At 38.6% G+C, this 144179-nt stretch overlaps 1 protein-coding gene across 1 annotated transcript; it reads left to right on the forward strand.

Moving 5' to 3' along the window:
• Positions 1 to 14629: 14629 nt before the first annotated feature.
• DKK2 (dickkopf Wnt signaling pathway inhibitor 2) lies at positions 14630 to 54684 on the forward strand. Its single transcript, XM_015861378.3, has 4 exons — positions 14630 to 15544; positions 49511 to 49661; positions 50854 to 51003; positions 51444 to 54684. Exons 1-4 carry the CDS (start codon positions 15287 to 15289, stop codon positions 51692 to 51694), a joined length of 810 nt encoding a protein of 269 aa, XP_015716864.2. The 5' UTR covers positions 14630 to 15286; the 3' UTR covers positions 51695 to 54684.
• The last annotated feature ends 89495 nt before the right edge of the window (positions 54685 to 144179 follow it).

Here is a 144179-nt window from a genome sequence, read left to right on the forward strand (position 1 = left end):
GTGCATATACCAGGTCCAGACACCCTTGGTAAGAGCAGGTAGTTATCTACAGATTGGTACTCTAGAAAGCTAACAATGGGAAATTGGGTAGATGATTGTCAGTATGGAAGGGATGATCTGGCTTCCTCACAAGTTACATTCATTCTTCCGAGTATAGACACGTATGTCTCAATGTACAACCTGAGCTCTACTTCTACATGAAAGCTGTGAAAATAAATGCTGATCAGTTGTTGGTTTTCTAGTGTGAACAGTAAAAATTTGGCTGTTTTCATAGAATTATAGGATGGCCTATATCATCTAGTTTCAACACCCATGCTATGTACAGGGTCGCCAACCACCAGACCAGGCTGCCCAGAGCCACATCCAGCCTGGCTTAAATGCCTCCAGGGATAGAACATCTTTCCTTTGATTATGATGCATGATGGACTCTCCATAGAAAGGAGACCATATTTGGTAAGAATCAGACTTTGTTTGTAAATCATAGGTATTGTTCATCTAAATAGATGAATAATAATAACAATAGAGTACTGGCTAAAGATCCAGGCTAGATATTGGGTAAAGAGAGAGGCATCCACAAAAGTAAAAAATTTGATATGTGATTGAAGGAGTAATCAGTAAAGTAATAAACTCACTTTCATCTTTAATCTTTAGAAGGAATCCTGAGATTAGTTCTTGATCTTTTAAACAGTGAATTTCTTGGTGGAATTTGATTTGTCTTGATCTGGTCCAGTCCAGGCATTGTTACTTAATCATCCACATATTCCAGAATGTCACTTGGATTACTAACTAGACTCTCTTATGCTGTCAGTTGTAATTTCCCCCTTTGTAACTACTTTGCTGTGTCCAGATAAGTATCTTTACATGAAGATAATTTCTCTTTGCCCAGCATGGAGAAATTCCAAGTACTACCCCAGTTGGGATGACAAGGTTTTTTGGACGGTAGTATTAAATCCTACATCAACTCCTATGCAGAGGAAACAGATGTATGTCAAAAATGTATTTATAATGCAGCTACTATTCCCAACAGAAAGGGAATTTTACAGTAGATGCATCTCTTTAATTAGGTGAATCTACATTGATGAGGCTCAATTACATTTAAAGTACCAGCTGAGTGCACAGCCAAACCTATCATAGCTGAAGAACAGTGTAGAAATGCATAGGTCAAGAGTTATTGGCTAGAAATCAATCCAAAGACTTAAAATTGGGAATTACATTTGTTATACTGCTTTTTGCTTTTAAAGCTGGTAGCTTCACAAAATAGTGAATGACAATCACTTGTACCATGTCAGCTGGATACAACAGTTTCCCATCTACTTGGGAAAAATAAAAGAAAAAATCAATTTACGTTTCCAAAAGACACTTTATGCTCTTCAGATGAGACTGACTTTCCAAATGTAATAGTCAGTATCTGTGTCAGCAGCTAATTTTTCTGATGTGTTATGTATTTTTCTGAGCATATCTAGAGAAATGGGATTTACACTATATGGGTTTGGCTTTTTGTTATTGTTGGTTTCAGAATAAATACAGTGCATTTTTTGTTAATTTCAGAAAACAATAATCTTTATCATAAAACAGGAATCACTTGTTCTGTGCATTTGTAACTCGTAAGAAGTGAAGAGGATGCTATATTATTACCTTTGGCAATAGCAACTGCAATTATTATTCTTTTCACATGAATCAGTCTTTATTAGTACCCAACCAAATGTTGTTTTATGACAGAGTCAATCTTTTTAAGGATGTGGGTGCAATGATGGACAGAGGGACACAAATGAGCAAAAAGGAGCTGTAGCAAGCTCTGATTTAATCCTGTGTTTGAATTCAATTTCTTAAGATTTTAAGCATATGTTAAAAATTTATCTGTATGAATGGTGAAGCTGCTGACTGAGACCTGAATGTCTAGCCAGGAGAAGAGCATTGCTTTAAAGTGGGAGCTGCCCATGTTCTGTCACAGAAGGCATGTGTGGCCCATGAAATATCTTGATGTCTTTGATGTAAGCTCACTGATGATATAGGCAAGATATCCACCAGCCGTGCATTTATTTTGATTGTTGCGAACCTGCTTTGAGTACTGTTTCCCCAGAAGGTCTGACATTTGTTCAGCTAGTGGGGCTCTTTTTCTGGATGGCAACTGCCTACAGGAGGACAAACTATCTAGCCTTATAGGGCACAAGACAAAATCTTGTCACAGGAAATATTCAGAGGTGTGAAGATGATCCTCAGAGGGAATGTGCTTCAGTCTTCTCTAAACAGCGTGTAGAACGTATCTGACAGTATTGTGTTTGTTGGTACAGTTTTTACGGCTTCTAAAGCAGTAGCATCCTGTGACTTTGTTTCTCAAGTTAGGAGGTTTTTGTCCCTGAGGATATGAAAACTCTTTCATAAGAATTACTGAAACACTCAGTTTTGTTATTTGGCTCCTATGGAGCACTGAGAATTCTGTAGTCCCAACGTTTAGCTTTGTTTTAAATATTGCTCACTGTGCTCACTGGAGTAGATGTTTATGTTGCCCAATTCAAGATACTGGATTATTTCATTTCCTGCCTTCAATGCAGAAACTCACAGAGAACTACAGGATTCAAGAGACTTGAGCTCAAAATGTTTTTAGTATCTTGTAGAGAAATAGTGCATAGTCGTGTATAGAGGCAACTCAAGTGAGACGGCAGTTCTTTACTTAGCAGGATGCTCACTAGAGGGCATGTGACTGTGCAGGATAATCACAGTAATACAGAAATTCTGATTTAAGAGAATAAACCTGGTATACATCAGGTATAAAATGCACTGCACATAGGGAATTTATAGACTTGCTGTCTGCTTATTTCAAGTGTTGATTCGATTTAGAACGGAAGTTTAGGCCTGTCTTGTAGTATATGGTGCCTTTTCTTTACTGGCCAGCTGAGGCAGAGGTATTCTCTGTAATAGACTGACTGAATTCATTGTATTCAGTTCTTTGTTCTTGCTTTTTTTTTTTTTTTTTTTTTAAATAATATTTCTAGGGGGAGGGAAATGCAAATACCATACTGATCCCCTTTCTTATGGAAGCTGCCAGAATAAGCAACTCAGATATTCCCTATAAATATTTCAGAATATCTAGCATTTTTAGTTGTAACCATTTAATCTTGTACACATGTTAAAGGAAATCGATTTTTAAAAAACAATTATTTCAGATTTTAGTTTTCTGTAGGCAATACAACCTAGAGGATCTGGTTATTTTTAATAAATAAACTATTTCTCTACCTTGGAGCTTCAAAATATAGAGGTATTTGGGTCAGTTGTTTTCATCTGCTGTATAAACAAGAGCTAAATCTCCTGGGTTTCTTAAATATTTCCAGTTGCTTTCAATTTGGGGAGTTAAAAAAGGCATAATCAAAGTAAGTCTAACAGAACTGGTTTCCTCCCTCTCTTGCATCTTGTATCATGCCTGAGTGCAAAGCCATTTGTCATTTACAGCTGTGACTGTTTCCTATCCCACTCCAGTGAGAGAGGATTCAGGTGTTGCACTGATAGGTTAAAGACAGAATAAATGTGGCAGAAGGCACTGCTTTTGGTTGAGCAGTAATTTGTATTTTTCCAACCATCCACGGTTCATTTTCTCTCAGCTCTGAGAGCTACATCTGAAACGCAACAGGGAAAAAGAAAAGGTCCAGCAATTACTGGGCTTAGCAGTGAAGAGCCCAGCAGAGGGACTTTGTAACATTGTTGCTGTAACTTCATCAGAGTGCTGTAGGTTTTGTGGAAGAAAAAATGAGTGCGTCTGTGCAGATAATTTTAAGAATGAGGGGAGGTGAAAAGCTGGATTTTGGACTTGTAATGACTAAAATCAGAAGAGGTTAAAATCCTTCCTTGAGGTTCTGTTTTGCTACAGTGCCTATAAAAAGCCTCTGAAAGATGAGACAGCTGAAGCAAAGGAGACTAGATAACACTGGCTTTAATTACTGAGCAAAGATGCAAAACACAAACACATGAAAACTAAACAGAAATCGACTAAGTGCTCCTCCCTTACCCTTCATGCGTGGTTTTAAGCTGTCTCCTGCCTCGGCTACAAACCCGAGTGCTGTCTGTTCCACAGCCTACAGCCCTATGTACAGGGGTGGGCTTTGAAATGGAGCATGAGAACCAGGCTGGTGCCTGTGACAGTCCAGGTGGGGCAACTGTCAGCCCAGGTAAAGCCACAAAGTCTCTCGTACAGCAGGCAGCCTAGCCAGCAGCCTTTTGTGTCAAGCACCCAGGCAACTCTGTGGACATCCCATCCCTGGAAGTGCTCAAGATTTCCAGTGCTACTACCTGTTGGCTTAGCAATGTCTACAATCCAGAAAAGGGACATGAGTCTGGCTGCTGCACCCAGGTGATGTAGCAACAACATTAAATAAAACTACATTTTGGAAGAGGGGGACAGACTTAATGGAATCACTACGGAGCTCATTTACGCTCTATAGGGTACCTTCTACCTCTATCTGCATCAAGTTGATGCATTTCAAGATCACACTGCAAGGTAAACAGTTATGTTGATGAGAGGCTGGTGCCCCCCCACCCCCACTCCCCAATTAATTTGTGTTCTAATTTAGAAAACACAAACTTAGCTTTGTTCAGCCATCATTTAAAAAAACAGAAGAAAGAAAAAAGAAAAAGAAAGGGTGGAGGGGAAGAGACGGTTGGCTCTTTACTGAAGAAAACTAAACAAGATGTATCAAACAATTTTTTCCAATATTGTTTCCCTTATTAAAGAACAGCCCCATTCTGCATCTGCCATGAAGATTTGGATGGTGGGTTGAGATCACACTGAAAGTCAGGGTGGCCTACATCAGAAAAATTGCATTTCACAGAACATTTGCTATTGATATGTTGGGAAAGTGTCAGACTTGCGGGAGGACTGGAGAGTATTTGCATGATACATTAATAAGAAACAGTTTAGTATACTAGATTACTAAAGCATGGTTAATTTTGAAGCCAAAACCCACACATTCTTAACTTTGTTTCCCAGCTTAAGAGCCAGTATACTCATGTATTGTACAGGAACTGGAGGGTTATTCTTTGAAAGCACATTCAGCATTCAGAAAATCCAAAACTGAGCTAACAGCGCAGTATACAGGCATTGCACAGGATGTTATTTTAAGCTGCGATGCAGAAATGTCAGTACACTTGATATCTTTATTTGCAACACGTGTGTTTTGAGAAAACAGGTTACGTATGTTCTTGTTCTGTGTGTACAGTGAAATGGAGATAGTTTTATGTGCCTTGGGAAGCTCATATCTGACAATCAGCAGGAGGTCTGCAAAGCAAATCCAAGCGGCTTTAAAAGAGGCAGGGATGCACACTGCTTGTCTTCAGTTTTGAGGGGAAGCTGCTTTTTGAGAAGGCTCTTCTCATCCCAGGGAAACTCTGAATGACAAGTTAGTTTCTGAACTGCGAAGTTTAATTCAGTTTAGCTGTGTTTGCAGTGCAACATGGGCACTACCGTGCTTGCCTTCTGAAAGTGTTAACCATCATCCCCTGCCTTGAACAGAACAATGAACCTATAGGAAAAATTTATGTGCATCTAGAGCTAATTTTCAAGTTAGTATTGGCAAAGTATTCCCTGTTCCTAAGATTACATTGAGAATTACAGAAAGAGAACATTAAGTATAGTCTGAGTTTAACTGATGTAATCAAAAACAAAGTCAACCTACATGTCAAAACCAGGCATGATGTTTATGTTACTGCAGAGAAAAAGATAATCAAATGCTGTGGTGATGAGTTTGTCCCAGGTGACTTCGGTGTTTAGGAACTGAGCTGTAATTTTCACAGCTCTAAAGCCAATTAGTGTACGAGAGATAGCCTCTAATGTCTTGGTTAATTTTTTTCTGGAAGGAATTTTCTGTCTTGGGTGGTAGATAGCAGGCTGTGACTTTCAGTGAAGCAGCATTCACTTTGTACTTGGTTTCATGTGAATTGGGAAGGGTTATTTCCACAAACATGCTCTCTATTCCTGCCCCAGTGGTGCTGAGTTGTAACCACTGCAGGTGGAGATAGCAAAAATGATGTGTAACTAGATAATAAGTCTGTTAAAAACAAATGAACAAAGTCACAGATTTTTCTAGCAGTAACACTGTATCACTTTTCCCATGAATAACCTTGTGTCACAGTTTAAGGTGAAGAATCACGGTTTTATCGCACAAACATTCTTGTGATACCTGGAGGCATGACTAGAGATTTTTACTGTTTTTTTTTTTTTTTTTTTTTTCATTAGATTTATGTGGAATTAGAAACTTAACATAAAAAATGATATCTTTACTAAGAATATTCTACATATGTAGAAGCTGGCACTTATTTTTTCTTTCCTCTTTACCTCCTTTCTCTTTTGATATTGTGGACTATCTATTGTGATTTTGTTCAAATCACTTGCTAAAAAAGATTATGAACATTCTTGCTTGGCATCAGAGAAAACTAATTTCTGATGTAAAATTAGGAAGATAGGCCACACATTAGGAATGGGGTGAAAGAAGTGATGTATTCTTTGTATATAGGCAGTGAGAACCAGGTCTAAGCAGATACTTAGAAGTAAAAAATGTGAGATTTTTAAATGAAAGCGAAATGTTTCAAGTTGATGGGTCTGATTACTGGGGGGGGGGAGAGATCCGTATAGTAAGTTGCATGTTTGAAACCTCAAGGTGTTAAAAACTAGTAGAAAACATCCACAGAAATCCCTCGATTATTGTTTAATGCACTTCTTTCTGTTTATTCTCCTCACACCTTTGTTCCTTCCATATTAGTTTTTGCTCTGCTCCCCGTTGTGTGAGTTCTGTTTTAATCATTCATCCTCTCTCTAATTTCTGGTACTTCTGTAGATTTCAAAGTTGCTGTTGAATTGGGCAGGATGAGTCACTTCAGTACCTAATATGTCAGGATGTATGGTAATGTTGGGGACTATGAACTAATGCCTCAGGCCTCTAGGGAGCCCAGAGAGAACTTGTCTGGGCTGAAGGAATCAGAAATATGAAATGAGAATCATCCTAAAACCTAACATTTCAAGATTTCCATTAATCCATTATGTTTTGCTTTCAAAAAGTGGAAAATCAAATTCCAAGATCAAAGTCTGCATAGTTTTCTACACACAAACTAGCATTTCATCTAGATTATACATGTAAATAAAATTGCGACTTTTTTCTAAAACATAAAAAGCAAAGGTCAAATGATGGAAATAAAGGGAAAAACATGTAAGTCTGTTTGTTCTGCATTTCTTGGCAGCTACATTCAGTATTCTGGTACTTGTTACACAGAAAAATAAAGCTGCCTATTATGGATACTAGCAAAAAAGGCAAAGGACTAGTTCTGTTCTTCCTGTAACACCACTGATATACACTGACTTAAATGAGAAGCTCATTTAGGAGGATAATTTGCATCAAAACTTAAGGTACAGGTACTAAATCATTCTGATTAGACTCAGAGGATTTATATGCTAAGTAAAGATGGCAAAATGAACATTAACTCTTTCAGCTGGAAGAATCTGGGACACAGCAGATCCTGGAGCACAAGAGCCAAACTTTGGGATGAAAGCTTAGGCTGAGGTTTATACAGTTATTGTCTTTGAGTTATCAAATCCTAGAGTGGGAATAATTTTAGATACTCCCCTGGGGTATTTGTATTTAGAGCAATGAAGCAGGCTGTCTTCTTACTATCACGCTTGGCCATATTCCAAAGGCTCCCCTTCCTTCCCCTTCTGATTGTTCTTGACTTCTCCTTATGCGGAGAGAAAAATGGAAAGTCTCCTGCAACCAGAGAATGGAGAGTAAACATATGCAAAGGCAGAAAGCTGCAGAACGTTCTTCTGTTTGTAGATATTGAGCTTCACAGTTGCTCTCCATCACATTTGCAGCTAGCTAGGAAGGCAGCCCACAGAGCTCACTGAATGACTATCCTAATTTTGCTGCAATATGGGTTGACACCCTTGGTTAGACATGAGTATGTGGGCATGGTGTTGAAGGGCTGATAGCTGGACTAAATGATCTTAGTGGTCTTTTCCAACTTTAATGATTCTATGATTTTCTTTTCTTTCTGTCCAGTTTCACCAACATACAGCAAAGAGTGGGGTTATCTTTGGCACTGATATTAATTGCTTTTCTCTGCTATAAATGAGTGAGATGCTTATTCACTCTTTCCCCATTTTTTTGAAAATTGCATGTAGAATGTTATTTTTCTTCATTCACACCAGGTATCGCATCTCCTGGAAAGCATACATTTCTAGGTGATAGGAAGTAGTCCTTATGTTGGCATTCCAATGGAAAAACTTCTTCAACAGAAAAAAAATATCAGATTAGAAACATTCCAGCTCGTAAGTGATCACTACCAGATTCTTTTTTTCTTTTTAATCAAGTAGAGTCATGTCAGGTTGTTAGTAGGACAGAATGTGATTTAATGCTATTTAACGAATGGATAATAGATACAACATCCTAGCTTCAGAAGCATTTGCTTGTCAGGTTTTCAAGCCAAAGCAAATGATATTTTTACATTTGCTGTTTTGTATCCTTTACAGAGAGACTGTATTTATCAGAAAACACCAAATAGATGTAATAAATAGCAATCAGCTTTTTCATTGCTATTATTATAGCTAGGGTTCCGCAATTGTTTCCATTCTAACTCCCTTTTCAGCCTTGTTATTTTCTGTTGTGTTAATTCCTGAGAAGGGAATTATCCTCACAGTTATTTTTCTTTGGAAAATTTGAGTAACTTGGCTCCAAAGTTGCAAATAATATTGCAAAGCAAATGGGTATACGTGAACTTGATAATTTTAACTATTTTTATCATTTTAACAACTCAACATATGCATCTGGGAGAAGAATGCTGATATTTCAGCTGCTGCTGTATCAAGTCAACCATCTTCCATTGCTTAGTTCAGTTAGGCAGTGAGGCTTTTTTTGGCAAAAATAATTAAATAGCTTAAAATAATTTTAATCAACTGGTTAATATGTTTGACAACATTGTTCAGTGGTTATTATTTTCAGTCATCTGGGAGTCTTCCCCTTTGCTTTTGTCATCCTCTCAAGGAACGGGCGATTCCTTTATGAGGGGTTAATGATCATGAGAGGACCTGGTTGAAATCCTGAGCTGTGAGTGATTGTGCCAGTTGCACTTTGCATTGTTAATTAACTGCAACACCATTCTGGAGTGTTTTCATCAAGTATAAGAATCATCTATGAGGAAATATAACATTTTGTACTTATCTTTTGGGAAAAAAACAATCTACAGGACAAAAAGTCATAAATATTTCCAAACAGTTTTATTGCATCATTTGCCTCCCTCCTGCTCATGAGGAGCATAGTGTTACAATTTAGACTCTCTCTGGGCTGACGTTGTGCTGTCTGCACTGGCTGCTGCTAAGGCTGTGTTACGGCTCAGTTGGGCCATGCAGCAGTTCCATGAGTGGCTGGGCTGTCCAAAAGCTCCTGGAACTCTGGCATCTCAGGGCTGTGTGCACTGCCCTGAGGAGCCTGTTCCATGATCACCAGCCTCTGGTGAAGAGTTTTTCCCTAACCCCTGACCCTCCCCTGACACAGCTCCATGCCATTCTCTTGGGTACTGTTGCTGTCCCCTGTGAGAAGCTGCAACCATCATGAGGACTTCTTCAGCCTTCTCTTCTCTGGACTGCACAAACCAACGGACCTCAGCAGCTCCTCATATGTCTTGCTCTCTGAAATGCTGGTGGGAACACAGATTTAACTCTAAAGAATGGTTCCCCTGCTGCTAATATGGAAATACCACCTGCAGAGAAGGGTTTTGTGGTCGCCATAGACTGCTATACTGTGGATTTCTGAAGCTGGCACCCATCTGTTGTTCTTTCGGGAACTGCACACCCCAACACATCCTCTGGGAGCTTTGCTGGGGATACAGTCCCAGGACATGAAGGATTTGGTGGAAAAGGGCTCCTCTTGTCATTTGTCCCCATTTGACACCCAGTGCCAGCATTCTCCTGGCTCCATACCCCAGTGTAAAGCCTTCCCCATGGAAGGAAAGAGTTGCATGGTGGGGTTTGATTTGGGCTGAATACAAAGGTGGTGAAGAAACAGAGGCAAGCCCAGAGAGATGGAGCACAGGGGAGAGGAAGGAACTCCTTATATGAGCTTTTTAGAATAAAATATACTATTGAGCTGCAGTCTTAGAAAAACTAGCTATCACTTGATTGTCTTGATTGCATATTTTTAGTAAGAAATTAAATAAAGCGCAGAGTAGGCCCCAGGGGCAGAGCTAAGGGAAATGTGGCCACAGCCAAGCTGTGAGAGTTGCTGTAAGGGGCAATGGAAATTCAGTGCAGCTGGTGAAACAAAAAAATAATAATAACAAAAAAAACAATACACCTCTATGTTACAGAATGTCCTTCATTCAAGAAGTATCCCAAAATGCTTTAAATAGAATTAAAAACAGATTTAATTTGAAGAACAGGTAATTTTGTTTATTTAAGAGAAAGGAAAACATAGGACGTTAGTCTGAACTAAAGCTGGTATGAATCAAAAACAGTTCAATTGAAGTCAAGGGGCCTAAAATGTAGTTGCTTTAAAATATACAGGATTATAATCTGGCCTGTCATAGTTTGCTTTTGTAACGTACTATTTTGGCTTTGAAGGAGGTCTAGTGAAAGATCTCTCCATTTTATTGTATTGAATTTTCTTCCTTGAATTTAATATATTAATTTCTTATGTTCCATTAATTCTTGCTTTTATCTTCACTTCTTCTAGACTGCATTTTCAAAACAATTCATCTTAAAAATAGTTTCAGAGGCAAAAGGTGAAAAGAAATTCAAGCGGGGCGGCATCTGGGTGAGAAAAGAAGAGAAAATATTTGTCTTCTTTTCCATGCTTTTCCATCAAATTCCATCATCTGCATCCCAAAAAAATGAAAAAGGAAAAAAAGAAGAAAGAATCCAATTGAACTTCCTGGCAAAAAAAATAAAATAAAATGAAAAGGGAGACACGACTCCATACAGAAAAATTAGTTGGTAGAAAAAGCAGTTAAAATGTTAATAATTCTCAATGAAAATATCAGCACACTGAAATACTTCATTGGCCTCTTGATTTTGGCAAGAGTTAGTAATGAGACTGGAAAAATTCTATGAAAATCTTTGTTTGTTTAAGGGCGCTCAATTTTTTCCATTAAATTTCTAAGTAAGTGTAATTAAAAGAAACACCAAATCATATGTAAAGCAGAAATGTATGTTTGGAACACTTAGTCCTCCAATTTTTATTCAGGGTATGAATGCCTGTTTTGGATCCAAATGCGAAGTTCACTCTGTTGTGTTTCTCCTCTTTAAGGATGCAAACAAGACAAAAGAAAAGCCTACTTTTTTTTATAAAATGTATGTTAATTTAGCCTTAGAGAAGTATAAATGCATAACTGCATATTGAAATGCATTTTAACAACTAGCTGTAATTGTTAATTTAATCAGTACTGTGCCTCAGTGAGGTAGTTCTCAATATCTGCAGCTGGATGTTCATTGGTGATTAATGAATGTTTGTGTTAATGGATTCCAGGCACTGGAGGTACCACCTCAGGAGGATGGCTCATGCCAGCCAGACACCTGCATTCCTTTGGGGTGGACCTGGCCTCTCCTGTGGGTGCATTGTGTGTTTGGTGGCTGTAAGCATGCAAATCTGGCTGAGAGGTGCTGAGATGGTGGTTTCTTGTTACCCACAAACCCACGAAGCTTCATGATTGTATAGGCAATATTCAAAGCAGGCTTGCTCTCTGTAATGCAGTACCAGATGGGAGATTTCTAGTGACCATCTTGTATGTTACATAGCATTTGGCACTGAGTATCATTTTCAGAGTAATGATTCCTCCATTGTTCTGTACAGTTTGCTGCTAGACGTGGATTCGAGCAAAAGATTATATTGCTTACAAGCATTTACTCAATATCTTTGTTTCAGATGGAATGGAGTTTTTGCTTCTGGTATGGTCTGGTATGATGCTATGTTTTGATTCTGGGAGAAAAACAGTGTTGATAACACACTGATGTTTATAGCTGCTGCTAAGCAGTGTTGTACATAGCCAATGCCATTCTCACGAAAGGGCCCAAGGAACTGGGAGGGAACAGAATCAGGACAGCTGACTTAAACTGACTGAAGGGATAATTCCACACCAGATGACATCATGAGAAAGAAGATTTGAAGGGTTCATCTTGCCCTCTCTCACTGCTTGGGGGGCAAGCTGGGCATCAATTGAGGGGTAGTGAGCAATTGCTTGTGCATCACTTGTTATATACACTCATGTATTCGTCATAATTATTATCCTTTTCCTTTTCTCTCAGGAAACAGTAAGTCTTAGCAAATAGTTTTATCTCAACCCAAAACTTATAATTTTTTGTGTGTGTTTTTGTTTGTTTGTTTACAATTCTCTCCCCCATCCCACTTGGGGGAAGAGAGAGAGTGAGAGAACAGCTGCGTGGTGCTGAGTCACCTGCCAGGTTATACCACAGCAACCAACCACACACACAAATACATGATCTTTAGCTGCTCCAAACTGGCCACTCAAACTTAGTGGAGGATTTGATGGCAGCCTCTCTTTCTGACTGATCTCCAGCAGTAAATCAGCCTCTGCACTGTGCATTTCATATTGTTAAAGGTATGAGGTTTTGTAGTTGGTTCCTCTGGTACATCCTGCATGGTACTTATGTGCTTTAGAAGTTGCTTCTGCTTTTGAAATTCTAGATTGTTGTGCCTCCATACATCTGAAAACTGCAGATACTTCTTGGTATTTTTGCCTCTGTACCTTTTTTTTGTTGGATTTTTTTGTTTTTGTTTTGAGTTGATGCTGTGAGGTAGTCCTATGTCTTTAAAAAACACAAGAACTGCTGCAATGAGGAGCACAGGAAATCCACAATGAAGTTTGAGAGTCTGCATTTGACCAGTTTGAAAACATAGGTTTAGAGTCCTCAGCCTTCTGCTTGAGCTGTTTGTTGCTCAGCAGATGCCTTGCAGTGAGGTGGGTTGCTGCTGCCTCTGGACCCAGGATTCAGTCTGTTGGTACAGCAAAGCCAAGGCTGTTCTTTGTTTCTTCAAAGATGCTGCAAGCTGTCTTCCCGTCAGAGTAGCAAGTTGCAAGATAGATATTGCCCTGTTGGAAGGATACCCACTAAATTTAAATTAATATCTTGAAACTCATTTGAATCCAGCTGGCTGAGTAACTTCATGTTTAGCTGAATCTGGAGAGATTAAAAAAAAAATAAGTTTGGGTATCTGTATTTGAATGTCTGAAAAGCTATGAGCTTCCTTCCTTATTGTCTTCACATTTCTAAAGGATGTGAACTTACTGGGACTCCCTTATTTATTTCAAGGAAGTTTGAATGCAACTTGCCTCTTATATTTATTATGTAATAAAATTAAAATATGTTACTAATAGATATCTAATAGATATCTAATTTCAGACACAATCTGCTTACAGTCTGGCCCTTTTACATGCTACGTGCCTCTTTTCAGTACCACACATGTCCATGTATTTCAAGAAGAGCTAAATGATACTTGCATGAGGTCATCATATTGTGTTGCTTATTGTCATGGATTCTCATTGTATGTCTCATCAGCTTATTTTGCCTTTTTTGTAATCCTCCCTTATTCAAGGCGACTTTGGTGGTCAGTGCTCCATTGCTGACTTATAAATTTCTGTTGCTTCCTCTGTAAAAGCAGCACAGGCAGATTTCTTTCTTTCTTTCTTTTAAAGAGGTACATATCACAGCCAAAGCACTGATACAACATGTGGTCTTACAGCACCCAATGAAGCAAAGCCTGCAGGTGTTATATTAATTTGGTACCGTATATGAAGCAGGGCAGATTAGCGCTAAGCCTCCGTTGTGACTTATGTGGAGAACATGATGAAGAGATGTGAATTGTAACTTGTGTTATTCCCAGCAAGAATACAAAACGTGACTATGTCAGCCAGTGATAATAGGAAGAGGAAATTCAGGATTGACTTCTTATTAGAAATCAGGGAGCTGTCACTGGTTTATGTTTCCCCATCTCAGCTTGGGCCTGTGTGAACAGGTGGGTGAGTGGCTTGCTCCCTTTCATGAAGCTACCTGTGCACATGGATGCATACACTGCTCATATATGTCCAAGTTGCCTGTTTCTCTGGCTTTTACAGATTTGTATGTGTGTGGATTGCTGTCAACTTCCAAGAAAACTGCTGGTGCCTTTCCTGCCATTCTGCTAGCTGCTTGCACTGGCTTTGGAGCTTACAAGGGGTGAGGGCTTAGAGGCAATAGTCAAGTCAAAAGCAGTCAAAAAGGACTGGCTTTTATCACTGTCTTAGAAGACTGCAAACTGCTTTCTGGTCTTCTTGAAACATTTCTTTGCAAATGTCATCAGGAGTTATTTTACCTAGGTTTTTGTTCCTTACCCCTTATATGAAGCTGAGTATAGGAAAAAATTTTAATTCTCAAATCTTAACTCACTCTCTGACCCAGCAAGCACTATGGGGGGGCTGGAGTACCTTGACACAAGCAGGCTGCCTTGTGGAGTCCAGAAGGGGAAAAGCAACAACAAAAGCCAGTGAGCAGCTGCTGGATTTGCCCATAGGTGCAAGGCTATCACTGGGCAGCTTGAGTGCCTACCAGCGTCTGCCCCCAGCCTCATGGCTCTGCCACGGGTGGGCTGGAGGAGCAGCAGGAGGAGGAGGAGGAAGAGGAGGAGGAGGAGACATGGTGCTTTCGCTCCCGCTGGCTGCATGGGCTGGGGCAAAAGACAGAAAAAAGGAGGAGGGGAATAAAAAGTAAAGAGAAGGGGGAGAGAGAGAGTGAAAGAAAACGAAGCCCAGCTTTTGCCGGTGCTGCTTGGATTGGATCTGGTTTGAGTTTCCTCTCTGCTGGCTTATGCGGCAGGAGAGGAGGAGTGGGGGAAGTAACTTGCTCACCGCCCTTCCTCTGGAGCCGAACAAACGTGCTGGGGACTGTGCCGGCGGCAGCTGCCCGGCTGCATTGCCTTGCAGCCTGTTGCTCTCAGTTACTAGAGAATTACTTGGACTTCTCAAGAACCCGGAGGAAAAAGCCACCACTTCACAGACCCGCTTAGTTGCTCAGTGCCTATAGACTTGACACGTTCTTGTTTTTCCTAGGGAATTCTTTTTTTTTTTATTATTTTTCTCCCGACTCTCTCAGAACAGCAGCTCCTCGTGTGTGGGGCATCGAAATCCACTCCCTTATTAACAACATTGGGAGATACTTTTTCCAAACCTTTTTTCCCCCCTTCTCTTTTCTTTTACTTTTCCTTAAAAAAGAAAAAAATATATATCAGAATCAAAAGAAAAAAAAAGCCATCTGGGGGGAGGGGAGATGGTCGTGCTGATGTGGAATAAGTGCTCCTGCTGTCTCCTCTTACTAGCCGCGGTCCTGATCGTGGAGAGCTCCCAGCTAGACAGCTCCAGCTCCAAGGTGAACTCCATCAAGTCCACCCTGATGGGGGAGGCTCCAACTCAGGCAACCAACAGATCCGCAGGCATCCACCAGGGACTGAAGCTTGCTAGCAGTAAGAAGGGGAAAATGCTAGAGCAGATGAGAAAACCTCCCAAGCACTATCACCGGCAAGGAGAGGTAGGACATTACTTCATTGCTTGAGTGTCTGTCCGTCTGCGTGCTATATGCGAAGAACTGCTAGTCTCCCTTTCATGTTGCTACCAAAGCTTTACTGTGTTGCATTAATTAACTTTTTCAGGGTTGTCTGGGACAAGATAATGTAAAAATAGGTGTTAGGAGTGAGAATAGTCATTGAGAGGTCTTAAAATCTTTAATTGTTATCAGTAGAATCAATAACTGATGAAAGAAAGAGTAATCCAATGAAAATATTCTTCAGTATCTCTTTGTCTTCCTACGCATGGAAGTAAAGGAAGAAACTTCTTGTTAACTCTGAGACAATAAATGAGCAGAATTTCAAATAGTTGAGGAAAATCTGAATATAAGGTGAAAAGATGGTTCTAGTGGTGAAGCAATTTTGCTCTGTAAAATCTTGCCTAGCAAGTTAAGCTCTGATATCTTTCCCTATGGTGAGAAGGAACGGGCATCCTACTCCAATGGCATGACTTGCATGTTCATTTGCTTAATATGATAGAGAATAAATTGTAGGTTTCTTGTCCAGTATACACTGCACTGGTTGCAGAAGTTGTGTTTGGCTATAACCAGTTGGGATAGGTGGTGAGTTACAGTCTTGAATATGATGTTTGAGTGTAAGGGAAAAAGAAAAGGTTATAGCAACTATATGGGGAAAAAAAGCAAAACCAAAGTCAGACTTAGTTGTGAATTATGCAGTCTCTTTCGTCCTTGAAATTGGAGAGCCTGATAGAAAGCGTTCTTTATTTCTGATAAACTAGAAAACAGTATTTTAAGCTTTTGATCCTTATTGATCCTCTAGTTCTCTTCCATCAAGCCTCAGCTTGGATGGTATGAATGTTACTCATTTCTGGTGTTGAAGGAGTTAGACTTCTTCAGAAAATAAAGTTTTTATACTATTGGGTATTATTAGTACCTCAAAATACAGCTGCTTTTCATAAGCAACAAACAGTGCAGCAGCAAGAAAGCTGCCAGCATTCAGCACTAAAAAGGCAAAATACTTAGTGCCTGAAGGGTCTCTCTCTTGCCTACATTTTCCTTAAAACAGCAGAGAAGCTGCAAATTCAGATGACCCACTGAATTTGCAACATTTCATATCAGCTTCCTAAGAATTATATTTATCATTTGGTTCTGTGTGCAGGCATACTAATAATAATGATGGTAGTTTTTGTTTTCGTACGTGGTAAATTTGTTTTTAAACTACTCTGAGCTTTCTTTTCCCTAGCCATTTTATAATTCACCCAGAATTTGGTTGCTTTTCCTTACTTCTGAGCAAAGTTTAGTAACGGACGCTGTGCTCAAGTTTCATATTACTGAAGTACTGTGCTCTTCCCTTGTGCACGTTGTAATAAATATCATGCTAAATCACCTTGAGGAAATACAGGAGCGTGGTATGCTTTCTTTTACGTTTACCTTGTTTTTTCTTTTGTTTGTATTCACCAAAAGTCAGTGTACAGGGCCATTTTTCCACTGAGCGTTACCTGTCTTGTGTTTCAGTGCAGGTCCTTGTGGGGCTGTTCTGTGCAACCCGCTTACAATAGGTAATTTTGCCTTTTGCTGAAGTCTTGCCATCTTTCTCTGCGTACACCATCCTTATTTCTTGAGTGCGTATTTATTGCAGCAACGAGGATTACTGGGTGTAATTTACCTAGCTTCTGGAAAACCAGGTGCACAGACCACAAGTTATATTTGCAAGGTTTGCCTTTGTAAACATCGACTGTTTGCCGTAGATTACTGGCACAAACTCTCAGGGTGTACTTCAAGCCAGAGAAAGCATTGTAAGTGTATGTAATCCTGGAAGAGGTGGTACACACGTTAAGACATCCTGTATGTAGCACTTGCCATGAGTTTACCTGAGGAAGCCTATCTGCGCTCTTCTTTCCCAAGCAACCACACAGGATCAGTGGCTGCAGCTCCCCAGGGTGTGAAGCCTCAACTCCTGTCAGGGCTGTTGATCCCGATTCTTCTCTCTCTACCTGGGATTGTTCCCAGGATCCGTGTGCTCTCATATGCTGTACATCATGAAAATTACTTAGATTTACTAGAAGTAATTGGAGGTATTATTTCTGACCCTCCACTGTGAAGCAAAGCAATTAACACAGAATTGCTGTAGAAGGAGAAAAAAAAAAAAAAAGCTACTCTTGCTACAAGACTTGATTGTTGGCGTTGCTTCTAGTTGTCGGGTTGGTAAGCCGCTGCATTCTTTACAGTGGTGTGACACATGGTTTCAACTAATTAAGGCATGACATTGTAATAATTTCTGCAAATTACCCTCTTATTAGGTTAGTTATTGATTTGTTTAGGTTATGGGACTTTGCGTTGAAATTTTGTGTGCCGTTTGCCAAAAGGATAGAAGAAATGCGTATGCCTTTCTTTCTGAAACAATCCTTTGTGTTAATGGAATTTATAGTATGTTGAATATGGAAGTACCTTTCATCTCTTGGTAATGTGAACTGAGTAATTTGTACAACTAGCAAATAATTTTATTAAAGATTAGGGTTATGAATATTAAATTAACAGATTTTGCAAGGGCTTCTGAGGTGTGCAGTAAGCTCTCTGCTGAAACCTGCAGTGGAAATTGGAGGACTGCCACCAAAACTGCTGGGAGCACCACCAGCCAGCAACCTATTTGCTTATCTAGCTTGGTAGACTGACATGCTTGCAGAGGGTTTCTTTAATACATTAATTCTCAGGAATAGGAGCAACTTGGGAGTCTTTAATCAGCTATAAATCAACAGATACAATAGTTCATGGCTTATCTGGAGTGTTGATGTATTTCAGCTGGTGGTTACAGTGCAGCTACCCAGAAAAGGAAGATCCTGTGCTTCATTGTCAGGCAAAGTTCCAGTTCAAATTAAAGAAATTAGTTGTGTGAACAAAGTAAGCTGATTTGGCTTGCTGGAGAGACTGGGAGGGCAAATGTGGATCTTACTATTACTTGTCTTTTTATGTCTTTCTAAGGAATATTATTTATTTTCTGCTCTCATTTCCTTTACTGCCTTGGATCAGTAGAGAATAAGGAGTACTGACATGCTAAATTGGTGAGATTTCACTGTCTTCACTGTTCTTCATTTTCACTCCTGTTTTCCCCTTTCTGCAGACTGTTAATGTTTTCAGATTTTCACAGAAAATCACAAGGTGTCTACAGCATTTGCACAAGAGAAAAGTACACTCAGAAATAGGAGTGTGAAGTGCATGTGAGACTGTTATGTTTCAGAGGACTCAGTTCTGTATGCTGTCTGCCACCAGTTTCCTTTCATAACTTGATTTAGAGGAATGACTTTTGGGAGCAGCCAACATTTTGGTAGTTAGCCACTTCTAGAAAGTTGCCATGGATATGTTGGATACACGGTCTCTCTCAACAAATAAAATGCGGTGAATAGAGCCATAAATAAAAGAGGCTGGATTGGCAGCATTAATTTTTCTTCTTGTTAGATACAGCTTCCACTACACTACTAGGGAAAGCTTTACTGTGTCATCGTTCTGCTACAGTGACACAACCTGAAAGGGAAGTGCCTGTGTATCACAGCTGGGACTGCAAGTCGTAACTGTCCATAGATTTCTTTATGGTAGCACTGTAGCAATTTCAGTTCACCACATTTCAGATTTCTTCACGCTGGGTTGTATTCCTTCTCTCCTTCTCCGTACATCGGCATTGTTGTTTCTGCCTCCAGCGCAATGATGTGCTTGGCTGAGAGCTACCAAGCTCCATTTCCAGTCATTTCCCTTCTTCAAGCTGTAGGTTCCATGACCCTCCACCTTTCCTAAGCCCTAAGTGAAAGCTGTTCTTTCATTTCTCTCCCTGACAGGTCGCGTCTCCCATTTCCCCCACCACTACATATCTTGTTGGGTTTGTGCCTCTTATCAGGACAGGCTCTTGCACTTCCCCACATGCACAGTGAGAGCAGCAGCAGTGAGGGAAGAAGTGGGACAGCCAGGAAAGGAGAGGAGTATCTCTGCAGGGTGGGTGAGAGAGGATGAGGTCTGGAACAGAGAGAAAGGAGAGAAAAGCTGGGACGAGTTATGATGCTACAGAGGCATGGTGGGCAGACACCAGCGAAATCTTTGTGTTTCAGATGTGCTTGGTTTAGTTTATTTGATTTTATTTTTATTTTTTATTCTTTTGTTAGGAGGTTTAAACCCACAGAAACCAAAGCAAAAAGGCTTTTTTGCCTGATCAAAATGGCTACACTGACACTGACCTCATCTCTGTCATAACATGGACATGCATGCGCTTCTTAAACAGGATGTAGTTACCCACAAGGACTTGCTAGAAAATGCTTGGATGGTGCTTTGTAGCAAGTAAAACAGCATGAAATTTAGTAATTGACTTCAGTGCGCTGAGAATGTTACAACAGAATGTACCAAAGACACCAAAAATGCAACCACAATATCTTGAATAGCTAACAACCAAGACAGTATGAATTATTTCTCCATTGAATTAAAAATAAATTGATTACAATACCTAGAAGTTGCATCCAGTAACAGTCCAAAAATGAAAAGAAAAAAAAAAAAACCAACAAAAAAACCAACATGAAAAAGCCCCAAACCCAAAAAGCACAGGATTGCTAAATCTGCAGAGGTCACTAGAGAATGTATTCTTTGCTCTTCTGTGTGGAATCTGGGAGACACTGGCTTACTGGCAGCAGTCTTGCTAAATAGTTGAGTGGCTTTTCTCTTGATTGCAAAAATGGGATGCGGAGTATTAGCTCCTTCCCGGGTTATGCTTTGGTGCCCACTTTAATTTGTTATTATTATTTGACTTCTTAATACAGAGAAAAAGCTCATATAAAGTGGCTTTTCTAGCACGACTTCCTATTAATGTTGCAGTAGCGCCTAGAAAATTTCTTGGGTTCTGATGTGCTGCCTGGTGTACAAATACTTAAGAAAATTTGGTTTCTGTCTGGAAAGTCTGTCAGAGTCTGAGGACAACCCAAAAGATGATGAAGCTGGGCTACATTTTTCCCTCAGAAAAATGACTCTGATTAACACACTATGTTTGATTAACTGATGCTTTGCAGATGCCAGTGTAGCACAAGCTTAATTTTCTCTTTAAGTATCTCAACACTGTTTGTGTCTTGCAAGCACTTTGTATCTCATGGCTTGTCAGCTGAGTCTTACCTTCCACAGTTGTACTTACAAGTGCTTCACTCTGGACATGCCATTTCAGAGGAATTTAACACCACGAAGGAGCCCCATGAAGTTCCAGTTTGGTTGCATGGCTCTCCTTATCAGTTCAGTAGTTCTTGTTAGACCATACCCAGAAAACCCTTTTATTATATACATAAAAATGTTGATTTTCAAAACACCTTCAAAGCAGAGGTGCCAGCCCCACCTGGGCTGGAAGTCACAGCCAGCAGCATGCCTCCCCTTGGCCTGTTAGTGCATGGTACTGACAGGGTCTGCATGGCAGCCACCAGATGTTGGTAGCAGGTCCAAGAAGTCAAGGTTTGTGTGATGTTTTGGAATGAGGAAGAAAAGCAGGGACTGCCTCCCTACAGTGTTGCCACTAGTAAAGCTCCATGTGCATTTTGATTGTGCTTTAGGTAACTGAGGGTGACACTTTGAAAATCCTTCTTTCAACTATGACTTACATTACGTTCCTGGAATCTCTAGGTTAAAACCAGCTTCTATGAAATTCACATCCATGGATGTGAAGGGCCTATACAAAAACCAGGAAGAGCAGCTTCATTTTGTATATATTTTTTAATGAACTTTGCTTGAAAATGTATTTTAGAGAACTTAGACATTTGTCTTTTCTCTTTTGATCAAGTGTAAGATATACAGACCCAAACCATCACTTTCCTTCAGTACAGTGATTCCCTTTTTGATTGAATTATATAATGATTTACTTTCACAAATAACATCACAAAAGAAGCGATTTTCAAGTTGTAATGAAAATAGGTGAATGTGTTGGATTTCCAAATTGCAGAATAGTCAAAAGAGCCACAAAAAGTAGAGAGAGAGCATGAAAGTATACATGTTGTTGTGCTAAATGATGAAATCACAGCAGTTTTCAAATAAAGTAATTAGTTTTATTTATTAAAGCTAGTTTTCTCAAGACTGAATCTTAAATCCATCTATGATTTATATGCTGGTGTTTGTACAGAAACAGAACTCGATTTATGAAATGGATGAATATAAACACACAGCAGGAAAGTGGAGTTCACTCATTCAGCAGCTATTTTGTTCTTACATTAAAAACAAAACAAAACAAAACAATGACTGGGGCAACGCTACCAAAGAAGAAAAAGAAAAAAAAGAAAAAAACTTACGGGTTGTTTTTTCCCCCCTCAAAGTACATAAGCACATGGTTCAGTCCCTTGGGACTTTCTTAAAGCTAAGCTTTGATATGATTGAATTTTCATATGCACAGTAATGAATCTTGGAGACATGCATGTTGCACATATGCAGTGCAAATGGCACTGCTTTAGTGATTTTAGCAGTAAGCGAAGGTGGACTGCTCTGCACATGCTCGGGAATGAGGTGTTGCTTCACTATGCAAGCCCTCTGCCTCATTCTCTGTGCATCATGTAAGTGTGAACCAGGCTGTGCATGACTCTTAAGGTGAACTCATCAGGCCAGGGAGCGAGAGGACAGGGCTCAGTTCTGCACGTTTTGGCAGCTCTCATGGGGGGAAGCATTGACTTGCTGTCAGTGCGATCTCTTTCTGCAAGTCTTAAACGACAAAAATGGGATCTGTTAGAAGGAACTGCAAACAGAATGGGCCGACGTTCCTGTGGCAAATGTTTATTCTTGGAATCTCAACCTTAACTAGAAAGAGAAATTACACCAAAAGTAATGTTTCTCATGAGAAAAAAAAATATTCCTTTATTCTCCCCCCCCCCTTTTTTTTTTTCTTTCTTTTTTTTTTTTCTTCTTCATGGAACAGGGTAGTTTTGGATGTGCTTTATTGTATGTTCCTACACAAAATGGTGAAAATCTTCAGGACAGCCTCTAGAGATGCTGAAGTTCAGTCTTTTGGCATTAAGAGGGTTCTGGATGGGGAGAGAGAGAGAGAGAGAGTCATTTGTAAAGCCACTAACCACAAAGAAACTAGTGTAACTAATTTATTTGGAGTTAACTGACTTTAATTCATTTTCAGAAGCATCAGAAAGATTTAATCTGTACATAAAAAAAAAAAAGCGTAGTGGCAGATGTGCTGCCGTCTTGTACTTAATCTTTTTGCTTTCGTGTTCTTTCATCCCCTCCTTTTAGTTTGGTGGGGGTTGTTTTTGTTGTTTTTGTTGGTTGTTTTCTTCTCTCACAGCAGAACTTAATTGTTTCACAGAGGACACCACAATGATCCAAGTGGTCAGTGTCACATATTCAAGTCAGCTTATAGATATCTAAGTCAATTCAATTTTAATTCATGCTAGGCTCCCATCTCAAATAGCTAAGGTTATTTCCTGAAGTTGCAAATAAAAGCTGCTTCTGGGGGCTTTCTGATGCTCCAAGTTCTAATCAAGACTCCATCTGCTCCTATGATTATTAGATTTTCTGGTGGGCACCAGCACTTTCTGTGATTTTCTTACTGTGGGTTTGTTCATGTGAAGTATAACGCAGCAGTACTGTTGCTCATATCATGGAATCATTGAATAGCTTGGGTTGGAAGGGGACCTCAAGGATCATCAAGTCCCAACTCCACTGTCACAGGCAGGGTATGTGATCTCTGTTCAGGGCAAGTTCTTACAGATTATAGATTTAAAGCAGGAAACCTCTGTCCAGCATGATGTAGAGCCGCAAGCAAAAGATAGTGTTAGGGAGCTTTGGGCTTGGTATGTATTTTGTCTCCTCAGTGTGTCTTCAGTAGCATGTTAAAAACAGCTAAATGTTCTGTTGACCTAAGCTGGCACAGCTAGCACAGACTTGCCTTTCTTGTGTGTTTGTTTCTTCTTTTTTGGGCTGACAGCAAAAGAGCAGAACCTTCCACCCTTCTGGTTCACTCTGAACTTGCTTAGGACACCCTCTTGTTTTCTATGATAAAAATAAACTTTTATCTCCTTCTCTACATTTGGGCATTAGGCTGCACAGGGTACACCCATGAGCCACCTATGTCTTTTTGATAGGAGTTCAGGGTGGGAACTTTTCTTCTTTCTCATGCATTGTCTCCCTGTTGCTCTTCACGGGGGAGGGAAGGGAAGAAGAGCTGTGAAATTACCATCTCCTCATTAGGGGTGGGGAGAACAGTTACATTCCTTACCAAAGAAGGAGTTTTAGATTGTGATTTGATGGTTAACACGCAACATTTGCATGGAAGAGAGAGTGTACAATGAGTAACGTGAAGGGATAACAACAATGGGAGAAACCGGAAGGGAGAAAAAGCTGTACGTCATCTGCGGTACAGGGTGACCGTCTGGCAGACTAGCAAAGGTAGCACAGCTGGTATGCTTCCCAATGATAATTCTGGCAGTATTTCTAGAGATAAATAGCATAGCATCAGTATTGCTCTCTGTGGGGAGGGATAATCACATCAATAGTCTGTGATGATGGGAGATGTCAAGTACATGTGAAGACATCAGGAGTTTCACACTTTTGGCATAGTCTGAAAAACGTATCAGACTTGTAATTCTGAAACATGAGTTTTTCACCCTTTCAGGAAGCAATAATGATGCTATCTGACCTACCAAACCAACCACTCTGCAATGCGTGAGCAAAACACTGCAGGTCACTGCAGGTCACAGGCTGAAGTTCTTCCAGACCTTCTCAGTTCCTGTTACTCCCATGAAAACTAAATTTGCAATACGTATTACTCATAGTAAAGTAGTTCAACCAGATCTCGGGGTGGGAAACTCTTGTGGATCAGTGCTTAAGAATGGAAATGCTGGAAGCTGTGGGAGGACTAGGGGAAACAGGAGGTTTCCATCCTCCTCTTCCTATATGGATGGATGGTTTCTATCCATCTTTCTATACAAGCCAAGTGCTGGTGCTGCCTCGTGTGTCTTTTTAGGGACAATGAGGAAAAACACCCACCCAAAGGTAGGCTGACAAGCCTGTATTTTGGTGGAGAGGCTATATTGCTTAACTGCCTAAAATGTTTTTGTAATTATTTGAATAAATACAGGGGGTTTTAATGCTCTTCAGGAATGCTTGTAAACTTCTGTGCTTAGTTTTGTCCCCATTGCTATCTTCCAGACACCCTATTCCTCACTGAGGAAATGGTTTTTTAACAAGAAGAATCCTCTGGAAATTGCTATCTGAGGGGGTCCTCACCACAGCAGCTGCAACACATTGCAACTGAACTTCAGTCTCAGTTGTTTTTTACTGCTAAAAGGATAAGTGACCAAGTGAATACTTGTATTATAGCTCTACAAGAATTTATTAAGTATCAAATTATAGTGTGTGGCGTTGTCTAACCAGAAGATTAAGCTTTTCTCTGTGATTTCTCTTAGACTTTGTGCCAGTGCTTTGACTGAGACAGTCTTGCAGATCCCAAAATGTCCTGTGGTCAGGCCAGCTTGGGGATTTCTTCCCTTTTAGACCTCAGCTCAGAGCTTGAACAGCAGGAGCAGTGCATAGCTGGTACAAGGCAGCTGAAAAGAGAATTTGCAGCTTGGAAGTCTTAGTGCATGCCAGTCTACTCCCCTCTATGTAAAAGAGTTTCCAGGGGCATTTTCTGAGTGAGCTGCTTTTGAGCAGTAGCATGGCTTTCGCATAGTTCAGGTTATGCTAGTTGGCTTTTTTGGCACAATTTTCCAAGTAAGGAACACAGAGTCCAGGGAGCCAGAGGAAGGATGCAGCAAAACCTTGGGAGGATGCAAGCTGTGTCCTTGCATCTTTGAGCAAGATTTAATGTATGGTCACGAGCTGCAGGTCTTCTCACCTTATCCACATCCTCTCCCCTCCCACAGTGGAGCCAGGAGAAGAAATAAGAAAGACTCTGTCCCTTTATTTCTCTACAGAAATGATTAGAATATGTGAGAAAGAGGAGGTTCTAATTTTTTGTATAGTACAAACACATAAAATATGCTAAGTGGTGAAAATTTTATAAGGGTCTCATATGGAGGAATGTTCAGCTTTATTAACCTGTTTGTTTATCTATACACACCTTGGTGTAAGCATTGACTAAACAGCAGTGGTAGACACATCATAAGCTGAAAGGCAGCACTATTACGGTTACTAAATGTATAAGACTTTTTTATCTTTGGGTGTCATAGTGTAGGAGGATTGACTTGCTGGAGTGATGAAGAAAGGATAGGCTGCTTTGAAGAACGAGTTTGAAAGTCAAAGTTTCATGATTAGCTTTTACTAATTTTCTCTCCTGATTTTGCCAAACTGGGGAGCATGTATCTGGCCCATTGCTTAGATTTAATAAAGCCATCCAAACTTTGGATTGCTTCATTAAAAAATATTTGTAAAATCTTTAAAGACCTTAATGCATGGAGACACTTGATAGGCAGATGTTCATTTGAAATACAAGTGGAGATTTCTATTGTATCAATGAACTCAGGTTACAGAGAGTTTAAATGCCAGAGTGCAAAACTAAAGACGTCCCTGGTACCTGAGAGAACAGATTTTTTAATGAGCTTCATGGGTCAAGTTCTCTCCTAGCTTAGACCTTTACATCAGTGCTGTAGGTTTGGGTTTAGTTCTGTTTATTGTGGTCACAAGGACAATGCTTTTTCTTAAACACTGTGCTGTTAAGTTTATCAGTGCAGGATAGATAAGAGAGCCTTTATTACAGGCACACATGTGCATCACAGGTGTGAAGGGAACTCTTAAACTGTTTATGAGCACACAAAGCCCCACGAACAAAGAGGGCAGAAAAGAATGTTGTCATTTTAAGGAAAAATATGTTTTAAGGCCCTGTTAAAAATAAAGCCAAAAAGGAATAGCAAATAGGCTGCAGATTGTCTGTGGAACAGGGATTTGTACTCCAAAAGTCTTTCATTTTTCGTAACAGGCACGTATCACATGTATCAACAGACAGGACAGATTAGCCAAGGTACAGTTCAGTACTGGAGGGGGTATCTAGTTTCAGGTGCTTACCTCAATGAGTTACCGACAAAATCTTAGTCTGATAGAACCAGATCAAGAGTAGGATAATACAATTTTAGCTTTGCTTTAAAGATTTGGGATAAATAGAAGCCAATGCATTCACTGTAAAGCAGATATGAGAGTGATGTAGGAGTTCCAGGTCTGGAATGCAATTGTCATTGACCCTGCTGGGATTGACAGTTTCTCACATGTAATTATGTGTTTCGTTTTACAGCTGAAGGAGTCAGAATGGAAGGGTCAAGGATAGGGAAAGTGAAACTAAACTGTTTATCATCTGTAACAGTACATGACGTACCTTCAGTTATTCAGAAATAGCTTTCAGGTCCACTGTGGGGAAGTTCCACAGTGGGGACTGTTCAGTAATCACAGCAGTGATGTAACTTGCTTCCCTCCAGCACTGCTTCCCAGCAGATGCGCCAAAAATAAATGTGGCCACAGGAACAAGCTCATACTGTCCAAAAAAGCCACACAAATACTTAAGTCTTTGTAAAATGTGCTGTCATTGCCCATCTTAGCCAAGCAGTGAGCCATACTTCTGTGGAAAGCCTTCTCAGAGGTTAGCTCTTAGTTTACAAATAGGATGAATTTCAAGGGGATTTGTGTACCTGATTCTACTGACTGTTTTCGAGGGAATTAGAATTGTGTATGCCTCTAGGGAGTGGGGTTGTGGCCTTTCCAGACAGGAGGGAAATTCAACACAGAGGAAATGGTTAGGCTGAGACTCTCTCGCTGCAAAGTGTACTCAGGGAGAAGCTGTGTCTGTCATCACCTATGTAGGGTAATCAGAATTCGGTCATTGGAATGCTTTGTTGTAAATATTACTACATAAAAAGTTAAATGTATGTTTTCCCCTCAACAATGAAATAATGATATGAAAGATCAGTGGCATACGTGTATCTAATGTACTAGATGTGGTTCTCCTTACCATTCTGTTGAGATTTCTGTCTCCATGAGGCATAACCCCTTTTTTGAAAACAGTGTAATTTGGCTTTGGTGTAAAACTGGTTGAGGATGCAAAGATGTTGCAAGCAGAGCTGTAGAGTTTCTCCTTAATGAGCCTCTTCCTGACCCACCCTATGTAAAGCAGTCGACACATCATGTGTTGTGCAGCTGGGATGCCTACCCTGTTGCATGCATCTGATACAGGAACAAATTGACTTTGGCCTTTTGGAGGCACCGGACTCATGCTGTTCTCCAGGGACGCGCCTCACTCATTTCCCAGATACTGTGAATGTAGTGGTGGGTAGGAGCAAAAACTGAAGTGGAATTCACTAATTCAGATTTAGATGATTCTGTGAAAACAGATTGCACAACTGACACTGACATTTTGTTTCTGGATTTTATTTCCTCTCTTTCCCTGGTTCAACCTCCAGTGCTCCTTCTGGTTGTATTTCTGGCTGTATTGTATTCTCTACTGGTCAATACTTGGTCTCAATTTCTGTGCATTGTTTTTGTGTTTGTTTGTTTGTTTTTTCCCTGACATGCAAGTCTTTTGAGATGCAGCACTTAAATTTGAGTTTTTACCTCTAACTGCTTAAATCTGAGTTTTTACCTCTAACACAAGCTTGTAGGAGAGCCAAAGGTGGTGGAGGGCTGAATTTCCCTGGGGACGATCCATGCTGCTGAAGTGGCACAACCACATAGGACCAGCCCTGAGGGTGACTTGCTATGCTGTTGGTCATACAACATGTCTGTGTTACCACAAGACAGGGAGCTCAGCTGCTCCTGGGACTGTTGGTTTCACTTTGAAATCTTTGTGCTTGTAGATAAGGAAAGCTTAGTAATGTTTCACATTGCTTTTACTATTGAGGCCCTCCTATCCAGAATGACCACATTGACAGGAAATTAATGTAAATTGTATCTGTGAGAAGACATTTTGTGAACATTTACTTCTTCCAAAGTTGATTTTCACAGTATGTTTCACCTGAATTTTTTCCAGAAGAATAAACCTCAAATGCTCCACTGTCCTGCAAACATGTGTGAGGCTGAGGCTTCCCTCTTCCTTCCAGTCTGCCTCCCAGAATGCTCTCTTAATACTCAGGTTTAATCATATTTGTAAAGATAATGTGAAGATTAATGTTTCAAAAGAGGTCTCTTACCAGGTTAATGACAGGTCAAGCTCAAATGATGCTGTTTTTGGCAAGCAGTTTACCAGTGCTCTTATAGTATACATGTGAACAGAGCTCCAGCTCTAGTATAAAAGCTTTAAAGAAACTGAATTGCCAAGGGATAACACCTTTCAAAACAGATTAGAATATCTAATAAGCAATAAGGGGACAGGAAAAAACAAGCAGGTCTAAATGGCCAGTTCTTGCGATGCAGGGAGGATGTAAGTGAAGTTTCGTAGAAGTCATTGGAGGCTGATGCTGTTCAGTTTATCTGGATGCTGGAAATTATCTGGAGAATTGAATTAGTGAGGCACATAAGTTTTTAATGAAATATATCCAGAACAGTAAGAACTGACATGGACCACAAAGAGTTGCAGTAAAATCCAGTATGCTGAGCATCTGGGAAATAAAACCATGGGTAAAATTCCCTTTCTGTAGGTATACAGCAATATGTATGAATCACGTAACGATAGTTTGGCACGTACAGTGATAATTTCTAAATTAGAGTCACTGTAGCTATCACAAAACAGCAGCAAGGGGAGACAGAAAAAGAAAAAAAAAAATCCAGACAGAATATCAGGAACTGAGAACCAAAAAAGGTCATTTTATACTACTTTTAAGTAAAATGTACTGCTCATCTTGAGTAACTGCATGCATTTTTGTAACAAGACTATAAAGAAGACAAGATTAGAAGGGGGAGGGAAGATGTGGGAGTGATCAGAACAGAACTGCTTTGATGCAGGGAAAAACAAATGGAATGCATCACACAGTTTGGGAAAGAGATTCCCATGAGAAAATAGGAGTGGTATAGAAAAGGTGAGTGGGGAGCAATCCCTCGTTCTTTTCCTAAAAGAACCAAAAGCAGACAATGTGCCAATTATCAGACAGCCTGAACTACTATTTTACGTGGTATAGCTCATTGCCCTGTGATGCTGAGGGAGCAATAAGGAACAGTTCAAACAGAAATGAGATAAATGCAGAGAAGAGAAATTGCACTGGTAGGCACTAAACATAGTGGCAAACTATAAGGAACTTAATATCATGAGTTAATCAAATAACTTAAGTGTGTATGTTTAAATGTAAGCATTCATGTTGCCTCATTCACCTCAGTTACAATGTGCAAATACTGTGCTGAGCTGCTGAGCTTGAGGGTCCAGGACAGTGTCCGTTGAGGTCAGTGTAAATAATTCCATGGACTTCAGAGTGGGTTTTTCATTCAGCAACTTCTGGGCTACACAATAAATATTCCAGGGAGGTCACTGCAATGAATGGAAAGCATGACTGTAATGAAAAGGAAATAGGGAAAGAATAAATAAATAAATAAATAAATAATAATAAAAAAAAAAGCCCAGGTGACCAAGACGGCCAATGGCATCCTGGCCTGTATAAGAAATAGTGGGACCAGCAGGATCATGGAGGTAATCATCCACCTGTACTCAGCACTGGTGAGGCCACATCTCAAGTACTGTGTTCAGTTTTGGGCTTCTCACTACAAGAAAGACATCGAGACCCTGGAATGTCTCCAGAGAAGGACACTGGTGAGTGGTCTGGAGCAGAAGTCTAATGAGCAGCAGTTCAGGGAACTGGGATTGTTTAGCCTGGAGAAGAGGAGGCTCAGGGGAGACCTCATTGCACTCTACAACTTCCTGAAGGGAGGCTGTGATGAGGAAGGGTTTGGCCTCTTCTTCCAGGCAACAAACAGGACCCAAGGAAATGGCCTCAAGTTGTACCAGAGGAGGTTTAGATTAGACATAAGGAAAAACTTTTTCTCTCAGAGAGTGGTCAGGCACTGGAATGGCTGCCCAGGGAGGTGGTGGAGTCCCCATCCCTGTCAGTGTTCAAGAGGTGTCTGGATGAGGAGCTACGAGATCTGGTTTAGTGGCTTGTGGTAGCAATGGTAATGGGAGGATTGTTGGACTGGATGGTATTGTAGGTACTTTGCAACCTTGTGATTCTATGATTCTATGAAATAGATGAAGAGGCTCAGGACAGATTTACAAAGTATGTAGCACACACAAGTGGGGTAAACTTTTCAAACAATTTTGCTACCATTTGGTCAGTGGAAGGAAGTAAACACTTCCAAAGAGGGTTCTGATTTTCATGATACTGATCACTCAGAATGAAGGTTTTGGATTGGGAATGCCTTTCCTTTGTTACTTCCTGAAGTGCTTTTTTTGCTTGTGACTAAATACTTTCCTCTTTAATTATTATTATGTGTAGAGCTGAGTCTCTTCATAGTTTATAGAAACTTCATAAAAACATCTTGTAGTTTTGTGGGAAGCCTCTATGATAAATTCTTTGAACTCAGTGAATTTATTTACATTTGCCTTCAGAATTAATCATCTTTTTCTTGCTCAGTCCTTCTGCTATGTTTGAAGACATGTTTGCAACAGACAGAATCAGCAAACCTATGTTTGACAGCAGAGTCCCTTCCTCCTGAGCTTATAGCAGAAGTAGTCAATGCTTCCACCTGCATTTTCACTGAATCACAGAATTGTAGGGGTTGGAAGGGACATCCAGAGAACATCAAATCCAGCCCCCCTGCCAAAGCAGGTCCACTGTGAATGCATTTAATTCTTAAGTAGAAACAGTAAATTAAAAAAAAAAAAAAAAATGTAATGGAAACAGCAAGATTTCATTGAGACTGCTCCACTTCCCCATAAAAATTCTTGGGATAAAAAGCTTTTTTATTTCTAATCCTACAACAACAATAAAAAAGTGCTGTATTCACAGTTTTGTTTTTATGGATTCTAAGAAACCTTCTCCTTCATTGCAATTTATTGCAGCTAGAAGAAGTATTAGCTTTGGGAACATATATTTGCTCTTTTATCAGCAGGTTGCCATTACATTTATCCTTCTCAGCTTTCACACTGGAGTGTTAAGTTCTTGCTCATCCATCTCTTTGCAGTGTTGTAGTTTGTTTCTCCAAACTCCTTAGCATATAGAAATCTAAGTTCCCAGGACTCCAAATAAGACTGGAACTCAATTTATCTGACAGGCTTTTGAAGCTGGAGCTGTGATTCCTGGTTCATTTTGATACGTATCAACCATTTAACCTCCCGTCTGTACTTGTACTTGCTGACAAGGTACTTTTTAGGCAGCAGAAGTCAGTCAGCCATCAGATCAGAAGCATGTGGTGCCCCTTGAGTGAACACTTTCCACCAACGTTTTGAAAAGAAAAAAATCTAAATAAATAATCTCCAAGGTTGAAAAGGGCCTATTCACCAAACATTGGTAAAGTAATTCCACAGTAAAAATAAATGTTTGGCAAAGTGATCTTTCATTTGAAAATTGGATCCAGATTTTACAAACTGAGAGGGGTGAACGACTGTGTCAAATGTAGGGCAATGCAGTTTGTCTACAAAGTATGTTGCCATGAAGTACTCATGTTCTGCTTATGGAGAAATGCAATCTGGCAAAAGTAATGAGTTTATCAGCAAACTGTTGACATCACAGTACCATGAACTCTATCCCTCATGTAATATGTATGTTCCTGTATTTGTACCCTTCTCCAGCTAGTTCAGAATGATACAGTTTATGAGAGATGCATTTGGCAACGTATGGTTTTGAAAATGAAGATTTCTGTTCTTTGAAGAAAGATGGTAAAGACATTATCCATTGAAGGTAACAAAAGCTGAGCGCAAAATGAGACTCATGAATATCAAGCATTTGGTCCCTGTGCGAAAAAAAGTTAGCATTCTTTCTTGTTACTGGTAAAAACATAGCAATTTTTTCTATATGCCTTTAGAAGAGTAATTTGATGTTTGGAATGACTCTGAATCAAGTTGCTTTGAAAATGGCATCAATCTACTTTCGCATGCGTCATTTCTCAAAGTTTAAATTTAGTCTGTTCACAAGATGAGTATGAGGATGATTTCATCTGCTAGAGATAAACCCTTCCCTAGGATAAAGCTGTGAAACTTTGATGGTTCAGTCATCACCAGTAATAACAATTCTGTAATTGTCTTCTGGTTGAAAATTTTACTGGTGCCTCAAAAGCCCAAAGGGATTTCTGTTACTGTATCTGAATGCAGGTTAGCTGGAGTGATCAGTGTGGGGAAATGGTTACTGTATTAGATTAAGAACTTTGCTGATTCTAGATAGATTTGATTAGATGTTTTAACATAATCCCTTACACCAGTAAGCCAATTTCAAGGAGAAAGACTAATTAAGACAGAGACTTCTTTGCAAACACACTGTTCCTTAAAAACAAAACAAAAAAGTTGTTATTCATCCTAAAGGTAAATTTTAAGGATAAAAAATGTTGTTGTTAGTGTGATGCCAAAAACTGAATTAATATATTTGCTTAACCCCTCCTAACACTTCTGTCTTTTGCCATCTCTCCTGGGTTTGTGGCTTTTCCTGCTTCTGTAAGGCAGTTTCCCTGCTGCAGTGTCTTCAAAGCAACAGGCGCCTTGTCATTTTCTTACGGCATATCCTCTGAGAGAAAGGGGATTCACTTTGCATTAAAACATTGGGGAAAATCAGGAGCAACAAAGGAGTTTGCTGAGCGCTGTTGAAAGAGGATGTGATTTCTGTAGAACTGAAGCTCATCATGCTGCCTTCTGTTTTGGAGGAAAGCTAACACAGGTGAGACCGATGATGGCTAAATGTACATATGCTCCAGCCCCAAATCTGCTGAAATTAGTCCAAATTCAACTGACTTCAATGTGCAGAAACTGCTTTGACTTTGATTAAGACATTCCAAACTAAATAACTGCAGTAATCATAAATGTAACGTTGCTGTCCTACAGCTATGCAAGAAATACAATCCGACTACTTGGTGTAACTTGACATTTGCCTTTGGAAATCAGTGGGAGATTGCCAATTTCCAAAAACAGAAAATCTAGCCCTGCAAATAATTTTATTTTCCTTTAACTACTGTTGTTCCCAAACTACAATGCCACAGACCAAACCTGCATGAACTATTTCCTCACGCAAGTGTGTATCTTGGCAGATGTGGTACAGAACAGTTAGGGATACCAGCCAGCCTTCAATAACTGCTTTTTGAAAGTTGTATGCCCCTTGAACGTGCTGTGCCAAATGTATGTTGTCTTTGTCCTACTCCTTAGCTTTGATGCCAAATTTTAAAGCATGGCTTTAAATGCTAGTTTGCTTGTTTAGCTCTTTCTCAACGATACCGTTGTGTTATTTCTGACTCATAAGAATGCACTGGAAAATGAGGTGGTTGGTCATGTGGAATTATTTCAAAGAAATGACCATTTGTCATGTGGTATAGAGACCCATTGGGTAAATCTATTTGTGCAGTGTGACATCAGTTGGTTTTCAAACTAAATCAAGGAGATACGTATCAGCATAGTTATTTTTGTGACACTGAGGGGAGATCAATAAGTGCAAAGAAACAGCTTTTTAATATTCTTTCAGGAGAGTCTAAATCCCATATTTTCCATCAACATGAATGCAGCTCCATTTCAATGCTAAACCAGAAAGGTTTATAGTGCATATGGTACCTATTTGAATTTTTAAAATGTCTAATTTCTGCTGTGGAAATGGAGGCCAGGTTGAGTTATTTATTGTGGGATGCAGAAGGAAATCATGACCCTTTGCAGGGACATGTTAGGATCTTTGTGCCATTCAGCCAGTTTTCTCCTGTCACACCTACTTAAATTATCAAAAAGACGCTTTAATGTATTGAGTGTGCTCTGGATCTTACTAGTTCCTGAGCGCTTTTGACAGCTTTCAGAGATTGCTGGTGGCTCCCAGTAGATTGTAATTCTAGAAACAGGAGCCTGATGCTAAGCATCACCACCTGTTCCCCATTATTTTCCTTCAGAAGGAAACAATGCAAGGATAAGATTACATACTAATGGAACCCATTTTCACTAAATAGGTACATTTGGTCACATGTAATGTGGTGGCCCATAAAAGAAAAAAGAAAATAGTAAGCTCCTTTCAAAAGAGAGATACAAATAAAATTTAAATGAAGAGTTTCCTAACTGCGTTAACCGAACCCAATTCTTACATAGCAGGTATGCCAATATCTGGTATGTAAGTACATACAGATACAGATCCCTTGTTGGAATAGCTGTGTTTTCAATTTGATTTGTTGACATCTCCTAAAAGACTTTGGACTTCATTCTTTGTAAATCCACTACAGAGCTAATTTTGAACCCTTCTGGCATTTACACCAGAGTTCCTATTCCTAGTCTGCTTAGGACATCACAGGTCTTGTCTGAAACTGAGGTTTGCCTTGTCCCTCTCTGTAGAAAGAAACTGTAAGTACAAATGATGTTGCTATAATAATACTTGCAAATTGTATAGTTGTTTGTGGCATTTTACTGTTACTCATCATGCAGCAGTATGGTAGACCTTCATGTAGATCTAGAGAAGTAAAGACATTTTAAAAAAGGAATCATCAGTTTAGCTGCCTCCACACTTTAGCATGTGCACATAGCATAGGTGGTACAATTTTTCAAGAACCGAAGCTTGAAATCCTGAATGTGGTAGTGTGATAGGCTGGAAGAACTTGTGGTACCCTGATGTGTGTTAAATAAGATTTTCTAGAAGAAAGTCACCAGTCTTGTTTATGGATGTCGACCGGTCTCTGAAGAGCACCAAATCTCATTCTTAACACTTCTATTGTAGTTTTCCCTTTTGCTAATGGACTATTCCTGAGACTTGTATAGAAAAGCAGATTCTTCCTTTCTTCCTTTCTTCCTTTCTTCCTTTCTTCCTTTCTTCCTTTCTTCCTTTCTTCCTTTCTTCCTTTCTTCCTTTCTTCCTTTCTTCCTTTCTTCCTTTCTTCCTTTCTTCCTTTCTTCCTTTCTTCCTTTCTTCCTTTCTTCCTTTCTTCCTTTCTTCCTTTCTTCCTTTCTTCCTTTCTTCCTTTCTTCATCTTGTTGTTTTTTGCTTGTATTTTCTGGTGATTCTCTTCTGAGAGTTTACATCAACCTCTCAGTATTACTGCTTCTTGCAAACCCTTGGATAATGTTCAGTTTATCATTAAAAAGTGGTGGAGCTTTTGGAAGTAACATTTGTTGCCTGAAGTGTTGTTAGTTTCTGACTTCTGAAAATGAGATTCCCTTCCTCTCTTCAAATCTGGTGGTAAACTGAGAGATAGCAAATGAAGAGATGAAAGCAGGAGGCAGAGTGATCCAGCACCTTTCTCAGCTGGGGCTTGACTACAGATCTGCAGGTATTTTCTATCTTGTCACCAGGAGCCAGAGCCGTAATTAAGGGAATGTGGGAGCTTTGGGCTACAGTTAAGTTTTGTGGCTGCACGGAGCAATCTAAATCTTTGCTGTAATTACACATGGAGAACGGCTAAGGATCAAAAAGCATTGGACTTTATTCTCTCAGATGTGTTTGTTCCACAAGTACTGATCTGAGATCTTAACTCTGAAACTGAAACAGGTTTTGCTCAGAACATGCAGGAAAAAAAAAAGAGTAGATTTATGGAGTGCTGTACAGCTGCTATTTCTGAATGCTGTAATGGTTTTTAAAATATTTTTTAGAGTTGCAAACATGTCTAATGACTTAAATATTTATAAGCTTGGTTAGCCTATAAAAGTAGGTTGTTTAAGCTTTGAAAGAGTTTTGTATTGGAAGTACAAAATTGACTTTCTGAAGGCATTGTTGGATCATGATGCTACTCTGGGTGCAAATTAGGGTTGTTTTAGAAGAACTGATGTACATAGAGTCAGTGAACATAATAGACTGCTTGCTAGCATTTTTTGTTGCTGTTGTTGTTTGCTTGTTACTTTTCACAACTTGCACTAATTTCGAAGTGTTTCCAACTAACCTGTAATCTACATTTCAAAGCAGTTTTGTGCTGCCTTATGCTTAAGCCGTGCTCTTCAAATCTTAATTCAAATGTTAAGTTTTCAGTGGGTAAACTATTAAAGCAAACACACTAGATTACATACCACAGCAATAACTACACAAGTTAGGAAGTGATTTGCAAGATCATGCTTTTAAGTTCCTAAATAAATTAGAACCTTTCTTCTGATTTTGGCTAGGAAAGACCCTTTGTTGGCCAGCCACAAAACTGCCATTCTGCAGTTTTCTGCACCAGTGTTGTTTTTCTGTGTTTTTTGTTTTTTGTTTTTTTTCCTTTTTCTTTTTTATTTTCCCCAGAGAAGATAAGAATGGCACTGGATTGTACATCTAAAAGACAACCTTTTCAGAGCAGGAGCCTGCACCCGAGCAGCCAGTGCTGTACAAATAGCTTTCCTGTTATTCATGTAGCGTGCTAATGAAAATAGTGATCTGAGAGAGTCATGAACAGAGTTCTGCCTAATGGAGCCTCATTAAAACAACAGTTTGCTGCTTTTCTTTTGAACTTTTCAAAAGCCTTTCTTGAGTTACACCCGATAAGAATGATAAGGGTACTACTGCACGTTCCTTGGCAAATCTGTAACATGCAGGCATTTTCCATTCAGCTGAGTGTGTGTGTGTATTTACATGAAAGACAGGCCTAAGACAGACTCTCATTTCGAAACCATATGTACTTTGACTTGAAGACGTTAAGATAATTAGCTCAAATCTTTCGGTATATGGTAAACAACTGTGGCTTAGCCATGAGTAAAAAAAAGCTGGCACTGAAAAGAAACAAGGAAAGAAGGTCAGCAAAGGTTTGTATAAATAGCTCAAAGAGGCATCAGGGGATCTTTTTTCTTTAGTTTCCTGCTAGCACGCAGACCCTTCTAGCCATTAGTCTACAAACCGATGGGTTTTCTTGGTATAACTGATAGTAGAACTGCTGCTAATGCTGACAACAGTAACTTTTTAAATTGTACTTCATAGGGGCTTGTATCTAGATCTTGAAAATATAGAAGAGAAATATTGAGTTCAATGACTTTGAAGGTGCGTGTAGACAGACTTTGTTCTGTTTCTAAAGAAAAGTGATCTAACTGCATTAGAGTGATTTTCTTCCTTTATTTCTCCAGATCTCATGATCAAGCATGGTTAATCTTGTCTATAGCAATTGGGAGAAAATTTGAAAATATTTGGAGAGGGATGTTTTGCAGAAGAGTGTTTATGTTCTCTAAAAATTTTCTAGAAAAATGTCATAAAAGCAGTGTAGTAGTTTTTGCATGTTCAATTAGTGTTCTGTAGTATACTAACTCGTATTTGTTTACTTGAGGAAGAGATCTCTTCCACTGAAGAAACCTAGACAAAGTTATTTAAATTATATCAAATCTAGATAAGTACACTACGTACTATCTACAAGTTAAATTATAAGTAATTGGTATATATCAATTCATATGTCGTACTATTTTTAGCTCAGCTAGAACTTGACACTCTCAAACCAACAATTTTGGTACATCATTTGAATTACCAGGAAATGCAGTGTTAGGACAAGGAGAATCTAATTTAGATTAGATAGAAGAAATTCTTCACTATGAGGCCCTGGCACAGGCTGACCAGAGAAGCTGTGGATGCTCCATCCCTGGAGCCACTCAAGGCCAGGCTGGATGGCATCCTGATCTGCTGGCGGGGAACCCAACCCACAGCAGGAGTAAGGACTAGATGGTCTTTAAGTTCCCTTCCAACCCAAACCATTATGTAATTCTCTGAACTAGAATGATTATGATGGTTTTCCTTTAGTGACAAAGGAGGTCTTTTCACAGTATGTGTTTTAATTGTCAGCCCTTTAAGACAGAACATTGTCTTGTCACTTTGGCAAAGTTCTGAAAATGTCATGTTTAAATGAGGTTCTGTTGATTTAAATGAGCACGGTGCACCAAGGGGACAAAGAGCAGGTTTTCAGGAATAAATCCAGAGCTTACAATGCATTATGACTGTGTGCATGCAAATTTGTGACAGCAGAACTTTAGCAAGGCCCCAGATAGCCCAGGTGCTGGAAAGTGATTTACAGGAGAGTTCAGAGCAGCAGCTTCCCACTGTGGGAAATGGGATTCTGCAGCAGCCATCCCTTCCCCTGGGACAAAGGGAGTTATTCCTGCCTTTGTTAGCTTATGCATCTGCACTCCAACGGAGAATTAGCACCTGTAAAGCAGGATGCAGTAGAAGCTGATAAATTTGTTGCCACTGTTATTATGAATAGCAATGATAATACCATTTCAGTATTTCTAGGAAGAGACCTTTCTACTCATTCTCATCTGGAGAGGATTCAAAATGCTATGTTGCAGCAGCAACTGATTTAGAAGATGTTTTAACATATTAACAGTGATGCTTTTTTATGTTAGAACTACAGGCTTGTTTTCCATCATGGGAAAATATCTAAAGCCTATGGGAGTTGTTCCTGCTTCAGAACTGAGTGGTCTACATGAAAGGTTGTGATTTCTGAGTTTTGGTGGGATCTTTTTTGTTGTTTTGTTTTCACAGAATGTGTAAACACTGAGATGAAATGAGAATCTTGCAAATATGGAGAGCTGCCTAGTGGGTTTTCCAGCTCTTTTCTCAGAGGTGTGCAGCCAGCACTGATGTGAGTGCTGGCCCAGTTCAAGAGGAGATAAATCCTTGAGCCTGAGGGCTCTTTAGAACATACTTCCAGAATGTGGTTCAAAGGGCACCTTGCCATGGAGATGTGTGGTCCCACTTGTACTGTGTGCATTGTGTTCTGTACAGCCCTGTCTCCTGGAGAACTTGAAGATCATGAAAATGAAAGGGAATTGCTTGATATAGAAAAATACCTTTCTTGTGACTGAGAAAAGCCATCTAGCATTACTTTGTTACTTTTTAGCAACGGAACACTTTTCATTCACATCAGTCTGCTCTGCTTTTCTGCCTCCTTGTAATGCAACAATAACCCATTGCCTACGAGGTGAATCGTGCAGTTATTGAATAGAATGAGTATAATCAACTGTAAAATATGCTTTAGGTGAGACCTGAAAGTAGGAACATATTTTTTCATACTTGACTGGTCAGTGTGGTTGCCCTGGTTTGTATTTGTATCCCTGTATAAAGCGGGTAATTGTCAAAGGTACAGAGTCTCTTATATTTGGTGCATCTAAAAGGCAGGGTACAAGTTCAGAAAAAGGAAAATAATCTTAACTGGTTAAGGTTACCTGTGTAATGTGGACTTCTTATGTGGGCTTGGCATAGCAAAGTCATTTAATTTCCTCTATTCTCTTTCCATCTGTGTAAAAGAAAAAAAAAAAAAGGGGGGGTGGGGGGGGGGGGGGGGGGGGGTTGGGGAGGGGATGCAGTGGAATAGAAAACAAAATCAATTATCTTCACGTAGAGTAGCAGTTAAAAAACTGACCACACAGAATTACAGGGAAGCACAGCACATACACTCTGCCTCTGGGTAGTGCTGTCATGCAGTCAATACCAACGAGGGGTGTTCAGGAATAGGCTGACTGTGTTTGCTTTCTGAGGCATCTAAATATGAGAAATGCGTGCCAACAAAGTGTTCTCCTGGAAAACCCAGCTCCTTCAGAATAGAAATTGTCAAGAAGGTGGTGCAATTTTACCATGGTTCCTGTTTCTTTGCCTTTCCTAACAAGTATCAGTTATACGTGGAACTTTTCATTACAATAGAATCGCATGAACAAAAAAAGTACTATCAGGTTGCTGTGTCTGGCTTAGCTTCAGAAGTAAAAGTACAGTAATGGGATGAATGAATGGGCCACCCACTGTAAAGTGCGGGTGACCAGTATAAGGAAAAAACAAATCTTGAATGGATATTTATTCCAAAGACTGTTACAAAGAAACCATTCTCAGACTGATGTTGTGCCAAGCATAGGGGATTAAGCTTTTTAATGGCTTTATGTTGATTAACTTCCAAGACATCTAGGAACAAGGAAAAGATTCCATAGCTCCACATAAAGAATATTATTTTCAGACCAGAAATGTGTGCTTTAAAAGATGTATTTTCAAAAGATATGGTAAAATGTAGCAGGGAGGAGGATAAATAGAATTTGTAGCTGCAGATTCAGCTTATTCTGAGGATGGGGACCAGATCTGATCTATATATAGTTAATTCATGAACAAGAAGAGGGTGTAGCCAGAATATGATGTCTGGAATAGAAGATGGCCCCTCGCTGGCTATTGTAGACTGAGACTTCGAGCAGCCTCTACTTGCTCAGGGGCTGCAGACACCAGTGCAGTCTGAGCCACCCTGTTCTTGCCTCCTGGACCGCATGTGCTCAACTCTGTCTTCTGAGAATTGGGGCCTGGGTTTGTTTGAATTAATAGTGAAGTCATTACACTATGTAAATATGTTAGTGTTCATCTGGTTTTACTCACAAGTTATTCTTGCCTTGCTGTGTTGTTCATGTTTTCTTGTTTGTGCAAAATTAGCTAGGAACATTTTAAAAGAAAAGGAAAAAAAAAATGGTAAATAGTGTTGAAACCTTGATTGCTAAGTTTTTTACCACAGGCTGAAGTTGGGTCGGCAGCTCTAAGTTAATCATATAATAAGAGCACGATGACTTTTTAATGACACTGTCTGTCAGGGTCCTTTCCTTTTCTGCTGTCTTTGTCCTCCTTTGAGTTGAGTGTGATAATTTGCCTTAATAGCCTCATAGTACAAATTTTGCTTTTACTGTAGCTGAAGAGTCAGTCAAGCAGGCAGTAGTGCATGTCCAACCACAGACACAGGTTGCCTGAGCCACAGGGGTCTGTGTCCAAGCCCTTCTCCAGGGCAGCTGCTCCATTGCAGGTGGTCCCACTGTGCATGGACACTGCTGGCCCCTTGTACGTGCACAACTGTTGTTGCAGCAAGCCAGGGTGAGGAGCTGTGGCTCTCGTAGTGTGAGTTTAAATGCAGTTGCAATGAGGGGAGTGGGAACTGGGGCACAGTCTGTTCTGATATTAAAGCTGGGCTAGGTCACTTTGATGCCTGATTTCCATTCTTTGAAGATGCTTTGGAGTTGGAGATTCAGAACTTGGTCCCTCTCATTTTGCCCCCCTCGCCACCCCCCAAGGAGTCACAGCTATCACACTGCAGAGGGTTTCATGTAGAATAGGAAGAGACAGAGCAGAGGTGTTTTGAATCTCATATGACACTGGTGGTTTTTGATGTGTAAAGAAAGTACTGGGGATAGAAAGAGAAGCATATGAGCCAGGTGTTCCCATATAAACGACCATCAGGGAGAGGATTAATAATGCTGACATTCTGTATCAATGTCAGATTGCAGTCAGCAGTCTGCTGAAGTGGAGACTGCGGTTCATCCCTCTCAGACATTCAGCATCTGGCTGTCTCCAGCTGACATGAACTCATGTTTTCTTCAGAGCTGTCCTTATAAATAGGAGAACTATAGAAACTACATTTTGAAAACTGGTGTCCTCAATGCTGTGCATTCTGCAATGTAAAGCGTGTTGTGCAAGGAATACCTATGAATAATTTCTAGGATGAGGGCTGCAGACACTGCACAAATGTTTCTAACTTGGAAGCATTCTGTCTCCAGGCTTCAAAGTAGACAAATGAAATTTTGGTACTGACTTCAATATGACAGGGTCTTCCCCTTTTTGTAGAATTTGTGAAAGTTTGATAGCAAAGGAAGTTCATTTCCTCAGTAGCAGTACTATAGAAGGTAAAACTGTCACTTCTTTCTTGCTGAACTTATGCTTGCACAGAGATGATTTCCAATAAAAGCTCCACCTAGAGAGTGCATCATGACCTGGGGACATTCAGACCCAGGTGTTCAAACAGCAACTTGCTGCCAGTTCCCAGCAAAGTTATTTTACTCCCAACTGCAGTATCTGAATATCGACCTGTGGTTTAATGCCCGGTGCTTTCTTTGCTTTAGGATCTGCTAGCTGTTTCCAACTGGATAATATTATCTGAATAAAGTAACTCGTACTTCTAGAATTAATAGATTCAGAGGGAAAGCTCCTTTTCGCAACCCACTGTTCATCCTTAGCAGTAAACATGCTGATCAAAAAGCCTAAAGAATCCTACTCTGAAACAGATGATAAATAGCCAATTAGAGACAAAACTAAAAAGCAAAACCATTAGAAAAGGGGTGGGGAAGAGGAAGAGATAAAAGGCCAAGAACAGTGTGCTGAAAAGGCTAGACGTAGAACAAAGTGTGTGTTAACAAACCTTTATTCTTCAAGCAGTCTTTGGTGATACATTTGAAAATAACATACAATCAAGATCTAGGGTTTTCCTGTCACACTGATGTAGCACTACATTGTTTACTTCAAAGATTACCTAACATTGTTTTGATGCTTTCCGCTGTAACTGCTGGTCATTTTCTAGGCAGTATGAATCATGCAGTCACAATGCCCATAAAATCTGGCGTCAAACTGACTGTTCCCCAAACTTTTGAACCTTCTTTTAATAATGTCTTTTGTAAGTTACCAATCAAGATTTGTGTTTGCAACATAGGATGCTCCTGGTCTCTCCAAATGTTGAGACGGAAGCACTGCTAGGTAATCCCAAGGTCATGAAACATGAGAGGGAAGGAAAATTTGAGCACATGTGTACAGTGTGCACACTGCAGAGGAAATGCAGTATGTTTTCTCTGAAATGGGATCATTCAGTAAAGTGGCACTGACGTGATTCTGAGGTCTATAATTTGTCTTAAAGGTGCAATAGAACAGGAAGGCCCATAGCTGTGCTGCCTTAGGAACTATGATATATAGATATACTATATCCTGGTGGTAGTTTTATGTTGTTCTGTATCATAAAAACATACATACGAATACATTTGGGGTACAGTGTGCTTGCCTTTAAGTTATTTGAAAATACAGCTTATTTTATACTTGCAGCACAGGAGATTGTTTTCCACAATGTTTTGATGGGACTGAAGAAAGCCTGAGTCAGGACCCATGTGAGTCCTGCAGCCTTCCCTGTTCAGAGAGACCTTGCTGAGGTTTGTTTTAGGGTTGTTAAGATCTGAGTTTTCTTTGGCTCTAGCAAATCATGAGAGTTGGACTACTGCATGTTTAAGAAATGTTCTTCCCCTGGTGGTCTAGCAATAGATTGAGTATTACTTTCAAACGCGAATATTTATTGTCTTAATAATGCAGGCTTCTGGGGCCATTAGCCACGCAGTTGGAAGGAGTGATCTTTGGAGGCTGCAGCATACACATCCATGATGTAGCACTATGTCAGTCTGTGAATCAGACCTCATAAACAGCAGCGTTGTTTTAAGTTGAAGAGTTAAAAATAAGTTATTGCTACGAGAAAGTGCCTGTGCTTAATCTAGCAGCAAAAGATGGTGCTTTTCACTCTCTAGGTCTGGCAGAGAAGTGGGCCGGAGATGTTTATTGTTTTAACAAGAAAGAAGCTTGGTAAGAAAAATTGAATCGTTAAGCTTGTCATGGCAACTGAATGGAGTAAATCTGTTTCATTGCAACTGCACAGAATTTTATTTCCAGGAACAATCTGTGCCATAGCAGACACAGGAGTTGAGAGTTTCTTTTGAGATCAGTCTGAGTAAGGATCCATGTCTGGAGCTGTCTGAGAGCACAGCATGATTTCCTCCATGGGATAAATTAACTGCGGCATTCTGCTTGTGCACAGTGAGATCCCTCGCTATCATCTATGCCTGTGTTGAGCTAAGAATAGAAAATAGCAACATCAGCAGTGCTGTGGGAAAACTGTACTACTCCAGATGGCTGCTGATAAGCTCTTTTGTCATGTGGGATTAAAAACAAAATAGTACTAAATGACAATCATTTCCCATCCGCATCTTAATTTAAATGCTCACTTCACGGCTAGGAGAATGAGGAGCAAAGTTTGTCAGTTAGACATGGATTGTCTGAATATGTTTGAGAAGCTATCAGGAAGCAGTTCAGCTTTCTTGCAGGAAAAAATAAATAAAAAAGCTATAGGAGAAGAGAGTTTTCTTTGTTTGTTAATTTTTTCTTCCATTTTTACTTTATCCAATTTATGTGGTTTTGAGTGAAGCACTCTTATTTCCTTTGTTGCAATGGTTTGTGTCCTGTGAGATCGAATTAGGTCTTATTGATTTTCACAGAGAGAAACTTCACTCCCTCTTCAAACTGGTTAGTGGGATAAATCCTATGTCTCACATATTTATCTAGCTCTACAGGCCACATGTGGTATGTCTATCTGTCCTATCAATGTAGACCTTGTAGAAGACAAGAGGATGTTGAGATCCCTGCTCAGGATCAGGTGTAACTAAGAAGTCATTCAATAACTTGCATTCTTTGTAAATGTTCAAGATTTGGGGCTATTTGCTTAAAACTTTAGATTAACTAATTCTTCAGAGAGAAAGAAAAGCAAAAGCAGACCTGGCACTCCTGTGGCTGTTTCACTGTATTGACTCTTCAGTGACAAAGTCCTTGCTCAGAAAGAGAGTTCTCCTCCTTGTCCTGCTTTGAACAGGGCAGAGGTGATCAGTAGGATTGAGCCACTTGGTTGCTTCATCTTGCCTAATGGTTGTGCGATATTATGCAATGTGCACAGTTCTGAGACTGTGACCAACAAGCTCCATTGTTTGTTTCATAGCTGGAGGGAGGAAATCTTGTTCTCTCCTCAGTAGCTCAGGCCAGTTGTGATCATCCAGCTAGCACACTGGCTGTAGAGAGGTCAGCTATAGTAGTAATAGACTAAGTTGCAGTGGTGGTAAACTGTCTCACAAACATGGTGTGTGTAGGTGAGCTAAAAGCAGGAGTTTTTTGGTTTTTGTTCTTTTTGGTGTGGTTGGTTGGTTGATTTGTTTTTGACAGCAGAAAAAGGCATTTCTGGATGTGACTGCCTAACCTACTGGTACAGATATTTGCACAGGGTATTGCTAACTTGTGATCAAAAGGGATGTACAAGCCTATGAGTAGCTGCCTAATATGATTTCTAATATGCTGGTACCTAGGAAGCAAGGCTATTTCAAGGGTAATCTGTGTCCCTTTCCTGGTGCCATCTGTCTCAACTTTGCAATAGTTGCTACCCCTTTGACATGACAACTGTGTCTGCAATGAAGGGTTGGCCTGGTAAATTTGTAGTGCTCTTACTTTCCAGCTGCACAGGCTTTTCTTCTGTTCTTCAGCTCAGTTCCCAGTAACCAGCACGTGACAACTGTTAGAGAAGCTGGCCAGGTATCCATTACGGTAAGCACAGCGATCACATCATTCATGTGGTTCATAGAATCATTCTGGTTGGAAAAGACCTGCTAGATCATTAAGTCCAGCCTGACACTACCAAGGCTATGTAGTATAACCACACATCTCTAAAATACATCCGGGGTGGTGACTCCATCACTTCCCTTAGTAGCTCCTTCCTTATGTGAGACTTCCCAAGTGCTGATCATCATCCAAAGAAAAAGAGCACTGAATAACCTCCTTGCTGCTTCTTCTTATAAAAGTGGTAGTTGCCGTGATCATCTGTCAGGACTGACTCTGCACTTGGACTTCATGATATTTAAAAAACAAACAAGTGAGATGCTTCTGGGGAAGTCTGTAGTGATCTGCTCCACTGTATCACTTATTTAGGTATAGCTCTACTCAGTGTTGGAGGTAGATCTGAAGCCAGCAGTGTTTAGGATTACTTGTGCTGGATAAGTGATGACACAGCTTAAGTAAAAATGCCAGCTGCTCTTCCTGCTTTTCTCTGACATAGCTTAATAGTACAGTGTGGAGCAGCTTTAGCATGAAAACAAATGAGACCTCATAATATGAGCAAATAAGAGCCTGGTGACTAAGGCGCTGGCTGGAAATACTGTTTTCAAATATATGCTGGAGGCCAAGCTGAAATTCAAGCCCTTATCTCCCACAGCTCAGTAAAGTGCTTGCCATCAGACTATTCACTCGCCCTTCAGCACATTACAGCATCTGTCTTCCTCCCTCATGCTTCTGCATTACGTTTTGTAGTGCCAGAGAGAGAGACTGGGGCTGATTGACTCCACACTACAATGGTTCCAGCACTTGTGCTATTTCAGCTTGTGGTGAAACTCTGTGGTTCACAGTGACCACATAAAATTTGCGGGAGAGTAAATGATTCCAGGAAAACTATCAAGAAAGCCTCATTGCCAATTAGCAGAGAAAAGGTGCTATATTAGAAGATCTCTGTCAGAAGGGGTAGGCAAAGGTAGAAATAAACTTCACTTCTGTACACTCTGCAAATTAGGTGGATATGAAAGATAGATAGTCACTCCTTTCCTCAACCTCATCGTGAATTTAATACAAAAATAAGTGCCTTAGTAGTAGTCCTGGAAGGAGCAGATAAAACAAAACAATTTTTTCCTTCTATCATCTGCATCATTTTCTTTGAGTAGTTCTGTAGTGTGCTCTTGCTATTTTGAGTGTAAATTCAGGAAAGGCAGGAATTTCCTCTCACTTAAAAAGAAAAGATTAATATTTGTGTGCTGCTCTCACCTAGCTGGCAAAGGTTAGCTTTGGTCGATAGATGGAGGATGGACATCTTGTTTCAGAAAGAGCAGCACCATTTCAGTATCCATCTTCTATACAAGAACACAAAACTAATTTGAATGACATCTTCTTCAGTGCCCTTCATTAGAAATAACTAAACAATCTGAAAATGTGAATATCACAGGCAAATGTAGGTTATACCATGCTACAACAACATGATGGCCTGTAATCTGGGCTGAAAAAATAAATAAGATTGCTTAAATGCAGCTTCAGGGAGTGCTGCATATTTTATCTCAGTTTCATCTGGTTTCCCATAATATCAAAGCCCTGTTTAGTGGATAGAGATTTACGACCAGAAAATGATATGTATAGCTGAAGAATGTGAAAGGATGAAGTGCCTTGTAGAATTAGTTATCATTGCTGGGGAAGTAGAGCTGGTTTACAGCTTGCTTTTTCCCTCTCCATCTGGGACTGATTTGGGTCTTTGCATCATATCTAGGAAATGTTCTCTGCTATTCTCTCAATGTAAAGACTGTTTTAGATACTGAAGTATAGGAGTTCCTGAAAACCTTGACTTGTGCATGGACAATTGTTAGTATATGCTTCTCAACAAATGTATTTTCTTCATGCATTTTTAAAAGATAAATACTTATTTATCTCAACTACTACTGACAGCAGGACAATTATGAACACATTTTCCCTGCTGTTAGCCAAGACTAGGTACGTGCTCTATTTTGTTTTGTTTTTGCATTTTACTGAATACTGTGAAGATAGATAAATTGCACTGCAAAAGGCATGAGTTATTTTTAATGAATGTCTAGCGGCTAGGAGACAAGGCTGTGTAGGCAATTTTATTTAAAGCTCCCTGTGACTGATAACTAGGATATCAAATAGATGGTGGTTTTGGAAGAAAGATCAAGGCAATTGATGGCATCAGGCAATTTACAAGAAGGTTTTTCATGGAGCTGGCTGGCAGCTGGTTGTTTAGAAGTTTGAATAGACTTGACTGTTGTTGTCCAAGCTGCATGTAACGCAAGACAATTTGCGGGTATGCTGCAGTCATTGCCCTTAGGTAGGTAAACGTTTTGAATTATTTCTAATTTCAGAAATGTCATCTATACTTAGGCCAGGGCTCAAGCGTTAGACTTAAGGCTGATTTGTGTCACTTATCTCAGCAATTTTTAATGCATCTTTTCTAACTTCTACCATTTCTAAATTTGAGATTCAGCAATTAGGTGTATCATTTAAATGTCACTCAGCCTAAAAGCCAAAAGTAAAACAGACAGCAGATTTGGGATGCAAGATAATCATTAGCACCATTTAGTAGGATCAGCTTTTTTTTAAAAGCTATTTGACAAACCAAAAGAAAACTGCAAGTGGGTTTCTTGCTGACAAGTTGCAGGTGTATACCACATGCCCGTATTGGAAAAAAGATGCGGTTATGAAGGTCTTGATGACAGACAAGGATCTAAAATGCCTTCATCTCCAGGTTACAGCTTGTTCATCTGTTTTTTATTTGCATTTTCCCCTGCTAGCAGTGTTAGTATTTTCCAAACTCAGTAAAACCATGCATGGATCCATAAAATATTTTTTTCTGAATTTTCTGTTATTTAATTTAGTAAAGTCCCAATTTAACTATATCATAATTGTTAATTAGGATTAATTATTTTTTGCTGGGAAAAATAAGGACTGATATGGTTGAAGGGAGAGCATTTTATCTAGGTCTGGTTTGCTAGAACAAGGAAAATGCAATTATATGCTGAGAGTACCACAAAGGTGAGCACTTGCATTTGTCTCTTATCACGGTTCCTAGCTAAGAGATTTGACCTTCTTTGATGAATGAGGATGAACTTGAGAGGAAATACTTTCTCTTATGGGAGAAAGCCTTAAACATCAGGTTCTCCAAACAGCTCCGCTCTGGATTCATTCTTCAAAGATGCATATATTCATAGGGCAGAAGTAATGGAGAAGCACTCTGGAAATATCCAGCCAGCTCTTTAGTTACTGTAAAAGAGGTGAGATATTGGAAAAGGCTGCTCAGAGAGGTGGTGGAGTCACCATCCCAGGAAGGAGCACAAGAAACATGGTTTAGTGGCATGGTGGTGGTGAGTCAATGGTTGGTCTTTACCAACCTTTATGATTCTGTGTTCACTGTGAGAATGGTGAAATTCTTATCCTATCTGGTACTTGTCAAAGAAAAATACCTCCTTGTACTTCCAGCCTAGATGCAAATATTAACCTGTTGCTGAGTGTGCTTTCAGTGACTTTGAGGAGTTTTCTGGCTGTTTTTTCTTCAGTGTAGAATTTTAAACTCTTGCCTATGAATGAGAAGCCTGAGTATCTTGAAACCTACAAAAATATAAGGTGTGTTGATACAGCATATATTTAAGGCAAGAAAAGATGAAACCACCAAAGGAGTGGGTTGTAGTTTTGTCATTCTTGAGGCAGTGATCCAGCTCCACCAGCAGCTTAATCCCAAGGACAGGGCTGCTGTGAAGGTAACTGCATAATGGCATCTCCTAGCTTAGTGAATGGTAACTTAACTGTATGTTAAGTTCATTTATTTATTTATTTATTAAATGGACCATGTATATGTATTATACACTGTTTCACCACAAACTTTCTTTTTACCCTCCAGATCTATCCTTGCACCAATGACAAGGAATGTGAAGTTGGGCGGTACTGCCACAGTCCTCATCAAGCATCATCTGCGTGCATGTTGTGCAGGAGGAAGAAGAAACGGTGCCACAGAGATGGCATGTGCTGCCCTGGCAATCGCTGCAACAATGGTATGTCTTTCATTTCTTATTTTCCCTTTAAAATATCAGTATTTTAATAATGTCTACTGAAAATAGATTTCCGAGTGTTCTCAGAAGAGGTATTTTTCCTGTGTGACTGCAGTTCCTTTTCTAAACCAAGATAAAATCCCTTCAGATATTGAAAATAACATTAGCTATAAGCTCTGCTTGTCTTCCCCCTTTTCCTTTGGTTTAGAAAAGTTGTTGAATGATCTTTTTCTTCTGTTTCTAAAAAAATATCTAAGATCTGATTTTCAAAACTGTGTAAGAAACCAGTCTAATCAGTCTGCATAAAAGCTGTCTATCCATTGTGTTGTTGCACAAGGGAAGCTGGGTGCTGAACTAGAGAAGTAGAAATATGGGCCATGTGAAAGTAAGATTAGAGTGACTGGATTCATAGTTGTCATATTAATGTGGAATTGGATGGTGCTAGGCTTGGAAAAAGAGGGGAAGAGAGGCGAGGAGGGAAAAGAGAATCTGTTCCAACAGTACATGTGAGCCAAAATCCAAGAGCTATGCCATGCTAGGGGCTGTTCAGTCTCCCCTGCCTCTTTCTCCTCCTTCCTCTCCCTAAAGCACACCCATACCTGAAGCCATAGTTAGCACTTCCTCCACTCCATTAACTTGCCCTGCAATTAATTGTTTTTAAATGTACCTTTAAAACTTTTCTCCACTTTCTTTAATAGTATTTTTATGATTAAGCCTTCTGTACTACTAGACTTTTTCCTCTTTTGTTGTGGAAAAACCCCCAAATGATGAAGACAGACAGAAATCAACAGCTTACTTCCAGCACTGCATTCAGTGTTGCTCAATTCTCTGGAGCCCATGTTCTTAAGGAAGCAAAATAGACCCGGTGAATCCCTCAGCTACTCCCTCTTGGTGTTTCTGTTGTAACTGTAATGTTTGCATTCCCATACTCTTCTCCGGAGACCTGGGGAGAAGTCTCCAAGACAATCTCCAGGTGGTCAGACTGCAAGACTGTGAGGCAGGGAGTGAAGTGCAGCTGTAGTGAAGACAGGGGCTAGAGATCAGTGACAGAGCTATGTTTAGAGCTGAGGGTCACCAAAGCCGAGCCCAGCACCGCCTTCCCCTTAGTGGTCTCAGTACTGATCCTGGTCCAAGTATGTTCCTCAGCTTCTTCTCCTCTTGTTGCAATTTATAACTGACTGACTTTTCCTCACAGGTATTTGTGTACCAGTAACTGAAAACATCCTGACACCTCACATCCCTGCACTAGACGGGCCACGCAACAAGAAGAACAGTCATTATGCTAGCAAGGATTTGGGATGGCAAAACTTAGGGAGGGCGCAGTCCAAGCTGTCACACATTAAAGGTAAGATCACATTTGCACTTCAATATTCTGCTATGAATAACATTGTGCTGTTAAAATACAGCAGCACACACCAGCAATGCACAGTAATTTCATAGGTTGTGAATCTCTATTAAGATAATTCAGGGCACAATTCAAAAAGCAAGGTAATATTGACCAGCAATTTCATCTAATTGAAAAAGCAGATGCATCTGCTTTCTTCCCTGTATCAGAGGGGATTGAAAATTCATTTTTCAGTTGCAGTTCAATTTCTCCTTAGTAAGTCTTGTGACAGTTCTTAACAGTTACTTTTCTGAACCTCCCTAATTCATCTCTTTTCCTTCAGAAAGCCACAGATGGAAATACCATCTCTCCTTTTTCTGAGCTTCATTTGCATCAGTCTACTCTGAATTTGTCCTTTTCCATTTTCCCCTGAGGTAAAACACTTTGATTGCTCTTTTCAGGACACGAAGGCGATCCCTGCCTGCGGTCATCAGACTGTATTGAGGGACACTGCTGTGCTCGCCATTTCTGGACCAAAATTTGCAAGCCTGTATTGCATCAGGGAGAGGTGTGCACCAAGCAGCGCAAGAAAGGCTCCCATGGACTAGAGATTTTCCAACGATGTGACTGTGCCAAAGGGCTGTCTTGCAAAGTATGGAAAGATGCAACCTCTTCTTCTAAATCAAGACTTCACGTGTGTCAGAAAATCTGAAGGGTAGATAGTACTAAGTATTAAGTGACTGTTTTTTCTGCATTTAATGTGTTACAACATGCTGGGAAATGAGGACTGCATATGAAAGAGGAATGGCTAAAGTAACAAGGTAGGAGTAGAAAAAAGTCACATCAAAAGCATTTCCTTTTGAGCTGGTGGTAAACACCTGAGCAGCCAGAGATTTCCCACTGTGCAGTTCTGTAAATAACTCCTATGGTTTGTGGGAAATGCTAGTATGCAAATAAGTACAGTGGAAATTAATGCCATTTACCTTGCTGTGTTGTCCCACGATGTTCCAGGGGCCAGTATAAGGGCTACAGTGGTTTTCCACCATGGCAATGCCTGCTAAATAAATTGTATACATTGTACTCCTATAGGAAACAGAGCATTCCAGGAGGACTTGTCTGTCAACACATTATCAGTGACTAAAATATTATCCATTGCAGGTGCAAGGGATGGAAATACAGTTACTGTGAATCTCCATACATATGTCACACAGAGCTGACACTTTAGCAAAGAAAGCATGCTTGCAGGACTGCCACAAGAGTCCTAAGTTTTCTAGGCCCTCACAAAAAAGTGAAAACTTGCCATCTCATGATTTCAAGACAGCAAGCAGTTTCTCTAATCAGAGTCATTAAACAGGGTTTTCTTTCCTATATTTAGGCAAACTGAAATGCTTTATGTAGTTCAATGTCATAGTAGGGCACTTAATCACTTGTATTTGTCTCGGTTTACTGCTTGTGTACATTGGATTGAACAGATGAAACAAATACATGCATGCTGAATCCAGAATTATATACAGGCAATTTTCTCATTAGATCTAAATATACATTCTTTTCCTAAAAATACCTGCATTATCGACATTTCCAAAGAGATAATGGAGCGCTGAATATCTAACACTAAGAGAGATGAAATTGTGCCATTGTTACTGTTATAACAGAACATGTAGGCACTTGTTGGGGAATTCAGACAGTACTGCTTTAAACTCAAAGTTTTACTTTCCAGTAGTAGCAATGGGCTACAGTTTGCTATTAGTGCTAGATCTGATTGCATTCTGCAGAAGCATAAATGGATTTTAGAGATAGCAAAAAGAGTTGGCACTTGTGAGCACTTCCTCTCCTGCAGAAAACAGTGCAAAAAAATATGGTACAGCCACAAAAGACTTATTAAGCATCATGTGATGATGCAGCATACCGGTTTCCAGCATGTAACTATCTAACATGAACTTGATCTCTTCTAAAGGGATCTTCTCTGGATTTTTCTGTCAGGAATTCTGGAAGTACACAGACTATGGAAAAAACTCGATATTGTTTGTGTAGCAGTTAGAAGTCAAAGAATGGAGACTATCCTTTTTTTCTCTCAGTTCTTTTTAAGCTTTTGTCATTTTACTTGTTCACAAGTAATTCCTTTGTATAGATGGTGATAAAAAGTTTGATATTTCTTTTAAGAAGTCTAATTCTATAACTGACGTACTGCTAATCTGTAATTACCCATTTGTAATTACTCAGTTTCACATTTTGTATCACACAAGATTTTTCTGTTTCATCAGTTCTTAACATATATACACCAATATGTAGTTTTGAGACCACGTCATCCTGTACCTCAAACAATTTTTTCCACTGATACATCTCTACCAGTGGTTGTTTCAAAGTTACACCTTATGCACCCACTGAGGCTCGGATTTCCGAGTAAGAATATATTACCTTTAGACTCTTATGAAAGAAAATTAAGAGTAATTCACAAGTCTCTTGCCTTACTACAGTTATTTTTTAATTGCCAGAAGGGACTGCTTTGGGGTGGGCTCTCCTGTTTTTAACAGTCTGAGTTAGACTTCAATATCACAGTCCTACCAGCTCCACTTTGGTTATTTCAAAGGAGTTCTTGTGTACCTTACAACAGGAATAAGGTTCAGAAATAGCAGAATTTCAAGATATTAAAAAAGTACAGGAACCAAATCTGTGTTATTTACACTGTCAGCACACGCTCAGCAGAGGAACTCTGTTGCCTTCATTGCAACTGCATGTACAAGAAAACATAACCCAAATGGAGCAGTTGGGTTGCAGAAATGGGCTCAGCAATTTTTGGCTGTTCTTGTCATTAGCCTAACCTTCTCCCTTCTCCTCTAACAAAACATGGTTATGTGGGATAATTTATTTACAGGAAATGTTTAATGAGATGTATTTTCTTATAGAGATATTTCCTACAAAAAGCTTTGTAGCAAAATATATTTGCAGCCTGATGACTTTTAATGTAGAAAAATGTATAATAAGATTAAATATATTAAATGTCCTTTCCCATTTCTCCACAAATCTTTTACCTGTATTCTTTTACTTACCTGCTGCTTCAGAAGATTAGTTCTTTTGTTCTGGAAGGACACGTATACTTTAGTTGTAAAAGTATAAGCATCTGATCACCCTTGTCTCACAACACTATGTAGGCTGAGTTGCAGTCAAACACATAAAGACCAGATTAAAATGATCACATGTCATTTCCACCTAAACATTTGAGTACTAGATTTGAAAGTAATGCCTCTGGATGCACTGCTTCAACTCGGCTTAAAAAGGAAAGAGTTCAGACACATTCCTTGGATAGCAATACAAACCTGAGACTCACAGTGGGTACACCTGACATTAAAATTACAATGGAATTTTGCTAGAGGTTACAGCACATAAATACATTGCTACAAAGTTAAGAGCTAGCAAATCTGAAATGGTAGATAACTAGCATTCAGCTCTAATAACATGAAATAATCCATATGACCCAACTGACAACATTGCTACAAGAAACAGACAAGTTTTGAGCCCAGGAAAACCCTTCCAGGTCTCAATAACTATTGCCAAATAAAGGCTGTGGTTATTGAGCAACGGTCTCAATATTCTTGTTACTTGTTTCTGGGAATCCTTTGCTCAAACAGATGTACACTTGGAGAATGAAATGGTCCCGAAGTAGCATTAGTGTTTGTAAAAAATAAAAAGGTTTTGCTACTGTTCCTTACAGTCTTTGGTGGGTAGTCTTCCTTTGACCATATTAACACTTAGAGCAAACAGCACTGTAATAAGAAAGTTGTGAGCATCTTCAGATCCCAGTGACTTCAATGGAGATTGAGACAGCCAAAGCCTTCAGAGATTTAATCTGGGAACAAAAACAATAGGCACAGGCAGTTCATTGCACACCACAAATACTGAGCAACATTGCTGAACTGAATAGCATGCAAGCAGTTTCGCAAGGCTGAATTTTGAGTGTTTAGAAGCTACTCAGTTAACATTTTGGGGAAACATACATCAGTTTAAGAATAAAAGAACAGCTAAATTTAGAGATAATTGCTCTCACTCCCTGTTGCATTCATCAAAGGAATTAAGAATGGCTTTGGCTCAGTAACACTTCAGAAATCTGCTGTCATGACAGAAGTACTGAAGAGATTACCGCCGAACAATTCAAGTACTCTTCCTATTAGCCTAGAATGGCCTCAGCAATGCAACATCTATTTGGAAATACTCACTAACTTTCAAAAAGTAATGGATTTCTACTCTGTAGCAGCATATATTTGATTTACAATATATAGGTGGGCATGTATCTATTACTGTATGATTTGCTTTGTCTTATGTTGTTTGCAATCCATAGTATTTATAATTTAAAACTTTTTTTTTTTAATTAAAGCAGTTATTAAAATAGATCTATGTACTTATTTTCAACAGTGTATGCCCAACATCTGACACTAAAACACAGTTCACTGGAATTTGATACATCTTCTGTTTTCTGACTTTTCTGCTCTTTGTCTTAATTTAAAAATAAAAAAAAAAAAAAAGGTAAAGAAAAACAACAAGACATACGAACCTTCTTGAACAGGAGGCCAAGAGGGTGAGAAAAAGGGAATCCTCAACTTTTCCTTGTCAAGAACCTGCCAGCCCTTTCTTAATTTCACAAACCTGAATCCTCGCCCCAATCAGAAAGTTAAGTTCAATCAGAAAAGATCTTTTATCCCTTCCTGTTGACTTTCTTTCTTTCTTTCTAGGAAAGTCACTTACTTACTTAAAAAAAGGCATCCTGAACTTGAAAGCCAGCAGAAACTCACATATTCTAAGCCAAGGCTTTCAAAAACCATTCACTCTAAGAGAGATTTATAGACATTAAGAAAGACCCCATTATAAACAATCAACAAATGGGTGGTAAGCTGTTCAGAAAATAACTGTTTACACTGGGAAAGTAAAATAAATGCACAAAACTGGCCTCATATGTACTTCATGCCAAAGTGAATGGAAGTTCCTTTAGTTGGTTAGGACTTTCTATTTTTGCACTGGGCAGAGTTTCAATCAATTCAAAGCTGTCATTAAGTTTGTTTTAAGATCAGACTAAGAAAGAAAAGTTGTTACACTTTCTTACCTTGCTCACCAGTCTGATGCACAGCATCTACCTGAAGCAGCAGGAGACAATGAAGGAACAGAGTTAATTCAGAAGGGCTGCACACCCCAATTAGATTAATGTTTTGCTATGTGTTGAACAGAAGCTTTGTGCTCAGGTGCCCTATTTTCTAATACTGTTTTTTACATGCTCACTGCTACCAAAGAGTGCATACAGTTCAGTGTTAATCACAAGGCTTTGGATGTGTCACCAGCCCTCAGAAAATTGTGCAGACACCACTGCCACAGCTAGCAGCCTGCCCGTGGCTAGGGATCCAAATGGAAGAACAGACAAAAGCAGGAGACGGCTGCGCTACAGAACTCCAGCTGGTCCCAGAGCTGCTATTGTGACCACCACTGATGGGACTGACCCCGATGAATATCCAGCACTGGATGGAGCTCATTGCAAACTTGTTTATCCTGGCAGCTCCCTGTTTTTTTTGGAATTGCTTATTGTTATAGCATGAGTGTCAATTACTTATTTACAAATGTCTGGTACCAATAAACTCTTTGTATTTTTTTTACAGTACCGGCTTGCAGCTTGATTTAGAAGTGGTTTGTTGCATGCCAGCTTCCTGAAGTGGAGGAAATCTTTTAGAGGAAATTAACGTTTTAAGAAGCATGTACTTTTTCTTTTCTTTCTTTTCTTTCTTTTTTTTTTCACCAGGAAAATTCTATTTAAAAAAGGGAGTAGAGTAGTAAGGAATTTACGCAATAAGTTTTCCTGACACAGATCTTAGTATTTCAGACCTTGGCAAAACTCCTACTGTAATTCTTCACTGCTGTTATCAAACTTGATTGAACAGCAGTCAACAAATCAGAAATGCTGCGTGATTGCTATGGCATATGCCTGTTTGATTTCTGTTGCTTACAGGCTATTCTTTGTTTCTGCGAATATGCTGTTCATCAACATTTACTCAATAGGGTTGCGAGCTTTTTTCTTTTAAATCAAGTGTTAACCAAACCTTCAATAATTCAGTGAAATCATAAGCCTAGATCTCTAAATCTCCTTACTTAATGATAGTAAATTTTAATGGAGTCATAAAAATACATATATATACATACAAATAGTGAATAACAAGGTTCTGCAAGAAATCTGCAAGGAAGTTTGGAATGCACCACATTTATGAATCCAATGACAACCCAAAGCTCTAGAAAAATGCACCTGCAAATAATTTGGACAGCCTTTTCTCTCTCTACCCAAGCAGTTATGGATATTGTAAGAAATGGCTCTTCTGAACAATGGAAGATGATAAAAAAAAAAATCCTTTTGAACATTTGTTCTCTCAAAAAAGCATCGACTCTTCTGTTTCAAAGGATATTTTACTGTGCATTGCACACAATAAATATGCCTACAAAAACCAGAAGAAATCAAAAGAAGAAAAATTCTTTCTAAAGTTTAATGCTGAGAACTGAAATTGACTCATGACAGAGTGCAACTGTTTAGCATTTGCTTTCTGTTTTCCAGAGTCTGTCCTAATGACTCAAAGTAAAAGCGCATAGATGCTTTAGTATTTAGTACTACCCACCTGAATGCCTGAACGACACCAACAATAAAAAATCATCACTAAGGTAAGCAGTCCACTGCTGTATTCCTTCCAGGGTTTACAGTAACACAAGTTTTCCTAGGGTGTGTTGTGATGATCACTTGAAAATAAGCAGTTATTTAGAAAGGAAAAAACAAATGGCAGTTCCCATCACATTTGAGGTCTTGGTTGTATAATTTATGTTTTGAAGGTCATTATCCCCATTGGTTAAAAACCTACTCAAAATAAGCCAAAAGAAGAAAAACAAGCTCACATGAAGAGCTCACATCTTGTTTTGCATGCAAACTTTGCAACAAAATATAAAATTACTTAAATTGTGTCTTACCTTTAGTAAGGGTCATCTTCTCTATCATCCTCTTCCTAACATGAGCAAAGAGATTCATTGTATTTAATGGACTCCTCTGCTGGCAAAAGCAAATGTCGAAGTAATTTTTACATGTCCTAAAAACAAAGCAGAGAGGTAATTTTCCTACAGGAGTTCAATTCTAATCCTCCTTTTGGGAATCACTACATAATTTTGCTTATAAAAAATCTGCTAGGGTTTGCAGAATCTGTTCCACCTCTGCTAAATAGAAGTAATTACATGAAATGTAAAAGAAAGATCAGATCCATTTTTCCTAGTTTCTACTGAGTGCTAACAAATTGATTACACAAATGGTCAAGGAAATGTGAGATGAACTTTGGAACTGGTTGAAATAAATGTTAAATCCTGTTTCCTTGAGCACAGCCCAAGCATTTCCTACACCTCTCTGAAACATAAATGCTTTCAGTATATGGAGCCTGACTTACCAGTGATCCAATAGACAGAAAGTCCTATAGCACTCAGTGAAGCAGCTGAAGTGCAGCGCTTGAATAATGTTGTCATTCAGAGCCCTTGTGTCACTACATGGTATGAATAATCTTTCCTGAAAAGCAAAAGCAAAATCAGAAAATGCCTTTTGTAGAACTGAAAAAGCTTTGGACATCAGCAGTGAGAATTGTTTCAGGAAAACAGCTGTACAAGAAACAAGGAGGTTTAGGTCTGGGGGTTGATGGTTTATGTGTTCTTTAGGAAGAAAATGACTGTGAAGATGATGATGAAGTGCTGTAATATAATGACTGGTTGTGAGAGGGTAACCTCATACAAGAATTCAAAAGTCTGAGTATCAGCAGGCAATTTTAGGTTATCATGCTGTTTGTGAGCATGGAAAGCCACTGTATTTTAGCCACTTAGCTATTCTAAACACAGCCATGAGCATACACTTTAAGGCACAATTTGCATGTAAGTTCTAACAGTGTTTCCTCAAGGTAATCTCAATCTGAAGTCACCAAGACAGGAGGTGGCTTGATTCTTGTTTAAACACATCTGGCTTATTCCCATTCATTTTTATCTAGACTGCTTTTTTCTTCCAGATTAAGGGGACACCTAGTACCTACAAGTTTCTCTTCATTAAGATACTTCTACATGGAAATCCACCTCTCAATCTAGTTAATGGTCTTTGTATCACAGTCCTTTTTTGCTGGAAGCACACAAAGCACACATCAGCATTAAAGGATAGCTAAAGAGAGTTGGCAGGAGGTTTTGACATCTGCACTGAAGAAATTGGAGGCTTTTGAATCTTGGGAAATTGGTGAGACTGATCATCATTGTGAGATAATAGGAGTAACTGCTAAAATGATCATCATTTAAATACATGTATTGGCATGGCTGACATTTAGATCAGTGCTTGCGGATATGCACAGATAAATGCTGCAGCTTAGAGATCATCAGAACTACAGCTGGTAGGAAAAATCTGTGCGGAAGACATTTAAAATTATTCTCTTTCACTACTTCCATTTGGGTGTAGAAGACAGTATTACCTGAAGACTTTCATATGTTAAGTCAACTCTAGATAAAATTACATTTTATACTAACAAAGTGTTCATAACCTGTGCTGGTATTTGTTTGCTTGGTTGTTTGATGTTGTTTTTTCCCAAAATAAAGAATACTGAGGTCTTTATATTAAGAAAAAAAAATGTAGAATCTGGTTCTCTATGCCTAACCATCCATCTCAAAAATGTTACTGTTATATGGGAAATATAGTGGCAACTTCCGTTCATTACCAGGGTCAAATATATTATCTCTAGAAGTAGTACTTTTGGGTATCCTTGGGAATTTGAAGTTTAACTATATTTTCACAATTAATATTTTTAATGCTTAAAAAATGCATAGATACTTAGTAAGGGATTTAGTCAAAAAGGAGATCTGGCACAGGATCACTTTCAGCTAATTTTAACTGTATGAAAGTTAGATGTCACAACAAAACTAGTCATGTAGACAAAAGATGCTGAGAAAATAATTTAGCTACCCCACAGTAAAAGCTGATGCTATAGAAGTCTGTCTGTTCTGTGTCTCTGTTTCCCACTGAGTAAAGGTAGAGCAGCAACACTTATTTTACACCAGATGTTGAGCTTTCAAATGGGTAAAGCCAGGGAAGATGAACTGTACATGTGCTGCACAGAAGTGAGGGGTTTAAGCAGTATATGGAGGACAGCAGGAAATAAGAGAGGGTGAAATACTGCCTAAGTCTTCACTTCTCAATTAATCCTTTCTGCAAGAGACTCCTGTAAACAATCAGGACATACATGAGCATCTCTGAAAGCAGCACTAGTATGGTCCTATTGTCTTGTTTGCCCCATTCCCCTTCTCAATCTGTAGTCACTTGTCTGTACTTGAAATCTAAATCTTTGGTGCTGGGACTAACTTTTACTTTTGTATTTGTACAAAATTTAGTATAACAGCACCCAGATTCACTATGAAAACTCTACTATCTTTACTGTTTTTACTACAACATATAATTGGAAACAAATACATCAGATGGGATATATTCTGTTCATGATTCCTTAAACTCAGCGTAAGGAAAACAATGTCCTGCCTCACACTACAACAGTTTTCATCTTGTGGTCTGTGAAACCCCTGTGTTTGGGGAGCTTAAGATAGAAAGCCTGCCTGTTGCCAGCTGAAAGTAGCTAGTTTGCAAATCAAAAAGGGGCTACAAAATTACTGTTCTAAGACAAGAGTGAAAAACATGTGTACTCTTTGTAAACATGAGGTTATTAAAAGCCCTGGGAAGTGATTTTACCTTTTTGGAGAGAATATCAATCAAGCTGTAGTTGTTTCAGGAGATACACACCCTGCAAATCCAAGCAAGATGATTTCAAGCAAGTCCTGCAGAATCTCCTCCCAGCAAGGCACAATGGCTGGTTCTAGGGCTGTGTGTTTCCACGCACAACAATCTTGTCTTTACACTTGACATCTCTTCTGATGTCTGCAGAAATTCCAATTATCCTCTCTTCATATCCCATGAAAAACAGGTCTTGAGTACACAGGGATTATTAACTGCTCTTATGGTAATTTAAATTCCATTTCTCTGATATGCAAGGCAACAAGCTGTAGATGGACCTTCCAGTTAGCTTTTAAAAGAAAAAAAAATAAAATAAATGATGCATGACAGTCATATGCTAAACTCATTTTTCAATCTCATTTTTTAATCCATTGCCTGGAAAATGCAGCAACCTAACCCCAGCTGATGGAAGGGTGGCTTCAGGGCTGTGAATTAAAAACAGCCTGCTAGGGGGAATAAGGACAGGTGCAGGCTTTGGCCAGCCAGCTACAGCAGTGGAGCTGATTGTGAGGAGGGTTGAGACAAGACCATTAATTAGGATTGGGGAAGAACAGGACACCATGACAAGACAATTTTAAACCCCGTGACCTTTCACCTGAAGAACCCTGGTCCAAGTCCAGGCATGACCAAGGGGATTCCAGCTTGTCCTAATGATGTGACAGCAAAATACTCTGTCCTCGAGGTGGTTGGTGGTCTTGGACTTCTTCCCAGAGTAGCAGAGTTCCCAGCTTTGCTAAACTTTGGTCCAACTGGCAGCCCTTGTTTTTCTATAATGAGGCCCAAGGAGGAAATGTGCTAGAGAGATGCATTCTGTCTTTCTTCTTGACAGGTACCTCTCCAAAGTGTTTCTTTGCACTCTAGTGCAGCAGTGTAAGCTGAACCACAAACACCACTAATTGAGGTGGCAAGGCTCAGCCAAGAAGGGGTCTCCTCAGGAAAGGAAAAGGCCATTTGCTCCCACACTCTTCCTAAAAGTAGAGCGAAGATGCAGGTGCCACAGTATAAAAAACATAAAAATATAAGAGGGTGTGCAAAGAGGGCTACAGAGTTGGAGAAAGGTCTAAAGGGCAAGACATATAAGGAGCAGCTGAAGTTCACAGCCCACAGCTCCTCACATGGGACAGTGATGGGACCCAAGGGAATGGCATGGAGCCATGTCAGAGGAGAGTCAGCCTGGATGTTAAGAAAAGGTCCTGCTGCAGAGGGCAGTGGGACTTCCCAGGGAAGAAGTCACAGCCCTAGGCTGCCAGAGTTCAGCCTCTCAGCAATAGGGTTTTAATTTCAGTGGTCCTCTGCAAAGCCAGGAGTTGGACGTAATGTTCCTTGTGAATCCCTTCCAACTCAGGATATTCTATGATTCTATGAAAACCCCCAACCAGGCTCTCAGGACCATGATATGTCTGTGTGTGATATGGTTTACAGCCAACACAATGCAACCCTCAAGGAGATGTGGCGCTTTGAAATCTAAAAATTAGTTTTTTAAAAGTTGCTTTGCCACAGGACAGTCTTCTTCCCAGTGGTTGGTTAATTTGTGGTTGCAAGTGAAGGGAGGCTGAGAATCTTGAACTGGAAAGGCTGCTGCCAGGTTGAAAGCAGGGCTGTTTGGGTATTTTCAAGGAAGTCAGATTGTATCTGCCCATCTGTCCATCTACTGATTTTTGTTTGCAGGTGTTTATTTACTGAGCATAGGGATCTGGGATAAATGCCAGATCAAAATCTGCATGTACAGTAATAGGAGACTGTTTAGAGAGGGGAAGATGGCCACTTTAACATAATATCAAAACATTTTTTTGCAATGTTCGAGGCAACTCAAAGATCAAAAATCTCTCAAAGAGAGAATTTTATGTTACTTAGCAGTTCTCAGGCAAGGCAGGTTCTTAGCCATAATTTAAAGCTAGGTATCGAACCATCGAATATTTGTATTTAGAACTTACTAAAAGTCTTAAATCTCTAAATTAATTTAACTTTGCGTACCAAATGTCAAGGGCTAAATTTCTACTCTGGTTTTCCCTATATATGCAGTAAGTTGAACTAATCTTGACTTTGAATGAAATCACATTACAATGACTACGATGATGAAATTGAATTTACAACTGTAGGAAAATAAACAAAATTCCCTGTGTTCTTTTCTACACGATGAGTATTTGGTAAGAAAAAAAAGAATCCAAATTTAGGAGTATATATTCAGAAGTCCTAAGCTGCCATCTCTGCAATGTAGGACATTTGTAGTTTGCCATTTGTGTAATAATAGGTAAATAAAGACAAATCCACCAAGATGTTTAGAGACACTGACTTCATCGCATCTCTCCTGCATTTTCTGATGAACTTTTCTGTAATATTCATTACAGAAATTCTTATGACTGCTGGAATATTTATCGCAGTTCTAGCACTTGCATCCTTCACTTTAGCAAACAAACTTTCTGCAAAAAAATGCTGTTGATAAACTTATAATGCTCTGCATAGAAAAAGTGTCTACTTACTTTTGCAATGCTTATAAATCCTGCATATAATACACACTATTTACTCAAGTGTGACAAACTTTCTTTGCACTTAAAAGCCTCCATCTTTCTCTCTCAAGCTGTGAGAACAACTTCTTGTGGGGTCAGGCACTTGGACATCCCAAAGGCAAAAGTCAGAGGTGATTTCCTCTGATCCAAGCTTGTTTTGCTCTCACTTCACTGTCCCTTCACCTCTGCTTCACCCCCAGCTGTCCTTACCTTCCTCTCCTCGCCTTTTCTGTTTTCCATAGATTTCTCCTTTTTCTTCTAGTCCCTAAGTAATAATCCTCTGCCAAAAATAGAGAATTAGTGTGTCATCTTTCATCACAACACTGATAATTATGCTCTACCTCTCTCCATTTCCTTTGCATTTTGTGTATTTATATAACATATCTTCAAGACAGGGAAATTCTCTCTTACTGTACCCAGTACTACAGTGTCCAGCAAACCAGGCCTGGCTTTGGTTGGTGTCTCTTAAATAACACCCACAATCAAATCTCTGCAAGAAGAAAAGCAGCCTTTCCACGGGCTTCTGGCAGAGATGAGATGGTTTTTTTTTCAGGCTGAACTTTGATAGAAAGCACCATGGTCTCACACTGTAGAAGCTTTATACCATTAGCCACTTGACTTAAATGGGTTAGAAATCTATTCTCTTGGACAAGTCTGTAATTCTTTGTCATAGCCTAGTAAGATGCTTTTATTTCTAACATTTCCTATCTTTTTTTTTCCTTTGAATTTCTCCTTACTATTCAGATAGTACATCTACAAAATTTAGCTTTTTACAAATCTAGAAAATATAATACAACCCAGACACCAGTTTTTCCCAAACTCCCACATTTCTGTCCTCAACATTGTTTTTAAACTGAGTAATTACACCAAAATCTGGAGCTTTTGCCACAAAGTCAGCAGAGTCTGTCAGATAGATGGAGAAATTTCTGTTTTGTGTTCAGTTGTTTATAACTTTTAAAAAAGGGGGGGGGAGAAAGAAAAAGAAAGATTCACAGTGAAAAATTAGACAATATGAGAAGTAACACAGCATTGTGGAAATCTGGAAAATCTCCTTCAGCAAAGCTATTAAACAAGCTCCCAACAGTGTTTGTCAGGTTTTGCAATGTTCTTACCCACTGGATTTCTGAACAGGCACTCATGGCTTTCCATGGCTTTTCCTTGCACCAACCGTCATTCTTCCGCACATTCTTATGCAGCAAAGACCGAGGCAAGCCTTGGTGCAGATCCATCACTCAGTGACTGTGCCTTCCCTAAGCCATGACCAAAACATGCAGCAGAACCCTCTCCTGCCAGATCCCAATCTGCCTCCTCAGATCTTCTGGTTTCTTGATTTACCCTTCCCTGGACTCTCTCCTTCACCCTTCTATAGACACAGTCCCTTTGTTATTACCTGCAATAGCCACAAGCCCTGTGGGTTTTATTCTCTTGGCCTGGTTTCAAGTTTCAGTGCTTCCCTCACTTTTCGCCCTCCATGTGCTAATTAGGGGTTCCCTAGCGAGGTCCAGGATCTAGATGCCTGTTTAACTTCTGTCCTCAGCATTTCAAAGATATTAGTCAGGGCCTGGATTGTGGCCATCAGAATACTACTATTGCAAGGCAAACAGTTACTCCCATATATTCTTCACCCCCAGCATCTGGAAGACAAATAATGAGTCCCCTGATGAATTGTTTATTCTCATCCCAATATTAATTTTAGTTCTAATGATAAGCTAATAACTGCTTCCTGGCAGCACAGTGATGCATGGTAAGGTACCACAAAAGCAGGAAGGATATATCCTGAGATGAAGATGGCAGAATTGTGCCTTTGCACAACTTACCATATTCTGAATTTTCTCTCCAATTAAGAAGCCTGCTCACTGTCACTCTAATGAGTTACCCATTGTATTAGCTGTAACACAAATATTTGATCCAGGCCAAAATATTGTCAATGCAAACTTCTATGAGTAAAAACCCATTAAATCCCCAGGTGATCGTGTCTTTAGCTGCACTGCTATAAATACATGTCAGTGCTGTTAAGTAGTCCAACTGTTAAACTCATCTGCAAGTACTGTGCCTTAAGCTCATCACTGCTAATTCATTCAGGCTCTTCTTCATTTTAAATAATTTCAAGTTTCTTCTCTCTTGGGTGAGGAAATTCTTAGTTTACAAACTCCCAATTTGTGGGAAGGACAGAAGACAACATGAGTTTGCAGAAGACAGCAATAGTCAAAAAAACTTGAAAGCAATTTACAGCTCTCCTCTCAGTCTTGGGCATGAGATACCAGGGTCTATTGATTTACTTAAATTATCTTTCAGCAACATCTCTTTCCTAAAGCATCTTCAATATCCTCTGATCATCAATCACAGCACTTCACTTTTGTTTGTGTAAATTTTAATGTTTTCCTTCATTTTAACTTGTCTCTTTGCTTACCTCCATTAAAGTTCATTGAATAGTCGCTTTTTGCACTGTATTGTACTCACCTTTAGAACATTTGAACTACTTAAACAATACTACTGCTTAATAAACGATTGACTATTCTAACTGTATGAATTTTGATAAGTATTCAACTCAACTTTAGGCTGTCTTGTATTTGTATCTGTTTACCTAGCACGCCTACACTCATAAATTCAAGTCAATTTATTGTTTCATCACTGTAATATCTGACAGAGGTCTGGTACACTTTAATGGTCATCATCATCATCCCAAAAACAGTGAACATATGAAAAGAAGATAAATGCTTCTTCCAATGACCATAATAAAGAAGACTAATTTACAGACTGGAAACATTTGTTTGCATGATTGACTGTGATGTAATATATGATATATCTTCTGCCACATGCCTCAGAAATGCCTTTTTTCTTGCTTTAAAATAAAGGATATAGCACCAGCCCAAATGGACTGAGGAAAGAGCAAATATTACAGCACAAGAGAAAATTATTAGAGGAGGATAAGATGACTGTAATTTAATTGGAAAGAAAGACAGAAGTAAAGAAAAGCTTTAAGTAAAGAAAACTTCTCTAAGGCAACAAGAGGTGTGTCTGCTTAGTCTTCATACACACATACATTATGTAGTCTGGATCAAGAGTAAGGTTTCGAAGCACTTACTGTGCTTCAGTTCACATCCAAGAACAACCTCAGAGTACACAAACTAGACTCCTTCTGGATGAAACTAAAGCAGCAGATGTGCTCCAGCTGCTAATGGGCAGTAAGTCAATGGGAGCAAATTAGAGCTTACCTAAAGTAACTCCTCACAGTCTAAAACTGGTCCTCAGCACCACTGTTCTAGAGGTCAACTCCTACTGGATCACTACTTGGCAGTGCAGAAAGAAGCAGCGATGAGAGAAACCATGCAAGGGGCTAAGATCAAATTCAGTTCATTTCAAATTGGTTACCCAAGAGGCACTGTTCATTTTCACTATTTCAAGGATGAATACATATCCACAAAGGAAGCACACCTTTTCATGAAGCCAAAGAAAATACCAGCATGCACTTAAGTGTGATGTAGATGTACAGTAATTTCAGTGAATAAAATGAGTACCAAACCATTCAGAACTGAGCCTCCTAAGGAGCAAGTCATAACTTTCACATTTTGGTTTTCCATTAAAAAATATTTGTTTTGTTTTGTTTTATGCTTACATTGTTTCCAGTTTTTAAATCTTTGTCATCCAGTTGAAAAGAAAATCAAATACTAAATTTTAGAGAGGGAAAACTCCTAGGCCTTGTAAGCAAGTGAAAGTTTCAGCACTGACTTTAATGGGGCCACAACTTCACCCAGAGCGTTTGTTCTGATTTTGGAATAAATGGGCAAGGTTTTTTGCACTGTACTACACAATGTTCTGTTGAAGCGATTATGGCAGTAGTATTGACCACGAAAAGCAACATTCATTGTTCTACTCAGACAGCTATGTTATTTCAAGAAGTACTTTCATCATCGCTGAATATTTATGTATTTTAATCTTACCTCATTATTAGGGACTGAATTTCTTCTTCCTTCTTCTTGTACTTCTTCGGTCTTTGTTCTTTATCTTGTTTTGATTAGCCAGTACTTTCTTTCTCAATCAAGTGCCTGAAAAGGAATAGAAAAAGAGCTGTCATACATAGGATCAGGTCTTATAATATCAAATGGTATTTTTTACTGCATCTATCATTATTATGACAATTATGGATCATGAAATCTTTGGATCTTGTTTCATGTCAACATAACACAATAAATATTTCCTTTGATTGCAGCAGGAATCATTCCTGTATTAGAATAATATTTCTTCACAGACAACACGCTCATTTTTTGCTATGATTCAATACTGGAAATTGGCTTGGTGAAAATTATAAAATAAAAATTAAAAAATAAAAACTGCATCTAGTATTTCAATATCATGCAAGATAAAGAATTATGCCTTGAAATATTTAAATTGAAATTACTGTCACATCTCATTCACTAGATAAACACTCAAGAAAAGAAAAGCAGTAGGAGCACAGATGAAAAGTTTTGCTGGGAAAATTTTGCAGAAAAGAAAGTTGTTTCAAGGAGATTCAAATGACACAATGGCAGGTCTTTTGTGTTTGAGAAACTAAAAGTGCTGGGCATTCTGTGGGATAGCAGAGTGAAGATCTTAAGCTATAAAAGAGAGGAAAAAAAAAAAAAGGCAGAAGAGTTACTGGAGAAGGTCAAGAGGGAAGAAAGAGTGAGGACTCTCTATGGATATAAGACCTCAAGCCCTTTGAAGTCGACAGGAGATTAATTTACTCTCTATGTAACTGAAGCATAGTCTGAAGCCCGGTAATTCTTATGCCCTGACATTAGGCCATCAGAAATTCTGCCCATAACTCGAGTGCCCTCTGGATTTCCACTAATGTCTCTGCATGACAAACCCAACAATAAATTTAGCTCTGGTGGTAAACTGTAATCAGCTCACACAAGCAAACAACATCCAGTATTAAACTTGATGCTTATCTGTGCTGATTTACTGCACATGCATAGGTCCACCAGTTGCAGATTCAAGCCTTCAGCTTAAAAATATCAGAGGACTCCATACTTCCTACAGGCATCTGCAGCAAGTGCATGCATATTAGGAAGCTGGGCTTCTGGCAGCCCTGGGAGCAAACTCAGCCCCTGCTTCAGGTGGTCTGAATCATTCCCTGGCAGGTCACCTGTCTCTGCAGGAAGCACCAGCACCAAGGCTTGACAGCCCCTGCATTGCATCGTTGGACTGCTGGAGAGGTAGGAAAGCATCCTCAGGTTTTGCTGAATGCCTTCACTTTTACTCTGAAGACTACTTTCTCACTCTCACACCATAAAATTAAAATGCATTATTGAGGAAACCTACATAAATTAATACAGAAGAGAACTGAAGTCAGCGCTTGATTATATGCTTCGAGCATTATGTACTTTAGACACTGAACACAGAACAACTCTGACACAAGCATTTCATTGGATTTCCTCCCCTAAGGAGCAGATTCACTCTCTCTCTACTCCCCCCAAACGGATGTAGGAATGAAATAAACTATCCTCAGCCAGAAAATGCAGATGTGCTGCTCTGCGTGCTATTGACACCCAACACTGTATCCACCGAGATTGGAGCCAGAAATGTCCACCACACCCAAGCCATCTCTGAAGAATTGGACAACTATGCCCTTTCTCCAGCAAATAAAATGTGTGACAATTCTAGGGATTACTTACTGCATCCAAAGCTTTCTGCTTTCTTCCCTATCAGCCACTTTACCTGAAGTAAACCCCTGCTGAACATCATTTCTAGTGAAAAACATTTCCTTTCACAGACACATTCTTTCTAAACGTTAAACTTAGGCTATTACATAGTCTGTCTTCTGTTTCACATGCCGCTCATCTTAGAGAATGAAATAAATGAATAAATAAAAAGACCCACACAATAGCTGTGGAGTAAGGAATACTAAAAAAAAAATAAATAAATAATAAAAAAAAAGAAACCATTTCTTGAAGTACAAGCCCAGTCACACGTCTTTACTCCTTTCTCCTCCCTGCCTGCATCTATCTCATGGCCATGCACTGCTCTTTGGGTAAATTGCAAGGCTTTACACAGAATATAGAGAGAGCAGTTATTCTTACTGACAGTCCTGTATGGAGCCAGAAACTGGGAGTAACTGGGGTCAGGCCCTGTGGGAAAAAGGCCAAAAGGATTCCAGAGTATTTTCTCTTTCAGCGCTAAGCAATCTATAGGGAATCAAAATTCATCATTACACTGGACTAAATTTTGAACCTATCAACTTTTTTCTTCCAGGAATTTTGGTCCATGTAAAAATACAGACTAAACATATTTTTATATGTTAAATGCTTTGCTTTTGCTATAAGCATTCCAATATGGTCATAAGAAAAGGAATACGAGTAAGTATGTATGGATATATAGGCAAGAGTGAATTAGACACAAACTGCATTCTAAAAAATATTTTTTTTCTAACTATGTGTAATAGAGCATGAATTTGAGCTTATTGAAAAGTTCTATTTACATATCTATTTTGCAGGCAGTTTTATAAAATTAGTTCAAGTTTCTTTATAAAAACTTTAATTATTCAGTTATAGCATTCTGTGAAGCCAGACATGCAGGGAAAATATGAGTCTCTGTCTACAGCTATACAAATGGTCAAAAAGCTAGAATTTATAAATGAGGCTTCATTAATAATAAAACAATGTAATGGTGATGTTAGCCTGCCGCTTTCCTTTTCACAGAAGAGTAGCAGAAGGGACAGAAGATGAACATTTGTTAAAGCACCCAGAAAACAACCACAGCAACCCCACAAACACATGCATGTTCCTTCCCATGATGTAAAGCACTCAATTCTCCTTCAGCTGCCCCTCCAATCTTTTTTCCCCAAACAATAAAACTGTCCTTAATGGCTGAAGCATGGAAACCCACAAACAGCCCATAGATTCTCAGTAACAAAATCAATAGACACAAACTCTCTCAAGTTCTCAAAAGCTTGTTCAGAACCGAAGGCTGGTCATTTACTTGTCGTTCGGCATCGGTCCAGCAAAGCACTTACACATGTAGTTAACTCTAAGCACATGAGCAATCCCATCCATTTCAGAGGGACCTCTCACAAGTTTGATGTTAAGCAAGGGCAAAAGTGACTTGCTGGACCACTGCCACTGAACAGAAAGCCCTTACCGTAGAGGCTGAATATTTCCATGCACATAGGCCACTTCTGTGTGAATGGCTACTTAAAGATAATGATCACAAGAACCTCTGTTATTTCAGGTACAGTAGGGGATGGAAGACTTTCTGCTGAACAGAAGAGAAAATAATCATCTGTCCATCCAAATGGGTATGACAGCCACTATCAGGTGTTGTTTCTGTGTTTCCTAGGGTAACCAAAATAACATTATTGTGTTGCCACGGCAACACAAATGTATTATATCACAATGCTAAATACATTCACAGTATGCAACATGAAAAAATGTCTTATTTATAGTAACATAACAGATGAAATATCCTTATTCAGCTCAAGAACAAGTTTTCCTCCCAGCAACCAGCATATAAATCAATCAAGAATTCATCCTTGTCTGTCCCTGAACAGTGCACCACCATAATTCTGCTTCACATCAGTGAAGCAACCCACAATTTGTCGGGTTTGGTATCACATGATTAATCATGGGTATCAGACAGAAATTGTCTTCTGCTTGCACATATGGCTTGAAAATGATTTTCTGGCCTGGTCATTGCTTGTTGTTTTTATAAATGTGTCATACTATAAATGGACAAGAAATGAAGCCTGAAATCAGTGGCTCATTGCCTGCATAAGATCTTTCCAACAAATAGCTGCTGGTCAAATGTTCTCTCCAGTCTGGAACAACGCATTTCTGATTTTCTCCTACGACTCTGCTGTCTCCCACCATTGTTTTTCAACTAGATGTTGCCCAATGGCACTGCACCATGGTCCTGCGCTAACCTGCAGGTCAGGTTTGCAGATCAGGTACCTGAGAAGCAACCTCCACTGCAGTCAGCTTTTTAAGAATACAAGGAAATAATGCAGATTAACAACACTTTTTTTTTTCTCCTGAGCTATGATTTGAACCACTTCTTGTTTTCACAGTATGTTCTGTGCTTTCGATATAGGTGTAAATAACCTTCAGCTTCATTCAAAAACATTAAGAACTTAAGTTCTAATAATAAATTACTGTGACTAAGATGCAAAAAAAATCTGCAAGTCTAGTTGTGGACAAGTGCATTAATATAGCAGCAAATCACCACAGGAGAAAGACAACTTCAAGTTCTTGCTGCCAGAAATGATTTTGCCCTTAACTCATGTTAGAAGTGCATTTGTTGCTCTTGTATGCATCATCCAATGCAGTCTAGTACTCTATGCAATCACAAGTAACAATGAGATATGTAGTAAACACTTAGAAAACATATTCATGGTTCATGCACAACAAGCACACACATTTCTATCCAGAAAGCCTCGGAATGAGATACATAATCATTACACATCACAGAGTATTACAGCCAAAACTGCCACCTCTATCTCACACCTGAATGGGCTGGGAGTGGAAGAAATGATTTTCCCTACAAAAACACAGAGCTGTATGATGAGTCCTTTATTCTGTTACTCCAGAATCTGTGAAAAGCAGCAGAAGTTGTGTTCAAAACCACCAGTCCACCCACTGGTCAATGTATGCTCCAACAGGATTTGATCAAGAGTGGACCAAAATTATCCATGCCTTAACAATTTTATAGCCAGCATTTTGCTAAAGGGAGTCAATCCTTTATAGCTGCACTCTTGATCAGCCTCCAGCTATAGCAAAACCTAAACAGAACTGGTGGGACAGTATAGCAAACGTTGCCTGGCTGACCTATCTGTGAAATATAATTATTTCATTTTTTGATGAGAAAAGAGAGATCAGGGTCACAGATACAAGTATTTACAAATGCTAGCTATTATCTAAAGAACTCTGGGATTTAGCTGGGGGAAAATACATTTACTGGAATATACACTGACAAGTAAAATATTTAATCCCCAAAGTTTTATTTCTCCTAAACATAAAATAATATTACTTTGAATAGTCCATAAATAACATTAATGGGGAGATTTTGAATGGAAAATCTCTAATGATATATGAGAGAGGACTTAAATAGGTTTAACTGGGCTCATTCTCAAACTTGGCAACTGTGTTATAAAAGGTTTTGTTTTTTTAAAGGAACACTACAATATGTTATCTGTTTTGGATCAAGTCCTAAAGAAGATTTTTATTCCAAATTTGCAAATGTCTCCAATGCAGAAGCAACAGTGGAAAACAGATTTGTTACTGCACTTTACAAGGTTAGAGAACAGAGGTGTTTTTAGAGCTCCATGTTGTGATGTGAGCTGTCTATATACACATATAGATGATTATGCTAAGCCTCATTTGTGTTTAAACATTATATAAGCCTCATTTGTGCATAAAGGAAGGTTTCTTAACAAAGTCAGCCTTTCAGGTTCCCACCTAAAGCAATATAAGTAATACTAGGACATAAACCACAGGTTAACATATAAGCTCATGTAAATTAATGATGTTCCCCAACATGAGAATTTTAAGTGAAGTCGCAAATACACCAGTGGTGAATCATTACTGTGGAATCAGTTCAGGATTAGAAACTGAAATAAAACTGTTGTTGAGGTAGTAAAAAAGTGCGAACCACTGTCTTAAAAAACAAACACGGATTTACATGATAAAAAATTTAGTGACTCATTTATGCAGCATAAATGTGCATTAATCTAGGCTGCATGCAGAACAATTTTAAACTTAATAAAATAAGTGATTGCTGAACTATGATATGTGCATGCCATGCCTTCTCCATTCAAAATACGAAATTGTATCCAGTGTATTAGACAATCCAGAAAAAAATATGCACAGTAAAGTAAAAAATCCAACTTTCTCTAACTAGCAAGCATTTAAGCATACAAGAAGAGAACTGTTCAAGAGCGTAATTATGAGGAGAAATATTGATTATACGCAACTAAAAGCAGTAAATTACTAAATTACTTAGATTTGTACTTAGCATGCATTAGTTAAAATGTCAAAAGCAAGATTTTACAGTAAGACAACCATTAATATGCCTTATGTAAGCATTAGTAAGACATACTGGTGGCGAAAATTCAGTGCGATTATCAGCCTGCTATAAAAGTTCTCAGAAGAAATACTTAATAAATACTTCAGCATTGTGAATGAAAATTAGGAAATAATCCTCAAGCAGCAAATGCTTTGTTTTATCATTCAGACTTCATTCTCTATAAACTTGTAGCAGATTTTCTACTGGAATGTCTTTTTTTTCCAAAAAGATTTATATGTTCCAAATAGCTTCTACAGTGTGACTCCAAATTGTGCACTACTCACTTCATGAGGACTTGTGAGCATTAGTAGCAGTTCTTATATATAAAAGCTGCAGTACATAAACAGATACAATCTACCTGTGGTAAATGCACAGTAAGGAAGACTTCAATTTAAGAATACAAGCCTATCCACAGTGGCTTAAAAAAGAGGGCAGTTTAAATCTGTACAAAACCAAAACGCTTTGAAGTTCTATTCAGTACACTCTGTAGCCTGAGATTAGAGTTTGCCTAAAAACTGCAGTTCTGAAGGTCTTATACTTAAATTGATATTGTTCTGAAATAAATACAGAATAGTAATTGTGTAGATTTAAAAACAAAAAATGGCTACATAGAGGACAAAGAGCATCTTTAAAGAATGGGCTATTTGTTTCCATTAATCAAGTTTCTCATAACACCAAGAATTTTAACCCGTAAATAATAGTCATGATGTAATAAACTCAGAAAAGGTACGTAGATAAACTAGTTGAAAGCACTTCCCATAGTTGATATTTTCAGTGAAATACTGAAATAAAGAATTCTAGAGCAATACCTTTGACAGCTGAAAATGATACTAAACTGGATACTACACTGCTTTACTGCAACTAAGTATGGATATCACATTAAGCACAAAATTGCTCCTTTCAAAATACTAGAAATGAGGTATATAATTCAAATTTAACTGACAGCTTTCACAAGCAGGAAAACATTGCATTTGCATGCAAATCAAACCACTGTGTACAGAAGGCATTCTGTAACAAGAATCAGCCAACCAGCTCAGATCAGATCAGCCTTTGCTTTTATGACATAGAAACTTTCTGTCTACTGGTGAGTAAGATACATTCTTCTTTATTTCAGTGTAATTCATGTAATTCACCTACAGAATGAAAAGAAAGAATGAAAAGTAATTTGTTAGTAGTTTTCTAAGAGACACTATAAAACAAGATACCTTCAGTGCAGCTTTTATTTCTGTTTCTCTGCAGACTGGAAGAAAGTGGGAAAAAATGGACTTTAATTACAACTGTTAGGTAACATTTACCATTTCATATTCACATATAACTTTCAGCACACAACATTTTATCAGTTCAAGTCCTTTATGTAATAGAGACCGAAATGGCCTAAACACCCCCTCCTCGAACTAAAAACACCTCTCAGAAACTGAACACAAGCATAGAGAAAAAGAACAAACAGGCACGGAACAGTCAACAAAGAAACCATATGGCTAAGGAAGAAAGTCACCTGTTGTATTTCTTCTTCAGTCAAGGAAACTATGCATCCTGAATTTGCTTTCAATCATCAGCTTCACAAGTCAACACACTACATGTATATTCACCCCTATTAGGACAACTTTGAACTTCTGTTATTAGCATGTCCTGATACATTACGCTCATGCTCTGAATTTTTCACCTTCAGGTCCTTCAGTGGAAAATACTGACTGGTTAATCAGCTATTCCAGATACAGACAATCCAGCAAAATACAATGCACTCACTTTTGCTTTTATTTCAAAGAAAATGGTTAAACAAAAGCCACCACCAGAGAGGTGCCAGAGTTACTTGACCCCGGAGGTGTTCATGAAACATGTAGATGTTTCACTGAGGGATACGGTTCAGTGGGAAACAGTGGTTACAGATGGTTGGACTGGATAATCTGTGAGGTCTTTTCCAGCCTCAATGATTCTATGATTCTGTGAAAAAGGAAATAGGAAAATTTATCTGTACGCAATTGATGCAATCAGACCTTGAACCACACTAAAGCCTTATGAATCTGGTGAATCATATTTATGAAGCTACCTATTTAAGAAGGGATGCAATTAAAGCAGTACATCCTTTTGCGCTCTAAACTGCAATAGAAATGACCAACAGCCCCTGTTAGTATCTAAGATTTGATAAAATTTATAAGACGTTGTTATAAACCTGACGTTAATACCATGTTTCATGGAAGGTCGCATTTAATTCACTTTCTGTTGAGTAAATAAAATAGTCCTGCCTGAGGAAAGATTTCTTATTTTTCTTCCATTTTCAGGCTGCTATTGAAGTGCTGGAGGATCAAGTTTTGCAATACCTTGAGTCTGCCTCAGTTGGAGCCGAACTCCACACAAGCACACCCCTTGCTTCAGTTAAGCCTTGGATCATGTCCTGTCATAAGATAAATTATTCATTATGATCAGCACTTGGGAAACACAGCTTTGTAGATGCCACAAAAACAAAACAAAAACAAAAAACCAAACCAAACCAAACAAACAAAAAGCAGTACAAAAGACTTTCAAGATGTAAGAAGTAAAATAAAAACTGCATCTTGAAACACTATGAAGATAGCGTCAAATATATCGTAGAGACATAACCTTATTTTTATGTGTTTGTTTTGATTAAATCAGAAATACCGATCTGGTATCCCAGAAGATTAAAGTTTCCTTACGTCTAACAGTGGCAATAAATCATCCGTATCTTTAATACATAAATGCTTTTAAAAAGTGCTGAGTTCCCTGTGCCTCGGTCACAGAAGTTCAGAATTTTCCTGCCTTCAAATTAAGATCTTTGTTATTTCCAGCTTCCTTCAGGAATCTTTTCTCACAGGGCAGATTAACGTGATTCTAGTATGCCAGAATCACATCTTTTTTTTTTTGTTGTTGTTTGTTTAAGAGGGCTGTCCTGTAAGAATTCTATAAAACATCAGTGTAGAAAAGAAGTTTACTTGTGTCCTTTGACTTAAGGAGGGCAGCTTGAAAATTCCTAGATTCAACCACAACAATTCTCTTTCTGCACGGATTCCTGCTGTTCCTTCTTTCCTTGATTTCACTTCATTTTTAAGCTGTTGCATATACTGTTATACAAATGGATACATCTTTAGAAATACTTAATATGTGTTTTGTGCTTCAGAATATTTTACAGATAGAATCCTCCTTTTTCTACAAAGTCTCAGAAACTTTTGTCCTTTCTCATACTATTTTGTTTATCTTTCCACATAAATTTTATAACATGTATTTTATTGTATGAATAATTATATATGTATTATATGTCTTTAAAATACACATATTATTACATATTACAATGCATATATGCAACATCTACATATAACTTTACTTGCTGGGGGTTTTTTTGTTTTGTTTTTTAGGGTCAATATATTAATCAAATCTTGTTTTACTGCTGGTTTGTCTTTCAAGAGAAACATGGCTGATAATCCAGACTAACAAAGTCTTACTCAATGGCACAGGTCTGTGCAACCTGCTGGTTTTTTTTCTTCCAGTGTCAAAAGTACAATATAATCAGTATGCTTATTTCAAACTTGGAGTATTTCCCCCTACTCCATTGGAACAGGTTGTCCAAGAAGGCTGTGGATGCCCCATCCCTGGATGTATCCAAGGCCAGGCTGGATATGTCTCTGGGTAGCCTGGTTGACAACTCTGCTCATGGCAGGGGGGTTGAAATTAGATGGTATTTGAGGTCTTTTTCAACCCAGGCCATTCTATGATTCTACTCAGAGCCAAAGACTTCACAGTTGGGTCTGAAATGGCCAGCCCTTTAAGAGATTCATCATGAAATGAAAAAAATAAAAAAAAATTAAAAATTAAAGAAGAAAGAGAGGTGTCACAGCATCCAGGTTTATAAACCAATGTGAGGTGCTCTTGTTCTGGACTATGAATAACATGGTGTTACTTCTCTCTCCTCCTCTTTACCTGGCCTCCAATAAGCACCAACGTTCCAAGGGGTGAATCCGCCTCCACCAAGCAATAGGAGTGTTTGAATTGACACTAACAAACACTGGACCATCCCCTTCATGAGGAAACTCCTAAAACTCATATGAATGTCCTAGGTTCTGCTTCTAAATGAAAGCACTCTAATTGGAGGTACATTTTCTGCCTTGTAAGGGACTTCCTCAAACTTGTCTAAATCAGCACAGTCCTTGGCTCACACCATTTTAACAAGACCCCTGTGTATTAAAGCAGATTATATGACACATGTTAAGGTTCATGTTTGATATCAAATTAAGTATCTGGATGATTTATGGAAAAGAGTTCACCTCCCTTTCCCCTCACGTGAGGTTTAATACTAATCTTCAACCAGATCTTCCAACACTTTCTGCAGTTAGGTCTTCCCTGCTTGAAACCTTCAATGTTGTTCTTATTATCACATGAGACCAATACCCAGCCTAGCATCTGTTATTATTCCCTTGCCTTCTCTCCCTAGGAGGATGCATGAATCTAGCATATATCACTGTGAATACTGGATGCTGCTAAATTCCTAGAAGAAAGAAGCACTGCTTTCCCCTGCTTCGTAGAAGGATTTGATTGCGCTATTACTCTGCACACTAATGTTCTGCTTGGCTATAAAGGGAATTGTTGAGTAGTTTCTTTTAAAAGAAACAACATTGCAATAAAAGCCCCACAAGTTCCATAAAGTAAACGAACACCCACCATTAGCCCTTACCCACAAGGATCAGCATGACAGCTGTATTGATAGTGACAGGCATTTGGCTGGAAGCACTCTGGGAGGCAAAAGTGTTAGTTACGCCTCCCTCTATAGAGCAGGATGTTGTACATTAGCATCTGTCACTGAAAGCAAAGGCAGGTGATGCTGTAGGTCACTCACCCTCTTCTTGTTGTTTCCACTGACAGAGAAGCTTCACAGGTCATCAGGGACATTATGGGAACTGATCTGCTCAGGCTGGAACAGCAACTCACTGATGCACCAGCCAAACCTCAGGCTGCTTGTTTTACTCATTCCATGGAATCAGAGTCGTGCTTTCAAGGGCATTTATCCACTGTGACCCTAAAAGCTCACTTCCATTTGTTCTTCCTTTGGATGCCACAATAGTCTTCTTCCTTATGCTTTTAATAAAAGATTTTCACTGTAAATTGCACCTTATTCATTCTCCCATTTCCTTACTTCTTTATGCAGCAACTGCCTCGCTGCTTTTCTCTCTTTTTTTGTTTTAAGAAAAGAAGAAAAATCTTACCTGTATTTAATCAATACCTGATTAAATCTGATTTTCTTTTAACAACATATGCATCACTTCTCTGTACATATTTGATTTTCAACTGTTTACCATTTTCTTTCAACAAACCTTCTCTGTAACGCTATATAAATGGGTGTAGAGAGTACATCTTAAGCTCTCATAGGCAATAACTCTATCCAGAGCAAATAGTTCCAAAACAATGAGTACACGTGAATATAAATACACTTTCATGCTTGTGTGATGAATTTGAATTAACAGTCAATGTGCACAGACCTGACATGAATTAACCACATGTCGGTAGTACAACAGACCTTGTCCTCAGCAGCTGCCAGCAAATCCTAGTTCTACTCATTGACTGAGTTGTTACAGGACAAAAAAGGTGTTCCAGTAAGATTTATTGTCCAAATAGCTGGACTGCACTGAAATCTTGGTATTTACACAGGATTTCAGTACATGTGTACCACAAGGCTTCTACAGATGGCTCTCCCAAAATAATTTCATAAGGGTTAAGTTGACTACATGCTGAGACCACTTGCTGTCCTACAGACAAATAATCTTTTATTACTTTTCTCCACCATATGCATGTTTTTTCTTGTCCAGTGCAGAGATGTCAAATTCTTAGGGTCACAGGCTGTCTTTCTGCAGTGCATTTTGCTGTATTTCTAGGGACAGAAAAATGCTGAGTACCCTAGGGCCTTCAGGCCAAACTAATTACAAATAGAGAATTCAAATGAGTTGACTAAAAGTACATAGGGAAAAAAAAGTCAAAAAGCTTGTGACAGCAGAGGACTCATCTCTCTTTTGTGTATGTCAGTAAACAGTTTTGAATTCCATCCACACTTGACCTCTCTAGCCTTCTCCTGGACCCTACTCATCACAGACTGATTATGTGGACATAGCCTATCTACTGCAAGAAATATCAGCAGCCTTTCAGCCTATGGAACAACGTGTGGAATCCTGAGTCTTCAGGTTTCTCTGCTGTAAAATTTCTCTCGATACATTAGCTTAGATGAAGTTAGAAATACGGTCCAACAAAATTTTAGAAACATTCATTTTCTGAGATTTTCTTGCATATCTCCATTAAAAGCATCTGCTCAGTTAAATACTATCTCTTCCTGCCTTTCATTTGACAAAGTCGTTTTAGAACAATGTTCTGTTACTGATAACAATATTATTCTATATGCTTAACTGATAAGACTTTAAACAGAAGATGACAGTGTATATTACAGGCAGTATATCCAAAGAATTACAGATGACATTTTATCTGTTCACAGAATGCTGTGCACATTTCTTTAAACTATCTTTGAGAATCTAGTCATCATCTAAGTATTTTTCAAATCTTATTTTAATGAAACACATTTGGAATCTCATTTTAATGAAACACATTTTACCTTTGCATACACTGAAATAAAGTGGGGGTTTGCTGCACTGCATACTTCCCTTAAAGGAATCAAAGGCAGAAGACAGTTTCATCACAAAAGCAGTAAAACCACCTGCACTTCCAGTTGTCTGTCTCATCCTGCTTTCATTTCCTCTGCCTGACAGCAGGTCACTTTATATGTCCTACAAATTAGGAAAAAACAAAAAACAAAACAAAACAAAAAAAAAACAACCACCGAACTGCTCTAAAACTCTGCAATCAGGATTTAATTTTGCATTCACTCTTCAGCACTGGGCTTTCAAAGCATAGTCTGGTCAGCTAACATGCTGACCTTTTGCACTAATGTCCTTCTAGCCAACTGCGTACCAATCACTCAGTATGTATTAAATATTTTTACAGCAGTCAGAGTTATGATGAAGCCACCTATGTCCTTCTAAAGCCAGGGAGGCACAGGAGAGCTGCTGCCCTCATCTCCAAAAAGTGGCACGGCAGCAATAAGGATGACTGTCCTTCTCAACAGGGAGGCTTCTGCACTGAACCAACCCACATATGCAAGAAAGATGAGCCCCCACTCTGCAAATGCTTTAGGACACGTTTAACTAATGAAAAGCAACTAACCACGAAGAATCTGTTCAAGCTTTTGCAGAAGTCTTGCAGACTACAGTACAAAACCTGATCATAATATAGGTAGGCAGTGTGCATGGGACCAAACCTACCGCAGTCTGAATGCTATGCAGCCACTTAATGTCTCTCGACTCATTCCCCCAAGTACAGATAAGACAAACAATTTCTTTCCTTTTACAAAACTTGCTTAATCCAAAATTAAGGGCAGGAAACACATTTGGAACTTCATGTTCCATTAGAACTCCTTCCTGCTCCATTTGCAATTTACTGGGACTGCAGACAGAATAATTCTAATAAAAGTAGTAAAAAGGTTTAAAATATGAAAGCAATGAAATTTTTTCCAAAACTCACTGTCAGCCAGAAATATTTTGTAGATGCTCTTGTAAAAAGCTTTTTATGAACATTTTGTAAAGCCAGGGCATTGCCTTCACTTTCATTTTCATTATTTCACTTTCATTATTGCCTTCATTTTCATTATTTCTATATTGCAATGAATGGAACTCTGCTTAAAAAGCTAATTGTAAATTAAAAATATAGTCAATGACAAAAAACTAAAAGAGATAACGGGATGACAAATAGAGACTTTACAGTGTATAACAAACCAGATGCACTCTGCTGCATTGCTCAGGCAGGACTTCCACAAAACATGCACAAAGATATTATTGATTTAAATGGCAACAAGTTTAGATCAGCACTCAGAATTTTTACAGATCCCATTCTGTAGAAATCTCAAAGTCACTTCCTTCCTAGACAGGAAAGTGTTCTCTCATAAACTGTGTACAGCATGTCTCAGCATGGGACAGTTCTCTAGTATAATCTTTGTCTCCAGTCACCAAATACAAAAGATGGATAGATCTTATTTGTGAAGGTCACTACATTTGCTACACTTATACATTATAATAGGCATTCATTAGTTTTTATAGCATGAATATTATGATTACAACTCCACCCAACGTTCATTATAAACAGCCTTCAGTTTCTTTTATTGTAGGTCCAGAGGACCTAATCAAACTCCAGGAAAGTTATCAAATCCTGTAAAGAATTTAAAAAACAACACAAAACAAAACATCCGAAAGCTCACGGCTGAACACACCAAATGAACTAAATAATGGGAAACACATTTACAACATCCTTTAATGGTAAGCCTATCCAATTTGTGATTTAGGAGGTCAAACTATTGGTTATTTTTGCATTCCTGGTAATTTAAGAAGCAGCATACTGGGAAATGTGTACTCGCAGGCCTTATAAAACTGCCTTCCTTATTTTGAATAATAGACATCTATTGTAAAAAGCTTACTAGTGGAAAAGCCCCCCTCCATGTTTACACACTTTGGCTGGAGAACCCGCTGCCCATGAGGCTCACAATGAAGAATGAGTGTTTAAGGAGACAAAGGAAATCAGCCACAGAAAATCCCGCCACCCATGTCTCCGGAAAAACGAATTGCTCCAAGAGTTGGGACGACAAGAATTGCTGACACCAGATGGTAACATTCCCCACGAGAGTGCTGTGCCATGATCCTGCCCTGAGAACAAGGGGTTTTCTCCAGGGCCCTAACAGTCATGCAAGCAAGAAGAGGGAAAAGATGAGATGGGAACACAGCTATGGCTCTCAGCTGAGGTAGCCCCAAAGACTTCTGCTCCTGTTGCACCAGCTCAGGCTCCAGCCAGCCCACCCACAGAAACCACCAGCCTGGCTGAAGTGGATGTCGCAAGACTTGAGGGCTGTTACGTTGAATTCAGTGGATTACCTCCTCCTATGCAGAAAAAGAAGTAAACTGAGGCAGCCCACAAGCTGTTTATAGAATAAATGAAGAGTTGAAAGTGCACAACTGATTTCTTTCCCTACACAATGAGGACAACAAAAATGACTCAGACAATAAACAAGCATCCCTGCTACCTTCTAATAAGAAGATTGTTAAATCTCCCCTGCACAAATCTCTCAGCAGATTTTAGGGAATAGAAGTTGGCTGGGGAATTCAAAAAGAAATTAACAGTTTTTAATCACTTTTCCACTGTCAGTTTAGGGACACCGTCTGAGTTCAGTAATTTCATGAGTTGGTAACTCAGCATTATCGGTCAGTAAATAGCATTAGTTGGAACATTTCTAATTAAATTTCATTTAGTCACAGCCAAATTGGACATTGCTCATTTGAGGTTTTCCACTCCAGCATGGGTTTTTAATATATATGTAGGCTGGTGGTTAGGATGTTAACTTGAGGCGTGGAACAGTGAATTTCAGCTCCATGTGCTGCCTACTTTGGGTCGATCCAGCCTCAGAAGAAACAATCTGCTTGAAATTAGCAAGAAGAGGGATTTTGAGATCAAAGCCTGTATTGTAACCACCAGGCTTCAAAGGATCCATTCCACTAAAATCAAGAAAGTCAGGTAGCAAAACAGAAAATGAGACAGGAAGACATACTGGTCACTTGGCTGGGAAGGTTTTGCTTTGAGGAGTTGGAAACTAAAATGAATGCCTCTCACTGAACTGCCATGCTGCTCATACAGCAGTCGCTAGTTTGTTAACATGGAAATCACAGCAGTCTACGTCATATGTGTCTGATAGAGTTCTGATATGTAAGCCAGCCAGTAGAAGCAGCAGGAAATGGAGCTAAGTTCACCCTGTCTCTACAGAACTGCAGATTTAAAGTCAGTCTTAAAACAAACAAACAAACAAACAAAATTTTTCTATGTTCATCATTGATTTTTAAGTAATTTCGAGTCCAAGTCTCAGGATTATTTTAATTTAATGGCTAAAAAAAAAACACCTGAAACTTGAGTACAAGGCAATTTTAACTATTTCAGAATCACTCAGACTCAGAAATCTTTTTAGCAATTCTATCCATAAGAGCTAAGCCAAACAAGGGATGCATTTTTTCCTCCTTGGGGAAAAAGGTGAATTGCAGCACATTCTCCCCTCAAGCAAATGCTAAGGCTAGCATTTCTGTGTTGTAAACCAGGATAAAGAAAACCTCCATTCTCCACTCAATCACTTTTTACTTCTCGAATCTTGACCTCTTCCATCTACCATGGCCTTTGTGAACTGTGCACTCTGACCTGTATTTTTTTTTCCTTTTTTGGCTTTATCAGCTAATGTTACCCCTCCCCACAACATCAAACTTGCTAAAACAAAAACCAAGAACAGAAAATTCCCCCCAAGTGAACTCACATGACTTTCTGTGTGGTTCCATATCTAGGAATGGTGGGAGATACCTGCTGGGTTGTTCTTCTTTTAACTTCAGTAGATTACACTGGGTCAGAGCTTGCCAGCGGAGAAGAAAACTGTGATGATGCAGCCATTGCTTCTACAGAATATGAATCAACCAGCTCTTTCCTTGTCTCTTTCTTTAGGCCTAACCAGAAAGTCAAGCAAGAAGAGTTTTGAAAAGCTGTTCATCAGCCAAATGTTTAAAAGCACCTAAAGGCAACTTACAGCTAAGTAGAGGATATTCCATAAGTTCCTTATGTTGCTTAGGGTTTTTATCCCAATAGTTTTGTTTTGTTTTTTGTAGAGATGGATATGCTGGTCTCAGATTCAGGCAACATTTCCCAAAGAGGTTAAACAAAACTTAAAGATGTAATAGTATTTTGAAGAATTTAATAACCTAAACAAATTATGAGACTGTAAATCCTTCAACAACTCATACCTGATGTAGATTTCTGTATTATACAGAAAGTATAGATAGAAACTTTGCCTGAATAATGGCAAAAGTATACTAATACAAGAAAAAAAAGAGAAATGTTCACCTATAGTTTTCCAAGTCACATGTGAGCTGTTCTTGCAGTAGAAGCCCCAAATCAGGAAATTATAACACAACCTGCTATTGGCCTTTTGTAGGCTAACTTGAATTGATTTTTTTTTAATGGTTCCAAAGGGAAAGGAGACTTCATTCTGCCTTATTCCACGCAGTGCCAACCAGCCTGTTTCAGGCATCAGTTCTTAATGAGCAGGGGTTTCACCCTTTACTTTCAATGGCAAGAAAAGCAGTCAAGGAGTGGAGAATGGCATAGAACCATGTTAGGGAAGGGTCAGGCTCAGAGTTAGAAAAAGGTTCTTCACCAGATAGTGGTAAGCACGGAACACGCTCAACAGATCAGCCCCAGTGTCACAACCCCCAAGATGCCAGAACTCAAGGATTGTTAGGACACTGCCTTTAGATATCGAGTTTGGATTTCAGGTGGTCCTTTGCAAAGCCAGGAGTTTAATCTGATGATCCTTGTTGATTCCCTTCCAACTTGGGAAATTCAATGAATTTGGGAAGTAGCCTTCCCACACTATGACGTCCAAGGCTTTCTTCCAGCATTTCTTCACCAAGGATGGAGACTGCACAGCCACTCTGGCTGAGGTCCAAGACTTGACTGCCCTCATTTAAAACATTTTTCTGTGTCCAATGGGAATGTGTTCCATTTACATTTATGTCTTTCTTCCTCCTGACATGGAGAGAAGGAGTCTGGTGGCAGCTCAGTAGCTCCTTTCTTGGCCTTTATGGGACCTTGCCCCAATGTCCTAACCATCTATCTCCATGGCCCTCTGCTGAGCTTGGTCAAGTCTGTTAACATCTTTCTTGTCCTCAAGCCCCAAAGCAGGACAAAGTACTCTAGATGAGGCCTAATGAGTTCCCAGTAAAGTCTTCTCTTTCATTCTCCTCAACAACAAATTAACATTTCAAACATTGACTGTCACTAGCTTCAAAGTGAGAATCATCAAGAAGAACAAAAAGTTCCCATTAAAACTGTTTAAAAATGTCAGCCTTTTCACGAGCTTACCCCTGGAGAACTCTTTCAAAGACAGTGGGCTGAACTGCAGCTAGAGATCATTTGAAGTTAGTACACTAAAAAAATGCAAAAAAAACAACACCCCTAGACCTTGCTCCAGAGCCTGCTTGTTTCTCGGTACAGAAATAAACATACAGACAATGGCAGCTATTTGTCGGGTGGTGGAGCCAGGCAATGAACCATATATTCCCTGTGTGCTTTTGACCGCAGCGTATGCATTTTGCCAAGACATCCTTGCCAGCTAGGAGCATTTGTCCAGATCCTTGAGCAGCTTTAGCCGGCCACCATTTCTAATATCCTGTCTGATTTATGGTTTTCCCCTGGGGCAAAGACTTCAACAATTGACTTTGGGTTTGGGCCTACAGTCAGACATATGTTAAACATTACCTAATTTTCAGGTGTTGTGGGGTATAGGAACTGTGTAAATAATTACTTTTTTGGATCTATTTTCTAAGGTTATTTTTAATAAGACTTTGATTTCTCAGCATATTCGATTATTTATTTTCACTATGCTTGTAATACATTTCTGGCAACTGTACACGCCTTCATGCATATGACAAGAAAATTATGAAAGATCTGATCATACAGAAAGATTTGTAAACCTGTTAATTAGTTTTATGGATCACTTACTTTAATCCTAAAGCTTAGCTGACCTGTATATTGGCACTGTGAAAAAAGGGAACAAACATGGCTGTGAATAGCAGTTATCTATTTATTTGGTTTTAATTTAAGCTGAAGTGAAATGCTTGTCTGTTCCCTGGATGTGATTTTAGGACTAATCATGATGAAACAAGTTTATGGTAAAAAAAAAAAAAAAAGTTTATGGCAAAAAAAAAAAAAAAAGTACCTAACTCCCACAGATTTCAAGAGGTATTGGGCTCCCTTTACATTCAGCCCCCAACTTCTTGTCCAATATCTGAGAATAACTAACTTTTAAAATTATATTGGATTTATGTATAAAAGTAATTTATAAATGCAAGGGTAGTAAAGCTTTGCATTAACATGTCACAAGGACACTTCTGCACTACAGCCTCTTTCCCTTGATGAATGACAAGCACACATTAAAGTTTCCTGCCATTTAAAAAGAACCATTAGTAGGAACAGAGAGAATATTCTCATTATCCAGAAACTCTGTCTCTGTCTGCCTCCCAGTTTGTCTGGGCACTGGTACAGCAGTTTCCACCTTCTCTGCCAGACTTCCTGGGTGTCAAGCAGTGAAAAACGTTGATAGTTCAACTTCCATTTCCCGTGTTCAATGGTTTCTTGAAAGATCACCCTTCTCAGCAGATTTTTCAGCAGCTTAATCCGTCACTTTAGCAAAAGCAAACAATACATTTTATGTGAATTCATTCTTGTACAGATAAACTTGAAATTCTTGAATAAAATTTACTTATAATTGATTTTTTTTTCCCCTGAAGCAAGAAATGAGGAAAAGTTTGTGAACTTCAACAGCAATCTTAAATTTAGTGAAGAATCTCTAGTAAAAGCATCTTCTTATAGGAAGTGTTAGGCAGCATGAGACTAAACAATTCATTGAAGTAGATGAGTGGGAAGCTGTCTGTAAAGGCTACATGCACTTTTGGTTGTGTTTCTTTGTTATGTTTGTTTTGCTTTGCTGTTTTTCAGTTTCTGCTTCCCACAAAAGCCCAATACCTACAGAACAAATGAAGGTTTCTTTATGCACTACATTTCATATGTGGCTGACATTAAAACATAAAACTAAAAATAATTATCTCATGGTTATTGTGAGCAGAAACTGGCTATGAACAGCCTCCTTGAAAAGCAGGCACATCTCCCTTCTACAGTTAACATTACACGAGGAAATGGCAGGAGCAACTTTTGTGGGTTTTTTTGTACCATTTAAAACTGCCTAGTTTGTTTCTGTAGTACTAGAAACCAATGATAAATTCTGATCATCAAAAAGCAATTTAGTGTGTCAAGTACTGTGTTCTATTGCTTTACTAAGGGAACACCTGGAAAGCACATCTAGCCTTAAGTTTCAGCTTGAAAAAATAAATGTAATACATGAGTTAATGGCTCTAACTCTAGTTTCATAGGCTGTACAACATGTAAAATTTAAATTAAATTTTATAGAGGCACATGAAGAAACAACACATTGGGAACATTCAGTATTACCTTCCAAATGAGACGACACCATCCAATAGCACTGTGAGCATTTCTTAAGCTGTGAACACTTGCAAAGTGCTATAAGCATCCAAAAATGAGGCATCTAGTCTGGCATTTGTACAAATGGACATTACACAGTCATGTCCAAAAGTATATCAATCATTACAATGGAAACATAACAAGTTTACTTTTAAATTCACTGCACATGAAACATCTTTATAGTGTGTTTCATATCACTGTTTCTTATCCCAATTATCAAAAGTCTTTCCTTATTCAATATAAGAATGAACAATATACACCAAACTGCAGGTGTTTGCCAAAGAAGTTACTTCATTGTGGATATCAGTTCATACTTTCAAAATTAATATTTACTTTGGCTTGCCTTAGGCTTTTGTTTTTATTTTTTTTCCATTTAAGACAGACTTCTACAGAGTCATCTCAAGACAGCATGCAATATTGCTCTGAAACTACAACAGAAAAAAACAATAAAAAACAAGCAAACAAACAAACAAACACCATCAAATGTAATTAGTTTTGCCTTGTCAAGAGCTTTCATCTATTTATTTATTTTCCTTCTCCCTTCATTTCTCTCAAGTTAGTTCTTGGGAATTATTGCAATACAGCTGCTTGATATCACCAGTTACATGTTAAGAACTTAAAGCTAAAAATCTTTCTTGACTGACATTAGCAGGGCAATTTTAGGGTGAGTAGGTTTCGTTTGTGTGATTAAGACTGTGGTGTGAGGAATAATTAACAGAATAGAAATACAAAACCACACAAACCCATACAACATTTTATCTCTTATTGAAGAAGTTTTTGTTTTGCTTGTTTTCTATTTTTATATTCCACAGCCTGTTTAACAATCACAGCATTCAGAAATTATTAGCAGCATCAACATGACATTTCATGGCTTCTCTGTGTGATCTTATTTTAAAATAACACTTTCATCACTCATTTATCAACTTGAAATGTATCAACCACCTGCTAAACTACCAATGCAGCTTTAAAACTAACAAATCACTTTTCACCCACATTTCATTTAAATAGGTCTGATATTTCCATTGCATATAAATCTCTTCGGAGAAGATGAAACCCTGAGTGAAACCCCATAGCTAGGGAGAAGCTGGTATAACTACAGACAGTATATATAAGATACTCAAGTAACTGGATAAGGCCTTTTGGGCATATTGCTCCTTTGTGACCACAAAAAGGAAGCACCTCTTCCTGCACCATCATCAGAAATATTCTATTTGTCATTAACCTTTTGCCTATTAGGTGGCATTTCCTGATGAGGGAGCGTTAATGGCTCTCACATTAGCACTTGCAGGAGCACCCATGAATGAAGGGTGAGGAGAGGGTTAAAACAAGTTTCTTTATGCATATGGTTCCTGTCTCAGCTGTGAGATCAGTTATAGGTCCTGGGCCAAAGATAACAGCTAAAATATAACAGATGCTGGTGCTTCCACAGCTGAGGTAAAGTATTTCCTTTCATCCTCACTAGTCACTGATAATGTCCCAATTCTCTGTTCACTGGAAATGTCAAGGGCACGAGCAGGTTATTACAATGTGAAATGAGCGATCTGTTTAAATCGAGCCCATGCCTGCACTCAATGTAATGTTTCTCCATTTCTCCTACTCCACTATAAAACAGAGTGGAGTAGACAATGGTGCACTTACAAAAGTGGCTGTTGAATGCTGAACACAGGTCTCATCTAATAGAGTACCAGCAGAGATGAAGGCTCAGTCACTCTCATGCAGGCATCAAGGCGATGCCGTTAGCACAGGGCTGCTCTGTAAAACCTGTGGCTACTGCTAGCCTGTGCCAACATGTCACTTTTTCAGCCCAGCCAAAGCATAAGTATTTGAGCAAGTAGACATCCATAAACAATATAAGAGAAACTAAGCCAGCTTCACAGAATTATACTTTCCCAAATATTTTCAACATTTTTATAACAAGATCTAGTGCTTCTTAATCCTTTGCATTTCTTAAGATTTTTTAATACATCTTAACTTGTAAGACTGTGGGTATTTTTCTGTTTTTGAAACACAGCTATAAAATCTACATGTCTGGAAGATGATCTACGTAAGTTGTTTCCCCAGCAAAGTTAAGAAGCTTAGTGGTGTATTCTACCAGCAATTAATTACACTAGTACTGAAGTTGCCCTTCATCAGCATAGCTGAAATAACTCTGTAAGATAGTAGGCAACAGAAAAATAAAAACAAACAGAAAATCAAAATCAAAAAAAAAAACCAACAAAAAACCCAAAACACGTGAATCTAGAATATACATAGCTATACACATTTGGAGGACAGTAAAATGCATTTAAAGAGAAAAATGAGTATAAAGAAACAAGTAGAAGTTAACAGGCTGCATATTTCATCCTGCGTATTGTAAAGCCTGGATTTGAGCCTAAGGTGTATTCCATTCTGGTATCGTCCTGCCAAAAAGTAACCACCATGTGTACATGGTGTACGGCTCTGGATGACTCAAGCCATCTGGCACCAGATTTTGTGTATATTGCAAACTCCATGTTTGTTAAAACATGCATCTTGATTACAAACATGCAGTAACAGACAAAAAACTGCATATCCAAATAAATAAAAGACCATGAAAGAAAGTCATATAATATTCTAGATGTAATGCTGTTTGTTGGAGAGAGCTGTGTGAGCTATAGATCAAGATGAGCTCTCTGCATATTCATTACCCTTATGTTTCCATTTGGGATTACCTTTATACAGAAGCCCCAGCCAGCATAAAACATAGCTAGTAGCTATCTACTTCAGTAACTTACTCCCAACAAGACCAACATTTCCAATGGAAAAACATTCATTCAGCCTTAAAAGTCTGTCTGACAGAAGTTTGTTTTTCCAGCTAATGGCTATATTTCTGCAAAACCTATCAGCTTTCCATGGGAAATTACTGATAGGTCAGTAGAACTATCAGCATAACAAATGAAAATCTAGAAGAGAAACTACATTACTAAAGTATTAGCTTTCATTCATTTGTATGCTATTGTCCCTTGTGGAAGTCACCAAGCGTGTGCTTTCCTCTATAGGCTGGGCTGCACCCCTCACTATCCATCTGTTCTCACCAGAAAGAGAGCCCATGATTTATTGTGAATGTTGTCGTATGACCAAGAAACCCAATCCATAGAGGAGAGAGAGAGCATGAGACAGCTAAAATACATTTTCCATTTGCGAGTTGGGCACTATTTCAGAACAAAAAGAAAAAAAAAAAGAAAAAGAAAAAATGTTAGTCAAAATATTAAATACTCTCAAGTTTGCTACTTGGTTTTCCTTTTTGGCAGTAAATGGCAAACCTCATTTTTTGATGGTTTAAGTTACTTTTTATAGTTCTAGATTGACCGCACTGGGGGACGTAATATGTGAGCTGAAGGAAATTTTAATTCAGAATAGTAAAACTTCACCATTCTTTAAGGAAAAGATTATCTTTTAAGCTACTAATTAGAATTTAATCTATGGGACAGGAAATCTGCTTCAAACCTTAGAATTTCTTAAGAACACACGTAAAGGAGGAGGAAAGGAAAGAAATGCAAGTGAATATTAATGCCAAAGGCTAAATACAATATGAAAAGATAATGAGGTCAGAAAGAGGGTTTTTTTGTCTTCCATAATTAAACCACCATCTATAAAAGAAAAGTTTTGAGCCATTTTGTTTATAAAGTACTTGAGTAAAAATCTTTATTTGAACAGCTGCACTGAACTTTACCTGTATCCACAGGAGAAACTAAGCTCTAAAATACAAACATCAGTTACTTATTTCAATTAATTTTAGATAAGATGACCAAAAACATAAAAAGTAAACATTTTGACTTAATCCTTCACTGAAGTTAGGCAAAATAACACCCTTGCAGCTGTAGCAATGATGTTACGTGCAAGACCAACAAGGCTGTTAAAGGACATACATAGATAGTGTGTCACGACAGGATATTTTGTTGATAGTATCCAGATATTGGAAAGGGAACACTATCCAGAAGTTGCTCAGAAGAGGTGACAAGGACCAGGTGACAAGGACAACAGACTCAGCAAATCTGAAGGAGTCAAGCACAGGCAAGTCCAGAGCTAGGATGTGAAATAGTAGGAATTTCATCTTCTCAGGAACACTGAATTATCTTTTTGGCTGTTCTGTTAGTGAGCATTTCCTATTTATCAAATACCTGCTCAATAGTTGTACCGTAACACAGAAGTAGGTTACATCCTTGCAAACGTCATACACAGTAATATCTAATGCTTCACCAGAGGCAATAGCTCACAGGTAAAAATGCAAAGCATCCTTCCCATCCTCCCAGCAACACCTCCTCCTTCCCTTATAAGTGCCAGCTTTTCAGACACTTCAGCTCAGAGAGAACATATTCAGAAAATCTCCTTGCTACCTTAAGGAAACTTCAGGTAAAATAATTTCTTTCTGAAACTGGGAGAGCAACTGGAGGTCTTCTAAATTTATATTTGATAGAAGTCTGTTGTGGCAGACGGAGGTGAACAGTATCTCCCCCCTTGGACTTTTTCTCAAGCAACATGTGTTAAAGAAATTATTCATAAAATATATGTTTATTATGCAGTTATCTCAGCCTGAAGGCTTATGGCTTTCCAGCATGTATAAAACAGTACATAACTATAATCCAGAGAGACTCCAGGTTTATTTAAGTCCCTTGACTCTCAGGAAAAAATACCAAAATAACATAAAGTAAACAGATGACTGCCTGAATGCAATAATTTTAAAAATAAACAAACATGTCTTGTAAGTATGCACAGCATCTTGCAGCACTGTCTCCTAATTTAACTTCCAAAGCTTACTATCTCTATATCCAGATACTGCTAGGAGCTATTCACATTGTTGTAAACTTATTAGTTTCAACTATGCTTTCCAAGTAAATCATATGACCATATAAAGATATTTTAATAGCCAGATGTACTACGGTTCTGCTGTCATCTGATGGAGAAAGAAACATCTGGTAAAGAACCTGCCCAGAGAAGTACAGTTTTTTCCCCTATAATGAACAAGTATCCAAATACCCACAGAAAGATACCTTGCAGCCTCTAATATGCAGGTCTACCTCTAAGGTAGACCTCCATCTTCTCAAATTTAATGATTCTCTGTGGTTTGACATTTTGACGTTTAGTCACGTGGACATGTGCATGCCCCTTTATATTCAACAGCCTACCACTAGGAAAGAATAGTCCTTACTGACTGCATCTTGACCAAACTCCAGGTCAAGGAACCAGAACAGATGTCAGCTTCTGAATCTCAGGAGGCAGACGTAGGGGAATACTTCTGCAAAAGCCTAGTACATTTTCACACTTAACACTTGCACAAGGAGCTTTCAATACTCCCACTGTTGAATCTCATGCACATGGGGTGTTAAGTACTCTTTTTGCAAGAATAATTCTATTGCATTCAGTTTTAGCTCCCTGCACAAACCATTAGGGTTCTCCCATGAAATTTAGTTACTCAAAGTTACTCAAGTTACTAAAACATTGAAAAGTTGTTGGAAAATATGACAGTTTTTTGAAAAGGAATCCAACACTGTACCACTTTCATGGATAAAAAAAATGAGAGAGGATCACCACCATTTAATATATCAGACAAATTTTCACTAACGTAACAATTTGCACCATTCTTCAGAAAAGTTGTCACTGAGTTTTGAACATCAGCATTATTGCAACAGCATTAACAAGCAAGAGAGCAGTATTTGTCTCAGGAGAAAATAATGTGACTTTTAAATTAATCCTGCAAGACATCATAAACCTAGTGTACGTTTACTCATCAGAATTCTCATTTTGTTCCCTTGAAGCGTGATGGGCTTTTTTCTGTTCTTTGGTTTTATAAATCCCTAGAAAAAAAGGATTAATGCTGTCTATAAGTATCTGTCTTTATTTGCATGCATTACACTGATGCAAATCTGTTCAGACCTATCAGATCAAGCAATTGTTTTTTTCCTAGAATGCAGTGTGATATTCCTTGTAGTGGAAGCTGTCCTTAGTGACCTTTAAGGTCACTCTCAACCCAAAACATTCTGTGGTTCAATAGTATTTGTTTAACACCAAGTTGATAACTGCAAGAAAATACTAAAGAATCCCAAATTTGTAATGGACTTTTTTCTCTCAGATTTTCAATGTAAGTTTGCTCCTTTTACTGAGACTTAATGGACTGACATTACCCGTTAAAAGATTGAGTAGCAACTGTGCAGCCTCAGGACAACTCTGCTCCTCAATAAACACTTCAGTAGTAAATTATAGGGTATAATGACTACACCAGATGATGCAGAAGCTCTGCACAGCCTTATACTTATAAAAAATATCAGAGAAATTAAACAAAGAGAATGGAGCCAAGTAGTTTTCAGTAGTTAATTTATAGTCCAAGTAATAATAATAATAGGGACCATTTCCTGATTTACAGTAAACTGAAGGACATTTAGCATAATTTTCCTCCACTTACATTGTAGATACTATCATATTGCCAGAGGATAACCAGGCTTAATAGGGAGTAGATGAAACTCCATGAAAATGAACTTATAGTGGCCAAACAATGTTAGTAAGGATAAAAAGTTAATGAGATAATAAAAGCAAACTACCAATAACATTTAGGCAATAGCAAAAACAACAACAACAAAGCAAAATATTTTATCTGAAATACTTACTAGCACAGATCGTATCAAAAAATCAGTATGAACTCTCCAGTGACAGCAAGTCATAATCCCACAGATGGTAACACCGTCCCTTTTGCTCCTCAGCCAAGCTCATAAACATGTTTCAGACAGCTAGCACACTTTATCTTATCAGATAAAGTAATTCATTTTCTAGACAAAAGAAACATTGAAAATCTAATCCGCTGGACGTCACTGAAGTCCTTGATATGGTGCCATAAGGGAAGTTATTATTTCAATTGGTAAAAATAGAGATTAGCACCAGGACTGTAAAACAGATAGCGGACAAGACTACTAATGATGTGAAAGCACTGAAAAGATGAGACCTACCAGGCATTTGTTTGTGCAACTCCTTGAGAGTTGGGTCTTAGAGTCAATTGATTTTCATTTAGTAACATTTTTGCAGTCAAGGAGAATTTGCTAGTGAATATGCCAGCAGCACAAGTGCAGTAGAAGGGTGAAAAGAGGAAAAATAAATAAATAAATAATCAAACAAACTGTGTTAACTGTGATAGAAGAAAAAAAATGTATATCAGGAATGGGATTAGTGCAGACTTCTCCTGTGACAGCTCTTCTGACAGAAGTGACAGAGACCAGAAAAGTCCAAACAAAAGGTGAACTTCAGCCATTTATGTCACCCAACTATGGACACATATTGAGAAATATCTAACCCCTGTTATAGACACAAACATTAGTGTCCAGGTAAAAGACACTAGAAAGGCCTCTCTTGGAGGACTGCCAGCCAAGATCATAAAACATTTATTTAAACCAGAGCAGAGCTACCAGAACAAATAAGAGAACAGAGGGTTAGGACATTAAAACTGGGTGGCTCATTCAACCTAGTTGAAAGTGGAAAAAGAGAAAGGCTGAAAGGAACTTCAATTTATTTTTTTCTTGAGAAGAGTGATTAATTAGAATTAATCTAGCAGGGGAAAAAAAGCCATTCAAGGACACTCTTGGCATGGGCAAAAATTAGTGCCAACTGTGAGTCGTCATAGAGTCATCAGGGATTTTGGGCCCAGTCATCACACTATACCCACTTCCATTTCTTTTCTTGCTCATTGTTTTATTTTTACTATGTGTATCTATTGTGCTGAATCTTGCAGTCTTCCCAAATGAATAAGTAAACATCTTCAGTATAAACACTGTCAGCTTAAGCACTCATAAAAGCACTGAGTGAGTAAATGGAGACCCCAATATACCAGTTTGTCAGTGAAGTCACTAGTTGATGCCAGTACAAAATGACGGAAAGACACGGTTGACTAAAGCTCATCACAATTCAGAAAACTAATGCTCATAGTTTCCTGCAGCAAAGTTCAGTTTAACTAAGGTGAAACATAAAAAGTTTAAAGAGGAACCCCTCCAGACAGCAGTGTCACAGAGAATGAGAGATTTCTAAAACACTAGAAGCAAATATGGATTAAATTTAGATCTCCAGCTAAATAACTATTCCAGATATATTGCTTTAAAATGTAAGTACATCCCAGAAGACTACAAAGAAGACAAGTCAGAGTGGTGGCAGAAACATCAAACTGATAAGCCCAACAATTTGAATCAATACACTCCATACTTTAAATCAATTAATTTTTGTTCCACCTACTCACTGCTGAACTATTTTGTTTAGGATTATTATGTAACTGCCTAATAATACTGAGCTTACACTACTATGTATGCTAATTATGCCATAGCCTGTCATATGAGAACAAATATTGATATGTGTATGCTTTACACACAAAGAAGAAAAAAAGACAGAATAAGAAAATGGTCCTTTCATAGTCATTTTAAACTTTTGGGCTAGATTCACTGCTATATGAATTCACTCTGCATAATTTAGAGTGCTTTGGGAACACAAAGCAGCCATAAACCTCTCTTATCTCATGTGGCTACCATAATAATCTGGTTTTGCAACACAGAGCAGTGGAAAATTAAATACAGTACAGTAAATTACCCAGCACAACAGCCTCTCCTGTAGAATGACTATGCCACACCTGTGCACCACAGAGTCATATAATCACCAATTTTTCCTCCGAGGAACACAAAGGGAACACATTTACGTAGCTCCAGGAATTTTCACAGAACTGCACAGTAAGGAAGGACTGTTTAACTGGGAGTAAGTCAATTATCTCACTTTCTATAAAACCACAGCAGATAGTGACTGAGTAAAACAATAAGATGACAATATTTTCTGTATGCACAAGTACTTGCGTGGTCTAACAAGGCAAAAAATACATCAGTCCTATTTCTCATTAAGTCATTAAGGGAAAGATGTCAGAGGAACAAATCCAGGGCTATAGACAGGCCCTCAAAGCCTGCAGAAACATTGGTACACAGTGTTTCTGAATTGTTCAGCATGTTGGGTAACAGGTCTTTCACCATGCAACCTTTCCCCACAAATCCAGCTACCAATGGGCTCTCCAATCACCATATTGTTCTAGCTATGATAAGCTAAGGATATAAGCAAGGCAAAGCATCTATGGAGAGAGGTACCAGCCACATTTTTATTAAACCAGCTGAATACCTTATCTTAGCTGTTCTTTCATTTCCTGTTGTTTCCCCCTCACAGCCTGTTTTGATTTAATGCTATTCATTCATTGAAGCAGAAGTACTCCACATAGGTAATGTGAAGTTTATAAGACATAAAACGCATGTGTATGCACGTGTACATGTACACACATGCACACTTACCCATTATTCCCACATCATCCATATATGTAGTCTAGACAAAGCTACAAGAGCCAGAAGTGGGAAATGGGAAAGGAAAAAAAAAAAAAGGTGAGGATTGCATCAGTGTCACCAGAGCCTAAACTGGGGGAAAAAAAAACAACGTAAAAACTTGCATGTTTCTCACTGAGCTGGGATATGACCTTCTATCAACCCTGGTCTACAAAGACTCAAAAGGTATTAAATAACCTCTGTGGCAGGAGCCCAGTAATTAAGAGCCACAATCCCATAAGAATTAAGTTGATGGGCTAATTTGCCTTTGGGCTGCAGAAGGGCATGCTTTCAACTGCAGGGTCTGAGCAGCAGTGGCTGATGCTGTGCCACAAACAGCTGTGATGAATCTACACAAGAATGAGGTGGTGCTAACAGCAGTAGAAAGGCTTCCTGAGAATGGCTTAAAGTCCGCAAAACTAACCAGCATCCATTTCTCTGCCCTTGGAAATGGAACAGCAGCAAACCACTTAGGGGGTGGAGGGCATGGTTATAAAGGCATGCTCATAAATTACTCCAAGTACATGCTTGGTAATGGAAAATGAATTATTATTTTTTTTAAGTCACTTATTTTCTATTTATTTCTTTGATTTACCCTGCTGGAAAAATAAAATAAGCAGTACAATTTCCAAAACCACAAGACTTTACCACAGACCATCTTGTCTTTATACTGGTATCCAAACGCAACAGGCATGGGATACACCCCTTCATCTCTTTGGGTGGTAAATTGTTACACGGTCCATGGAAAACAAAAGGAACAGATGCAAAGAAACAAAACTGCGGTCCCTCATTTTGCAGGTTGGATGAAGAAGTCCCATCCACACAGCTCAGCCTAGAGAGCAGCTCTCGCCAGGAGGGTGTTGGTGTGAGTGATTGACAACCACACTGCGGTAAATCCACATTAACACTTATGGGTTGAAAGCAGCCAGGTTGACGAGAGCCTCACAATAACAAATGAGTCAGATTCGAATGCATCCTAATTGAAGCCAGCAGTATGGCTGGACATTTTGCACCAAATGTGCTGGCCACCTGCACACAGGGTAGGAGAACCATTAGGCATGGCTCTGCTCATCTTGAAAGGAGAATAATTCCCAGACGCCAAGCAAGTCCATGAACTGAATGACTCCCACTAAGTGCAGCCATAAGATCTCATGCGCATTTTAGTGGAACATCACTAGGGTATAAACACCACAGTTATTACAGAATATGTAATCTATTACGTATGGGTTTATGCATGGGGGATAAGGCTCTCTTGAAACTAGTTTAAAAATCAAACCAACTTGTGTCTAAAAAACAACCAGTATTCCAAATTTGACTGCTGTTATTTTACATAAGACTTAAGGAACTGTAACAAACTCAGTTTTTTGGTGGATCTTCTTTTAACAGCAGAAAGAACTGGACTACATTTGACACAGTGCCTTACTGCCTTGTTCAGTCATTTGTAGTGGGGACATTATTGGTGATAATTTAGACATCTTCCAGATGCGAGAGATGTTCACTCATTTCTAAGATTCCTGTGTTATGCCAAATACACTCAAATAGAAATTCATACCAGAGGGAGCTTTATTTATCATTTTCCAGAAAAAGAGGTAAAAAAGAAAAAAGAAAGAAAGTAAGAAAGACATTCAGCGAGGACAAAATGACATACATAACTAAGAGAAAAGAAAGAAAGTTAGTGATTTAAAAGTCACTCCATTGCCCAGTGCAGGACAAATTTAAAGCTGGCAATTGCATCTGCTGTACTACTTTACTTATTTATTTATTTTGCTGTGAACTTAATTATTTTGTTTGCTACAAGCATTCTGTTATGGTATTGCATTTAAATAGCTTTGCCAATTTGAACTCTGAGGTCTCTGGTAAGCACAAATGCATTGTTTAATTTCATCCTGTTGTTGTGTACTGGAAGAGTAACACTATGAATAAAATGAAAATCATTACATCAACACTTAGTTGACAAGAAGTCCAGTAAGTATGTCCAGCAAAATGGTATCAAGAAGGGTATCTGCTTTCATCAGCTGAAAACCTCAGAAAAATGATATAATTCTTCCTTTCATTTTGTACCTCACCTCTCAGGCTGACTGAAGTGCAGTGCTTGAAAACAAGAACTCAGATGTTTTAGAGCTTTACAGATTTCTTCCTTTGTAAGTGAGGTTTTTTCTACATTTGGTTTAGAGATGCAAATGACTTGTAGATAGTTCTCCCTAGTTCTTCCCTCCATTCACCTGAATACTTCTACATCTGTCATTGCCACTCAGACTAAATGTTTAGAATCTGGTATGTTTTCTAAATGAGTTTCAAACAGAATGGGGAGAATGGAGATGTGGGAGAAGTATAAGGCCATGGACTTTTACCTAAAGCTAAAACTCAGTTTCCAGCTCTTAATATTTCTTAAGTAAAATTGGTCACTATAAATAACCAGAGACAGTTTGAACACACAGATAATTCATTAGACTAAAGCCATAGTTGTATAACAGGTCATTTGTGTGCTAACACTGAAAGACCTTCTGAAGTACAGAGCTTAAGCCCACATGAAATTCAATTTTTTTGCTAAGATATCTAGGCAGGAAACCTCCTTTGTTGGTTTTGCATCTACCGCCAGACAATTACTGCAAGGAAGATGATGTACAATGGAAGTAACATTTGTTTTGTTTTTTTTAAATGCACAAGAAGGCCTCAAAAAGATGACTTGAATAGTCATCACTACCACAGATCCAAGCAAATTAAATTCTTTAACCAAACATATCTGTAAAATGTCAAGTCTTTCAGAATGAAAATGTTTTTGACCCCAGATCTTCATTCATATCCCTGCAAATATAAATTGACACTGACAAATGCAAAGCAAGGAGTGTGCAGCACTGTGTTTTCTAGATAAATTGTAAGGCAGACATGCTAATTGGTATGGGAAGGTATCTGCTGATCTGAATAGCTCAGGCATGTCAATTTTCAGTGTACTACCCAAAAAATCCAGTTAATTAGAGATCAGTGTACCCACAAAAGCCCCAAAACAACATGCAGCAGGCGACCTTTGCTTGGTGATCCTCCACAGTCATTCCACAAAGTGTACTCTCCAGAACACTGCCTCAGACACATTTACTCCAGTGGGTTCACACTTCCCACTACAAGTATGAACTGTAACTAAGCCTGAGGGTTTTCTCCAGGTCTCCATCTACTGGTCTCTAAGAGACCAAGCTGCCCTTCACAACAAGGTGACAGTTACCAGCTCAGCACTTCAGCAGGAGCATCCGCCTCTGGATGTTTTGATTCTGCTCTAAGGTACTTCCTACCCATGGGAGACACTTATTGCTTTTCTTTCCTAGAGCACCAGAAAGAGGATCTAAGACAATGTTTCCTGCTGCTTACTTCTGTTTCGTATCTGCCCTTACCTTTTCCAGTTTCCAAAATACTTTTTTCTTCTTTCTACAGCTTACCAAGCCTAGTCCATACTTCCCAACTTACATTATATTAGAAGCCTTATTAAATGTGAATATGACAGATACATACGAACATTTTAAGTGCCTTTAAATACAAGATATTTTTAAAAACTCCTTACAGCTTCACTAAAACATTCAGTTCAAAATTATGCATAACTGTTTTTTCAAACACTGAAGCCCTGATGTGTATTGTCAATGCACTGCTATAATCCCAGCAGTATTTATACTAGCACAAAGCCAATGCACATACTATCAGACACCACTTTCACAGACTGCATTCTTTAAAGCATTCATCTTCCACTTAATGTTTTAATAATTAGCAAAACCTTTGAACTGAGAAAAAATACAATAAGCATACAAATTACACAATCCACATAAAAGACCAAAAACATTTGTTCTTTCATTAGACTGACTTTCCCTTAGATGCATTTAAAATACCACATCATAAAATGTATGTGAGGAGGCCTTTTGCTGCATGAACAACACTTTTTCTTTTTCTTCCTTTATTTGTACAGGCAACTGGTTTCCCTACAAACCTCTTGGATAAATAACCTGTTGGACTGCTCCCAGAGAGCACTGAGACATTCACCCAAAAAATCAAAAGCTGTAATTACACTTTCATCGTGTGTTCCAACTCATCCAAGAAAAGTCTAGAAGCATTAAAGACAGCAATCTCATCTGTAGCTAATTACTAACAGCTAGCTGAATACCGCCTATAGAACTCATCATGTTTGATTTTCTTCATTAAAGAACAGTCTAACCAGTTCCCATGTTTCTGAAAGTATTTCTCAAAAGAGTTATATAATCTAGTGGCAGTGAATTCCAGGTCCTGGATTTGTCAGAATTTTTGAACCCCATTGTCCCACTAGACTCTTCATTGTGGGTCCAGATTTAGCCATATCTGTTGAAGCAAGGACTGGTCAAGTAGGAGGGGAAAAAACCCAAACCACACACAGAGAAGCACGGCTAAGTTCATAAAATGTTTGCTTTTCTGCAGCAAGATATTCCAAACAAAGGTTTCACGGTTTCTTAATCAAATTTTCAGAATTTTAAACTATTTTATTTTTCCTCACAAAATCCTGATTTTTAAAAAGTACCACTGTTCACATTTTACAGATAGAGAAAGGAGGCAATTAGAAGTTCTGGGGCAGAACAGAGAGTTTCACCTATGCCTCCTCTTGACCAAGCTGGTCTTCAAACTACTGATATTCCTCTCCTACTGCTATACGCAGACAGCAGCTGCAATAACTTCAGGCCAACCACATTCTGGCTGAAGCTGTGCTGGAAACCAGATAAATCAAATTGGTGGAAATGCTACTGAAGAGAGATCCCTAACCAGTGTGGTCAGCTAGTTTTCAGGAGATTTTTTTTTCTGAGAGAGATGCTGGGCAAGTTAAGTAAAAAAAATAAATATAAGTATGTGATACACAGCTTATCTCCAACAGTTTTTGAGTGCAACTAGGAGAAAAAGAGAATTCAAAATCTCATGTAACATGCAGAGGGATGAGATCCTTCTTTGCACTCAGTGCTAGTTCAGGCATGTGCTTTCACTGCTTAAAAGAGATTTCTGAGTGGCCTTCTTTCTATAAAGCCAATACCAAACATTTAAACACATGCAGCATCAGTACAAATGATCTTCATGTACTGCTCAGTCTTTTGTGTGAGGCAGAGGAGGTCCTGGCACACAAAAAGCAATTCTTTAGCCTGTTAGTTTTTCCTAGTAGAACCACCTGATACACTCCCAGTTTGACCAAGAAGTATTTTCTTTTGCTTTAAATATTAATCAGTATCACATTCCAAACAAGTTAAAATTTAAAAAAAAAAAAAAAAAAAAAGAAAAAAAGAAAAAGGAAAAAAAAAAAAAAAGAAAAGAAAAATCCCTAAAAATTAGAGTAAGAATCCTTGTAGGTCATACAGATCTGAGGTGCTTTTCAAGTTTCAATTGTTACTTTTTCAACTGTTTGGATTAAAGTATTTCAGTTCACCAAAATGCACTTTTTTGGACTAACTTGTGGGGCAGGGCCAGTGGAGATCACTCTCCCAGCCTCATCAAACCAACATGGCCAAGAACAGGATACACAGAGAAGTAAAACTGTTGGCACCAACTTCTTGCTGCTTCCCAGCCTCAGAAGCCACAATATTTCAAAAAAGAATTCGAAATCAATACAAAGCACCCTTTCAGACAACGCTCAAATCCCAGGCAGATGACACACATCACAGAGCACCATTAACATATGTTGCCCATAAACTATTCCACTACCAGCTCATAGTTGGAGAGGTTTATAGTATGTTCTACATGGAGTTATCTTGTCTCAAGGTATCATACACATAGATCACAGTAACAAGATCCACACCTAAGAAAATCCATCAGTCCTAGAGACAGCTGTACTTGTGAGCAACTGTAAAGAAATAACACTATTTCCAACATATCCAAGCTCCAGAAGTAAGGGCTCTGTGAATTTCTCAAGATTGTGTCTCCAAATGAGTGTCACACTCTCAAAAAGAGGCCTCAGACTCAACATCTATCCACAGTTTTCTCTTTTTCTTTATTTTTTTAAATAATCTTTGCTCTGTTGAAGGCTGAATATCATTACTAGCTTTTCCGCTCCCCAGTCTCCTTCAGACAAGGGAGACAGTCATCCTGTACATCACCTGAAAAACTGTCACAACAGAATTTAGCCAGACCTAACACCCCCTAAGATGACACGGTAGTCAGTAAAACAAAGGACATTTGCCATTTTGCCTGGATTTTAAACCACATACAAGGTGCTGTTTAATTAGAAAGCCTCAAAACAACTGAATTCTTGCAGTTAATAGGGGTAGCAGAAAGCATTACAAATCTGAATCTATAAATAAGGAAGTTTGTAGAAAAAAAAAAAAAGGATAATATGGTTCTGTAATCCTCAGATATAAAAAAACCTAAGTTTAGTGGAAGCTAAATTGATATCTAACATGAGCTTTTCTGATTCCAGAGCAGAAGCCCTAAACCCTCTTGATTTCTTTGAATAAGACTTTCTTAATTGCAGAATCCAATTCTCTAGAAATCACTAATTTGCTTTTCTTCTGTGTTTTATTGTTGGACTAAGTTAAATCAAATTTTGACAAGAAAGGGTAAGATCCTGTGTAATAGAGCTATTTGAGGGATGTTAGGAGACTCTATAAACCCTCCCAAAAGAAGGGAATTTTGTTTCTGCAGAACTACAAAGCAAAAAGAGAGCCAACTTTGAACTCTTCAGGGACATGGAGGTACCCTGTAAGTTAGAGCATGGGAAAATAAGGGGGCCTGCAAGACCTGATTGATATTCAAGCACCATTTCTTCCAAGCTCAAGACCAGTGCATTTCTAAGAGGAAGAAATCAGTCAAAGGTGGCAGGAGACCGTAAGGATGAGCAAGGAGCTCACAGAAAAACTAAAGAGGAAGAAAATCTACAGAATGTGAAAAGGGGGTCTGGCCACTTGAAAAGGTTATAGGAATAGCATCAGGATCTGCAAGGATGCCACTAGGCAGGCTCTTTTCAGTGGTGCCCACTGACAGGACAAGTGGCAGTGGGCACAAACTGGAACACAGAAAGTTCCATACAAAAATGAGGAAAAACTTCTTTACTTTGAGTGTGACAGAGCACTGGAACAGGCTGCCCAGGGAGATTGTGGAGTCTCCTTCTCAGGAGAAATTCAAAACCTACGTGGATGCCTTCCTGTATAGCCTACCATAGAGGAAGCTTAAGTAGATGGGCTGGACTATATGACCTCCAGAGATCCCTCCCAGACCCTACAATTCTGTGACTCTGTGAAGTCATTTAAGATCCCCTATTTATCATACTGGGTCTTGTTTGTATTATAAGCTAAATGCAATGAAAGAACAAAGATTATTTTCCACTTCTAAGAATTATTTCTGCATTAAAGCTGCTCAGACACAGTTTATTTTCCAGTTTGCTAACCCAGATTGAAGAAGTTTCTTTCTTTCATTCATATTTTGCAGAACTTTAGTTTCCAAAAATCTGATATCATATCAATACTTTACACTATATCTGTAATGCAAAGCTCAAATCCCTCATTTCTCTCAAGAATATTGCAACTACGTGGCAAATAATTTACAGAAATTGCTGAGTGCCTTCCATCTCAAAAAGATGAAGTCAAATTATTTATGTACTGATTTGCAGATCTGCTAAAGTCAAGATGGTGTTCTGTTTTTCAGAATTTGACTAGGATTCTTTGCAATCTAACCATGATTACTTCAGGACACTGAAGTAAAAAAAATGCACAATAATTTTGAAAGGTAAGAAAAAAATAAAATGTGCATACAAAGTTATCAGACTCCATCTTTTTACACTTTCAGAGACAGAATGAAACTCTGAGATCATGAGAACAATTTTGTAGTTCTCCATTTCAGCTCTGAAAAAAAAAAGTGGTAAATAACATTAATCATGCGTTTGCTCTCCTGGGTCCTCCTGGTTTGCTTTTATATATATTGATGACAATGGAAAGTCACAATGGAAAGTAGAGAAAGGAGCCACAAAATATGCAAGAGTAATCCATCATGCAAAACTGGGGGAAAAGAAAATTTTAATACCCATGAGAATTTTCCAGAAAATACATTTTCCTTCATCCAGGTTAGAACACACACAATCCCTGTTCTGAGAAATACTTGAATGAAAGTAGAGGAAAACACCACAAATTAATCCTCGCTGGCGTATACCTACCAATTGTCCTTGGTCTAATACTCAACAATACAGATGATGAAACTTATCAAACTGGAGTCTGCTGAATCTGGCTCTACACATACCTATTCAAGAAGATTCCAAGCTGTTGTTTCACTTATCCCTTTGTGAGCTCACGTATCAGTCTATATTACATCATATACCTTCTTAAGCCACATGAATTATGTATGCTACGTGAGACTTTGGAATATTTTTGCAATGCACACTACTAGCAAATTACCATAAAGATTTTAAAAACAAAACATTGAGGCACACCTTCCCCACACATACGTTGATAAAGGAATTTTGGACTTGATTAGCTGCAGAAATATCTTGCAACATCTTTGCAACAATTTGTTATGACCTCTCATAAATCAAAACAGTGTTGTTTAGCAGCCAATGAAAACATCTGTACAGAGGACAAAGAAATTAGTTCGCTCTCACATACAAAGATGATTAAAATCAAATTCAGGCATCAATAATTGATCCCGGGTGTCCCTCTATTCTTTGACCCATAGCTGTCAGTTGTCACTGACGTAGCTAGACAGCTAGAAAACTTTTTTGTTTTCCTTTTCTTTTCTAAGGTGATTTGGCAGGCTTCTAAAGGCTTTTAAGAATCAAATGTAGGAATTCATGCAATAAATATCTTTTTTAGAAGCTATAACAATTAAAATCTTCTTCCAAGAATCTTAAGTGTTTTGATATGGAGTATTGTAGACCATGAAAAATAATAATCATTTGGAGATAAAATTCCCTTGCTCTTTTTCTTTGGATGCTAGCTGTAAGGGCAAAAATTTTTGTGACTGTAAAGTCAGCAATAAAGTTTGATCATTCACATATTATGCAAAGGTACAAATGGTTCAAGATGGCAAGATTTTTCTTTTCATAACAGAGATAATTGCAAAGTCAAAGGATAGTAATCACTGAATTCATCCACTGAGAACTACAGGCCCACACAACAGGCTTTCTCTTTCTTCTTAGGCTTGTTTGCTTATTCACTTCTATCATTTCACCTTATTTTAAACAATCAGATCAACCTGTTTTACAGAACTAGTACACACAGCTAAAAATTAGAAGGGCAAGCATCAAATAACATACAAAGAGAAGAGAAATCTGTTAGGGATGTCTGCTTTCGAATCAGCAAGAAGCCAGGAATGGATAAGAACTGCATTTTGTTTCCTAGGCTGCATCAGTAAGGAATGACAAACTGATAACTGAAATAGTTAATAAAAATATTACTGAACACTAAGGGAGGATGGTCAGAATATTCCCATCTTGCTTCAATTATTCACATTTAAATGAGCATTGCTGACATCTAGGCAGCAATGTTAAAGCAGGATTACATTCATTCTGTTTAACAAACAGAAGTTTTATATGTCAATAATGTACATGCTCTCCGTTAGACAGAAATTAGATGGTGAAATACTGTGTTAAATATTTACTTGCTAAGTTAAAACAAGGATGCTACCAAGATAGAAAGAATAACAGTTACTCTTAAAGGTCACATTACTTTAACAAGTTTAAGTAGTGATGGCCTGTAATTATGAACAACTTCAGTTTTGCTGCAATCACAAGACTGAAATCAACTTGCAAACAAAACATGCAAGTGGCTGATTTCTTATTTGCTTTAAAGTGGAGAAACAGGATTAACACTTCCTATCAGCTTTTTATTGCCAGAGAGATATTCATAGCAGGTCTCAGCTAAGGAAGAAATGGTCAGAATGCTTTTCCCAATTTCCTGGCTCTTTTTTTTTTTTTCCCCACCCTCATTCTAACACAAAGTATACAAACCTTAACAATTTTAAAAGAAGTTACAGAGCATCCTTGATCAATATAACCATCAATCGATCTCTTTTGACTTGTATATCCCATCTCTCTCTTTGCCTGCTTGTCTCTTCTTCTTAGGCTGTAAAATTCCTCAGAAAACAGAATGAATGTTTTCTTCTTAATTTTATGAAATGCTCAGAGAAATTCATGAATTAGGCATGCCACAAAGCAGATCAACCACCAGGATGCCACCACACGCATTAAGAATCAAAATAAAAACATCTGTTATCAGATAAAAAGAAAACCACAGAGGTCAGTACTTCTACAGACAACTCAAGCAAAGTTGAGTTGAAAAGCAAAGATGATGAACCTTTCCAATAAGTAATTCAGGTCTTCGTTTTGTTTTGCAGCATATCGCCTATGCAGAGCACATTACTAGTCTGTAAGTTAAAAATAGAGCCTTTAAAATGTGTAGAAATGAGCCTGGAAACCTCATTCCCATTCATGAGGAAGTCTTGCAGCCTTTCCTGAAGCAGGAAGGTGCACAAGTGGAAGAAGTCATTCGTTGAGAAAAATGCAACAGCCCCCAACACACAGTGACACTACAGTAAGGTTACAGTCACACAGTGCTTCCACTTGCTACAGCTATTTTTTCCTAGAATACTTCACAGGAAACATGCAACAGCAGGCTGAACCCAGCCAAAATAGAAAACTAATAATTCTCCAAATTAATAGCCAAAGGCAAGGAAACCAAAGTTTCTACCCAGCAAGAAAGATACAGTCATATTTATGTCAAAAGGCTTGGTTAGTGTAAAGAGGACAAGAGAAGTCCTCTTGACGGATGAACATTAATACTTCTGACCTTTCCTTTTGCCGCATAAGCCACATACCATAACCTCACACAGGTGCTCCAAAAAACAGCAGCAGAAAAGGATTGCTGGAGGAAGCGTTCTGTTACCTCAGAAGTCACAGAGGCTTGTGTGGAAGAGAGACATGCATTTCTTGGTGAAAACACCCAGTTGCTTCTGCAATAAAGGATTGCACATGAATTTAAACTCACAGTCTCCTAACCTCACAGTACTGATTTCTTCTACTTTTCAGTATGCAGACACAACTTTCCATACAAACAGGCAGATAATTAAAATCTTACTGGATGTGAGATTTTACATGTACTTTATTCAAGCTTAAAAGCAGAGGAATTCAAACAGACTGCACATGGGTAAGCTTTCCATTCATTTCTGATTATCCCTCTCTAACGCGATAATCTTTCCAGCCTAACTTCTCTGTATACTTATTGATTATACATCTGTATACTCATTGATTATACAGTAACCAAGCCTAACAAAACACATTTGCTCAAACCACATTCATTTCTATATGATTTAATTTACTTTTGATAAACTCCATGTAAAAGAATACCATAGGTCATGAGGTAATATTCTTCTCAACAACATGTCCCATCCCTGGAGGCATTCAGGGTCAGGCTGGATGTGGCTCTGGGCAGCCTGATCTAGCGGCTGGTCACCCTACACATAGCAGGGTGTTAAAACTAGATGATCATTGCGGTCCTTTTCAACCCAGGCCATTCTATGGTTCTACAATTCTATGACCTATACTGCATTACTCCTTGACTTTTACAGCCTTCCATTTTATTATCTAGGAGACTCTCATTACACTTTTCAACAACTGAGGACAAGTTTTTTCCAGAAGCACCACTAGAGAGACATTAGTCCAAAAGATGACTGCAACGCAGCATGGAAATATTTAACACGCACAGAAGAATTAGGTAAGACTATTTTACTCTTTTTTCCTTTTTAGTGCCTAATTGTTTTCAAACTCCTGACAGAATTAATTAGACAGAAAGAAAATTAAGAAAAAAAAAATTGTACTGGCATTTGGTTTTCTGAAGGCCCTGTTCTTAATTTCCTCCATTCTTTCATGTAATAATAGTTTTGGTTAAGCCTCCGGATACATGGTAAATTGGGCCGAGTTTGAGACCTCCCTCTTAATAGCTGTTCTTGTAAAAGTGTCCAATTTGAAAAAATATAATAGGTCCCTTTAGCACATAAGGTATTTGGAGGGGAAATCACAAAGTAGAAATTGATTAAAATTTTGACAAAAGATTCCCAGCTTTAGAGAAAATAAAATACTCATTGTGTTCTCTATTGGAACTCCCCTGTGATATACTGTAATGATTTGAGCACACCAAGGTGTACACAGAGAGTAAAGCAGCGCTGGTTTTCCTTCCTCTTGGCTTGTATACTCAAAAGGTAATTAACTCTTGAGCAGCCATGATTAGATAGGCAACTGATACAACTACATGCCCTGCTGGAACAGGGGAAGGCTTTATAGGTCAGGCTAGGAGTGAGTTTTACACAAACAGCAAAGGGAGCAAGTAGAAAGTAACGTAACCAAAGCGTGTTCCAATATGTAGAAGTTGATCTGAAGTTTGCATTTTCTGAGTACAGGTGCTACATTTTTTTGTTTGTTTGTTTCTGAATCAGTCTTTAACTTGTTTCAACTGGTGCACTAATATAGGTAATGCTAACAAAATTTACAAAAGAAAATACATATGCAAGCCTACAAAGCCTCAAGGACCTCCTAACTCTCTCAGGCCCAGGAGCTCTCAAAAGATGCATCAAAATCTCAAACTAATTGAGCAGAAGTTATTTTCCTCATTTTTAAACTGCGCTCTCCTCCTCTAATTAATCTTTTCTTGCCCTACCCCATATTCTCTTTTTTTTGTCTCTCCTTCCTGCCTTTATGCATCTCCTTTTCTTTTCCATGCAGCTGTTGATCCATTAAGGATATATATACATATTTTTTTTCTTAAAGTATCTCTGCATCTGAAGCTGCTGCCATGTCCCCCAACTTGCTGCTGCTAGAAGTTCCCCTTCCACTGATCAGCCTGGTGGAACATTCCTCAGCTACTTTCAATCAAAATGATATGAGTTACCAAAGGCATACGATTTAAGCTAATTAACCTAGACTAGGTCCTTTTTAGCTTAACCAGGTGTACGGTCATCCATACAACCAAGTCAGCTGCCAGCTGTGAGGGATGAAAACCTTTGGGAGGAAGGATGTGATGAGCAGCCGGCAACAGTTGTGCTTCCTCTTCCAGCTGCATCTCCAACTCTCTGTCTTAAAAACAGCCCTGACCCTGCTTGCAGGGGGTAATGCTTCCCTCTACAGATTAACCTAGTGCTCAGCCAATTACTAGCAGGCTGAAATTTGAGATGAGAAACTTCAGAACAGCTCTGACCTTACATTGTCCCTAAAACTCTTAATTAGTCTCAGAGGACCTCCTCTGTCTATAACTTGACATTTGTAGGCCATCCATTTTCTTCCCTACACATGTACCTTCAACACCATTTGCTCATTCCTCTTCCTGAGGCTGTGTTCTCCCCAGGTTTCCATATTTCTGCGTTGTCCTCTTCTTCCCAAGGTGTTCTTATGCTCAACTGTGTTAAGTAAATGAGTACATTTGGGTGTCTTCGAGCAGCAGTGCCAGGGCACTCCCAGCAACCACTCCTGCCACTAGCTGAATTAGACTGACAGTAACTTGAAATGAGACTTGCACTGAAAGTGCTTGTAAAATACCATCTGCTCCAAAGGCCTCAATTATTAGCCATCCTTGAAACTTTGCTATGCTGTTACTGGATGAAATTGCATTCGTGTTTTCTTATGAACCTTTACAACATCAAGTTTTTACCCACAAGTGCCTTAGTACGTGTATTCATAGTGTTTCAAATAATTGCCATGCTAACATCTTGAATATCTTTTCCCTGCTTCCAAATAGGCAGAAGTACAAAAGTCTCCTTTCCTGACTTAGTCTCCTACTTTTTCCTCAGTTTCTACAAACAAAAACCAGAAACATCACAAAGCGTGCCCCAGAAGCGTTATCATCCAATAAAGTTCAACATGAGCAAAAAATAGACTTTAAATAGGGATTCTATACTGACAAAATTATAGCCAGCAAGAGAAAACAAAAGGTAGTAACATGCAACTTATGAATATTGTTACTAGACACTCAAGGAGAGTCCAGGGTTTAATTTAGAAGTAATTTAGAAGTCCAAGAACTAAATCTCCTGGTCATTTTATACAAGTGTTTCCAGAACCATCCAGATTGTGTCCAAATGGATTTTTACTTCATGCTGAGGAAACACCATGACTGTGCCTCTTCAGGTCCCACTACAGGACTTCCAACAACATGAGGCCTGTGAAAACCTTTTGTTCTGCAAACCAAGAGAGAAAAGACATGGGGTTCATCTATGGGACATGTAAGCCAGGAGAAAATCCAAGCAGAGTGTGCAAGAAAAAAAAGTAATCTTTGGTGTGTTTTGAACACGCACAGGTGTAGTAGTATGAATCCCTACCTCAGCAAATTGTGAGGAGTCAGATCTAAATATCAAAGGATGTAGAGGAAGACACCATCCAACAAAACACATAATTACATAGACAAATATGCTTTACAGATGGTTGTGAACTGCAGCATGTTGTTACACATTTTTCTAAGCCAAAGACAAAATCCGACTTGCCCTTCTTAAAGTGTTTCTGATGCATCTTTTTTCTACTGTGTTGACAGTCAGAAGCAAAGACTAACAATTCTACAGGAAAACAGTTTTAAGGCCTTAGTACACTGTCAACAGACAGATCATCTCATCAGTTGAGAAAAATACCAAGCAGCTTCAAATCAGCCTTGCTGTCTAATCAGGTAAGGTATACAGAACAAACATACTCTAAAGCCAAAGATCAGAATGCTTTAAAGCTAAATGCTGCTGGTATCAACATGAATTATTTCTGCTAGACAAGCAGCGGGGAAGACAGATCTGTCTTCAAGTTTGCTCCCCTATCCAAAGCACCACTGAAATATCTTGAATAGATACGAACTAGTAGAAAATCACCAGGGTAACTATTTGTCAGTAAAAAGCATAGATTAGTATAACAGAAATGAAGCTGTAGAGTGAAGTGACTGGTGCTGAAGACAAGATATCTTTGCTGTTGGCCCTTCAGGGATTTTCAATTCAGAACAGCCACAACATGATTCCCTGAGCTGAACGCTCATCAGTAGGTCCCAGCTTACTTCAGGTTTAAAAGCCACTTCACATGCTGCCAAACCATTCCACAATGTGCAACAATGCATGGTAAGTACAGGGAAGCAGCTGATGCATCTCAAAGCACATTAACACACTAATGCACATGTTAAACAGAAAGAGAATCAGCCCAAACCTTCTCCAGGGCTCAAAACCTCCAGGCCACAAGATAGACAGCTTTCTTCTTTGCCAATTAGAGGCCATCGTGGCAGGTTTATGAATTTCTTTGATAACCTCAGAATTGCCTTCACTCTGAAAACTAAGCCATATTTATTGTTTATCTAGTTATAGGACTCCAACTCTGACAATTTTTCTTTACAAATTTTGAGAAATGGGAAAGTGTAGCTGAGGTGAGGACACATGGAAAGACTGTTCCAGATGGCCAGAGCTGTAGGAGAGAGAAACTGGATAACACTGGTGTTTTCCAGACCTCAAGGGGAAAAAATTAAAATGAGTAAGTTAATGATAAATTATGAATGAAGTATGTGCTGTGAATATTATCCACACACACTGTGTATTTTGTGAAACTGTCCATCTCTGAAATAATAGCTCTGTAGCCACAAGACAGCATCAGTTTATTTAGGGGAGATGGGAACACTGTAGGGAATAGGGATCCTACAGAGCTAAAGAAATTGTCCAGTGCTATGAAAAACAGAAAATTATTCCTGTCTTACTCAGCACACTAAATAACAAAGACATTAAAATTTTATGGCACTCCTAGGGATGGATGGAAGCCCATTTCAATAGCAGATTTAATTCTCCCCAGTTATAAAACAACAAGATTTACACAAGCTCAAGGAAGAGAGAAAGCCAGTGGGACACCCAAGAAGCATCACATCCCAGTACAGCATTAATTAATAAATAACGGAAATATCTCGAGACTCCGAAATATGTGGGTAGAAGTATTAATGTCAGTAAGAGATATTTTTGGAAATGATACTTATTTGACTTCAGACTGATGTCCTTTAGGCTTTGGAATGAAACTTCCACATGTCAACAGTAAAAATGAAAAATATGTTGTCACATTAAATTTGCCTGTCTAGGCAAGTGCCTCATTTCAGACCTTTTTAGAACAGGGAGAATCTTCTTCTGTGACTGTTCAGAGATTAAAAGTAATGAATTTAGGCAGCCTTGGAGATCCCCACCTGGCCATGCAGGAGCAAAGAAATCACCCAGAAACTTATGCTGGTACCTTACTCAGGAACAGAAACATCAGATGCCTTCCCTTTTTCACTGCATTTACAGCAACAAAAAGGCTGAAATAATGGTTAAAGCACAGTGTGCCCAGATTAACAGTTGTGTAAGGGGCAACCAAACAACCAAAAGTACATGTTTTCTATGAGAAGTTGTCCTGAGCTGCTGCTGGTAGGCACGCGCAGCAGAGAAGACACAGTACAATCCTGGGAGTAGTGGCAGATAGATAGGTTTCAGCAGCTAATAAATTTACAGTTGTAACTGTAATTACACTGTGTAATAATGTGTAATTATAGTTACAATACTGAGAATTCACTAAGCCAAAGAGAAAGTTCAGTATGTACCTTCTGGCTTTTATTTTTCATTTTATTTTTAAAGGACTAGCTTGCCTTACTTTGAATTCTTCTTGAAGTCAGCTAGAAGATACCGCAGCCCATTGCCTCAGAGTATCACATGAAACTTCACTACCAACTTTTATTCTGCATCAAAAGTCTTATTGTGAGCAATGTCACTTTGAAGGCATCAACTGAAGTATGAAATACTATATAAGTACATGTTTTGACATAACTGGATGTGAAGATGAATTATTATCACTTATTTTAAGAATGAAGAGCCTGATTAACTCAGGATATGTATAGTTTATAGAAGGCTGTCATGCAAAAAAAAAAAAACATATAACATTGGAATACATTGGCAATAAAATCACATGTCATATTAAAGAGGAAGTTGTTCCTCTTTAATACAGCTTCCTCCTTACCTTTCTTTAAAAAGTAAAGAATATCCAGGTACAAAAGAAAAAAAAAATATTTCAAATTAAGATGTGAATTTTATTCCACTTTGCAAAACCTCTTTTTTGTTGCTGCTGCATGTGTTTCCTTGTGCTTTTGGAAATGGCCAGGTTACTCTGGCATCAATTCATTCCAAATGTCTATTTCAGCATGAAAAGATAATCTTTTCAACTGCTTTCTGTTGTTGTTTGGGTTTTTGGTGTTGTTTTCTTTTATTGCTCTAAACCTTCACAGATATTTTATGAATATGTGGAGACTATTACAACTCTTTGAAGGAGGATCTCAGTTTTGTAATTGGAATTGCACTGGTGGGAATGTCGTAGCCACTGGACTGCTTTGCCTCTCTTTAATACTATTTTCCACTCCATATACAGACAAGTGGAAGAATGGTTATAGAACTTGCTGCTGTAATAATTTGATCTTGCTAGCAACAGAAATGACCAATCAGCAGGTTGGGCTTCAGTAACTAATGCCTGAGAGACTAGTGGTGCTGCACATGCATTCTGATGGGAGTCTCTGTCACAGCATCCTGAACTCTCATCTCCCATGTTTTCATGCTGCTGTAGAGACGTAGAAGCCCTGGAAGAGACCCACTGGAATATCCCCATGACATACTTGTTAGAGCTTCTGCCGTGTGAAGCTATTGCTACATCAGGGAGGGGAGAGAAAGATTGAAAGCGAGGAAGAAGAACCGATTCCTAGTGCTTATTAACCATTCAGCTTTTCACCTGTCCTCTTGTTGTCACCTTTAAAAGAAGTCCTGCTATCTAATCTGAGATGGGTAACAGATGCATAGTGTGTTTGTATCCTGGCAAGGATAAGTTAAGTGAGTTGAAAAAAAAAAAAAAAAAAAAAAAAAAAAAAAAAAAGCAAGCAAATGATTAAACAGTCCGGTGAAAGATTATCCTCATCTGATATTTCTACACTTGTGAGAAATCCACCCCAGCTGCAATTTAATGCAACTATTATCTATTCAGAGTCCTTAACATTTGTCTCAAGTATTTTTAATTGTTCTTTTAGTAGCCCCTATCTTCTACTGATCTTTAACAATTGTACACAAATACCTCAAAGACCTCAAGATATTAAGCTGAAGCTTAAAAGGGCTTAGAAGTCTAGACACCACAAAACAGAAGAGCAAAACCCTCTAGCCCTCAAGACACAAAGTAACATGCCAAATGATAACAGAGAAAGGTTGCTGCTCAAATAGCATGAAGACGTACTTCAACACAACACCCTTTGCTGTAATTTAGTACAGAGCACCAGCTTGTCATAGCTGCCCATGGCAAAAAGCACAAGCACCAGTCAGACTGAGGAGGTGAGGAAAGCGACTCTCTTATTCTCTGTGCTGTGTTTACATAAGGAATGAAAAAGCCAATGTGCAGATTCTGCATTATTATTTTTTTCCATGGGCCTTGCTTTTATTTTATTTTGAAATCAAAAGGCATGAAGATCCACTGTTTAAAAAAAAAAAAAAAAAAAGTCACAAAGGGAATTCTGTTGTAGTATAAAAGGAGTAAAGTTATCATTAGTAAGTCCTCATAAAAACAAGATGGGAGATTTAGATTCGATATAAGGAAGATGTGTTTTATAGTAAGGGAGGTGAAGCACTGGCACTGGTTGCCCAGAGAGGCAGTGGATGTCCCATCCCTGGAGACAGCCAAGGTCTGGCTGGAGGGGCTCTGAGCACCTGATGAAGCTGCAGGTGTCTCCATTCGTTACCTGGGACAAGATGATCTCTAAAGGTCAACTCAAAGAATTCCATGGTATTTTCTTTTATATCCATCTCTTTTCACAGAGTTAGAATAATTCTGCTACTTTCTGGTGCTAATGGGAAAAACAAAAAGAAAAAATAAAGTAGGGGAAGGAAAAAAGTGTTCCACACAAGGAGATTGCCAAGATCTGGTGAAGTTCATCTAGTACAGGAAGTTTAGAAGGTTAGAGTTTATAGGCACAAATGGTCCCTCTCCTATGGAAAGCAGTTTTTCTAGAGAGGAATATCATCTGACTTCTCCATCAGTTATCCAGGATGACAGACCAAATCTTCCTTCATTTCCTTCCTCTTTCCATTGCATTTTGCATACCTTCTGATATATTGCTATTGTACGTAATAACAGGTGTTCTACCTTACAGTAAACTTGCTAAGGAAGAGCCCAAGGAAAACATCTGACAAACCTGAAGACATAACATTTCTGGTACCTTTGGGGAAGGATCCTAGAGGAAAACACTTTCAATCTGTGCCTCCCACTCTCACTTGAGAGGAAAGACTCAAGGAGAAAAGACTTCAAGACAGGCTTCTCCGGGGAGCAGGAATGCTGCACCTGCAGTGAGTGCAGAGAGAATGCTTTATGTCAGTGCAGTTATTAAGACCATTGCAAACATTCCTGTAACCAGTTCTGGTAGGAATTTTTTTTTTTTCTTTTTTTCCCCCTGCTGTTTTTTCCACTATTCCTTTTGCCCTTTATCCTTTCAATTGATTGGGTCATGGGTGCAGTAAAAAGATTATCTTGCTGTTGACTGAATTTAAAGCCAGGCTATTAATGGATAATGCAAGGAGGCTTGGATTAAATGCCATTTGGAAGGCATCAAATAGTTACATGACACTGCAGACATAAAGACAGTAAAAAGATGGTGGGGGCTAATTTGAAAAGCATTCCATATTAAAAATTTCTCTTACAGTAACGAAAATTGTATGATCCTGCAAATTAAGCTTTTAACCTAAATAGCAATCACTCCGATTTCTTTGTCTGACCTTTCAAAAACCAAGTTGTATCAGAAGAGTGCTGACGCACACCATCAGATTAACTGGACCAACTCCAGGGTTACTACCATTCTAAGCACACGCTAGTTACTAAAATGATCTCCTGGAGGCGTAAATATGTTTTACAATATAAATACATTGTTGATAGCTATTGAAAGACAATAAACAAAGAAAATGTTACAGAGTTTCTAAGACAAAGTCAAATGCAGCAAAGTTAGCAAGTAGACAGTAAGTTGGATAGTCTGTCTTACTCTGTCTTATGAGTGAGTCAGTCTTTACCTTTTTCTTCCCACAGTATATTCTTGAAAGGTCTCTTGTTAATGCTCCTGGCTTCCTTTGAATAATACAGCATTGTTCTTCACTACGGAAAAGTGACTTTTCTTAAGCAAGTCAGTATGGCCTTCACTTAAAAATTTTTCACACTTGAAGTCAGAACTACTGGGTTTCCAGAACTGATTTCAGCTAACTGTGTGTTGGATATTTTCTGAACAGGGACCTCAACAGGTTGAGTGCAGCTGAAGAAAGGAAGTTGTATAGACTAATATTTCAGCTAATGCCTTCTTCATAAGGCATCCAGCCAAAACATTCATCTGCTGAATTTCCTTCCTAGTTATAGGGAGATTTACCCTTGAGTGTTTGTAGTGATAGATATAGCTTTCAAGAGACCAGCTATCACTAACAGTCTCAAAGGTAGACAACAAGAAGTACAAACAATATATAACCTGCATCAGGAACATCTGTACCCAATGACTCTGCAGGTTTTCATCATTGTTCTGAATCACTTTCAGTAAGCAGCCACCCTCCAATGGAGAAATCCAGTATTCCTTATGAGGACTTCAACAGCAAATGGCAATGGCAATATTTCAGTTCAAATGGAATTTTGAAAGCAAGTGTTCAAAGCTTTATAAAGCTTGAAGTGAAACTGTTTGAGATTGCATTTCATTATCATTTGTTGTTTGTTTTGGGAGTAATGTTTAAAAAAAAATTCACATAAGCTGATAGTTAAGAAGGAATTTCAGCCCTACTTCATACCACATGACATTAATAAATTATTTCTAAAAAGCATCTTCTGGTTGAAAAGCTTCCTAGGTTGAAACATCCTAATTATGACAGTTAAGATCCTTTCTGAATTTTGCAATAATTTTACAATTACTTTTACTCTATTTATTTTAGTGAACTTTTCCATCATTCATTAAATAAGAGATTATTCAGAACACTGAGCAAACTCGTTTTCCTCAAGAATACAGACAAAGTTCCAGTTTACTTTATTTTTTGTAAAATTAAAGCCCTTACTAATAAAATAATCTCTTATTTCAAGTCATTCTACTTAGACGAGACAAAAGATGGTGACTGTTTAAAACAGTTTTTTTAAGCAAACATCTAATACTGTGGTAAGGCAGGATAATGTTGGAGACACTGTTAATTTAAGTGTCAAACGCTTTTAAGAGTTGAAAGTGCTCACTCACAACTGTTATGAATTCAGCATATGTTATAAATTATGTGCATATAAAGTCAAAAAAACAGATGAATTCTGTGTAATATCTTTTTTCAATTAAGATATTTATTGGCCGAAGGCAGTCAAGATTAGGATAGGCGAGGTGGCTTTCTGGTTAAAAAACAAACAAACAAACCAACAAATCAGCTGAGGAACTCCCTCATAAAAACAAAAACAAACAAAAAAAATAAAGTGTAACTGTACTGGAGGGAGAGACTTTGACACATCAAAGTCATCTGTAAATCACACTTATACTGATTCGCCTCCCTGTCCCCTGAACACAGAAGTGTTGACATTCTCAATAGTCTACAGTAGCTAAAAATCTCACATTCCAATGGAAAGCCACAACCTTTCCTTCATGGAAGGGCTGGACATCAACTAGTTATACTATCTCAAAACATTTTACTATCCTGCCATCTTAACACTTTTTACTATCCCCTGTGTACTCTAAAGCACTCAAAACCCATATAAAAGGGCAATGAATCCAAGACCTCCATTCTGGAATGAAATGAAACAAAAAGAATTAAAAAACACCTACGCTCCAGTTAAAAATATACACTGCATCAATTCTGAGTATTTTTACTTTCTGGGCAAAAGAAATGACAAAAACATTTTGTCACACACATACACAAAAGGAGGAAAAAAAGTTTACAGACAAGAACCTTTCAATGGCCCATGGAGCTTCTCCACAGCCTCCAGGATTTGGCAAAGCCCATTTGGCAATGACATCTCCCAAGAAAGAAACACTAGTCAAGAAAAAATGGGGGAGCAATACTTCGTCATTCAGTCTCAGATAAATTGAATTACAAGTCTGAACACTGAATAACAGTGACCTGAATATAAAAGTCATAAAACTTTTTCACTAAGACACATACAAAGAAGTTGTAAAGCATTGCCATGGACATATTCCATTCAAGCGTACATTGAATGAGTACTAAATTTTGTCACAGTGCTTTATAAGGTGCTTCAGTAAACAAATAAATAGCTATAACTTCAAGATCTCTCAGTCAAAACAAGCAAGTAGGGCAAGGGCTCATATAGCAAACAAGCAAAATACAAGATACTCACTCTTCATTTTCCCACCCCACTAAAATATCAAAGGATCTTGTTTATCTTTTCCAGCTGTTTTCAAGTGTTTCTGAATTAATTTTCCCTCTCCAGAAGCTGAAGTACAGATAAACCACATGGGGCAATCTTTCTTGTGATTTTGTTGACTATTGTTGAAACCAGGAAATGCTGAAATATTCACACAATGGCTCAGACTCTTAAGATCTCTGCACCAAGGAACTCTACAAAATATACAAAACTACTGCTGCCTTCCATGTTGGAATCTTCCTCCTAATGCACACTTCAACAGCCAATAGCAACAAAGCACCTTCTGGGAGCTGAGATTAGGCCTTTGAGTATTATATAAATACCTCATATAATTAAGGATTTGAACTTGAGTGAAGCACACTCTCCTTCTGAGGAGATCATAATGAAAGCAAGTGATCATGGAGAAAGAAAATGCCTTCAAAACAATATTTGGTATAAGGCGGTTAGCAGTCACACTACTATATTTATTACATGATAGAAACTGAGATTAACTTCTCTAAATGTCTACAACAAACAGCAAAGCCTAAAAATAAAGCCCAGGTTCTCTGATTAGCATTCCCCTATCCAAGCCACAAGTTCTCAGTTATCTTAGTTAGGTGCCTCACAGAAAGGTGGATCTCTTTTCAATCTGATATACATTAGAAAAGAGTTGAAGCAAGTAGTGTCAACCTTAGTACAGACAGCATAACCAGTTGATGAATTAACTGTTTTTTTGGACCTGAACATTACTGAGCAGACCAAAAATCTCTTTCAATGGGTTTTGAATGAAACCCCAGGGGAGAAATCCTAGTTTTGCTGGGCTGAGTAGGAGCAATGAAGTCAACAGTAAAGCAATGAAGCAAACAATCCAGAGTTTACTGCAGAAAATACTCAGAGCTTCTCACCTCCAAGTTCAGCTTTCACATTTAAATTCTCCTGAGCATAAGTGCAATAGCCTGCCAATTTCAATCTGCACAAAGGCAAGGGGAGTCAGCCAGACTCCTTCTGTGCAATCTACTGGAGACAACATTGAAAATCTTCTGTGTCTTGCTTAACATTGTCTGAAGTGTCAGACCACCACATCTGAGTCATAGGCACAGCATGGCAATCCCTCCTCATAATGATGGAGGTGCTCAGACTGCTATGATAAAGACCGTCATTTAAAAGCAAACAAACAACAACAACAGAAACCTACCAACAAAAAGCACCAGATTTATAAGTAGCAATGAGGAAAAAAAAAAAAAAAAAAAAAAAAAGATCTCTTCACATATAAAAGACAACACTTTCATGCTCCCAGGGAAGCATAAGATAAAACCCCTGCTGACGTCAATGGGAGCAGATTCAAACCTCAAGTAAGGTTAAATTTGAGGTGAAGAACTCAAGCAGTAGTTTGTGTCTTCCCCTTTACCCTCTGCAAAAGTGAACAACTCCATCTACCCTAAATCATTCCTGTGTTTGTCAGCTTCCTGCCTCTCCCTGCGTGGTGGGATCCTAACAGCCAAGCTGTTTATAGATTTGCACAGACATGTGCATGATTTTAATTTTCTTCAGCTCCAGAGGAGAAAACTAAGGCTTACCAGGGATGGTTTCTGACACTACAGGATTCATTCATTTTCTTCATATTTGGAAAAGCAGTGGTAACACATTCAAAGCATAAGCCTCCTGTGGGTGTGGCAGGAGATACAGTCCATAAACACTTGTGAGAGCTCCTACAAGCACTACTTACAGCTTTAAGAACTTAAGTCACAGACTTTCAAAGACGCTAAAATACCTACTGCTACAGTAAAGGCTCTAATTAGATGCTTGAAAATATGAAAACTGGTAAATAGAGTATTCCCTGTAAATTTCAATACTTAATTGTGTAACCTCCTCTGGCACAATTATAGACCCCTGTAAATCCTGCTAGAATCACATTTGCACCAATACCTATTAACTGCACCGAAAACATAGATTAAGAATCTTTTCTCCTATTGACTTTTGCTGAGAATAGCTTGGCTCTTAAAATTCTGTATTGGTGGTGCCTTGTAATTTGCCCAGTAATTGATTGTGGACCTGATCGTGAAGCAAAAGGGATCACAGAACCTTTTTAGTTGGAAGAAGTCTTTAAAGACCATTTAGTCCAACACCCCAGCAACGAATAATGACATCTTCTGCTAGATTAGATTACTCGGAACCCTGTCCAGCCTGACCTTGAATGTCCACAGGAATGGGGCCTCTACCACCCCCCCTTGGGCAACCTGCTCCAGTGCCTCACTATTCTTATTGTAAAATACTTCTTCCTTATGTCCAATCTAAATCTCCTCTCTTCTAGCTCAAAACCATTTCCCCTGATGACCTAGAAGAGACTGATGCTACTAAGATGCCGAACACTGAGGTCAGAGTTAAGTGGCAAGTGTCTGCATTCAATGTTTAATTTCAGTTCAACAGTCACAGCTTTAAAACTTTGTTTCCCAAATACATCGGTCCCACATACATTCATTGACTATACTGAATTAGAAGGAACCCAAAAGGACTGAATCCAGTACCTGGCCCTACACAGGACCACCCAAAATTCAAACCCTACATCTGAGAGCACTGACAATCACTTCTTTAATTCCAGCAGCTTGGGGCTACAACCACTGCCCTGGGGAACCTGTTCCATGCCAGCCACCCTCTGGTGCAGGAAACTTTTCCTAATCTTCACCTGAACCTTCCCTAGGGCAGCTCCACACCATGGCAAAGCCAAAACATCTTTGAGGTCAAAAGCGACATCTTAAATATGATTGTATTTGTTCCAGAAGGTGACATTTCCTGCTTGTTGAGTAAACGCAAGTCTAAAAGATTAAAGTAACTGAAAAAAGAATAAATGAAGTATACAGGGAAGAAGGCAGCTATGACTACATTGACCAAATTTTCCCTTTTTTTCCCCTCACACATATGCATTTATGAGAATAAAGAAAGTAAAAGATTTTATGCATAAGGTGAACTAAAGTCTTTCCACCTTTGCTGTCTAGTAATCTTTTGGTTCAGAGTGACAATTCTGAGAAGTTTCTTACTGAAAACTTTAGTATTTGAGCCTATCATTCTGACTAAATTGTCTAAAATATATGACTTCCTGGATAAGTTAAACGTAGCTCTTTGAAAGCATTTTTGCTTCACAGAGAAGTTACAGGGGTGGGCTTTTCCCCCACCCCCAAAATATTTCCTTTTTTGTGATCTGAACTTCAGAGAAAAATCCAGGAGAGTAGCTTTGCATCAGTCAGACCCCACGCTGGCTCTCCTCAGGGATGGGGAGCTGGCACTCCAAAGCTATCTTACACGACAAGTGGGGTCTGTCCTAATTACTAACAGGCTAACAGAGCAATCACCAAGCTATGTGGGAATCTGAAGATGATTAAGTCTGCCCTGACATCAGTCCAAAAGACAGTTATTCGCCCCCCCAAATTTTCCCTTCTTTTATAGGTGAATAAGGGCCATAGCTAACATTGCTGCCTCTATAGTATGGCCAAAAACTAGAGGAAGAAATTGATGGCTAACCGCACAAGCTCCATGGTATAAACTTCGCTCACGAATGTAAAGAGCTCTTAAAGTACAATTAACATCCGCTGCTCCAAAACTGTCAACATCTGATGATTTATCATTTAGTTTATTCACCATTTCAAAAGTCTTATCTTCAAGAAAACAGGGCAGACGAACATCCTGTCTGTTGTCTCAGTTCAGTACTTGGCTCTAGATGCCTTTGGCTTATTCTCTATTATAATATGTTATCTAAAATAACACTGAATTCAGTTTACACTTCAGGCAAGCTGGCTTGGATTGCCAGGGTTCCCTGTACAAGCAATACTGCAGGAAGAAAGTAAGCTGAAAGCTTCCAGATATAGCAGTCCTCTCAGCTATATTATACAGCTTTGTTCGTAGTTAAACAAAAGGGACCTATCTGACATGGGCAGACTATCACTGAGATGTCCATGAGGAGACACCTGCTCAGCACAGAAAACAATACCTGAGAATAGAGAACACTTTGGCACACTGGAGAAGTTCTGTACAGTTACATCAAAGAATATTCATAGGGAACTCAGAAGGAAGTCTACAGAAACTCAAGTAACTTAAAGAATGGGAAACCACAATATAAGCTGATGGCATTTACGGAAATTGCAAACATAAATCAAATACACAAAATAGCACTTTTTATTTATTTTTAAATAGGCTTCCATAATCTGGACCATACATACGGCATAAGAAGAAACATTAATTTTCACCTTCTCATTCAGAACATACCATTTAATAGCATCACATTAAAATGACACAAAATGAAGATAACTCATGCACTGAGTATTTTCTTCAAAGAAATAAATGCCCATAGATAAGTCTTAATAGCTACTCAGAAGGCAATACAGAGAGGTTTGTCAAAGGCTCATAATGTTGTCAGTGAATTACTGTTTCTAAATTTTACTGAATATTTTCCAGCAACATACTTAGCATATGACCTTTCTGTGGCTCCACAGTTTCCCCAACTGTTTTCATAGCTCATAAAAGGTTTAGGAAGTATTTATAAAAACTGCTTGAGGAAACCGTGCCACAAAGAACTTGAGCTTCACGTCTCAGCAGTCCAGCTTTGATTTAGTTCTCTTCGATGGGATTTCATTTTTGCAAATGCCCCACTAACATCTGCAGGCAGATCCCCTTGGGAAAGCAATGAGACACAGTCCAGTTTTACGTATATTACTTGGCCAAGTTTCTCCAGCATGTGATGGTTGACTTGCTTCCCTCATGAAATCACACATGCAATCTTTCCCCCCACATACGCTAACTGATGGTCACTTTCAGTGATCTGACCATGCTGGGAGGATATATTATGTCTTAAACACCATAGCAACATCTGTGACAGATCCTTTTGGAACCTGACACATGAACCCCCCAAACAAAGAGAGTGCTCTCACATTGAAAGCCTATGACCAGTGGTGCTCAACCTACTGCCCTGTAAGCTTAGCCTGGCTTCTTCATGCATGTTTAAGCAGCCTGTTCAGATACACAGTCAGAGAAGTGTCACAGATGAGCTCTTGGTATACAGCTCTCTGGAGAAGGTTTAGAAAGAGCACCAATGAAACACAATCATGCAGGAACAATGAGGCTTAAAATCAATATTTAAGCACACTTAATTGAGTGAAACCAACTCTCACAGTGCTCTAGAGGAACTCTAGCCTTCAGCCACAGCCTTGTGACTTCCTGAGTCTCAGATAAGAATTAGTAATTATCAGCAACTTATGAATATGCTTGGGATAGGGAACCTGCCCACAGAAAGACTCTCCATTGATTTCCTGTGCCTTTCCTCTAGGTCTCAAGTTAAACGTGGCCAAAATATTCCATAAAACAGAATAAGAAACTGTTCAATCATATTTCATTAAGAAATTAGGAGGCCAGCTCTTCTGGTAAACTAAAATTGCTCCACTCCACACATTTTAAATATAGTCATCTTTATCCTCCTGTCAGTATGAACAATAACAGAACATTACTTTTCAAACCGATGGCCCTGTCCACTTGGCAAAACTACTCACAAGAGTCAGTTAAATAAAAGGCATTTATAACCTACTCACATTCTTACTTCTGTGCTTCTAAATTGGTTACTAAGATAGCTTGTGAAAAAGCATCCATACCATCAAAAAGAAAAAAAAAAGAAAAAACGGGAAAGAAAAGTGCCACCAATATAGATGGCAAAGATCTTGTACTCTTTTACTGGTAGAGGTTCAACGTCCTCCTTAAAAGAATAAGAGAAGCAGTATTCCTAATAAAAATAAATTATTGCATACACATAAAACTTTTAGCACAAACTTTTGACAATTGAACTTTTCCAGTTCAAAGCTGTTTTATGACACTAAAAAAAAAAAATGTTATTCAATCCCAAGAATCACCTATGTGATTTCTAAGTGTCTAGTCAAGCGTGCACATTCTCACCCCTGTTAATTAATTATCCACTCTTAAGCAGTAAATAAGAAGCAGTCATTACCCTGGAGGAAAAAGCATGACATACATATCAGGTGTTACACATAAAAAACAGCTTCAACTGACTTTTTTGGTTCCCAGGCTTAGCTTGGGAAATAAAATGAAACAGTCATTGGAAAACAGCTACCCTGTTCTGTGCTCTGAGGACAACAAGGCTCTATAAGAGTTGCCAAACAATATAATCACAAAATCATAGAAACTGGAAGGGACCTCTGCAGATTATACAGTTCACTACCTTACTAAAGCAGGTTTCCTAGAGCAGGTTACATGGGAAAGCGTCCTGGTGGATTTGAAATATCTCCGGAGAAAGAGACTCCACAACCTGTTCGAGAAGCTTGTTCCAACTCTCCATCACCTTCAAAGTGAAGTCATGTTCATGTGGAACTTCCTGTGTTTGAGTTTGTGTCCATCGCCACCTGTCCTGTCACTAGGCACCACTAAAAGCAGCCTGGCCCCATCCTCTTGACTCCTGCCCATTGAATATAAGCATCAATAAGATTCCCCTCTCTGTCTTCTCCAGACTGAACAGCCCCAGGTCTATCAATCTTTCCTCATAAGAGAGATGCTCCAGGCCCCAGTCATCTCTGTGGCCCTCTACTGGGCTCTCTCCAGCAGTTTATTCTACTACTACTATCTTTCTTCTACTGGGGATCCCAAAATTGGACACAGATGTGGCCTCATCAGGACAGAGTAGAAGGGGAGGATAACCTCTCTCAACCTGCTGGCCGTACAATATCATTAGTCTTCCTGGACAATAGGGTATCTTTCTTTAGAGCTCGCGTTAACATAAAATTCCAGGCCTTTTTATTTTAATCCCATTCACACAGCTGCAGGAAGGAAAGGGGAAAAGCAAGTGCCTCTTCAATGTAGTCTTCATATCACTTCAGGATAACAAATGAACTCTCCTTGTGGCCTTTGTAGCATTCTCCTGTTAAATTTTTTTTCTTCCTGAATAATTTCCACTAAATCCTTCAGAAAACAGGGGTTGTTGCTACTTTTAATCCACAAAGATACCTCATTAATACTGTTTTTGACAATATTTTACATTTTAGAGAACCGCCTGCTTTACTTCATTTTTCTTTCCTGTTGAAGACAGCAGGCCTATGCTCTCACACACTTCCGCCATAAATGGATGGCCCAACCTCCAAATTTCTTATTATTTTGATGGCTAAAGAGTCACAAAAGGCACAAGTCTTTTGAATCTGAGAATAATATCCTATGAGAGAGGTCTGAGCTGTGGCAATGCATGACTTAATACTTATGCAATGTGCAACTTATTTCTCTGAGCAGTTGGCCACATACTGTGCTACAGGTCATTATGCATTATTACAGTCTATATATTTGAGTATATCCTACAAATAAGTTATTTAACTTCACATCTATGGTTTTCCTACTTGAAAAAGTGGCCAATACACCCCTTAACAGCTGAACATGAGTTATAGGCTCTGAACATCAATATTTATTTGTGCTTCACAGTTGACAAGGTTGGCCATAGAAGTATAATGTAGAAAGCCTATTTCACAAGCAGAAAGGAAAACAGAAAGTAGCATTCTAGAAGAATGAAAGAAGGCTGCAGGTTAATACTAAATCCCTGCTTATGGAAACCATGGAGAGAATGTAACAGCTGACACACTGGTATGTACAAATGCACATAGCTGATGATCTCCATGCCTAAAACCTCTGCTTCACAGCAGGCAGTATCTTATGAGGTTTACATCCTACTGGACAAAAGAGACAAGAATCACACCTGCCTTCTTCAGTGGGATAGATTGAAAAGATCCAATTATTTTCCAAAATAATATAATAAAAATTGAAACAAACAAAAAAAATTAAAAAAAATAAAATTAAAAGCCTACATAGAAAAAAAAACACACAGCTGTCTCCATAACTTTAAACAGGTATAAACTAAACCATTCAGCGGGCTCTTGAGTTTATAGTAACAGCATAAGCAGTGCTTCCCATTAAAAAGGACAACCTCATTTGAGGTGGTAGCCCACTCTGCCCAGGATCCATCATATAGCTGTTTTCTTTGCCGCCCTCCTATTTCCACTGGATGTACAGTCCAGATATGCACAGGAACATGCTCTGAAAGTCTATGCCCATGGCTTGACTTCTAAGCTAGCGCCCTTTTACTATTTATGTCATATGATTACATCATATGCGAAAACAATGTGATACAAGCAAAGACACTGCTTATTAAAGTGATATAGTTAATTCCTGGCAATACTACCCTCCCCTCCACACCCCCATCACCCACCTCCATTGCTGGCAAGCACAAAGGTAAATAGAACATTACTGACTCTTCATCACTATCATTTCACTGTTTGCTCATTCTACTGAGGACTAGAAAACTTTAATAATATAATGACAATATCGTCTTCGGTTCAAATATGTTTGCTAGAAGTTTTTCTGAAATTTATCTTTGTGCATCTTCAAAATACACATGGCTTCAACAAAATACAAGCCAACCTAAAACTGCTGGAAGGGAGAAGACGCATGAAGTATGCAATTTACTAGGCTCAGGGGAGATAAGCTTCTCTTTGAGGAGTTAAGCTGCAGTTCTTCAATCATCATCATGAAGAAGGAATGAAAGAGGCAGTCAGCAAGAAACATTGCTAGATCTGGACAGCTATTCACAAGAGGAAATGCTCTGGGAAAGATCTTTAATAAAAGACATGACTTTATGGTCATAGTGAGACCTTTCTTCACACTGCTCGGTAAGTTCCTCTCTTAAATTAAAGCAGATCATTGAAGTTTATATAATTATTTATACTGCATGTGAAAACTCGTGTCCCTTTAATTTTGCTTCACAGCATGTCTGCTTTATTACTGCAGCGTTAATGTTGCAGGTATACGCTCACCCATCTAAAATACAGCAGAATGGTTTTCTTTAAAAGGTAACACAGATTAAAGACTGTTTAAAGCAAATCAACTATGTGAATAAGATAAAGCTACTACCCAAATATTTTCCAGGGCTTTAAAATAGTTAATCAAAGATAGAACAAGTATACAAGTACCCCAGCAGAGCCAAAGCTTCCCAGGGGTGCCACTAAGCAAGAAACAGAGTCAGCAGGACAAGCATGAATTCTATTTGCAGTCTTGCATTCCTTTCACTCCACCCTAACAGGGAACTTGCATCATCCCTTAACAACTCCTCTGGAGCACATACAATTTCCTCCATCTAATTGAACCAGCAAGTAGAGCTGTCCAAGTTGTTTGTTTGAAGTCTACCCAACCAACGAGTCTGTGACCGTACTTGCAAGAAAGGTATTTAAGTGTCTTAACAAGACCAAAACACCTTCCTACCTTCTGAGCAAAAGGACTGATGTTGTGTACTTGAGCAGAACTCATAGTACTTTTTAGATTTTTTTATTATTATTATTACAATTGTTGTTACTCATGCCATTTCTCAGCTATGACACATTTCAGTCATCAACGTGGGAACTGTCTTAGCATTTTCTATCCTGTAATAATATGACATGGCAATTGATGTAGAGCAGGGTTATATCTAACTGGATGGCAGCCCACTACTTAAAAGGCACCTTCTCTGATGCAATTATATTTCTGCCAGCCTTGGAGCACATACAGCCTGGTCTCATGTGGTTCCACTTGTGCATTTGTTTCCCCTTTTATTGCAGATTCCACACCTGAATATGTAATCTTCAATGATGTTGTGCGTGCTTGGCCAGAACTAAAAAAAATTATGCTTCGGTCTTACATTTCCCAATACATAGATGAATATGAAGGATTTACACACACACAGTACTTCTGACCTCCTGCTGCGAGTGGTATTTCAGCAAGATGTCCTTTTCTGGCAGTTGTCGGGGAGAGGGAATAGAGGAAATTCCCAACTCATTCAAATGGGTTGAGGACCACAATAATTTCAAGTAAGGTAAAGGAACAGCCAACAGAAATGACCAATGTCTAATTTTTTTGCCAGTTTTTATCATCTTATATCAAAATATTCTTGTTATGGCTTCTCTATTTTTCATTAAATATAATTATACATACACACGCGCATATATATACACACACAAGACAAAACAATTACCATGTTTTTATTAGGATTAGAAAGAACTCATATTGTTTCTAGGAAAAACTATGTGAAATATCAATCAAACTGAAAGCACTCTGCATACTATTAGATCTAATGCACTACCTAGAACTTCCTTCTTACACCTGAACATATTGCTGTGCAAATAATTACTGGCTTAATAACTTTTTACTCATAAGCAAAATTTTAAACCAAATCCAATTCCTGTTCATTAATACAAAACAGACCAAATCTAAATTCAGCAAATACTTAACAAAAGCAAAATGCCACCCATATATTCTCTTCCTACATTCCTCCGAGCTACTAAAATATCTGATTTTTGTTTACAACATTGTTAGAAATATCATCTCACCAATCCCAGTATTGATAGCCCTGATTAATTTATGTATCACCTATTTCTTTTCTGGGGAATCGATAGGCTAAGGATACATCCTACTGTCATGCTATGTGGCAACTCCAAAAGTAAAACTTCAGAGAACTTTATGACCTGGCTGCATGTTACACAAAGAAAATTTAAGTCGCCTTTTATGAGTCCTCTGCCTGCAGAGGGGAAATGCAGCGTGATAATGGCTTACCATTGCTAAAGCAAGAGTCATTAGTCATTAAATCAAAAGCCAAAAAAAGCTAGAATAAGTTACAAGAGCTTTGAGAGATGTTTCTCCCTTGTACCAAAAAAAAAAAAAAAGTAATAATAAAAATAATAATAAAAAAATATGATAAAACCTCCTGTCCTGAATAACAGAACAGCCATGATGATTTACAGCAAAAGATCCAATGTGAATATGGACAAGATAACCCAATCTTGCAGTTACTAGTAAGGCTTAAAAAAATACGATCCCACAGAGCAGGATTGTTCAGGTACAGCCAGAAACTGGAGTGATACACAATAGTCAATGCTTTGAACACCTGATCTCAGCATATTTATGCATTCCAAACATAGCAAGTTATTGCTTCCTGGCTGATTGCTAATACATCTGCATCTTTGCATTGTGCCTGGGGGCAGTTATAGGTCTCCAGCAGCATTTCAGTAATATTATATTTTTTTTTCCCCTAAATTCTATTAAGAAATTTACCAGAAAAGACCCTCCCAGGAAATTACAGAGGGAATGGGAACAAAAACACTTCCCCAGCTCCCTAAATCTCCCAGATGAACAACAGGGTCTCCTACTGCCAATAGGATTAAGGTTGCACTGGATTAGAATGCACTCAAGAAGGCTGAGACCTGCATCTATGATAAAGATGTGCACTCATATGATGATTATGTCAGTTTACGTAGTTTTCTGTAAGAATAAAAGCCTCTTTAGTTAGAAGCCATAGAAAACTGAAACAGCAAAGCAGCCACATTTACACTCACAGCCAGAGTTTGGCTATTGTTCTAGATGGCCTAGCTCATTATTTTCCAGGGTCAGATAAACAATGTGACACCAGCACGCTCCCTAGTGTTCTACTACTCCTGAGCATTTGAGTCCCACTGGCACGAAGACCTGTAGATTGCATTCATGGGACCCTCACAGGATAAGGAGAATTGCTCCCATGTATTAACAGGCTCTCAGTGCTGACATTTCACTGGCTCAAGCACTAAGTGAGCCTTTGGAAAGGAAAAGTTCTAGGAATTGCAAGGGATTGGTGTATCAATGGCTCATTAGCTTAGGCATTCATTCAAATAACTCCAAAGGAGGATCTTACACAAGGAGTGCAAAAGTCATTTTGAAAGAAGTCATGGTCCACCTAATGGTTAAGACAAAAAGCCATGTCAAAAACAGCTGTCACATCTGTCAGTGTTTATATTCAGGTGCACATCAGCCCATAGAATTTTCCTTTGGTGTCAAAAAACTGCCTGTGCTTCACACAAGTAAAAAGGATGTTTTAAGTAGAAGGAAAACAAAGCAGACTTTTCTGAACTGTTCTGGAAGATCACGAGCATATCCTCACTCCTCTCTCCACCCTGAGCTCACTTACAACGTGCTAAACACATGGCCATGTCTGACCTTTACACACGTCAAACCTGTCTCCACCATCAGAAGTCCCACCTGCAAGGCAGTAGGCCAGCACTGACTGCAGGCCCACAGCTGGCGTGCCCCTTCTCACCTAAACAAAGGCTAACTCACATGTGGATGCAAGGCTTATCAGGGGGACAGGGAAGAACTGATACAGAACTGATGTTTGGGGTTTTTCTCTGGTTTCCTCCTCCCCTCCCTGACAAACTCCATCGGTGGGGTAAGGAATTAATCTGGGGCTTTAGCACAAAGATAAACTATCTCATTCATGGACTGAGGAGCAGGATGTTTTCTTCATGTATTCAGAATGGTTTGGTTGCAGTGACATGCATGGAAACACACAGTAGTTAAATAAATGTGGCTGGCCTGATGAGAAGCAGAATTCTTACTAAAGAGAGAAAGCAACATTTCTAGATACACAACTTATTTGCACGTTTCAGAGCTAGAACAATCTGCAAGTCCTGTCCAAAAGCCAAAGTAACCACAAGTTTTCAAGCTGACATGGTGAAACACAGAGTGAAAACTTTCTGCAAAAGTCAAAGTGTTACATTAGAACATTATTTAGAAGTTAAAAGATTTTACCAGCTGAGTGCAGAGCCCTGTGGCAGAGTGATACTACATCACCAAGGCATAACACCTAGTTCCGCAGAAACTGAAACATATCTGCAGCTTCTCCACATAGAAATGAAAGCTGACATGAATGGAAATTAAATCATCTCCTCCCAGAGGTGGTCATCTTCCCAGATCAGAGGTAAGCAAAGAAAAAAAACATGTAAGAGTTCACATTCCATTGCTTGCACCATAGCTGCAACCAAACAGACAATATTTTTCTTCCCTGACTTATGTTTTCCCCAATATACTTCATAATAGAACTATCAGAATTCAAAGAGGGGAGAAAAAAAAAAAAAAAAAAAAAAAGCAGATTTAAGCAAAGGATTATTTGTGGAAATGTGCTGAAACTGAAAATTTTGTGGTTTTGTACAAAGGAAGAGAATATTATCACATAAAGTTAATGAAACATATGGTTTGCATTGATTCCCCAAACCCATAAACACTAGGAAAATCATTATGAAATTTTCAAGAAATTGTTGGTGGGAACTGGAAGGGAAGGACATGACAAAGGAAAGCAGATTGCCAGACTTGCAATTAAAAGGAAGCTGAGAATAGATACTTCTAAAAACAAGCTTATGTTTCACAATTATTTACAGTAGATGAAAAGCCTAAGGGCATTTGTTTAAGAAGAAAAGGAAAAAAAAAAAAAAAAAAAAAAGCAAGAAAACAGCACAATTACATCATTAAAGCCACCATGAAAAATGTCTATACTTTAATGAATTAGCAAGCCTTGCAAAGGCCCCTTTCAGTGATTTGATCAGAAGTCAAACTGGTGTTAGCATAGATGAACCCTACATGTGTGATTTGTTAGTATGCATATAAACAAACAAATGTAGCAGAGGTAAAGAGGAGAACAAGTTCTTTAAATCCTATGTTCATTTTGCTGACTTGACTGAATAAGGCACGTCATCTGTATAAAATCAGTCACCCATAATAAGGTAGTCCTAGGAAGTTGAATTCTTTACCTTCCATAGTATTTAATAAACAAGCTTTAATCCATTAAGATTCATTTCATATAGTCACAGTACTGAAATTCATCACCTTTCTTTTTTATTGTTTCAAATCTTACCAACAATCTTTTAAAAACATAGCAGTTTCAGAGACCCTCACTGATCCTGCAAAGACCACCACTGAACATCTACTTTCTAGCTCTGCATGTTTGTCTTTCAGTCCTATTATTCAGAGGAGAATTTTGCATGTTCTCACCCAATATAATTTCCACTCTGAGCTAAGACTTTTACTGGCTTGTCTAACCAGAAATATTCAAGCATATCTTCACCAGAGCTGAGTTTGAGAGACTTTTAAGTTTGAGAACAAAAATACAAATGTGGCAAAACAAATTTTCTTGGTAAGCTGTAGATAATATCAAGGGCTTGCTTCCCTGGAACCTTTACTAAAGAAAGGTTTTTTGATAAAACTTTTAACTGCTTCTATTTTTCCTTTTCCTAAAGATTTATGAGAGAAGAAGAGAGGATGCACAGCCTATAAAACTGAGCTTGGTTACACAATAAGGTACTGTGGATTTGTGATTGCATATGCAAACAGAACTTGTTCACCGATGTGTCTTGTCTTAGGCATCTTCCATGGAGAGAAGATGATGACAGTTCAGACAAATACATGCCAAAACATGGACAAATCCTGTTGCAGTACACCCTTCTGTCATTGTTAAACTATCAGCAACAATAGCACCCATGCCAATAGAAGCATTGCAAGGGAAAATAGGTAAACAGCATTCTTCCTTCCCTAACTCCCCACACACAACCTCAAAACATGCCCAAGTGATACCCTCAATCCTCCATTGCTATTTCAGAGTAGCTGGTGGTCATCTTGAAAGGTGGATCTTATACATTTTATCCCAAGTTTACTCGCTGGCACAAGATCGTTGATCCCGTGAGACTGGTTTTGTGTTCAAAGCATTCTCAAAGCTTTGTTTCCTTTGTGGCACATTCTGTATCCATCAACACCAAGCCACAAATTCCATCTTTTCCTTGTTAATTATGCCTATGCCGCTCTGCTCTGGCTTTGTTCATTGCAGAGCTTTGATAAATGAGCTTTCTACCCTCATCATTCTGAGGACACAAAGAAAATTCCCATCCAGTTCCAAATTAAATGATGAAAATAAGGAAACGGGTTGGTTTTCATATTAGAAATTGATGAAGTGTGTGGGGAGGGGGCATGCGAGAAAAGAAATTCCAGAATTAACCAGACCTGACCAGCAGCTCTGCCTTCCTGGAGTCGCTGGGTCAGCCAGCTCGGGATATGGTTCCAACTATGAAACAACTTCCCAGCTGATTTTTGCACTAGAACAAAATTCCAGTTTGAAGAATAGTAAAGCTCCTCTTACTCAGGTAACTTTTCTTATGAGGTCAACTTATTTACACATTTCAGAAACTGCACAAATGCTGCATTAGAACCACAAGACCACTAGGAGATGCCCTGATTTTGTGACAAATTAATAACAAGAAAACAATTTACATTTAAAATTAACTTTCTCATTAATGCTGTACTTCATCTACCACAGCTAGGTTATCTCTGCTCAGTTCTACCAAGCTCAATAGAGAAACAAGTGCAAAACTAAGCTGTAGGCTCCTAAGAACAGCAGCACGTTCTCTCCCTCCAGTGCCAAAGGAAGAACATGGGAGGGGAAGGGTGGAAGGGGAACAACAAGAAAGAAACAGTCCTAAGAACACAAGCCTTTGGCTACTCATTTACAAACCAACGATGAAGTCTTCATAAAGGTACCAGCACCAGCTTCACACAGAGGAAGAAAACTGTACCATAGCAGTACTAACTAATAAAATTACTGCAGCTTGCACAAATTGATCATAAGACAGCACAGCAATAATGCCATAAAGAAAAGTGATCTCGTATCTTTACCTTAGGTATATGTCTGTCTCTGTCAGGGAGACAGCAGTTCTCACCAAAATGCCAGGCTCAAAGGTCAGATGTCCTTATCCTCAAATAAGTACAAAATAGCTGAATCCAGCTCTGCTCATCAGAAGTGGCACTTGTGAGGCAGTGGTTTTCTGTACTCTTCACATCTTTCACTTTCTGCTAATAAATCACACTGAAATGTATCCAATGGTACCTAGAGGGATAACCACCTATTTAAGTTCATTTGCTTTCTTTTTCTCATGAAAACTTGTGAGTTTCAGACATGGCATGAATAAGGAAGAAAATCAACTTGATTCAGAACCAAAATTTCAGTATTCCCATGATTTGACTCCTTCATCCTTGTTCCATTCATCTGTCTGCATTTGGTTTCTCAGCAGTAGAATAGAGTACAGCTTTCTCTTTTTTGCTAACAAAGTCATCTTTGCATGAGTTGAAGAAATATGCAGTTTTCCTCTGTACTCAGAGTTGCCAAGTACTTTTACTGCTGGTTTCAGAGTCAGATAACAATTGCAACCAAGGCAGGAATATCTTAAAAGTCAACTCTAAAATGGCCAGTCTGGAAAGAAACTTTGAAGAACAAATTCTGCACCAAAATACATGTTGTGTAATGCCCCAAGACTTGATGGGCTCACCTGCATATGTGCAAATCTTGAAAAGCAATATAATTTGTTTTAAAATAGTTAAGAGAAAGATGCAGATTTCCAGTGCAAACAAAACTGCTCTGAGAACGAATGTCACTCCTGCCTGACCAGCCCCTCTGTCAACGTACACTTTGGTCATGAAGGCCACAAAAATGTATTGCACTCTCTATTGCCATTCGCCTATACAGTTATTGGTGGAGCAGCCCTGATGTCAGTTGCACCTACTAGATGTCTATGCCAGGAGGAGGTACGAATATTAAACTCTTCAAAACAAACAGTGGATAGTTTCATTGTTTGCAAAATAGATATGCTGGCTTTTGCAAGTACTTATTTAAATTCATGGCATTTCTTTGTTTTACTTGACCTTTGACTTTCACATGCAAGAGAACTGTCACAGTTGAATATTCCCTTACAGTAATTGCACTCATACATCCACAGAGTATAAAACCAGCTAATCAATCAGTACAGCTAATCCCAGGAACAAGGGAAGCCATATGATGAGTCAGAGCCTGCTTATGTCTAAGCATCTATTTAAGCATCTTTGGTGGTGCCTCTGTTTTCTTTTTATATTGTTAGCTCAAGGAAAGCCCTGGGTTCACCCTGTGCCTAAGAGAAGTGAGTGGAAAAAGTTAAAGGGAGGTTCTTCCAAAATAAAAATAGACTTTGTGGAGTGTGGTGGCTTGTGTAACATGCCTTCTGTTTCACTGACATGCAAGCCAGACACATCTGATATTCAGCTGTTTTTTCACACAAGATAGTAGGATTATATCAAACATTATGCGGCTCGCCACACCAGAAAGGGAGGTGTGCCACATGACTTTCATTTGACCAACATGAATAAACATGTCACTGAAAGCTTTCTTAGGAAACAATCTTCATGAAATAGAAAACATATTTTGAAAGAGCGCCCACAACAGAAGTCATGGAATCATTGGCCTTTGTGTAATATGGAACATTTTCTGGGATAACTATTGTGGCAGACTTCAGGACTGCCTACTTTTTGGCTGTCAAGTTACAAGATAGATAGATTTCAGACACTCTGAGTCTGGAAGCTGGAACAAGGTATTCTGAAACACTGACAAAACTGAAGTCCAGATATAGTGACTAGCTATTAGCTTTTGTGCTGGCCGTGGGCCAAACTGTGTTCATCCCACTCACAGGAGCCATCCAGCTGAGGTCAGAGCAGAGCAGAGTGCACAAGACTTGGCACAACATGCTGCAGAAGTGCAGATGTGGAAACTACAGCCAGAGAAAAAGACTCACAAGGCAAGGAAGGATTTGAGCTTGTTTCTGCTGACCTGACCATGCACTGAAAGACAACCAGACAATCACAACTCCCTAACGGTAGACTTTACTGCTAGCATGTTATTTATGGTTTCAATAACCTCTATCTTAAGAGGAACTCACCAGTTCAGCAGGACCCACTAACACTTTCTGAGCACCTCCTGAAAGCTAGATCCAATTGTTAAATCTAGAATAGCAAATGTCATTAAAGATTCATACTTCTCACAGAAACACCTTGAGATATTAGCATTTCCCTACACCTACAGTACAGGAAACTAATTTCCCTAAAATTTAACGTGAAATCCCAGAAAGTTTTGAGTAAAGCCAACTTTCCAATGCTTTTCCTGGTCTATTCCCCCCCATACTATAAATTAGGTATCAGGTTGTTGGCTGTTTTTTGTTGATAATTTCAGTTCTATATACATACTTATGAAGTAAAATTGTGGAAACCCTGAGCAGATGTATTAGTTCTTAATATTTTTGTCAAATTCATGGATCTCTTCACTTTGAGCAGATATTCTCAGATGGCTCAGCTTCATCTGTAGTATGAAAGACCTGGGATAACTGTATGTGAAAAAATCTGATCTGCAATCTTATGAGTTTGCATTCCATTTGGAATAACTCACAGACAGCAGGTTGGAAACTCCACCAATTTTGACTTGTGGAGTGTTCCTGTGATTTTTCTCTCTCCAAGGGCATATTTGGCACTCTCCAAAGAGACCTAGAGTTCCACCCTGCAACTTCAAATGGTTCTCTAGATGCAAAGAAAAACAAACAAACAAACAAACAAAAGAAAACAAAAAAACCCTGCATTATAGATAGCTATGTCTGTTATTCCCACTAGTATACATTCTGTCTAAGAACTTCTTTCCAGTTCTTGCTTGCCTATGGTTTTTCTAGAACATGTCTTCAGCTGGCAGTTCCAAACCACAGAACAGGAAAACATCACAAGCTATTGCTGACTATGGATTGCCTTATCAGTCTGGAATGGAGAAAGAAAGAGAGACAAAGAGGATAAAGAGAGAAAGAGAACTTGGTAGAGGCACATTAACAATTTCTACACAATCTAAACTCTATATAGATAATTTAGAAAAAGAGTGAGGAAGTAGAACTGGGAAGAATTAATAATGCATTAATGGTATGAGGGGAAAGTATTTAAACAAGAAGACTCCACTGTAAATTAGCTCACCCACATCTCATCAACCATATAATTGATACTTCATTCCATTTGTGGCTGCTATTAAGTTTAATCCATCCAGTCACAATATTTTCCTTATTTTAGCAAAGGTATTGTTATTAACACCTAAATAAACAAAACAATAAGATTTTTGTATATGTGTTGAAATGTCTTTACCTCTAGACCAATCTGGTGGTCCTGGCCTTTCTTTACATTATTTCTTCAGGAAAGTCACTGGTTCAACTAAGCAAAAGCAATAACATTTTCAGCAGTTTAAGACACACATACAATATGAACACATGCTTTTGAGTATGTCTCCAATCTCATTTCCTCTTGGTCCCTCTTTCTTCTTTCAAGTTGCTCTAAATGACATTCTCTTTGCTCCAGCAAGAATAAAACTGCATTGTCAACCATCCTGTATGATTCAAGACAGTTCTCTGTCTACCCCCATACACATAATACTCATTATCAGATGATATGTGATTCATTCACATACATGCATGCACCCTTGTCATCACCTCTCAATACTTTTTGCCTCATATGGTAGAGAGATGGAGCTGGACCTTGCTCTGGAGATCACCACTGGGAAACCAAGCCCATCTAATCCTGCCCAGGTTCTCAGTGGGCAAGTTGTCCCTGGATTAAAGCTGTTTGGCATCTCAAGTGAAATCTCCTGGAGGCTGCCATTAGCAGCAACGGTAATATTTTACACAGCCAGTTCCACAGCCTCTTCCTAGCCAAGGGGACTGCTTTCACAGGTGGCAGAAGCCACTTGTTTCAGCATACAGTGAGCATCTACTTTGGGTCTTGATCACAGTTGAAAGGAAATGAGTTAATGCATTAAGTATGGATGGAAGCCTTTCTAATTTACAGATTTCTTACCTTTACTCAGTTTAACAATAGGGACAATGTTTTTCCCCAGACATCTCCATCTTCTAAGACAAACTATAGGAATAAACCCTTGTAAACATTGTCTTTCATATTTATTATGCTGTTCAAATTATCACATTCTTCCCTATGTTCCAAAGACTCTTCACATATCTTGCCACATGTTGTTGTGACACCAGCATAAATTACATCTTTCTAGGAGTGAAATTATGTTATTTATAAACAAAAGACAACAATAATAAATTCAAGGACAAAAATGCAGGAATTCTCCATGACCTGAAATTTCCATGGTCTGGAAACTGCAGATGTTATTTCACCAAGTTTTCAAAATATTTGTTTTGAATTTTTCTTTTTTAAATTATGTTATTTTCCTCTTGTAATTTCTGTAAAACAGATGATTAGCAGATCTTGGGCTAAAGAGCTTTAAGCTGATTTTGAAACTTAGCAGTTACACTTACTATTCATGCACCCAGAAAGGCCTCTTGCAATGGAAAAGGATCTCCATTATGCAAAGAACATAATCACCTGGGAGGAAAAGAGCTGTTCTCACCATGTCTGTAACAGTGCATGGACCTTGAGTTTAGTATATCTACTGCTTTGTCCCAGGTGGCTAATCCACTGCAACTGGAAGAACACAATGGACCAAATCAGTTGGCCTTACACATTTCCATTTTGCACAGACTAAGGCCATTAAAACTTATAAACTTATAAATAAACACTGTTAGATTTTTAAATGAAAGGAAAATGCCATGTAGTGCCAGGTAAAGTCTGATACTGATAAAATGATAAATGTTTAAAAACACTCAATCATTCCCAGCATTCTGGGAACCTTCCAAGAGCTATTCATTGTTGGATGCATCACATGCTTCCGATGTCCCTCAGTCGTCCTCTTTGACTTCTTAAAGGAGAAGACAGGACAAGAAGGAATGGCCTCAAGTTGAACCAGGGGAGGTTCAGTTTGGATAATAGGAAGAATTTCCTCTCAGTAAGAGTGGTCAGGCATTTGAAAAGTCTGCCCGGGGAAGCAGTGGAGTTACCAACCTTGGAAGTGTTTAAAGGAAAGGGCACACATAGTACTTAGGGACATGATTTAGTGGACAGTATCAGTGGTAGGCAAACCAACTAGATGATCTTACAAACGTTAAGGCCAGAAATGACCCCTGTGGCTTTATGAATGCATTGCTTTACAGTGTTACCTTAGGGAAGTGATTACTACCACATATCAAATACAGAAATATCCAGAAAGAGAGTGGCACACTTCATGTACGCAAAATGCAACAGAAATAATGATAAGTCCTCAGACATTCTTCACTACAACATCTTATAGAATCATAAAATCCTTAGATTTCGAAGGGACCTTTAAAGGTCATCTAGTCCAACTCCTCTGCAATGAACAGGGACATACATTTAAGATAATGAATAATGAAGAAACACATTGAATTAAATTTTCAGAGCTGCCTGAATGATTTAGATACCCAGCAATTTTTCAAATGTACTTGGCATCCCAAATGTTATCCAGAAATTTTTACTGACAGCTCCAAGGCCATACAAAAAGCCAAGACATACAGCAACCTATTGCCATAAATAGACTGTGGGACAAAGCTGATTTAAGAAGGTGGTCAGTGCATCCAGAATGGTATATTTAATTTTCTAGTGTAAATCTGGCTCCCTGTCTACCACTTCTCTTAGAAACGTTCACAAGAAAGCTGCATAGTATGGAATGGTGAGGCTATGCCTTCGGTTCTGTACTTGGCTAAACACAACACATGAAAACTTTTTCCTCAATAAAATGCTCTTACTGACATTTGGCTACTCTAACTCAAATCTTTATGGCAGTATTTTATTCCTTTTGTACCTCAAGTCAAAAAGAGAGAAGCCAACAAATAATGCATAAATAAGGTACTTTATAAGCAAGCCAAGTCCTCCATCTCCCTGAAGACTGCTCTCTCCAACTGTTCAAATATTGAATAACTCCAGAATATAATTATCCTTTGTATTCAATCATATGCCAAAGTTAAACTAACCAAGCATTGTAATACAATATACTTCCCTGAACCAGCTTAACTTGAACATTGTTTATATCTCTGCCATATGGAAAAGGACCACCCAAACACAAAATCAGGTAAAAATTAATGTCACTGTACTGTGTAAGAAAAAGGTCCTAAAGAAGATGCTTTGTATGACAGGGCAGCTAAGGTGCTTAGTGACATACAAATCTCAGAAGATTTGTGCTTTATGCTGTTTTGAGCCTATGACAACTGTATGAAAAGCTGTCACTTAAACTCTTCAGCCATGACTCAGTATGTTCGTCATAAACAGAAGGCCACTCCAATGAAAAAGATAACATTGCCTGAAGACTTTCTGTGGCAGAAAGTGAAATACAATCCTTGATAATAATGAAAATGCATTTTACTTCCAGAAACTGGAATTTTTCCTCTATGTTAAATGTGAAAAATGACAGCTCTCTACTCCCAAACAATCACAGAATTTCATTTGTCTGAAATTTAGACTTTATGCATAAAGTTTGAAAGCTTAAATAAAAGAAAGCTTTCTATTCACTAAATTTGATGCCAAAAAACATCCTTATATCTTACAAGCACTTCCATAAAGTTTCAAACTGAGAGATGTTATTTGAAACCAGGAACATCACCTCCTATTAAAGACTTTTTGCTTTCCACATAAACATCCAACTTTGAGACATGAAAAGGTAAGAAAACACTAAATAATCTGTTCAAACAACAACAAAAATGTTTCTTCATAGATACCTTTTTGGAAACCTCTTTAAGACCATGTGGAGAACAGCTGATGAATTTAACAGGATATTTTTTTAATATGGGTCATATTAAGGACTAAGGGTCTCTTAAAAAAAAAAAATAAATATATATATATATATATACATATACATACATACACACACACACACATATTTGTCGGCACCCACTAAGCTTAGAATTTGGTATTTCCTGACTGTTTCAGTTCAGATCAGTATCAGAGCCCAATTTTCCTGTATTTTCCACCCTGCAGCCTTTCCCCAGCTTTTGTCTGGAATCTGAGGTAAGACAAAGCATGAAATGGCTTTTCCATATGGAGTGAAAAAGACACCAACTACCATTCAGTTTAAGTGAGAGGAAAGATGTTATCATTTTCTGATGGTAGATGAAGAACAGAAAGCCCCAACTTCTGATCCTGATTGTCCAGAAACACCATCTTCAGACAGATCAGCCTCATCTTGGTCCCTCAAAGGTGGTGAAGAACCAAACTTTTGGTGTAGTTAATGGATTCACACTGCAGACCAGTGAAGCCCTTCTTAATGTTATGTGACTTGCTGGTCCTGGATTTTAACTTATGTTCTTTCCTTTCAGCCTACGAAATTTGGACAGAAACAGATAACAAGAGGCCAGAAGAAACTCCAGCATGAACAGGAATAGAATTTCTCAAAATACCTTATTGTTGTCTAAAGTGAGATTTGTAAATACCATCTCAAAAACTCCAGACTTAGATTCTTTTTAAGCTGATACAGACTGAAGAGTGGCTGTATTTGTCTATTAGCTTACTTCTGGCCATTCATTCTATAGCACTGAGAAATACATTTACGAAGCTTTTTAGGGATACTTGAACTGTTAAGAGCAGTACAGAGAGCCAAATGGTAAACCAAAATGACATTTGAGCAAGCAGCAAAAGTCATCTGGCAGAAGATGCAAGTGGGGTAGACACTGTATCTTGGCTCAAAGAAGTAAAGGATAGTTGATAATTCCATGCAGAATACATTAGCAGATCCTGTTTTTAAAAAAAAAATAAAAAAATCTGTAAACTGGTAGAACAGATTCGAGGGCAATTCATGTACAAGTATACGTTAAAATTTATCACACTGATAGATATAGTATAAGGTAAGAATTACTACCTAGAAGAATCCTACAAACCCTTACGATTTCAGCTTTCTAGAAGGAAGAGAAATGACTGAAGATAAATTTGTCAGAATGGAGCTTCAACCTATCTACAAAGTCTGAATGCATCCTCTGTAAAGAAATCCTATGATTACAATAGGGAGCCATCCTTCTAGAACAGCTGATGAAGGGATACTGGACCGAGTTAAAGAGAAGGAGGGGATTATCCTACACTTTGCAGGCTTTTAAGTCACTGAAAGTACTTTATAAATTCCACTGGCACCAGGAGCTACATAAGGAAAACATAAGTTGCTCTGTATGAACATAAGGTTTTTTAAAGCTTTCAAGGAAAGCTCAAAATCAGCACTTATAATACGTTTTCAATAAAAAGAGATAAAAAGAGAAGAAGAGATTTTTGTATGCAACAGCCCATACAACAACTCTCTATAACAGCTCATTTCAAGCCAGCTGTACCCTCTGAGAGGGCTTGCCACATTTATACAGGCTATTTTTCAAACACCACGTAACCAAGTTGCAGACGATGGGATTGGCAGTTGGTGTAATTTTAGATCAGTGCATTATAAAACAAAAACTGCAACAAACAAACAAAAAGCCCACAAACAACCCAACAACAAAAGATGACCCGCAGTTATCTATGCCCACTTACTTTCAACTCCAAAGTATGCAAAGAGCCTGTTTTTGATTCTGTATAGCCCTGAGTTGACTGCACTACCTTGAACAGCACATGCCAGAGAGCTGACAAACGCATTTCTGAAGTTTGCATAAGCAAATAAATTTTTAAAAGTTGATAAATGAATTAGTTCTCTGGGTTTCTGCAAGACAGTTCTAATCTGATTTTAGTTTGCCTGTTTTTTGTCATACAAAATAAACCTCATCTGCCTCAACTGTCTGCATATAACTGAGAGGCTTTGTTTAAACACAAAAACCAAACAGCTTTAAACCACCATACAATTCAGTGGCAGTTATTCTCTCTGTGCCTATTGGAAACACATTAACACTACAATTAGGGCTGGCAAATGACTTGCCACTCATTAGCTAAGAGCAACAGAAACAAATCTGAACTGTATTCAAATTGACTGTATTTTGTGTATTGAAGGTAAACCAGCTGTTCTTGCCCTGTGGGAAGCCATCAGACATAAGTAAACCTGAAAACATCAAAGTCTGTCAGTATCCGTATTTTCTATCTTTTCAATTAACAAAACAAGAAACTCTGTTCTGGAGTAGGACAACGGCACTTTTCTAGTACTAAACAACTCTGTTCTAGCAGGCTTCAGTTAAAAAGCCCAGAGACACTTTGAGGATGAAGCCTGAGATACTGGGCAGCAGACTCCTGCCACAGTCTCCATTACCCACTCTGAACAGTGCTTCAGTTTCTTACAATACAGATAGGATTTGTACAGAACAGATGTGCTACAGATATGCAATGAAAGCAAGCAGTATACATGCTTGATCTGCAGTAACTGCACAAGCTCTACTTTTCCCATGCCTCACCTTTATGCCGCTGTCTTAGACAAAGCAGAAATGGTTCATATGAGCTGTTTAATGGATCCTGTGATAAGAGGGTCATGCTGCAGGAAGGAGGCAGGGGCCTCAAAATCATGGACTAAGACTCCCTGCAGTAGAGGGGTCAGA

The sequence above is a fragment of the Coturnix japonica genome, chromosome 4, assembly GCF_054131305.1.
Source record: "Coturnix japonica strain WE chromosome 4, WE-NBRP24, whole genome shotgun sequence".
NCBI lineage: Eukaryota > Metazoa > Chordata > Aves > Galliformes > Phasianidae > Coturnix > Coturnix japonica.

What these genes read in the sequence shown, in the direction of transcription:
- DKK2 (XM_015861378.3), top strand. Translation starts at nt 15,287, where the DNA reads ATGGTCGTGCTGATGTGGAATAAGTGCTCCTGCTGTCTCCTCTTACTA. An exon ending in ACTATCACCGGCAAGGAGAG is followed by an intron (nt 15,545 to 49,510) that starts GTAGGACATTAC and finishes TTTACCCTCCAG; the next exon opens with ATCTATCCTTGCACCAATGA. An exon ending in CAAGCTGTCACACATTAAAG is followed by an intron (nt 51,004 to 51,443) that starts GTAAGATCACAT and finishes TGCTCTTTTCAG; the next exon opens with GACACGAAGGCGATCCCTGC.